The sequence below is a fragment of the Mustela putorius genome, unplaced genomic scaffold, assembly GCF_011764305.1.
Source record: "Mustela putorius furo isolate JIRA1106 unplaced genomic scaffold, ASM1176430v1.1 tig00000585_pilon_pilon_pilon, whole genome shotgun sequence".
In the NCBI taxonomy this organism is placed as follows: domain Eukaryota; kingdom Metazoa; phylum Chordata; class Mammalia; order Carnivora; family Mustelidae; genus Mustela; species Mustela putorius.
The window spans coordinates 7,499,393-7,621,288 of NW_025421424.1; the positions used below are offsets into that span (position 1 = coordinate 7,499,393).

Here is a 121,896-nt window from a genome sequence, read left to right on the forward strand (position 1 = left end):
CAGCTGGGGGAGCAGGTGCCAATCTCTGGGAGCAGAGAAAGCACGGGAATGGACAGGTTCTAAAGAAAGATGCGCTCTGAGTAGTGAGATGTGAGACTCTAATTCAGCAGACACCAGAAGTTGATAAGAAAACAATGGGGGACCTATTCCAGAATCTTGCAACTGCCACTTGGTCACAAGGGAGAGGGCCACTTTGTGTTCTAACCATTAGAGTGGATATTACGATCCTTAAGTGATGATTTATGGCGTTTTCTAATGGCAGCGCACACGGGTAGGCTGAGCAAGGATTAGATAAAACACCACCAGCTCAATAAGCAGCTAAAAATTATTGGCCAAGGGAAAGTTAGGCACAGGGTGACCTGGTTTTCTAGAAAACAGCATGACAAGGAAGGGCAACCAAAGGGGGGTGATCAAGGATCCAGTAGGACGGTGGAAGACAGAATAAGGCAAGCAGCTCCTGCCTATGAGGTCGGTCCATCCCACTCAACACCACCCCAACTGTATTCCAAGCACCATTCAGAGACTCTGCTCATAGTGATCAGTAAGAATTCTCTGTATTCTCTGTGTGTATATTTTAGTGCGAGGACATTAGACCACTTTAGCAACCAAATGCTTCACACACAGGGGAAAAAGACAGGCCAAGAAAGGGCTGGCTCCATTAAACAAGATTCTATCCAGAAAACCCAAGCCGTTGATAGATCCACAGTGACAGCCACACATCTCCATTTGTCTTCCGGGTTGTACCACAAGGAAAAGAAAAGAATGACACCCCAAACAAATCACTACCAACAAATAGCTTTGCCCCTGGGCAGATCACAGGCCGGCAGGTCCCTTGCTGGGACCAGCACTTGTGGCTGAATTAAAGCTTTCTAAGTGCTGACATAGTGTTCTAGCAGCTAGACGGGGGTTTGCATAATTGATCCAACCAAGAGGCGGGTTGAGATCTGTGTTTCTGGACTCCACTGCTGAAATGCACTCTGGTATGGCCTAGTGTGGAAAAACCCATTCATTCCAGGAGCGGATAAACCAAGAGTTCTTCCTGAAGGTTGAGGACCACAACTCCGAACGGGTAGTGATTTCTTCCAGTTGCCCACCTCGTACAATTCCAGAATTTCTAGGTATTCTAAACGTTTGAGCCAGTCCTCCTGTTCCCCAGCCTCTTTGCGAGCTCCTCATGGTTGCGTTGCTGACTTGGGTTCAGCCCAGACCCAAATCCAAGAGTATAAATTTGGCATGAGACAGAAGTAACTGGGAGAGCTTTAGTTCCCCACTTCCCCCCTCCCAGTCTAGTGCAGAGATTGGAGAAAGCAAGCAGTGGTTTGGAATAATGGGCTCTCTCATTGGCCCTCCAGTCAGTTTCTTGTTATTCTTGCCCAGGCTACCACCATTGCCCTCCTGTGGGATCTGCAAGGTCCGTTGACTTTATCTCTAAAACCTCTGTCTTTATTTCCATCTACACTGGATCACTCTGCTCTAATCCACCATCCGTTCTCTCCCTTCCTTGGGTGACTGCCTCCTGCTTGGTCTCTTTGCTTCCCCTCTTGCTCCTGTTACCCGTTCTCCACACTACAGCCGAATTATTTACTTTGTAATGTTTAACATGCATTTTTAAAAGCATCCCTAAGTAGAGAGCAAAGTAAAATGGAGAGACTACTTTTAGGCAAACAGGCTTGAGCAATGGAATGTACCAAGGGCTGGATACAGACCAGCCCATCAGAGAACCCTCCTCAGCGTATCCATAGGCCCACACTGACCAATGGGCCGCTTACAACCAGGCACAGTTACCAAAAAAGGGAGGACTCCATCTGTTGCCATACTTCCTTATCTTCTCCCTTTAAAATGGCCCCCACCCACTGCCGCATTGCAGACCGCTCTCCTCCGCTGTCCTGCCCCCGGCTCCCTTGCCGTGGTGGATTCCCTACCCTTCTAGCTCCTTTGTTCTGCCTCAGGTGAATTCTTCCACTACCACCCCACCCCTGTGCCACCCGCTTCTGCCGATCATCGCCCCACATTTGGGGGCCCCCACCGGGTCAAGAGACACCCCCACTTAGGCACCGCCTAACATGAAGGCTTGTTGATTTTTGTGCATGTGGGATGTGTCAAGACAGATCTTAGATATCACGGCCTATCGCCCATAACCACCTGTGCATTATGCCTCTCAAACTAATATAGACTTTCTTCTAACCTAAGGGTCATGCTAGTATCACACTTACCAAAATTAAGAATAATTATTTAAAATCAACGGATACCAAGTTTCCTAGGTTGTCTCCAAGATCTCTTTCACAGCTAGTTTGAATAGGGATCCAGACTAGGTCTAAAACTGAACTAATATGAGTTGGCTCTTCCGTGAGACTAGACCAGGTGGATTTATCACAAAGAAGAGACTTTATTTGCAGCAAATAAAGAGACCACAGGGAATAACTTCCGAAACCCTGACTCCCAGAGCAAGTGTGAGTGGGTGCCTTTGTGTGTGTGTGTGTGTGTGTGTGTGTTTAAGATTTTATTTATTCATTTGACAGAGAGAGACCCAGCAAGGGAGGGAACACAAGCAAGGGGAGTGGGAGAGGGAGAAGGAGTCTCCCCACTGAGCAGGAAGCCCAATGCGGGGCTTGAGCCCAGGACCCTGGGATCATGACAGGAGCCAAAGGCAGACACCCAACGACTGAGCCACCCTGGTGCCCCGGGTTCCTTTTATTTGGGGTTAGGATGGATATTCAGAAAGGGGAGTGGTCTCACAGCAAGTTAAGGCAGGCAGCACACATGCCTATAATGCATCCCCGTGTCACGTTAATGACATTATAACGAGGCCGAGGTAAATGGGACAAGCCATCATCTGCGCCGCTGTGTGTGGTTGAGCTCAAACTAGCCTAGGCTCTTCCTGTGGTTTGTCTCTGAAAGATAAGGTTAGGGACACCTGGGTGACTCGGTTAAATGTCCGACTCTTGGTCTCAGCTCAGGGGTCATGACTCCCAAGGTCCCCCACCTTGGGAGCCTACTTTTAAAAAAAGAATTAATAAATAAAAGATAAGATTAGCATTTCTGTGAAGAGAAAGAGGGGTCAAGTGGGAGTCTTGCTGGTGAGTTTTAACCTCCTTAACTATAGGGCGTGGTTTCAGATCTATACATTTGTTTCACTATGTTCCTTAAGGCTCTTTTAAAAAGATTCTTATTTATTTATTTGTCAGAGAGAGCACAAGCAAGCAGAGCGGCAGGCAGAGGGAGAGAGAGAAGCAGGCTCCCCGCTGAGCAAGTAGCCCAATGCGGGACTCAAACCCAGGAATCTGGGATCATGACCTGAGCTGAAGGCAGACGCTTAACTAGCTGAGTCACCCAGGTGTCCTAAGGCTCTTCTATTTTATAATAGTTTCCCCTCATTTCTTTCCATGCCCTTGATTGATCTCTTTAAGTATCAATCAGATTAGTTGATTCCCTGCTCAAAACCCTGCAATTGCTTCCCCAGGAGTTAGAATGAAATCCCAAACCCTCGCCACACCCGAGACCCAGCAGGATCCTGGCCCAGCCGGCTTCTCCAGTGGTCTCTTCACTCGCTGATTCAGTCCTGCCCTAGGGCCTTCCTGGAACACACCAAATTATTCCCACCCGGGATTCTGCACTTGCTGTTCCCACCGCCTGAAATACTTTCTCCCCTCTCACCAAGGACATAACCAGATCTGGACAAAACAGGTTCCTTGTCCTTCGGGTCACAACTCAAATTGCCACCTTCTCAAAGCTAAGGGCCTTCCTGGATTACACATTCTAAATTGGCTCTTCTTCTCCTGGGTCACTCTCTGTCCCATCACCCCGACGTCATTTCTTTATGCAGCTGATGACTAGCTACAATTACCTTCTTGGGGCACCTGAGTGGCTCAGTGGGTTAAGCCTCTGCCTTCAATTACCTTCTCTTTGTTTACCTGTGTAACCCGACATTAAAATAGAAGTTTCCACCAAAAACACCAAGAGACGATAGACATGAATTTTAAAGCTAGATTGCTGTCTACAAAATCTACAAGGAAATCGCCAAGAACATTTCCGTGATTGTTGGTCCCCTCAGCCAGATCAAGCATATAAAAAAGAGGTAAGAAAATTAAGGAGGAGGGTGCCTGGGTGCCCCAGTCCATTAAGCGTTTACCTTCAGCTCCGATCATGATCCCTGGGTCCTAGGATCGAGCCCTGCGTTGGGCTCCCTGCTCAGCCGGGAGTCTACTTCTCTCTCCAACCCTTCTCCATGCTTGTGATCTCTCTCTCTCTCTCATGCCCTCTCTCAAATAAAATCTTTAAAATAAGAAGGATGAGGTGGAGAAGGAGAAAAAGGGAGGAAGAAAGAAGGAAAATGGAGAAGGAGGGATCTGTAGAGGATTTCTTTGGAAGGAGTTGTCCTAAGAGAGCCAGCTCTTTCCACCCAAGGGAAAGGGCAGTAAGATGGTGACAGCCACCTCCCCCACGTGTGGAGAGAGAGGGTTTTAAAGGACCACTCAGGGGCACCTGGGTAGCTCAGTCATTAAGCATCTGCCTTCAGCTCAGTCATGATCTTAGGGTCCCAGGATCAAGTCCCGCATCGGGCTCTCTGCTTAGTGGGAAGTCTGCCTTTCCCTCTCTGACTCCCCCTGCTTATGTTCCCTCTCTCTCTATCAAATAAAATCTTTTTAAAAAAAGAAAGAAAGAAAAAGGACCACTCAGAGAGCTTATTATGTGATCTCTCAGGCTGGTGAGAGGGGAGGAGGGGTGTCAGATATTGACTCACCTGAGAAACCTAAAGTGGCTAATCTAGGAAAAGAGGATAGAGGGTGCTGTCCTGGGTTCAGTCCACACATCCAGAACCCACTGGGATCAGTGATGCTTGAGGATTTCTTATGGACCAATGTGAACCACAAGAAAAAAATCTTAAAAGGGTTTTCTGGGTTTCTGCCCAATGTGGGCTTCTAGAAGGTGCAGGGATCCCAGCAACAAGAAGCTGAGCATGAAGGCTGTTCCTAGAGGTCAAGGGAGAGTAGAAAATACCCCTCACCATTAAGATAAAGCTACCTGGGCCAAAAGAACTCCCAGTTTCCAAAGAAGGAGTCACTTTTAACCATCTGCCAAGTCCAGGGGACACAAAATCTCCCAGTCTAGAAAGAACTGCTCTGCCCCCTTACCACAAACCCTCCTGCCCCTCATGCACACAACTCCCACCTGAAAAGAGCAGAACACCGGAGAACTTGAGAATGGGAAGAAGCTGCAATACGAGAAAGCAGGGGCCAGCTTCACCCCTTTCCCTGAGTCCAGAAGCCATCAACCTTTGGGTGAAATCAAAGAACTTAATTATTATCTTGCGCCAGGAATTCCAGTTATTAAACCGAGGCTGTTTTACAACTTAAAGAAGAAGAACTGTCTACGACCTAGGAGTGGACAGAACAATTGCAAGATCTGCCCACATTGGGGTGCCTGGGTGGCTCAGTGGGTTAAAGCCTCTGCCTTCGGCTCAGGTCATCGTCCCAGAGTCCTGGGATCAAGCCCCGAATCAGGCTCTTTGCTCAGTGGAGAGCTTCCCCCTCTCTCTATGCCTGCTTCTCTACCTGATTGTGATCTCTGTCAAATAAATAAATAAAATCTTTAAAAAAAAGTAGATCTGCCCACATTTCTGTTGCTCGAAAATCTCACCACCACTGAATTTACTTCGGACAGGCAGGGCAAGACAAAGTCCAGTTGTGCTTTGATCCTACAAGTCATAAACTTAGTATGTCAGCTTGTTATCTTTCTCTTCCGTGTAAGCCACACAGGACCGTGGGCTGTGTCATCCTAGCATTGCATCCCCCGAATGGAGAAAAGGGTCTGGCACGTGGTCATCTCTCCGTAAATAAATAAAATCACTATCACCCAAGACTGAAGAGTGGACTCATCCTTGGGTTTCCCCAAGTTGTGGATTACCAAATAGCTGAGCTTCCACTCTGTGGCTTCCTGGAATTTCCTAGTATAGCTGTCCTAGAAAGGATAGGCTAATTGCCATGACAATGACTGCAAAATATGATTGGATTAACACAAGGCAAATGTATTTCTTGCTTGTGACAAGTCAGATGACAATGTTCCTGGGCAGCTGTCTTCCAGGCAAGGGCTCGGGGATCCAGGCCCCCTGGCCTGCTATCGTGCTGCCATCTTGAACTTAAAGCCTCTGGAGGCTAGGGAAGCGAAGGCAGTTGGGGGAAGCACCGTTGATGATCCCCTCAGCTGAAAAATGAGATACATCATTTCTACTTAGGTTCTTTTGGCCAGCGCTAGTCCTTTGGGCCCAGCCAGAGACAAGTGGACTAAGCACTATGGTGTCTGGCTAGACAGTCACATCCTTGCCTTACTTCTGCATCGTGGAAAGAGAGCTTGAACGGAGCCAGACCATGCAGCCGGATGCCAGCGCTGTGGAGGAGAACACTCGGGAGCCTCGCCCCTGGTGAATGGTAGTGGATTGCCTTCCCTATGGATTCATTGGCAGTGGAATCTTCCAGGCCATCAAGGCCTTCCACAACGCCCCTGTCTAAATTTGCACCGACTGAGAGCTAGCGTCAACGCTGGGGGGATCCGAGCCCCCCGGACTGGAGGTAGCTTTTCGGGGTGGGGGAGGCTGTTCTCCACCATCAACTGTGGCCTGGTGTGCCACAGGGCAAAGAAGATCCCTGGAACTCCATCACAAGCTGAGAACTGACCGGGGCGGTGCTGGCAGCCCGCAGTGGCCCAATGGCCATCGTAGACTCAGCATGATGGGGGGCCTCCTCTTGGCCCTCCTAGAGGGTGTTGGTGTCCTCCTCACTCGCTACACTGCCCAGCAGTTCCACAATGCATCCTTGTTCCTGGAGGACCCCAGCCAGCTTCCGCTTAAGGAGGGTACCCCAGCCCTAGGCTATCACCTCTACCCTTAGAGACTGTCATTCCCACTCGATCCCCAGATCACCTACAGTTCTACACAAACTGAATTTTCCTTGTGCCCACGTCCCTTAAGTCGTTGCACATCTTCTGCCTTAGCTGTCTCCCCACCCCCACCCCCTCACCGACCCCCCCGCCCCACCAAGACGCACCCTCCCCAGGTGGCCTGCTCCTCCCCACATGTCTGCTCCCCGGCCCATTCTTACTCCTCAGATCCCATTTGGAAGTTCTGTCCTATGTGGAGTATGGGTCAAAAGGAGCTTTAATGACCGAGCTTACTGCCTCATGTCCCGGGTCCCCCCAATCTTCATGGATGAGGAATCGGAAGCCCTGAGGCATAAAGTGACCCTCCTGAGCTCACACCGCTGGTGGTGGCTGTCGCTCCTCTTCAGACACGGCTGGCCTCACCCTGCCTTTTCCTGCAGTCTTGGTCCTCTGCGAGCTAAGACTGTCTTCATGCTGAAGCCGACAGCTGTCAACACAGCACGGCTGGCATCCTGGGGGTGACTTCCTTGTCTGTATATGCTGGGGACTTCTCTTTGGCCAGCTGTTGGAGGGACGGACCTTTGACCAGAGAGGATGGCCGCTGATGCATGAGACCTTTCTCTTTCTCCTCCAGGTAGACAGCTCGGAGATGTCTGTCAGGTGGCTTTGTAGATAAGCCCCACACAATCAGGCCACCAGGAAGTGGCTGGCCTGCCCTGCAGGGCGTCTTTGAATGAGGTCTCTCCATCCCTCTCTGACTAGGCTGTCTGGCCCCCACTCTCTAGGAAAACCTCCTAGGGAAGACAGTCTCTAGCTTGTTGTTTAGGGGAACCAAGACTCAGAGACAGAGAAGGGGACCACTAGGAATGCCTGACTGCCCGGGGCGGCGGGGGGGGGGGCGGGTTCCCTGCAAGGCACCGCTCCCCATGTCTGGTCCTCAGCCTTGTTGATTCAGAGATTCGATTTTTTTTTAGAACCCAATAGGGGATCCCCTCCAGGGACAGCTTGTGTCACCATCTATTTGGTCACCACAGAAAATGTAACTGTCAGTCTGGCCAGAGACTCGAGAGCACCTAGCCAGGGTGTCTTCTCCCTGTAGGTGAGAAACACGAGAAGCCACGTGGCCGGAAAGTCCTCTGAGAGCAGCGAATCCCCAAGCAGCTGGATCTCACCGTCTAGAGGCAGATCTCTGAGCTGAGTAGCTTGAGGACCTCTCATGGCTTCAGAAGTGGCCCTTGTTGAGAAGATCTGAGCGTACGCCTGCTTGGCCAAGAACTCATTTCCCAAAACAGTGCTTAGATGGATACCGTCCGTATTCGCCCCATGACATTACTATTGTTATGCTTCTATGTCCTTATTGCTGTCGTTATGGTTAGCAAGAGGGCAGTATTTTGAAAAATTATTAATGTGTTTTCCTCTATTCGCCTTTCAGAGGAAAGCCGGCCTTCCCGTGGTTAGCCCTAAGCACCCATCTGCCAGGGGAAAGATTAAATTGTTACAAAAGGAGGCAAAAAGAAATAAAGAATTAATATTCTGCTATTGGCATTTAAAATGAGATTTCTCAGCAAGACATTTATCTTTAGATCCAGGCTCCTGTCTGAGAGAGTTACAATCACCAACTGGCTAAAATGACAGACTCTCAGGTACAGTATTTGGGCTCAAACCCAGGTTCTTCCATTTACCTGTTATGTGACCTTCAGCAAATTACTGTATTTCTTTATGACTTACTCTCTTTATCTGTAAAATGGGAGTAATAATAGTTACCTCAGAGGACTGTTTGGAGCATTTAATCAGCTAGTACGCAGAAAGCGTGCATTCAACAAATTGGATTCCCTCTAGCTACCAAGCACTGTAACACTTAGAGGTAGTTAGAAAGTGTCTGGGACATAACGAGCATTCAGTAAGCATCGTTCTCAAAATTCTTTTATATTCCTCTTTAGCGTATCAAGAACAGGCTCTTAGAGTATCGATGAAGCCATGAAGCTCTCTCTGTGGTGACGGGGGATATGTCAGAGAGAAAGTGATAAAAGCCTTTCCTTTCAGTCCTGAGGGATTATAAGAAGAGGAGGTGGGAAAGAAAGGAGAAAACTCCCCCTACACACACACACACACACACACACACACGCACACACACCCCTTACACCACACATCATACACACACACCATTCAAACACACGTACACCATGCATCATCACACATTCCACACACACCATGCAAACCGTACAACACACACACACACACACACACACACCCCTTACAGCACACATCATACACACACACCATTCAAACACACGTACACCATGCATCATCACACATTCCACACACACCATGCAAACCGTACAACACACACACACACACACACACACACACACACACACGACCACTAAGACTGACCTGAAACATCCAGAGAATGAAAAGTACTAATGACAGAGAGACCTCATGCATCAAAGCATAGCTAATGAGAACCAAGCTCTGCCAGGCAGAATGAGGGTCTAGAGAAGATTAGGAGGGATCCCCAGGGTTGGGGAGCCAGTAAGGGCACATGACAGAAGTTCAGAAGGATCCCCACCTAGCCAGCAACTGTAATGTGGAGCTGAGCTTGCCAAGGAGAAACATAGAGCCCTGAACAGCCTGAGGGACCAGATCACAAATCCTCCTAGTTGCCAGATTCAGCACTGCAAGCAGTGACCATAACTGGAGCAAGAGACAAAGCCCTGGAGACTCCAAAAACCAAGGTCACCACCATATGATTCCAAGGGGGGCAGTAGAAAAGGGGTGAGTGGGAAAAAGACTCCAGAAGCTGGGAGACAGCATTTTCACACTGGAGACAAAATAAAGAATCCAATTCCCTCTGGATGTCCAAGGCATGGTGTAAGCCTTCTGACCTTAATTCAGTTTTTATTGATGGTGTTATTTTAGTGGATGCTGTCCGCTGTGGAGTGCTCTTTTGTGCAAATTGCCCTCCACACCCCTGGGGCCGTGCGAACAAACCAAACTGCTTTCTATTAAGAGGTCCTGTTCCTTCCTCCCTTCTCTCCAACCCCATGGGTGGTTGGTTTCCAGGCTGGACACCTGGCTCAAGCTGGGCCAATGTGAATCTCTTTTGGGATTTGGAGATTTTGGTCTGAAGAAGAGGTGCTATTCGTAGCTGGAAATTACGGCAGATTTCCAGAGTTGTGGCTCCCAAAGGACCATGGGAACACCTGGGGACCTTCAAAATGTCCCGAAGTACAAGCCCTTGGTCCTATTCTTTCTTTCTTTCTTTTTTTTTTTTTTTTGGATTTTATTTATTCAATTGACACAGAGAGAGAGAGCACAAGTAGGAGGAGCAGCAGGCAGAGGGAGAGGGCGAAGCAGGCTCCCCACTGAGCAAGGAGCCTGATGCAGGGCTCAATTCCAGGACCCTGGATCATGACCTGAGCTGAAGGCAGACACTTAACTGACTGAGCCGCCCAGGCGCTCCCCCAACCCCGTTCATATTCTTATGTGCAAATGACTTTAGTATATACTGCCATAAATTTTTATGTATAATGAGGGACTATTTTCTAATAATCTGCCGAATGGGTCACTATGGGTTACTAAAACTTAGGATTCATAAACTAAAGTGATTGTTAGAAGGGTGTTCTGAGAACCCTAATTTGGCAATGTGCTGGGGAAGCTGTCTGCCGGGCCAACTTGGCAATGAAGTGATGCTCTCACAGCACAGGCACCCAGATAGCTGAATTCCTGCAATTTGGGGTAATGACACTCTACCATCAGTGCTTTATTGGTGTTGTTTAGAATTGACTGTGGGTTTTGATGACTCAATTACATTGATCATTAATTATAAATGGCATTAATTATAAATTACTATAAACTTGGCTTCTTGATTATTGAGCTTATAATTGTCAGTTTAGTTTATTGTGGTTGTTGTGTGTAGTGATCTTTTGGACCTATCATTTTTCAATAATAAGACTTTAAAACTATGCATTATAATTCAAATGGCATCATCATGCCTCTATGTATGCATATGCAAATGCATGCATATTGTCCCTTGGATTTTTATGAGTACGGTGATAATTCAGCCTGCACTGACTTTTGTCCTCTGGCTATTGGGAATAATTGAAAGGTTTCAAGGTTTCCACTCCTCTTCAGTGAGTCACAGTGGAAAATGTTGAGATCCCTGCTCTCGAAGAAGGACCCACAAATATCTGATGTTAAGCCTCTAGAGTTGCTTAGCATTATTCCCTTATTCCCAGGCACCTCGACTGTCAATTCCCTTTTGGATTCCATGAATCCAGTAAGTTCTCATTTTCATTTAAACTAGCTTGAGTTGGGTTGGGTTACTTGTATCTAAAGAACCTTAACTAACAAAGTCATATTTTATTTACTTTTTAAAAGATTGTATCTATTTATTTGTCAGAGAGAGAGAATGCGCAAATGGGAAGAGCAGCAGGAAGAGGGAGAGGAAGAAACAGGCTCCCGGCTGAGCAAGGAGCCCCACGCAGAACTCCATCCCAGGACCCTGGGATCATGACCTGAGCTGAAGGCAGATTCCCAACCGACTGAGCCACCCAGGCACCCCAAAGTCACATCTTAGATAGGGACAAAATGTTAATGTCTTCACAGTCTTTCCCATCCCTCTGCCTTCTAAGAAAATCCCCACCCCCTTTTTTTACTTAGGGTATGGGTGGGATAAAGAATGTAAAAGTCAATCAGATTTGTTACAAGAGGCATGGCACCAGTAAAGAAAAGAGAGGCTCAGAAGGCAAGAGGCAGAGGGTTGGGATAGAGAGAAGTGCAAAAGAAGCCAGATGGGTCGGAATGTTCTGGAAGGAGAGTGAGAAGAGCTTTGCAAAGAACAGCTGCCAGAATGAGTAGAGAGAAATACAGATTATGAGGATCTCTAGGAAGTTTTAATGGGTGCAGAGGTCACCCAAAGCGGCCAGTGATACTCTGGTTGGAACCTGAGTAATCGTCTTCAGTATGGACACATTTTCCTTAAAATGGATACAATAATAAAATGGATACAATAATGGATAAAATAATACAATAATGTAACCTAATCCTTGGGTTAGGTTACAGTCACATTTCAGGCCTACCCCCAGAGAGTCCTTCTTGAATGGACTTTTGGGTGTTCCCAAATTTTTCAGTCTCACACTGTAACTTATTTCCACAGACATACAATCATATCCATTGGAAGTTGTTTTTATTAGTTATCTCTGAGGCAACCTTAATTCCAAGTTTTTAGAGTGTTGTTGACTGCTGCTAAGCTGACACTGGACCCCTTTTCCTGACTTCTTTTTTTTTTTTCTTAATTAATTAACTTAACTTATTTGACAGAAATCACAAGTAGGCAGAGAGGCAGGAGGCAGTGGGGGGGAGGCAGGCTTCCTGCTGATCAGAGAGCCCAATCGATGCAGGGCTTGATCCCAGGATCCTGAGATCATGACCTGAGCTGAAGGCAGAGGCTTAACCCACTAAGTCACCCATGTGCCCCTTCCTGGCTTCTTGATCTGATTGCCTAGCCTCTGAGCCAGCTCTCAACCTAGAGTTCTTCCCGCAATCTCTGTGACCTACATGCCTTTTTAGTTCAGTTGTTTCTTTCATGGTGGTAAATCCAAATCAATTAGAATGCTTTCAAAAAGCATAAATTCTGGGTGGCTGAGTTGCTTAAGCAAATGCCTTTGGCTCAGATCGTGATCTCAGTGTCCTGGGATTGAGTCCCACATGGGGTTCCTTGCTCCACCTGCCACTCCCCCTGCTTGTGCTCTCTCTCTCTCAAATAAATAAATAAAATCTTAAAAAAAAAAAAAAAAAGCATACATTCCTGGGCCCCAACTCAAACCTACCAAATATGAATTTCCCTGGGAAAGGCCCAGTCATTTTGGGGAAAAAGCAAATCTTCTCACTGATACTGATAGGTACTCCTTCCTGATTTGAAAACAATGAAGTATGGAATATTCTTTAAGGACATTTCAGTATCACTGGTCTCATAGATCCTATTTACTTGAAGTCCTAGAGCGCTAGGTACAATTTGTTTATTTGACTAAACGGCCTGTTTGACTTAGTAAATATTTGTTTTCTACATTACTCAGTGGAGAAGAGACCCTTGTGAAAGTGAAGTTTTTCAGAATTAATGTATCAACAAATACTTATGTGTCATCATCCGGGATATAAGAGAGACAAAAATCAGTGTTTTAGTTGCAAACAGTGCAACTAAACTAGGTTAACTATGTTTTAACCTAGTTGACATAGTTAACAGAAAAGGAAATTATTAAAAAGTTCAGAGAATTCAAAGAATCTCTAGAAGAGCTGGAAAGTGGGCTCAGAGGCTGCACAATTAGCCTCCAACCCCCTGCGGGGTCTTCCTAGGAACACACCACTGTCCCCGCCTCCCTGATGATACAGAGAACTGAATGAGAAGCTGAGACCTCCCCCACCACTCTCACTGAAGGAGGAGGAGGAGAAAGAGGAGGGACCAAAGGAGAAGAGAAGGGGGAGGAGAAGATTCTGTTTTCTCTTGTCATTCGCTTCTGAATTAAACCTCACCTGGGTCCAGCTAGTTGGCAGAGTCAGGTATCCGTGCCTGAGCTTCAAGGGAGGCTGGAAGAGGCAATTGAATTTCTGGCTCTGTCTTGGAGAGGCAGGACTCAATTTCCCAAAGATGAAGTTGTCCAAAAGTTGATAAGAGATTCCTCTTCCTCTTTCCACTGCTTCTTCCCTTGCCTTCCGGAACAACTCGGTACAATTAGACAGGCCAAACAAACCTGATGTCTGCCTGGGGGAGGGGAGGTATCTGTGGTGTTGCAGAGTGGGATGCCAGAGCCTGATCGAAGTGAGGTTGTCTACACCAGGAAGTGGGAGTATCCAGTGCAGAGTATCAGAGCTTGAGGACAGCGACAGCAGTAGAGGGTGGGTAGCGCAGGATATAATGGAGCCTGAGCAGAGTAAGGAAGGAGTGTCCACACAGGAGAGAATGTCAGACTCCAAGAGAGTCAGGATGGTACACACACGGGGAATAGCCCAGTGCAGCATGTCCTAAGCTGAGTAGGATGAAGGGGACATTTGAATCAAAAGGTGACCTGGGGCAGGGTGTCAGAGTCTGAGAGGAATGAGAAGGATATTCACATGGGGATGGGGACATCCCAGCATGAGTATCAGAGCTTGAGAGGAATGAGGAAGGTTTTGATTTAAGGGGTGGACCAGTGTGCAGTTTTGGAGCCCAGACAGGCTGAAGAAGTCATCCACATGGGGTAGTTGTGCAAGCTCTGCACTGGGTGAGGAAGGGATCCTTCCACTGGGGTTGGGAGATTGGTTACATGTAGGGAAATTGATCAAACAATTAAATTAAGATTTAAGCCTAACGGAGCTAGTTTTCTCATTATTGGACATGGGAGTTACAAACTCGGAAAGGGAGAAAACTAGAATGAACATTGATTTGGGACTTGAAATGTGTGCGTGCTAGCACGTGCATGTGTTCTCTAGGGCTGTGTGCTGAGACCAGCGACACCTCCACTGTAATGAGCACACACGGCACCCAGACTGTAGCTTCCAAATATCATTCTCATGTAAAGGAACTAGGACTTCTTAGAGAAATGGCTGATTCCATGATGTCTTAGTTTGCCTGAATTGCTGTAATTACCCTATTCAAGCTTCTCCAGTAGCTCCAGTAGAGTTCATCAGAGCAAAAAGATTCAATTCAGGATCACATGTTGCATTATTTGTCATGTCTATTTAGTCTCTTTTAATCGGAAAGTTTCCTCAATCTTTCCTTGATTTTCATGATCTTGACACTTTTGAAGATTACAGCCCAGTTATTTTGTCGTCGAATATTCTCAACTTGGGTTTGACTATTGTTTCCTCATGATTGTATTTAGGTTATGAAACTTTTGTACAAATATCACAGAAGTGATGTTATGTTCTTCTCAGTGCATCTTATAGGTGGCACAGGATTTTTATTCACTCAGCTACCAATGATGTTAACTTTGATCACTTGATTAAAGTGGGGTCTATCAGGCTTCTCCTCCATAAAGCTACTCTTTCTCCCTTTGGAAATTAGTATTTTGGGAGAAGGTATTTAGAAACAATGTAATATCTCCTTCCTTATCAAACTTTCCATTTATGTATTTATTTATTTATTTATATCAGTGACTCATTGTTTTCCATTTCTTCCAAAGGATTTTAATATTTTACTCTATTAATTCTTTTTTTTTTTTTAAGATTTTATGTATTTATTTGACAGAGCGATCCCAAGTAGGCAGAGAGGCAGGCAGAGAGATAAAGGGAAGCAGGCTCCCCGCTGAACAGAGAGCCCAACACTGGGCTCGATCCCAGGACCCTGAGATCATGACCTGAGTCGAAGGCAGAGGCTTAACCCACTGGGCCACCCAGGCACCCCTATTTTATTAATTCTTTTCTTTTTTGTCTTTCAAGTAATTTTATTTTCTTTAAGATATAAGTATTTTTAATTTTATTATTATTATTATTTTTAATTCCAGTATAGTTAACATACAATGTTATTTTAGTTTTAGGTGCATACTATTTCGTTTCGTGCTCATTTTTTTTCCAGATTTGGTCATTATGATCCCCTTCAAACTGATTTTTGTATATTTCTGATACTTCTCTTTCTTTGAGAACTTCCTCACTTTTCACCAAGCAAGATGTTCCAGGCTCATCTTGCAGTTTTTATGCTCCAGTTATGTGCTACGGACTGAAGTGTGTCCCTCTAAAATTTATATGATGAAGTCCTAACCTCAACATGGCTGTATTTGGAGATAGGGCCTATAAGGAGGTAATTAAGGCTAACTGCGGTCATAAAAATGGGGTCTTGATCCAATAGGATCTATATCCTTGTAGGAAGAGAGAGCACTAGGCCTATGGTCCATTCCGAGTTCATTTCTTTTATGGTGTGAGATATGGATCTAAGTTCATTTTCTTTAGTATGAATTAGTAGTAATAGTTCTGGCCTGGAGTTTTCTTTGTAGAAAAAAAGGCAACTATCTATTTAGATATAAGAATACCCATTTCTTCTTGAAAGAACTTTAATAGTTTGTGTCTTTCAAGGGATTTGTCGATTTCATCTAAGTTGTTGCATTTATTGACATAAAGTTGTTCATAATATTTTCTTGTTCTCTTCCTGATATCCATAATTTATGTTTTATTTTCTAAAGATTTTATTTATTTATTTGACAGAGAGAGATGACAAGTAGGCAGAGAGGCAGGTAGAGAGAGAGAGAGGAGGGAAGCAGGCTCCCTGCTGAGCAGAGAGCCAGATGTGGGGCTCAATCCCAGGACCCTGAGATCATGACCTGAGCCGAAGGCAGAGGCTTAACCCACTGAGCCACCCAGGTGCCCCCATAATTTATGTTTTTAAAGAGATCATTCTGTCTTCTCTGTGGAGAATAATGGTAGGGATGTTGGGTTTGCGGGAGTAGAAACAAAGCATTCATTTATTCTCCAACTGGTTTCTAAATTATGTGAGAGACTCTAGAATCATCTATATAATAGGAAATCAAAATAGTTTCCATATTACTGATAAAAAGCTTGTTTGGAGAATGTGGCTTAGTTGTGACAATGATGAGTTTTCTAATACTTTAATCCCTGAATTATACAGTCACCAACCTCTTACTTCTGTTCTGAAAAAAGATTCACAACAACTATGTTTTTGGTTTCGAAAGGGAAAAACACTTTACTGATATTATAAAAACCTAGTAAAAACAGAAAGGAAAAAAGGGAAATGTACACATAGATGAGGGCAATAGTAAGCAGTAAATAAGAGTAAGACAGAGTTACATCAAATCAGGAACTTAAAACATCCAACCTCATTAGCTGAGGAAGCCCTGTGGAGCCAGAGGGGCTGGAGTCCAGATTCAGAGGCCTGGGCAGAGCATCCTCCCCTAAGTGACACTTCCCACTGACCACCCCCGTAAGGGCCGCATTCATAGGGCAAATACAGGGTTTGAAGTTAAAGGGTTTTTTTGCCTCTGTGCAGTTTAAGGGAGGCAGCATTTCTATGTTATCATGTTTTTACATGTTCAGGGAGCCTGGGCTATGTATGTCTGCTCTTCTCTCAGATTCCATTCTGGAGGGTCAGCAGAGCCTGGAGATAAGAGCCGACAGAAGGCAAGATTTATAGCTCTTGGCATCCAGACCAGAAGGGCCAGTTCTGAATTGGAGGCCAGATAAATATCAACTAACCAGGCTCCCAAGGTCACTCATGCTGTAGGAGTCTGACAAACAACATTCCTGAGCCTGCCTGCGTACGTGCAGGTCTGGCTGGTTGGCTATGCGGGACATGTCCCAGAAACCTCCATCCATACAGTCCAGCTCCTCAGGACCACGCAGCAATCTGTGACAGCAGCTCCCCTCTGGGGGCCATTCCTATAAACCTCTGGATAGAGAAGCAGAGCACGGCACATGCTTCCATAGAGTCAAGCCCTGAGGTGACCCTCTGTGCTTTTCTGCCTCTTGGTATCCCTGTTTTTCTGTAATTCCTTCCATGAGTGCAGGTAGGACCTGCCTTGCTTTGAACCAGTAGAATATGGCAAGGGTGATGGACTGTCACTCTCTCGATTAGGTTGCATTACAGGACAAAGTTGACGGCATGTCATTCCACCGTTACATAACTTTACAGAAGACTCTATCATAGCAGGCTTAATCAAGAGATTCTCCTTGCTGGCCTGAGGAAGGAAACAACGATGTTGAGGAAGCCCATGGGGCAACACTGCGGGCAGCCCCCATGACTGGAGGGTGGCCTCCAGCTGATAGCCAGCAAAAGCCAGGCTCCCAGGCATACAACTTCAAGTACATGAACTCTGCTAATAATGCAGATAAAATAAGCAGATTCTTCCCCAGTTGAGCCTCCAAGGGAAAATGCCCTGGCGGACACCTTGATGACAACTTTGCCAGAATGACACAGAGGTCCCAACTAAGCCATGCCCCGAGCCTTGAGCCACAGAAACTCTGGGATGACATGTGTGCGTTGCATTAAGCTGCTGCATTGGTGGTAGTTTGTTACACAGCATCAGAAAATTAACACAGCCTGCCTGGGGCAGGCAGACCATTCCAAAAGAAATTGAAGCCATGTGTGCCATCTTACTCCCCAAACTCACCACCTAGATCATGGAGAGAGGCCAACACTGTTCACCTAACAGGGAGGTGGCTCCGCAGGGAAATAGGAAATCAACCAGAGGGGAAACTCCCGCCTTCCCCTCACCTCTGTCTCAACAGGAAGGAGGGAGAACACTTAGGGGGCTACAACCCTGGCCCAGGCAAGAGGTGATGGTGGCCATCATGATGGGGAGAAGTGAACAGATCTGAAGCCTGTTCAGAAAATATATGACTTGACAGAGTTGCTAGTTGACTTGATACAGAGGGTGAGAGAGAGAGGATCTGGAATGCCTGCCAGGTTTCTGGCTTGAACACCTGGGGCTATGGCTATACCCCTGATCAAGCCCCTTGTATGTCATCTCAACTTGGAGGTCTCAGAGGGGCAGCTTGGGGGAGGAGTGGAAACCAAGAGTTTACTCTGGACATGCTAAGTTTGAGCTCCTGGGAGACATCCAAGTAAAGCTGACAGTTAGGGGGCTGGATATGCCAATCCAGAGCCCGAGCTCTGAAGAGAAGTTGGGGCTGGAGATGTAAATGTGTGAGTCACCAGCATACAGATGTTATTTAAAGCCACAGAAAGGGATAGAACCGCCTAGGGAGGGAACACAGAACCATGCCCTTCCAATCTCTCCAAGCTGCCCTCAGAACAGGGTATTCTAGAATGCAAATCTGATCTTTTTGTTCTGCTTAAAATTATGCAATGGTAATCAAAGGGGGTTTTTTTCTTCTTCTTTTAAGATTCAGTTTAACTAAAATGTTGTTTAAACTGTAAAAGGAAAGTTATGTTAACACGTTGTACATTGACCTAGTTTCACAGAAGAAATTCTATAGCACTGATTAACAGCCAGGACAATATTTGGCAAGTTGAGGAGAAACAGAAAAAGCAAAGAAAATATAATGAAAGCAAGTGAATAATTAAATTACAGCAAATGTGTCTCTTTTAACATTATTTTCTCTGAGTACCTATGATAATTTATAGACCCAGCCAAAGATTTTAATTGCTTAAAAGGCCATGTGCTAGCTGTTGTGACCTTGCAAACTGCTTTAACCTTTTTGTCTCCTTTTGCATTTTCTATAAGGTGGGAATAATGATGTTTGCACTACATTTCTGGAAAGGTTGCTGAGAGGGCCCAACGAGATCATGGAAATAAAAACACTGTGAAGGTTCTAGGAGGAGGAGGTAATAAGCTCCTGAAGTTCAAGGACTTCCGTATATTGTACTTCTATCTTCTCTGCCCAGCAAGAGTGCCTAGAGTTCATCAGAGGTTTATTTTTATTTTTAAGAGTTTATTTACTTGACATAGAGAGACCACAAGTAGGCAGAGAGGCAGGCAGAGAGAGAGGGGGAAGCAGGCTCCCCACTGAGCAGAGATCCCAATGCGGGACTCGATCCCAGGACCCTGGGATCATGACCCGAGCCAAAGGCAGAGGCTTCAACCCACTGAGCCACCCAGGTGCCCCTCATTAGAGGTTTATTATTAGAAAGAAGAAATGTGCTTCAAGGGCTCTCCTTACTGCCTTCAGAGTAAATCGCAGTTGGGTTCCCTGAAAGCAGAGTCTAAGATGGAGACGGGTGCAGGTGGTTTGTAGAACTATCCAGAAAGCAGGAGAAGGGGAGCAGGAAGAGAGAGACAAAGAGAACAAGCCCACTTGGGGTGGCTGTTGGGACACCACTGCTGAAGGCAATGGGACTCCGTTCTACAAAGACCCCTTACTGAGTCACTCCCAGAGTTGTTCGCCTATAAGACAAGAGGCTAGGACCTTTGTCCACCAGCTCCGGCCCCGCCTCGGTGTGAGGTTGTCTGGCAGGGTGATAGCCCTTCCCCAGCGGAGAGCTCCCAGGGTAGCTAGCCTTGGAGACCCTCAGAGGCAGAAGGCAGAGTGTGCTGGAGGCGGGACCACTGTCATTGAGCCATGATCTCTGATCTTGCCCAGAACCATCCACCACTACAGCAACGGAAATCGGGGTGGACCAAGGGGCTGGGGCCCAAAGCACCAGAACTGTCTGCTACGAGTTCTGAAACCTTTTGCCTCACATCTGTCTACCCTTCCATAGCTCAGAGACCCTCCAAAGGGAACTTTCTCTGGGATCACACTCTGCTGAAGAGGCAGCCCTATGCGGCTCTTTTTGTACTTCACAGCCCTGTCCACTTCCCTGTGCCACGGCTGACTGGCCCAAGGGACAGACACAGACACCTGTCCTGTCCTAGTCAACTCAGACTGCTGTAACAAAATACCACAGACTGGGCAGCTTCAACAACCGAGATTTATTTCTCATCGTTCTGGAGGCTAGGATGTCTCAGATCAAGGCTCCTGATGAGCCCCTCTTCATGGCCTGCAAATGGCCACCTTTTCACTATATCCTCACATGGTGGTGAGAGAGAAAGAGAGTGCAAGGGAGCTCTGGCCTCTTCTTAAAGGCCAGACACTAATCTCATCATGGGGTCCCCACTCTTATGATGTCACCAAAACCTAATTACCTCTCAACAGCCCTACCTCCAAATGCCACCAGACTTAGGGCATCAACAGAGGAATTTTGAAGTGACACAAATATTCAGTTCACAACATAGCCCAGTAGCAGCTAAACTTGAGGGTGGCTAGGGACCTAACTACATAAGACCGACCGATTAGTTGCTCTCTTTGAGGAATTTGAACTGGAGAAAGCCAAGAGAATAAGACCATCCATGGTGGGTATGGAAACCGGCAGGATGGAAGGTAAGGATGGGGCTATACGAATAGGTCAGTTTTACCAGGGGTCAGGTTGATCTTTTGTTAATCATAAAAGAGGTGATTCTTGAGCCTTATCTTTAAGGGTGACACACAGACAAAATGATGAGAAAGTAAGATGTAAGGTAGAGGACAGGTGAGTGTGGATGGGAATAAGCCAGTGGTGTGGCCAGACTGGCAGCACTGAATTTCCTTAATGGTCGAGGGCTACCCTGAACAGTTGTACCTGGTATCACGGCCAGGTCAGGAGGCTGCCCCGTCCCTGTCTCTTCTCACTCCTCCTGACTCCTTCAGGCAAAGGGCCTACAGAGTTCCAGATGTCAGAAGCCTGCCCCTCTCTCAGGATAGTCCACTTCAACTTCCTGGGCTACTCTGTTCATCCTTCAAAACCCAGTTCAGGCTTCAGAGCCTTTCCCAACTCCACTGTAGTCCTCTCATTCCAAGGCACAGGCCTTTCCTCTGTCCTTCATGTCCCCCATGCTCGTCTCTATTCGAGTTCCCATTATGGATATTCATGTCTGCTGCCATGACCTGAGAACTCTCTGAGGAGGGGAACAATGGATGAGCTGTATTTAACAAATATATGTTGAGTGCCAATGATGTGCCAGGCATAGCTCTAAACACTGGGGACATGAAAATAAACAAAGTAGACAGAGTCCTTGCTGGCCTGGAGCTTATAATCTAAAGGCTTGTCACGTGGGTGGGTGGGTTGATGGTTGGGTGTGTGGGTGGGAAGTTGGGTGAATGGGTGGACAGAGAGATGGACGGATGGATGGATGGATGGACATGTGAGTGAATACACAGATGACAGTCTGAGATGGGTAGGCCCACTGTAAAGGAACAAAAGATCCTCTTTTCAGTTAAACTCGGAGAGACCTCTCTTAGCCCAGGCTGATCCAACCTCATCCCCTTACTGCCTCCCACACTGGCCCATGACTGAACGGCTTACCACAGTGACAGTCACTCGTTATCTCACCGTTTTTGCATGTCATGTCTTAGACAAGACACACCAGGCATGATTCACCTCCCTTTGAGGTCTCTGGGGTCTCACCTGGGTGACTGAAAGCTGGGACCTGATGTCATCTGCAGGTGTGACTGAGGCTGAGGGTGAAGAGCTGTTTCGGAGGCTGCTGGCCCATGTGGTGGGGAAAGTTGTTTCCCCCAAACATGGGCTTCCCCTCAGGGCTGCAGGAGGACCCTGGAGACACAGCAGTTGACCTCCCCCTGAGTGACTGACTCCGAGAGGAGCAGCGACGCCTTTGATTACCAAGCCTGGGAAGTTGTACCCTGTCACTTTGGCCACATTCTACTGGGCATTAGGATCAGGTTACACAGTTTGGCCCACATTTAAGGGGACAGAAAATAGACTCCACTTTTGAAGTGCATGGTATAAAAGAATCTGTGGACATATTCTTTCCTTTTTTTAATTTAAGATTTTATCTATTCATTTGAGAGAGAGAGAGAGAGAAAGCACAGCAAGGGGAGAGGGAGAAACAGATCCCCCCTCATTGAGCTGGGACCCCAATGTGGGGCTCGATCCTAGGACCCTGACATCAGGACCTGAGCTGAAGACAGCTGCTTAACCATCTGAGCCACCCAGGCGTCCCTGGGGAGGTATTTTCAAACAACCTCAATCCCTCTTCCTCAGGACCCAAAACCAGTTTTTCTTTTTTCCAGCAGTCACTCACCATCTACCATCAAACTCCCTTCTATCACGGACTTCCCCCCACCCTCCTGCCCCTTCCCAGTTTGACCCCCGCCAGCCTTTGCTAAATAAGTAATAATCTTTTTGCATTTTAAGGGTTTTATAGCTAGTTTCCACAGAAAAGCAAAGCAAATAGAATCTTTAAATGGCAAATCTAGGGAAATTATAAGGTCCCCGAAACTGCCATGGACTCAGCGCTATGGCTCTTCGACCCTTACCTCTCGCTTAGATGATCCTTCAGGGAAATCAGTTCCCATCCTGGAAATTCACCTGTACTTCCTCTCTGGTTGGATAGCAGACTATGCTACTTGGCATTAGGCCAAAAATATCTGTTTTGACACCTCTTCTCTAACCGATGGAATTTTTGGTCTCTTCCAGAACCTTCTTGCAAATCTCCTCACTCACTGTAGGCATCTCTAGCAGCTGGCACTTACAGGTTGTGCCCTGATCCTTGGACACTGGGAGGAGAAGGCCTGTCTTTACACCCTACCAACAGATTCCTCCCCTCTTTTGAGGTATACCACACAGACCTGAGGGTCACAGCACCATCATCTTCTGCTTGGAAAACTTCAATAGCCCCCTAACAGACAGTTTCCAAACCACCCTCTGTACCTCAGCCAGAGTAACCTTGCTAAGTTTGTATCTAGATCCCCAGTGCCCTAAGAGAAAGCCCACACTCCCTGGCAAAGCCATTCACAACACTGCTTTGGCTCACCTTCCCCAACATCAGCTTTCAACCAGGAAGATCTAGGTTGTCCATGTTCTGCCTTACCTTGTTGGGTCCGTAATCAAAGGAGCAAGACTGATACAAAGCGAAGGTCAAGTAAAGCTTTATTTCGCACCAAACATCAAGAATCAAACTGACCGGCCGGGGTGTCTCTTGCAAAGAGGCGACCTCTCTCTGACTTGCAGACTAGCTTTTAAGGGCAAAGGCCATATGGTTGGGCCTGACCACGCACAGGTGGAATACACAGAGAAAGCTGCACAATCAGGCTAGGTCACACATAAGTGACCAATTGAATCAATTGAATTACAATTTAGCCTATAGTAGATATTTGAACCAGCCTATCACCTTGGTCAGAATTGGCACCCAAAAGGCACCCAACAGGCAGGGCCCATACTCCTTGGTAGCTAGGGAGACAGTATGCGCCCCCACTGATCAGATACCTCCACCCGGCCTGATCCACCCCTGCATTTGGGCTTCGTTACCTGGGACTGGTTTCCAGGACTTGTTTTTAAATAAGTTCCCTTGGTGGGGGGGGGGGGGCAGGGTCAGTTTAAGTTTTACTGCATAAACAATAAAATCACTGTTTAACTGGATGGAGCTGCTCTGGCTAAATAGGCCCTTACAACCTGCAGAAGGCATGCTATAGGTTCTACCCGGAAAGCCCACCTTTCCTGCTGCCACCCCTAACCCCAGGCCTACCTTACTCCTGTTCACTTTCAGGTGTCAGCCGGAAGCTTATCCTCGACCGTACCCCACCCCAAGCTAGCACAGTGCGCTTGCTTCCACTTTTCATACTCAGTTGAACTTGGCTTGTTCGTATATCTGTACTATTAAAACCTTGGAGACATAAATCAGGTCATGTGTTTTTACCGGGCAACACAGCACCTGGCTCATAGTACTTGCCCAGTGAACATTTCTGATGGAATAAATGAAGGAACAGAAGCCCTCCCCCGTTCTCATCTGGGTGCCCGTCGCCCTGTTCTCTGGAAGGCCTGCCCTGTCCCCGGTCTGTTTCTGTCTCATGCAGCTGCCGGAAGAACGCTGACTCTGTCCATCCGCGGGTGTCAAGGTAGGCTCAGCTCTTTTGCTGCCCTGGGTCCCCAGCAGAGCTGAGTCTCAGTAGCCACCAAGTGATGTGGGTGACTGCCACCACCATCCCCAGCTAAGTAGAGCCCCGTAACCCATATGACAGGTCCCTCCAAATTTCCAAGCCCTGCCATCCGTTCCTCCTCTCTGCCTGGGCAAACAGGGCCACAGACCGAGGTATCAAACTCTCTAAAAGGACTCTCTTTCCGTACTAGTATATGGCCTGGCCAGTGTTCACCACACTGTATAGCCACGTTTCCGATGGCAGTTGAAGCCGTCGTCACAGGTGTCCAAAGCTGGGAAGACCCCCGTGCGCTGCAGGGACAACCATTTCATTTCTGACTCCTTGTGCCAGCACGGCTCAGGGTTTGAGAACAGGGTTCTCCACTCACACTGCCAAAGGTGGACCCTGGTGCCTCCACTGGCTAGTGGAATGACCTTGGGCAAGTCACATGGGCTTTTTAATCCTTTACTTGCTCTGTAAAACAGAGACAATACCTTCTCTTAGGATTGTTGGTGAGGCTTACATGAGACCATCAAGGCACAAGAGCTTAGAACAGACCTGGTCCTTCAAAATGCTAGCTGCTTGCCCAAAAGGGGAGGCAAGGTGGAACATTCCTGGTGGAATATTCCTTGTTCTCTAACTCTCTTCCTGACCTACTTCTTCCTCCCACTACAAGCTCCCTTGGAGCCTCTCCTCTACAGGGCTCTCCTTCCGGTCCCATAGGACGATGCCAGACTCAGCCCATTCTCTTCTTGGCCGCCATTCCCTCGGCGGCGACTCTCAGTGAGTTTCCTGTCTGTGGTGCTCTGCTGCTCCGCTGGGAACTACAGGGCCCAGTGGGTTGGGGAGGGCTAGCGAGCTGAGAGGTGTTTCAACTCCAGCTTCTGTCCCTCGGCAAATGAGGCAGGCTGTTTTCCCCTGAACAACCTAAAGGCAAACACCCCTTGCTACAGCAACAATTTTCTTCCAAAGCCCACAGCCTGAGCTACACAGGGAGTGCGCATTCTTCCCACCAACACAACTCTGACCCTACTCTCTGGGAAGTAATTACCCTGGCCTTGTTATGCTAAAGAACCATTCATTCGCCCACTCCTGGCCTGTTCTGTTTGTTTGTTTTTTCCAAAACATCTCCCATTAACTGAAAAGGCATCGGCTTGCATCGAAACACTAATGGCGCCCTCTCCTCAGTATAATTTCTCTGATCTCCCAATTTCTCTTTTTAATAATAGCTGTGTTTCTTTCTGTTTACCCCAATGTCCACTTCCATTTGCCTGTGTCAAAGCGCCAGCCCTCTGTGGGAACTCCCACTCAGCTGCAGTTTCCAGCCTGAAGGGCACCTCTCGTCCCAGCTCACTGCAGAGATGACTAACACGTCCCAAACCCAGAGATGAATCACTCAGGTTACCAGCTCCCGCCAATTTCCTCACAGACCCTGCGACCTTCTTGGGCACCCACTCTCTTCCAGAACCATGGTTCTCAACTTCCTCCCTGTCTGCTCCCCCCCACCCCCACGCACCTGTCCTGTCCTGGCTTTCCCAGCACCAGGGGTATCCCTGGATTATTTCCTTCAATGCTCAGTTCTGACTATAATCCCAAATCCTCCCCCAGCTGAGCAACACTCTCCCACATCCCACTGAGATCCTTGTTCTCAGTTTATTGTAGTCCAAGGCTACCCGCTCTAAAATTACTTAAACATACAGTAACACAAACATAATTCCTTTCAGGGGAAGAGAATGCCCCCTCCTATCCCCCAAGTCTCCAAGAGATCAAGGAGAGTTCATTCTGCCTCCATCCCAAGCCGCACACTCGCGGAGGCTGCCAATAACCAGACGCCCATAATGGGCGCTCCAGCTCGTGCCACCCCACCCTCCGCCCCAATTTTTAAGGTCTGCTCAGCAACCCGAGCCATTAAACCCAGGAACTCATTTGTAAGGAAAACAGTGAGAAGACTAATAGTCTCTCAGGAGGGTGCCAATGGAAGGTCCCTCCTGGACCCGTGCTCTGTAAAGAACAGAACTGGGCACGGGGAGAGAAATGCCTATTAACATTCAAAACCCCCTAGTGGAATGGATGCTGACCCCGCTGCAAAATGGAAATCCACCCCAGCCCTCAGGAGCCAGCGCTCAGGTTCCCATTATTTATCCTGCATGTGGAGGGAGCCATGGTGAGCCTGCCCCTGTGGCTCAGGGCCAGCCGGCAGAGCCATCCCCAGGACACGTGCCTGGGTTGTTTTGGAGCAGTGCTATCTGGAAAAGGAGAAAAAGAAAAAGAAAGTGGGGGAGGTGGGGGGGAGAGCCCAGAAGGCTGAAGAGAGAGTCAGCGGGCAGGTGGGCAGATGAGACAGGCCAGTCATCTTAGCACAGCCCCTGCTCAGAGAGCCAACCTTGCCAGAGGTAAATGCCGATGTGGTGATCCGTTCTCCACAGACCGAGGCCAGAGACTCAGAGACCCGTAGAGATTCACCTCGAGTCATCCCCTGAGTCATAGGCAGCAGGCAGAAATAGATCTTATGACCCACGGTTCCTCGTCACAGACATCTTGTAGCATCTTTGACTCAGGACTCCTGAGTGGGGATGGATCCTGGGGCTCTTTGCAGCCAGGTTAAGGAAGGAAGGAAGGAAGGGAGGGAGGGAGGAAGGAAGGAAGAAATGCCAGCATCTTCCAGCAACATCCCTGGCCAAGGCTTGTGCTCTCTGCACATCCAAGTGTGTGTGTCTACCGTCATCAGCAAGGGGCTGCTCATGTGTTTTCTGTGTTTCCTTTGCCTCCACTGACTTCTCACTTCTATGCACCACACATACCAAGTCCATCCTGGACTTCTAGATATCACTGGAAGCCCACGCCCTCCAGAAAGTCTTCCTCATCAGGACCCAGTCTTCATCTTTCTCTTCCTTGTGTTCCCTGGGGTCTGTGACACAGTGGGTTGCCTGCCCAACAGCCAGGATCCCTCCTGCGCCTTTGCCACCAGAACTCTGCTTTAGTTCCAGTCTTCCCCCTCCTCCTGTGCTCTAGGCAGGTGCTCCTTCCCCAGCTCATTTATGCTTTCGGACTTGTCATGTGAGGATATTACTGTTTTTAAAACATAGGTTTATTATTTTTCAGGCGTGGTGAGGCCAACAGATCAGGAGACAATTGCCATTGGAAAGGGACTTTGTTTCTCATGGCTCTCAGAGAACCGAGCATGCCGTGCCATGTGGGGAAGCACCAGGGTCAGTCTGGAGGGGGAGGGAATGGAGGAAAATGCGGACAAGGGGCTCTATTGCAATTTTCTGTGGGGCAAAACAGGTGAGGTAGGATAAGCAGGCTTGGGACTGGCTAGTTAGAATAAACTCAGCCTGTTGAACGTCTGCCTTCAGCTCAGATCTTGATCCCAGGTTCCTGGGATCAAGCTCTGGGTCAGACTCCCTGCCCAGCAGGGAGCCTGTTTCTCCCTCTCCCTTGCCCCCCCCCCAGCCCAGCTCACACTCACTCTTTCTCGCTTCATCTTAAATAAATAAAATATTTAAAAAAAAAAAAAAAAAGAACAATTTCGGTGGGCTCCTAGGCCTAGGGGAAGTCCCTAATTGCCTGGAACCTGGCTGTAGGTGGCAAGGGCAGGTGGGTGGTCTGCCAGACCGTGAGAGTCTGATAAGGGTGGTGGTAGGGGTGTGAAAGGTAGGCTCACAGGCCAGTGGTTTACTACCCCAGGGGTTGTGGGGGGAGGTGGAGTGGGGGGAGGTGGGAGAAGGGGGTGGGGGGGTGGGGGGGACAGGTATCTTCCGCAGGGCCAGCAAAGGTCTGAGAGCTCAAAGCATCAGAAATACAGAAAATAGAATGGCACGATGAACACACGTGCCCTTGGAGCTGCTGCAGCCATCTTGCGACCCCAGGAAAAAGCCTCCAGGATTCCTGAGAAGCCGCTTCAGGCCTCCTGAACTGGTGGAATGACCAAGTGAAGCAATCCTTTCTCATTATACGAGACAAACCCCAGTTTTATTCAGCTGTTGATGTTACTTGCAGCCGAAAGCCCCCTCGCCAGCAGACATTTAAGCCTTTGCTTTACTCTGAAGGTAAAACTCCTAACGTTGGCTTTGTTCGTCACACTAGAACTGCTTTTTGAAGAATGAGTCGCTTGAAATAACACCATCCCCTGGCTGCAGAAACTAGGGCTGAAGTCGTAATAACCCACCACATCTGTTTAGAATTTTATACTTTACAACCTTCAGTTGCTGCCTAACCTTCTCGGAGTCAAACAGGAAGTGAAAAACCAGGGCCCTGAACCCAGCCAGAGAGGGCCATGCGGTTTGATTGCAGGGGGGTGTGGTGCTAGGAGAGGGAGAGGGCTAGGAGAGGGAGAGGTTCCAGGGGTGAAGGTAGTGAAGTTCAAGTGCACTTGGCTGCAGGGCCGAATGAGCACAGCGGAGGCGAGCGTGAACTTGGAGGAGAGAAGCCAAGCTTCCTAGTCGGGGCAAGGCTGCTTGTGGACATGTGCCCTTCATCACAGCACATCACCTTCCAGGCCTCGGCTGGCTCTCTCACAAAGTGAAGGAGTTGGACCAAATTTTCCCATAATTCTAAGTATGACTAGATTGTCGCAACTCAACTTTCTGTCAAAATGCCAACCACATACAGTTCTTTATTAGAGACAAATGCCTTTTCATGAATTGGAAGAACTGGTTGTAACTGGTTCCGTTTGGCAGGGCCCTCGACCAAGGTGTGGAAATAACTTCTCAGTGATATTATTGGTACTACTGTCGTGGACTGTATCTTGTCCCTCTCCCCTATGCCTCAAAATGTGGCCTTCGTTGGAAATAAGGTCCTTGAAGATATAATTAGTTAAGGGGGGATCATGCTGGAGAAGGGTGAGCCCTTAAGTTCAATGACTGGTCTTCTTACCTTTTTTTTTTTTTTTTTTTTTAAGATTTATGTATTTATCTATTTGAGAAAGAGAGTGAGGGGAGGGGCAGAGGGAGAGCCCCCAAGTGACTGGTGTTCTTATAAGAAGAGGAGACAGAGACACACACAGAGGGAACACCATGTGAAGACACAGAGACACATAAAAAGAAGACAGTCATGAGACAACAAAGGCAGATGCAGCTACAAACCAAGGAATGCAAAGGATTGTCCCCGGACATCAGAAGCTGGAGAAGCCAAAGAAGGATTCTTCCCTGTGGGTTTCAAAAGGGAACATAACTTGCTGAAAGCTTGATTTCAGACTTCTTTGACCTCTAGAACCATGAGACAATAAAATTCTGTTGTTTGAAGCCATCCAGTTGGTGGGATCTTGTTACAGGAGCCCCGAGTTACTAATGGCTAATATTTATTGAACACTTACCATGTGCTGATAGCTGTACTAAGTCCTCTCCTGCAGAATTTTTTTTTTTTTTTGTCATCTCAACTTTATGGAGTTGATGCTATTTTTATCTGTGTTTTGTAGGTGGAGAATGGAAGGTTTTAGGAGTTAAGCATGTGCCCACAATCACCTGGTAAGTAGTGGAGTTGGAGCTTTGAGGTACAGGACCCTTTGTCATAGGGTGTGAAGTCTGGTGGGGATTTTATATATTCAAGGCCTCTTGTGAATATCCTGTTTCCTATACTATTTGAGCTGTTCCTTGCCTGTTCCATGTGTTTGTCCAACCAAGCTGTATCATAAAGCATCTCAAATATAATATGTCCAAAATGGTGCCCATCATTTTCCCACCAATCTTCTTCAATTTCCTACTATAACATCTCCTACCCCCTTCTCCCCAGCCTCAGCTGGTGGCTCTGTGCATTTGCTCAGGTCCAAATCCCAAGAGCTGTCCTCAATTCCTGCACCCATCCCCACCCCTGGAACCTCAGGCAAGTCCTGTTTCCTTAGGCTGCCTGTTAATTCTGCTCATGTCTCCTGTCTCCACTGCCACCACTCCTGTCCTAGCCACCAACACCCCTCCTCTGAGCTTCCTGCTGTAGTAACTACTAGCAACTCTCCCTCCTGCTCTCCTGGAGCTCACTCTCCACAAGGGGTCCAGAGTGGCCTTCCACCTCTCAAAACAAAGCAGATCATATTACTCTCCTGCTTAACACCCTTCAAGGTTTTCTCATCACACTCAGCCTAACACCTGTCCCTTTCTGGGGTCTGCGAGGCTCATGTGAGCTGGCCTCTGCCCTCTGTCGCCTCCCCACCTGTCACTCTCTAGCACTCTGTTTCCTGTTCCTGTGGCCCTCAAATATCCCTCAGCTTTACACTGTTTTCTTCACCTAAAACTTTCCCCACCCCTGCCCCCAGCTTTAGTTGGTTTTCTCCTCTTCATTATCCAGGCTTCAGGGGCCACCATATTTAAAACAGTCCCTTTCTCCACTTCATCCCATTACTCTGTTTGATATTCTCTATTCTCTGAAAATTCGCATATATATTTATCTTCTATTAAGTAATTCCTTGCTTGTTTTTTTGTCTCTTTCCACTAGAATTAAACTCCATGGCAGTGGGATCTCAACTACTCAAGTTCATGGCTTTGTTCCAATGCCACGACAAGCACTTCATAAATGCTGTCTAGATACGTAAGTGACACGTTAAGTCTTCAAAGTGGGATCTGTGCTTTTGGTGACCTTCTCCTTTCTTTTGCTGCCCCCAGTTCAGTGCTCTGGCCCAAGTAGATGTTCACCAAATGTGTGCTGGGTGGATAACCAAAGAAACTTCTCTTCTAGAATTTCTGATCTCCTCAAATATAGCTTTCTGGCTGGTCCCAGAATTTCGGGGAATTCAGAAATCTACCACAAGTGTGCATAGATGGGACTCAGAGAATTTGTCCTTGATTTTTTTCTCTAGAGGAAGTATCTGTTCAATGAGACAGATTCATCCGCCACACACATGCAGGCTTGACCTCCTTCAAATCTGAGGCCCTGCTGTCCTAACCAAGCTCCCGTATGTAAATATTTTCGGGATTTTTAATTACTTCCAACACAGAGAGCACATTTGGATCCCTTACCAGTCATTCTGCAACTCTTACCACACCAAACTGCTTGGGAAAATAGTTTTTGTGCAACAGGGGACAGAGAAGAAAACTAAGGGCTTTTTTTTTTTTAATTAAGTCGGTATTTGGTGCTCTTGTAAGAACTATTGCATCTACTTGTAAGAAACAAAAGTAGACTTGTATTTTGTAGCAATTGATTTCTCCATTTCCCTTAATACTTTGTTTTTTCTGACCTGTTGACTTTTAAGCCCCAAAGCTGTTCTTAATTCCAGATCTACTGGTGACATGCAGGGGTGGTAGACAATGGTTGCCCCCAGTTCAGTGGCAAGAACTGTAGCAGTAGGTTCCTGGAGACCCTTGAAAAGTCTGCAGGAAGCAGGGTCAGATGAAAGGAAACTCCTCTAGATGATGAGTCCTGGGAAGTTACTGATCAGAGGATCTAGATCTGATTCCCAGTTGTCCTACTTTTCTGCTGTATGACCCTGGGGAAGTTATCTACCCCCTCTGAGCCTCAATATTCTCATCTCAAGACAGTGGATAGTGGTAACAACATGTGTTGGAGATGTGAATATACAGCATTGCCCCGGACAGAAAATCTCCAGTACAGCTGCTTGTATCTTGTCCCTGCCCTGCTCTCAGCATATTCACCCATTCCCATTCTGACCTAATTACTCAGGCCAGGAAAGAGAAGGAGGAAAGTGATTTAAAGAAAGTTAAGGGGACGCCTGGGTGGCTCAGTTGGTTAAGCGGCTGCCTTCGGCTCAGGTCATGATCCCAGCGTCCTGGGATCGGGTCCCGCGTCGGGCTCCTTGCTCGGCGGGGAGCCTGCTTCTCCCTCTGCCTCTGCCTTCCACTCTGTCTGCCTGTGCTCGCTCTCTCCCCTCTCTCTCTCTGATAAATGGATAAAATCTTTAAAAAAAAAAATTCTAAAGAAAGTTAAGTAAGCTTGGTGCTAGCCTCTAAGAAGGAAGCGGCAGGGTCCATTTTATCATCTGCCAACTAAACTGTCCAAATCCCTCTTCTTCCAGTAAAAGGTATCAGGGAAGCCATCTGACTAAGCAACGTGTTTTGGTTAAGGTGTTTTGTTTGCAGATAACAGAAACGCATTTGAATTAGCATAAATAAAAGAGGAAAATGGATTGCATCTCACAGAACCCAAGAGCAAGCAGAAGCTATGGGTCTCAGGAGAGTCCAAACCAGAAACCGGAAAGCCCACAGAGACCAGATCAGCCGTTTTCTGGTTTTCTTTTACTTTGGTATCACAGAGCCCATCATCCCTGCATCTCTCTCTGCACCTCTATTCCACTCTTGTCTCTCTCTACCTGACAGTCATCATTTGACTCTCGAGTTTATATGTTATCAATTCAAGCCACACAGGAGCTCACTGTCTGGGGATGACAGCTCCAGGCTCTCAGGGGAAGGCGTCTGATTGGCTTAGCCTGAGTCAAGCACCGGCCTCATCCCTTCCCATTCGACCAAGGGAACAGATACCAACACATCCCAATGAGTAGACGGGGCGAGGCTGGGAAGATTCTCAAAGGGCTAGCGAGGGACAGGAAGCCACCCCCCTATTATCACCCTGCATGGACAGAGTTGCTTTTCCATGTCACAACTGTTGATGTTCTAGTCCAGTAACTCCAACCACTGAGTTTTTAAAAACTACTATAATCTCATGCTTTATTTATTGCTTTTCTTATCTGAGAAGGTATCATTTGTTATTAGCACTTTCTAATGAATCCTAAAACCATTTTTTTCCAGGGTAGATTTCTCCTCTTTGCAAATGTCTGAACAGGGGGCTCTACGCCCCTAGCGCACAGTTACTTATTCTCAGACCCTGGGAACTAAGGTAGAGGTCCTGGGACCATGTTAGTTAAGGCTAAGGAATAATAATAGCAATAATAACAATGGGAAGAGGGTAGGCAAAGAAGAAGAAATAGATGTGGAAGAGGAGGAGCGAACATATATTACATTTTTACAACTGGCAGTCATTGGAGTATGCATCTTAGATTCAGCGGCCAAACCTTTCCTCAAGCAAGTTAGAGACACTGGGAGCTAGCACCGTATTACCCACCCACATTCAGGACTGCTGCTCACTCCTAAAAGCCCCTACAAGTACTTGGTTCGATTGCACAAAATATTGTCGGCTATTTTCACTTACACAAATAGCTTTCATTTATACCTAATCACCATGTAGCACAAAGATGATTGTGTGTTGATTAACTTTGCTTTAAGATTAATTTCAACATTAAACTTCCCATTATTTTCAGACTTCCTGGTTTATTGTTTCTATGGAATTGATTGTCTACTTAAACTGAAAAATAATTAGAGGGAATGTCATATCCTGGGATACTAGGCTGTAATAGAGATGGCACACGTGTCCTTCCCCCAAGCAGCAGAGGATAATTGGATATTCCAAAGAACTGAGCTTAAGATAACTGGATATCTTTTTGAAAAGGAAAGAATATTAATGTCATGGACAGATCAAGTATGGTCTGGTTGCATTTTTAAGGTGCTAAACAGAGAGGTGGGCAGAAAAGGTACTGCAGAAGAATGCTGGTACTAAAGTCAAAAGCCATGGCCAGCCTGTCCCCAGCAATCACTAGCTATGATACCACAGGGAAGTGGGGGTGTGGGGTTGTATAGGGGGAAACTAACCTTTGCTGAATGTTGCTATTCTAAGTAATAGTACAACCAGATACTTTAGTAAGAGTAATGACAATAATACAGAAACAATGGAAACAAGATAGCTAGCCTCTATCTAGCTCTTTCTACATGCCACACAATATATTTAATCCTCAGAATAACCCTAAGGGATTGGTGCTGGTATCACCCTCATTTTTTCAGAAGAGGAAACCAAAGCTCAGAGATGCCAAGAGTAACTTGGCAAAGACCAGGTTGATCATTCGTAGGTCTGTTGGGCATCAAAATCCAAGGTCTTTCCAGTTCTAGGCTATCTTCAAGGTTATGTGATCCCCAGTCTCCAAACATCTCAGTTTCCTCATTTGTAAAATTGAATAATAAATTTTACTTAAAACATGAGGTCTCGTAGGAGGTCCGATACGATCTCATACCTGAGAGCTCTTTGAAAAATGCTAGCAAGAGGGAGCCTGGGGGCTCAGTCAGTTAACTGCCTGACTTCGCTCAGGTCATACCTAATCTCAGGATCCTGGGATCGAGCCCTGCGTCCTCCGGCTCCTGGTTTAGCAGGGAGTCTGCTTCTCCCTCTGCCCTCCCCCTGCTTATGCTCTCTCTCTCTCAATTAATAAATAACATCTTTTAAAAATTTAAAAATGCTAGCAAGTGTCAGTTTGTTAAAGACTTAGAAAGTTTACCTGTTTACATTGAAAAAAAAATAAGTTAACTTTCCTTCCTTCCTTTTTTCTTCCCTCTCTTCCTTCTCACTTTTTCTGCCTGTGTCTCCTTCCATTATTTTTGTCTGGCTCTTGTTCTTTCTCTGCTTCCTTCCATCCTCCGCCCTCACCCCCACCCCCTGTCTGTTTTGGGGAAGAACGAACCAGGGAGCTCAGGACAGCATGCATTTTAATCAGTCATCAATGATTCACTGGGAGATGGCTCTGTTGCTCTGAAGACAGAAGGAGACCTGAAAGTCTCTCACTTACACAGAGACAGTTGCACAGCCAGTGGGGGCTCAGGGCACAGTTGCTAAACGAAGGATGATACGTTGCTCCATTCAGGGTACTCACTGGATATGAGCCATTTCCATTTTAGAAGATCCTTGTCATGCTGAGTCTCAGGTGCCCACCCAGAACTCTCCTGGAGAAAAACTGGATTATCTGCCCTTGACAGGGTGTCGTGGATAAGGCATAACATCTGTGATCAGACGATCTAGATCTGAGTCCCAATTGTCCTATATTTTTGCTGTGTAACCTTGGGAAAGTTATTTACCCTCTCTGAACCTTGGTTTTCTCATCCCTAAAAAGCGGTAATAACATATGTTAAAGATGTATGAGATGAAGGAATAATACTTTGTAAATGGTGCTTATTAGCTATAATTATAATTATCTATTATTTCCTTCATGGGGAGAGGCGGTGGCCTGAATTCCTGGAAACTCTTCTTCGTGGGCAGGATCTAGAGAGGGCTCACCCGGCCTCTTCTAGGAGCTTTACTTTCAGTCCTTCATCATTTTCATTAATTAGAGAAACAAGCACAGATGTCACTTATCAGAACTTGCAGAACAGACACCAGCACCTGAGACAGACAGTGAGGCTAGTGGGCGGAAGGGGTAAATTCCAGAGACTGGGCTTTGGAGATGGGGGCCATTGCCTTGCAGGCAGCACAACAATTACTGGGAGAGGCAACGAAAGGAGGAAGAGGCGAGTGTCCATTATACACAAGCAGCGATCACACCACAATCCAGGCCCACATGAATTCTATCAGCCCCAGAGGGGTTGCCTTTGTAGAGTGTCCTCCTCCTCACTTCCAGCCCCAGCTGCCCCGACACTCCTTTTAATCTGACTCTGAGGAAGCAGGAATCCTGAGACAGCCAGTGAGCCTTGGCCCAGGGACCCTCTTGCCATTGACCATCAGGACAAACTCTGATCTCTCACAGCCTTAGGTTCCGAAATGGCCACTTCCACCTGAGAAAGGAGTGCAGACCTCGAGCAAACGCAGAACTTGGTGCTAGAAGACAGGGAACTCCATTCAGGTCCTGCCACAAAAATGCTGTGGGACTCTGGCAGGTTGCTTAATCTCTCTGAGCCTCAAGTTCCTGCTCAGTAAATGGAAGATATGAATACTTGTCCTGACGTCCTCACTTTGCTGATACGAGGATCGAATTAAAAAACAAAACCGAGGGACGCCTGGGTGGCTCAGTTGGTTGGACGACTGCCTTCGGCTCAGGTCATGATCCTGGAGTCCCGGGATCGAGTCCCACATCAGGCTCTCAGCTCCACGGGGAGTCTGCTTCTCTCTCTGACCTTCTCCTCGCTCATCATGATCTCTCTCACTGTCTCTCTCTCAAATAAATAAATAAATAATCTTTAAAAAAAAAAAAAAAGAAACAAAAAATTCATGGGAACGAAAAAAATCTGTTTTAATGTTTTTTGTTTTTGTTTTTGTTTTTGTTTAGAACAATGAAGCTGTTCAAAGCAATGGGCTAGCTGTACACCTAGCAACATGGCCGGATCTTAAGAACAGGACCCTGAATAGAAAATGCAAGAAAAACAACGAGCTCTGTACCACAATACTCTTCACCAAGATTAAAAATACACCTGCTCACAAAACAACCAAACGTGTTTTTCAACGATCCAACATTAAACACATTAGAATAGTAATTGCACCGAGGAATGGGGACAAAAGGAACAGAGGCGGGAATGGATGCCGAGGGTTCTGCAAGGACCAGCGGGGACCCTGCGCCACAGGAGCTGAGGTGAGGGTCAATCCAACCCTGTGCACTGGGAGATCAGGGGGAGAAAATGTGTGTTATTATGAAGCATCAGCTTTGCGAGAGTCTGGACGACACTCTCCCCCACAACACGGTCTTTCATCTAACTCCCTGGGTTAGCACTTGGAAGGCACCCACAGCTGTCCAAACAGTGCCGATAAAGAGCTTTAAAAAAAAAATAGGTCCTATGGAGGACAGAGCCTGATCAAGGTGAAGACAAGGGAGCCAAGAGCAGGGGACACCCCCCGACCTCCGCCCCACCAGCCTGGACCTGGGGGCTCAGGGAGGTGGTAGGAGAGGGAAGACTGGAGGAGGGGCACTTTAGCCCTTCTGGAAGGATGGGTCTGCGTTGATCTGGGGAAGAAGATGAAGAGGAGACTGCAGGTGCAGGGAAGCAGAAAGTTTGGTGGCAGGCGTGCAGGGTTTGTGGAGCGACTGGCTCAGGTCAGGCCAGGGCAGGTGGCACAAGACAGAGCCCCAGCGCGGCAGGCCCTGCTCCCCAGGGCCTCCGAGACCGAGCCAGGGAGTTCAGATCCTGCCTATGGGCACGGGGGCTAGTGTGGTTTCACCCAAGAGAACATGACAGCCCCGCGTACATTTTCCATAACCACCCTGGACGCGGGTGCAGGTTGGGCTCCTGGAGGGAAGCCTGGAGGTGGGGAGCCCATTCAGGAGGCTGGAGGAGCAGCTGGGGGCCTGCACCACGGCAGCCTCCATGGCGATGGAAAGAAGAGAGCAAGGTTGTGAGACAGTAAGAGGAAGGACCAAGGAGTAGGCTGAGTGGCGTCTGACTGGCCTTGGGGCCGGAGGAGGGCTGAGGGAGAGTCAGGGATGACATCACAGCCTCTGGTTGGGAAGCAAAGGTAGCCTTCCTGCCATTTTCCAGAACAGGATATCCAGGGGGATGGCCGGATGGACAGGCTTGGGCAAGACCACAGAGTCCACATGGGGAGGGCTGAGTTTAGGGTGTCACGGGTGGGTGCGCACATGTATTCAGGGAGGGAGAGGGCCCTGTGTTGGAAACAGGTGCATTTGGGAGCACCGCAATGCAAAGCCACGGGAGGAAAAAGAGAAGGCAGCCAACAACAGACCCTTTCATTTCAGGGGTGGGAGGTATTAGAAGCTGTGGAGGACAGAGAAGAGATGAGGAATAAGCAAGTCCTAGATATCAAGGAGCAGGGGGGTTCCGAGCAGGAGAAGGCAGGGGCGGCAGGTAATGCAAACGGGCCAGATCATATCGAGACCGAAACACGCACAACCACGGAAAGGCCACTGGGAACAACAGGGAGTGGATCCATGTCACGGCAGACAGAGAAACGCACCGCATGTGGGCATGGCAGTTGCAGAAAAGTCAAGAAGTCTGGCTGGGAAGGTAAGGAAGGGGACAAAAGGGGGACTAGAGGGAACCAAGGAAGGGAAATTTTAAGGATGAGAAGAACTTGCATTATCTATAGGGAAAAAGGATGTGGGAGAGAGGAAGAGACTGCACATCTGGGAGAGAAGAGGACAGGGACGGGAGGGGACCACAGAGAAGGGAGACCAGGCTTCACACAGATAGGAGCAGGCTTACCTGCTCCCCGAGAGGCAGTGGCTTTCCCAGCTCTCATGAAGTGATACTACACGCACAGCTCCCTGCAACCTGTAAACTGAGACGGGCATCTGTTACTGAGATTACTGTGAAGTCTGTCCTGTCTCATCCTTTCCTCAACTCCTTCCAGTAAGGGCAAGAACTTAGAGGTGCCTGAGAAGCAAGAGGGAGGCCTGGGGTCCAGAGCCAGGAGAAGTGGGGACCAGAAAAAGGACTCCATCCTATAATGGACATAGACGTCTGCATCCCATAGCCTTTAACGTGATGCCTGGACTGACCACGGGCAAGCTGGGAATCCTCCCTAAGTTATGGGGACACTGGCCTGCCTTCTTTAAGGTCTAAACCTATCCCCACTTACCCTGCCTCTCAACTCTGGAACCACCTCTCAATTTTTTGCTTACCCCTGCTCTTTCGGCTTTGGTGTTCTTTCCTTTCTGTCCCTGATTCTCGGCTCCTTCTCCAGAGTTTTGTCTTGTATTCAGCACTTTGACACCCTAGCTTTTGTCTCTCGTGGGTAGAGGGATTTGACATGGTTAATAGAGATACACTGACTATAACAAGATTCTTTTAAATAGATCATAAATGAGAAGAAAATGCAAAATTAGAAGAAGGAGGGTAAATCCAAGAGTAAGGTGAAAATGCCAAAAATACATTCCATCACCATTAGTTTCTGTACCCTTTGTTTTAAACGGTCATAGACTGAGTTCTGAGTTTCCTGGCAATTAACATAAAGAGGAAACATGAGGTATGCGATTTGCTGTGCTTTTAAATAAAAACAAATGTATTAAAAAACAAAAGAATTCAGAATAAAAAAGAGGCAAAGGGAACTTCCAACATGAAAATACAGGCAAATCCCAGGGTATTAGCCAGGCAGCAGGCCTGGAGAGCACCAGAACATTCCAGGAGCTGTCTCCAAACGGCTGTCTCCATGGGAGGAAACCAACAGAATACCTGATATGTTTGAGAGTATTAAAGAGTTTAGACAAGTAGGGGGAAGTTCAGCATGAAATAATGATAGATTCATAGAAATTAAGCATAATGACAGGGCAATAATTATATCCAGTATTTTTTAAAAGTACAATAAAACTAATAACTCTGCTATGAATAGGGTTTATGTGCTCTTCATGTAATCATCAAATATCAATATAAATGTTGATCAAATTGATGCTATAATATATTAAGAAAAGAAAGGGACTTGTGAGAGACGACTTTTTTGGGTTTAAGCTGCTAAATTTGGAGGTAATTTGTAGTTCTTGCTATAAAAATGAAAAGGTGGGAAATCACTAGATAATGCCTAAAACAGAAAAATCAGGAAGCAGCTGTATAAGCTTGTTATTTAGAGATGTGAGAGTGAGTACCAAAAAAAAAAAAAAAGGAGCTTACGAAAGTTGGGGCCAGAGGATCCTTTCCAAGAAGGCTCACTCACAAAGCTGACCCAGTGTCGTGGACTGGAGGCAGGAGGCATCCCTTCCTCACCACAGGACCTCTCCACAGGACTGTTTGTGCTTCCTTACAACATGGTAGCCAACGTTCCCCAGAGTGGGCAGTATAGGAAAGAACACGGCAGAAGCCACAGTATCTTTTATGACCTAGCTGCGAAAGTCACGCTCCATCCTTCCACATATATCCTCTTGGCTACACAGTCAGCCCTATTCACTGAGGAAGGTGACCACATAAAGACATGACTCCCCGGGAGGCAAGGATCACTGGATGCTGCCACACAAGTATTCAAAAAGTAGAAACTTGCTGATAAAGTGAACCTCAACCTTCCCGTGCTTCTAAGCACATCGTTGTTAGGCCAGGTGCATAGCAGAGAAAGCCGGTTCCAACAAGCTAGCCAACCAGAGACCAAGATCATGTGTCTAGTCATCCAGCTCTCTGAAGATCTCTGAAGGTCTGATTTACCCAAGGATAAGACTAGGAAATCTAGCAGAATAATGGGAATGCCTGTCTTTTGCGTCTATGAATGCTACTTTTTTGCCTGTGAGCATTTGGTAAATGTTGAGCTGCAGGGAGCTCAATGTTATGCTAACTGACAAATATGTGTAGTTTAGCTCCACCTTCTTACCAACTGACGGCAGGTCCACATTCTCTCTTTAATAGGCTGAGTTGGAGATGGGCTGTCATTCACGTGTGAAAGTTCAGGAGACTGGCTAGGACACAGGCATGGCTGAAGGAGAGCATCTGTCATGGGATACCTATCCTAGCTGCAGAGAACCTTGGCACGTAGAGCATTCCCACTTGAGATCCACACCCCCTCCTTCTTGCCCAAGAGCAGAAAACTATCCATTCTGTCTTTTAAAGTTCTATCAACCCTCCAAAGTCCAGCTCAAAAGCTCCCTGTGCATCAAGCCTTCCTCACTCCCTCCATACCTGCTCAAGTTTGCCTCAGTTGCATCCAGACCAGTGTCCCAGCCTCCCAGCCCCTTTCCTGCTCCTCGGGTCAACCTTCCTGACCCATGCCTCCTGACATGGAGGAAATTAACCAAGACTGAGGAGGAAAGGTGGGTACAGAGCATGGGAGCAGGGTGTATGGAGGTGTAAGTGCTGACCCCAGCAAACTCCACCATCTTATTCAGATGAAAGATTCACCCCATCCAAGTACCACTGGGTCAGCTTGTTTTAAGATTTTATTTATTTATTTGAGAGAGACAGAGATAATGACAGAGAGCACAAGAGGGCAGGAGGAGGAAAAGCAGGCTCTCCAACTGAGCAGGGAACTCAATGCCAAGCTTGATCCCCAGACCCTGGGATCATGACTTGAGCCTAAGGCAGACGCTTAACCAACTGAACCACCTAGGTGCCGCGACTGGGTCAGCTTGTACCTTCCCGAGCCTCAGGTCCCTTCAGGAGAAGCTCTTGTCATTTCTGCCTCTACAACGTTTACCTTTAGAAAAGAATGATTCTGAGGGCACAAAGATGCCCACAAAGGATATCCACAATTTTTGGTTGTTGAGGCATATTTTTTCCCCTGAAGAAAAGACTATAGTTTTCATCACATCCTCAAGACTCAGAGAAGTTAAAAATCCTTGTCAGAGGACACAAATCAGGGCCTGCAGGCCAGATGTGGCCTTCTGAGGTTATTGGTTTGGATGGCACAATATTTTGGGGGCTTTTGGCAACGTTTAAAGGTCAGAGGATTTTACACAAAAATACTGATTTCTAGTTGCTGTTGTGTGTGTGTGTGTGTGTGTGTGTGTGTGTTTAAATTATTATTAGAAAATGAGGCAACCTTGAGCCCATACTCCCTGGTGGCAAGGCAGCAAGACCAGGTCAGCAGCTGCCCTTCAGATGGGCCCAGATGGTCCCCAACGGACCAATTTCTTTTTGAGGAGTCTGACTTCTTGACTGATTTAGGTCCTTTTGTGTAAGATTTTCAAAAACATGTACTGTAACTCCCCCAGCTGCTCACCCTCCCACTGGGAACAGTTTCTGTACCGTGGAAGGAACCAACCTGGGCGTGGTCGCACGCCCCACCTGGCTCCGCCCCCATTCTTGATTGGCGGGCGGGCTGCCGGAAACAGGGCAGGCACCGCCCCTCCAGCTCGGAGCCACCTGCCCACAGCAGCTGTGCGACCGGAGGCAAGTCGGTTCACCTCTCTTCTGCCTCAGTTTCCTGTCTGTAGAAAGAGGATGATAGATTAGTGTCAGCCTTATCAAGATGTCATGAAGAAGAAATGTAATAAACCAGGTTTTTAAAAGATTTCTTTATTTATTTGACACAGAGAGAGAGTGAGAGAGCACAAGCAGGGCGAGAAGCAGGCAGGCAGAGGAAGAGGGAGAAGCATGCTCCCCGCTGAGCAAGGAGCCCCATGTGGGACTCATGACCTGAGCTGAAGGCAGCCGCTTAACCAGCTGAGCCACCCAGGTGCCTCGATCAACCAGTTTTTAATGCTTACCTAGCCTGATATCCAGAACGTGGTAGGAACTCAGTAACTGTAACCTATTATAATTTCTGATCTCAGTGTATTACAAGTTAAACCAAACTGGGTTGAAAGAAACCTCCCAGTCTTCCATGTTATGTACCTCTTTATTCTCACAAGACCACCACGCTCAGAACACTTCTGACAACAGATGGTGGGGAGGGGGGCATTTCCCCACCAAGCAATTGTCTGCGATACCAGCTGGCTGGCCTCCAATTTAACTCAGTTCTGACACCATCTACCTGGAGATGGCATCAGACCCCACAGGTTAAGGGCTCAGTCCCACAGGATGACCCTCACCTCGCTTCAGATGCCAGGTTGTCCCCAGTGCTTCTGACAAAGCAGCTACAAATCAGAAGCTTCCATGCCTGCCTCCTCCGGTTTAATTTGCTAGAGTGCTTACAGAACTCAAGGAAGCTGTTACGGTTTACAGGTGTAATATAAAAGGATATGATAAGGATACCGATTAACATCCAAATGGAGGAGTTGTAAGGTGAGGTCTGAGAGGATAGCACAGGAGCTTCGGTCCCCCATGGACGTGGGGTGCTTCACCCTCTTGGTAATGTGAATGTGTTCACCAATCTGGAAGCTCTCTGACAGAAAACCACACACTACTGGCATTTTGTGAAGGCTTCATTACATAGACATGATCAATTATTAACTCCATTTCTTGCCCCCTCCCCTTTCTGGAAAATGGGCAGTGGGGCTGAAAACTCCAACCTTCTACTCAACTTAGTCTTTCTGGGGAACAGCCCCCATCCAGGAGCCATCCGGGAGGCTACCGAGAGTTACCTCGTTAGAACAAAAGATGCCTCTAGTGTTCTTATCACTTAGGAATTTATGAGGGTTCAGAAGCCCTGTGTCAAGAAGTGGGGGAAAGACCAATATTTGGATTTTTCTATTTTTTCACTCACACCAAAACAAGGAAACCAAAAACAAATAGAGAAACACAGATTTTCTCTGGTTGGAGCTCTTCCCTTCCTCCCTTCTCTGGCCTCTGAAGTGGCTCCAGAAAGTCCCCAAGGGTCCACCCAAAGGAGTCAACCAGACAGAGTTTAAAACCACTACCATAGCTTTCCATTAACCCAGTGTTGGAGCCAGACACCTGAGAGTCATCCTTCATTCCTCTCTGTCCCCTCATCCATACTTAGCAACCCCAAGTCCTGTGAGAAATCTCCTAGATTTCTCTCCATCTCTCCCCTTTTCTCAACCGCACTGCTATTGCCCCTACCTTCATGATTTTTTTTGTTCATCCGTAAATTCAATAATTCACTCATTTAGCCAATATTTATTGATATTTAGTATGTGCTAGGCTCTGAGAAGATACTTCAGGGACAGCGGCGAGCAATACTGCTCTCAAGGAATTTCCCTGCCCTCAAAGAACTCCATTCTACTGAAGGAGACAGAAAATAGATAAGCAAAGGATACAGTGTAGTGGATGAAAAAAATTAATCATAGTGGAGGGTGGAGGGTGGAGGGACTATTTTAAGTAAAATGACTCACAAGTCTTCATGGAAAAGAAAATTTTAAACAAAGGCTAAAGGAGATAAGTGAGGGAACCACGTGAATGACTGGAGGAAGACCATTCCAGAGAAAAGAAATAGAAGGTGCAAAGGTCCTGAGGTCAGTGCTAGCCATATTCAAGGAGCAGCTAGCAGGTCAGTGTGGCTGGACCAGTAAAGACTGAGTGGGAGAGGAGGTCTCCGAAATAAGGGATCAGCCTGCAAGGGCATGGTTGGAAGGTCACTGCAATGGCTTTGGTCTTTCCTCTGAGTGCAGTGGGTAGCCTTACCTGAGACTTCCCCGTTTTTCACCTGTGCTACTGCAGTAGCCTCCTAGCTGGACTCCCTGACTCCAGCCTTCACCCTGCCTTCCCCACCCATCAGTGCTGCCTGGGTCAGCTTTCTACAACACATCATTCCCATTCGTAACACCTTTACCAGGTCTCCTCTGTTGCCAGAAAATGTCAGTTGTCCTTGGTGAGGCTTTAAAAATTGGGTGATTTGAGCTTAGACTCACCTGTCTTATCTCGCTGCAGTCATTATGTAAGGAGCACCCCCTGCCTTCAGTAATATGGAACAGATTCTCATTCCCTCTGTGGGCCACTGCCTCTGACCCTCTGTTCCAGCTGCTCTCTCTGCATGCCGGATTTATCCCCTTTGCTATCCTCTCCTCTGACTGCTTCAGAGCTTCCCCGAGGACCTTGGAGGGGGAGGAGAACATCCGTGCTCCCCAGGAAGTACCACCTTGCGTTCAGTCTCCACTCCTGGGCTTTCCCCCACTGCCTCCTCATTGCCCACTCATTCATCCTGCTGCCCTAGAGAGTACTCTGAAGGCTGGACATGTCCTTTTCATCTCTGTACCTCTAGCAGTTGGCATAATACTTTGCACACAGTAGCAGCTCATTGAAATTTTAGCTTAAAAAGAAATGATTCTGTTTCCTATGTTCTTCAAACCTATTAAGCTAGAATTCCTCTTTCCTCTGCTCTTAAGCACCTCCTCGCGTTTGATTTTGCACGAGCAAAAAAATCACTGCGTGACCTTTATCAGTTACGTGTGTACATGTGTTATAACCCCTCATGCGTTCATAATCCATGTTCCAGTGTCATTGGAATTTTTTGTCTCCACATTTAGAACGATGCCTCTCATGGGGGATTCTACTCAAATTAAGAAGGAGTGGGCTTTGGGATGAGACTTTTGCATCTTAGCTTCCTGGCTTGTGCGTTAGGGTTTTTTCCTCCTTTTTTGGACAGTGGGAGGGGGTGGTGGAGATGGTGATGCCTTGCCTGTGTCGCAGTAGTGTTGAAGGACATGAATGAGCTGCTGCATGGGGGGTTGTCATTGATGAAGGTCTTCGCAAAGACAGTTGTTCTCATTAGAGGCACGAGATAGTATTTCTCAAACCGTTAGTCCAGTCCTCTTTAAAGGAAATAATTTCTCATAGGATTCCCGAAAACACGTATGCAAAAACAGTGACTCAAAATAAATTTTTATTTTTATAAATGGAGTAAAAACTTTGGTAAAGCTTATCAAGTCGAGAAGTCAAAAGTGAAGCAATTCTTGGAGAACGTGCAGAAGCTAAGACTGTCTTGTTTACTAAGTTGACTTGGGGCTGAGCCAAAGGCAAAGGCCACTTCCACCGCCAGCCGGCCAGCAGCGTGGTTTCCTTCCAGGGGACATTCTTTGTGGTGGTCTGCAGAGACAGAGCCTTTTGTTCTTCCCATGGGGTTGGACAAAGGAGAGGGAGCCAAAAGTCCAGCGGTTTGCCCCCGCCTCTCCAGCCCAGCGTGGGTCAGTCCGTGGGTGTAAGCAACCTCCCACCAGACCCTGCGGCCAGCAGGGCCTTGCACAAGCCTGAGGGTGAAATGCACTGTGGGCAGAGGCAGAAAGAAGTTCAGGGAAAACGATGTAACTGAGGAATTTTGCGTCTCCAGCATATGGAAACATCGCCAAGGCAAGAGGAGGTCTTCCAAGCAGAGAAGAACCACAGCCATTAAACATCAAGAACGACCCCTGTGGCCTCTCCTTTCCGCCACGGACTCTGCAGGGGCTGAGGATCCCTTGGGTGCCCTGAACAGCTGCTGTCTAAATGCCATTTCAACCCCACACTGTCCAGAACACCCTCTTCACTTCCCGTCTCCCTTAGCAGGAGCCTGTTTCCGGCAGTCACCTGGCCACAGACCCAGAGTGGAAACATCTGGATATTTCCCAATTTGCATTTCAAAGAGATCTCCAGAGCTCCCTCCCCACCAACAGCATATGGTAGCCCTCCCCCACCCCCCCCCCACATAGACAGGCGGGGGGCCTCCATAGTAAACACACCCACCATCACCATCCCCCCTCCCCCACACCGAAACAAGTCTAAATGATCAGGACAGCTATGGGCAGACTTGTACTGTGAATGCACATGAATATCCTTTACAGTGGAGGTGAACCTGCAGAGGGCAGGGGGCAGCAGACTTTGGAGGCTCCGTTTTCTCACCAGAGACCCTTCGTAGAGGATGTCAAGCTTGGAATGCCATTCTCCTCTTCCGGAGAGACTTTGGAAGGAATACAGACAGACCGTCGACGAAGCCTGACACTCTAAAATGTTCATGCACACAGTGCCCTTGTCCCACAGCAAGGAGCGGGAAGCAACTCCTGGCAGCTCCCCTCATCGGGGCTGTCAGATCCCCTGAGGCAGTGCCAGTGGGGGCCGGAAGGAGGGGCCAGCCTCTTCCAGGGAGGAGTTTTGGTCTTGAGGCGAAAGCAGCTCACTTCTAATTGAGGGCAGTGGAGCGCAATCAGAACGGGAAAAGAAACTCATCAAGTAACTGGAACTGAAATAAAAATTGGGGGGAAGGAAAAGAAGAGGAAAGAAATGAAAAAAAAAAAAAAAGAAACCCACAGAGCACAAGGACCACGCTGGGCTCCCTTGTCCTGTTATTTCTTCTGCGCCCTCCGCCAGCCTCCTGCCTCCCTTCCCCACTGTACGCTGGAACCTTTTCCCAGAGAGAATTTCGTGATGTGTGCCAAAGGTCTTACTAAGCCTGACTTCTAAGAATCTACCCCAGGAAAAACAGTCTGTTTCATTTTGTCTTAAATCTGTTGAGTGTTCTCTTTGAAGTGTTATTCATAATAAATACAAATGACTCAACATAAGGGACTGAACAAATGATGGTATTTGGGGGCCACTGGAATACCATGAAATCTCGGGGGGGAAAAAAGTAGGGAGAAAAGTTCATGCTATGTTGAGAATTTTTTTTTTAATCTTTTTTTTTTTTAAAGATTTTATTTATTTATTTGACAGAGAGAAATCACAAGTAGATGGAGAGGCAGGCAGAGAGAGAGAGGGAGGGAAGCAGGCTCCCTGCCGAGCAGAGAGCCCGATGCGGGACTTGATCCCAGGACCCTGAGATCATGACCTGAGCCGAAGGCAGCGGCTTAACCCACTGAGCCACCCAGGCGCCCTATGTTGAGAATTTTTTAAAAGCGATTTCCAAAACATTATTTCAGTATATCTCCAATTACTTCTAAAGGCGGGGGCGGGAGTGGGAGACGGGTATCCGGATGATTTTTTTTTCTTTGTACTTTTTAAATTTTCCACAATTAGCATGCAATGTTTTTCAGTCAGCAGACAAAAACAGTAAATTGTCCACCTTCCTAAAGGACAGCCATATACTTTATCCAATACTCATTGAATGAACTTCTTATCACTTTGCTTCTGGAGAAAACCAGAGGTGGAAGAGATAGATGAACGTAGGACAGGTCATTGATGGATAAAGAATCATTGGCAGGGCCAGCTAAATAACTTGCAGGATCTGGTGCAAAATGAAAGCAAGAACCTCCTTCTTCAAAAAGTAAGGTTTTCCTGGCAGCGCCTGGGTGGCTTGTCTGCCTTCAGCTCAGGTCCTGATCCTGGGGTCCCGGAATCGAGCCCCTACCTTGGACTCCCTGCTCAATGGGGAATCTGTTTCTCCCTCTCCCTCGGCCTGCCACTCTTCCTGCTTGTGCTCAATCTCTCTCTCTCTCCCTCAAATAAATAAATTCTATAAAGAAAATTAAGATTTTTGAGACCGCAATAGCAGAGCATTATTATACCAAGGGTGGGGCCCTCTAAGGGGCAGCCCTGTGTGGCTGTTGGGATCACGTGTCCAGGATGCCTGCCCCGGTCTTTGGTCTGGAGCAGGGCAGCCTGACGCAGCAGGTGAGGGCTTGCAGACCTGCACCGTTCCGGGAGGAGCTGGCAGGAGGTCACACTGCTTCCTCACCTGTTGCTGAACAGATTTTCATTTTCCTGAGTCCACTTTCCCAGCAATCAACCTCTGGAACAGTGGCATACTTTATCATATATATGCAAATCAGAAGCCAGCCAAGATTATTTAAACCCTGGATCATAACCTCCTTTTTTTCCCTTAAGGTGACTGCTTATTTATTCTATTTTAAGGATACCGGAAGGATGCCAACCCATTTTCTACCCTGAAATTAATGACAGTGCCTCCTGAGAACAGAAGTGGTGGAGTTTGTTTTTTTTTTTTGAAAAGCAATTTCTGCTTACTTTCTCTCCAGACTCATCAAGAACTCTGATTTGCAGAATATTATGGTCCTTCCCTGGTCTAAGAGCCCCTCCTTTCTTTTTGCCAGTCCCTACTTTTGGGGAGCAGAGAGGAAATTCATTAACAAATTCACTACAAAGCATTATTCATTCTGCATGTCTCACTCAGAGGTTTTTAATATCAGGAGTTAGAGCAAATCACCCGTGAATTATGATCACATGAAACTAACAAGGCTCACAGAGCAGCAACCCAGCTAATGACCAAGCGAGGGCAAGGTTGGCAGAAGCATGTTGATTCCCCTTGTCTGAGGGGGAGCAAACTCATTAACTAAACCTTGTATTAAATTATGTGCAAAGCAAATCTCTCCCTTTGCAGCCAGTCACAGAGGCCGCCTGCTGCAGAAATGCAAACAAATCAGATTCAAACCACAGCCAGACACTTGCCTGAGCCAGAGCTTTTGAAAAATGGATGCAGAGTTGCTTAGGCAGAAATTCACACATTATATTTCTTCTTCCTCTAAGGTCTCCAGGAGACTTCATCTGAGGTCAAGTCAGGGGCGGGGTCGGATCCCAGTTCCACCCCTCACCCAAAGGCCAGAAGAACCCGTCTCATTGTTAAAATGCACCGTGAGGAGGTTTGCCCCGGGGCCAGCCATCCCAAGTTCTTTGAACCTCTTCACTCTTGACTTTCCCTCTTTTTTATCTTGCTGGAAAATGGAACAAAGTTTGAATGTTGGAAAATACCGTAAGGAACATCTAGTTCCACCCCCCTAACACTTGCATACTCTGTAAAGCCCCACCCAAAATTCATCCAGCCTTTGCTTGCATACCTCCAGGAACAAAGACCTCACTACCGCCAAACATAGCACAGAACATTCTGACACAGGACTGACTATTCTTCCTTTTGTTAAGTCAAACTCTCTTTTTGTGCAACTAACATGTACTGAGAGCCTCTTTCTACACTTTGGAGCCGGATAAAACAAGCATTATCCCTTTTCCTTTAGGTGACCTTTCAGACGTTTAAAGGCCGTGCTCTTATTTCCCACAGGTCTTCTCAGTAGGTGTCAGCCACTCCATTGCCCAGGGAACTTGGCCTGTGACAACCTGTTGGAGGCTCAGTTTTCTTACATGTAAAATGGAGATAATATCTAGTTTGGGGCACCTGGGTGGCTCAGTTGGTTAAACATCTGCCTTCAGCTCAGGTTGTGATCCCAGGGTCCTGGAATGGAGTCCCACATCAGGCTCCCTCCTCTGCAGGGAGCCTCCTTCTCCCTCTGCCCCTGCCTCTCTCTCTCTTTCTTTCTCACTGTCTCTCATGACTAAACAAATAAAATCTTAAGAAAAAAGATCTAGTTTTCAGGATTGCTGTTGGGATTAAAAAGAATGCATGCTGGGGCACCTGGGTGGCTCAGTGGGTTAAAACCTCTGCCTTCGGCTCAGGTCATGATCTCAGGGTTATGACACTGAGCCCCTCTTCAGGTTCCACACTTAGGGTGGAGTCTGCTTGGGATTCTCTCTGCCTCTCTGTTCCTCCCGCTCCCTCGCGCGCACTCTCTCTGAAATAAACAAATAAATTTTAACAAATAATCAGAATCAAAATCAAAAGAATGCATGCTAATGTCTCAAAGGAGCCTCGCCCATGGCAGACCTCCAGTAAGTAGGAGCAACTGTAATTATCCTCTGCCCTGGGACAGAAGGCAACACAACTTCTCCAGCCTAACCACAGCAGAGCGACACCAGACTGACTGTTCCCCCTCCTTCACACTAATGCTGGGCTTCTACCTACGTGGCCTAAGAAGACTCATCTTTTGCAGCAGACGCACTTCGTTGTACCTACTTACATAAACCTGAGATCAACCCAAATCCTTCTAGTCCTTTTGGCTTTAAACCTATTGGGCAGTTAGAGGCAATTTATATTCTCAAAGAACTAGCCTAGTGGCTATTTCCCGACCAGGCCTGAGCCGACGCATCCCCCCCCACACACACCCTTGCTCACACTAGTCCCTTCTTCCAGAACCTGTTCTAGGCCCTGTCTTCCCTCCAAGACCAACCTCAGATCTCACCCCCTTACGGAGCCTCTTCAAATCTCCCTCGTTGGAGAAAAACCGCTTCCTCCTTGGAGATCTTACCAAGGACCCTGTCTTAAGGCACAGCTCTTTAACCCCTCGGGAAGCCTGGGTAGCAGAGGGAAGCATGCCTGTTTATCATCCTGCCTGCAACACCTCCCTGCTCCCCTGCTTCACCTGAACCGTCTGCTCATCACGGAGTCCTCCTTGACCCACAGCACGAAGCCTGGCTCTTGTGAAGTATCTGTTGGTGGGATCCATTGTTCTGAGCGTGGAGACTGCCGCACTCAGGCCATGGCCGGTGTGTGCACAGGGTAGGTAGACGGTGCTGCTGCTCATTATTTCTGTGTAATTATTGAATAACTATAAGGGCTGGTGGCCCAGCCCAGGGGTGAGGGCCCAACAGAAGCTGCAGCCTGAGGCAAATGTGAATTAGAGGCCGCCCCCCAGTGAATCTAGGCTGACAAGGGTTGGGGGTGGGCGATGGATGGAAGCCTGGCAACAAGGCCCCTGTTACTAGAAGATTCGCAGAGAAAACAGTGTGTGAAACAAAGATGGTCGCTGGGTTCCGGCCCTCTGGCTACTGGCCTTTGGCACATTTTCCATTCAGAAGAGGAGCTGCTGCTTCTGGAGCGTGGACACCTGTGAAAAAGCCTCGTTGCGGGGAGGAGGGGGCACACTGGCCTCTCAAGCTCATGGAGAATATCCCTGGGAGGAGGGGACAGCCCCGGGATGGTTAAGACCCTGCTTTCTACCTCTGCACCTTCGGCCTGTGCATCTTTCTGTTTCTGGCAGACACCCCTCACGCTGGAGCACGTGGTAAAGAGGCAGTTTCTGTCCCGGCTGTCTGGGGGCTGCTTCCCCGCAGACAGGGGCTGTTCCACAGCTCACGTGGGGAGATGGGTCCAGTCACAAATAATGACAGTGAGACATGTGACCCGTGTGCAGGCACTGGGAGAGACTCATAGTCAAAGAGGTCAACTGGGAGCCTCTTGCAATGGGCCGGCCGAGTGGTCATGACAGCCGTGCCAATGGTGTGCGGAGGAGCCTGCAGGGGTGGGGGTGGGGTGTCCCTCTGGCTCAGACAGAGAAGCTTCCAGAAGCTCCCCCCCTCCCAAGGCAAGGCTAGGGTGGAAGGTCCTCCTCTCCCATAATCCCACCATAAGGTGACATGGTTGCCTGTTGAATCATCCCGTCAAACCCCCGTCCATAGTCCGTGAAGACGTCCATGTCTGTCTTACCCAATATTGGGAATATGCATGCAGCACATAGTAAATACTTCGTCAATATTCATTATGTTCTTAATTAATCCACTGTCCAGTTGGCTCTGACACTGAAGTGTTCCCACAGATGCTACCTCTCACGTGGGCTCCCTTCGGGCCACAGCGCGTCTCAGGGCCTTCCTATCTTGGACCTGTGTCTCACCCCAATTTTCTTCCTGCTCTGGGAACTAGACTTTGGGTCCCGCTCCACTCTCTCATGTGTTCTGAACTGTGCTGTCGGAACACCATCTTTGGCTTTGTCTTCCCTGCCTACTGATGACCACTCGCAGCCGTGCGATCCCACACAGGGTCCAGGCAAGAGAGCGTTTCAGAGTCTGGGATATCTGTAAGTTCCCTTTGTTGCTAATAATCGACTCCCCTAATTACGACTTCTCGTCTGTATAACACCCTTTTGCTCCTTCTTGCTGGCTCTTGACTGCCTGAAACCCAGCACAGCCGTGAGACATCTATGCTAATTTAGAAATGGTTCTTGTGAGCAGCTGGCATTTGTATACACTTGCGTGCTTTATGATTTACAAAGCCCTTTCACATACGTTATCTCATTTAGTCATCACCCTGTCCCCGGGAGGGAGGTGTTGATACCGCCAATGCAGTGGACCCCGACGTCTGCTCTGAGCGCTTCCACCGCGCTGCCCTCGGCGAGGATGAGCCAGCTGGGGCTTTCCAGACGTGAATCAGTACAAGTGTCGAGCTGCCTGATTTGCCCTCATTAAAAAAACCCACAGAACATAAATCCCAATTTACGGCTGATAACCTATCTGCAATTTACAGGCTTTCAATTGAATACTGAAGTTTGATAGAAATGAGATTACTCCTATCTCAATTTAAAATCCAGTGATATGACTAACATTTCCCCTATGTCTCTCCTCACCTCCTGAATTATTATTAAGCAAGAGCTCCTAGTTTATCCCTTTACTAGTTTGCGACAGCAAGAAATAATTCACCCCGGTCAGGACTAAGGAGGGCAGGACTAAGGACAGAAGGAGGAAGAGAAGGGAGTTTATTAGGGCATAGGCAGAAATGAGAGGAGAAATCCACATCTCTGTGTGTTTCCCTCCCCTGGGCGGGGAGAGAAAAGGAGTTGAGAATCCAGGTCACTGGGTAGAGACTGCAGGGGGCAGAAACAAGCGCACTGCCCAGCCAGTACCAGCCACTGACGGTAAACTAATCACTCCAGGTGTAGAAAGGGCACAGTGAGAAAGGGCACAAAGATATTTGTATGTCTTGAGGGGATGAGACCAGATGACTTCACGCCACGTCCAGCCTAGAAGAGGCTGTGTTTCTGATCTCTGGAATATTCTGCCACACTCCTTGGGACTCCCATCATGGTACCTGGTGCGGGTGCCCCTTTAAATCTTTCAAAGCCCTCCACTCTAGTTCCATCCCAGCCTAGAGGGGACAGCAATTAGAAGGTGATGCAGATTCCTCCGAGTGGATCCAGTGGCTACAGGAAGAACTGACAGGTGACAGTGAGAGAGGTTAAGAGAAGAAACATACGTGGAAAAGCACAGTAGCCACATTCTATTCAGCATAGTGGTTCCAAAGGCATCAAGGCAGGGCAGCCCAGTATAGGAATTAATGTTGATGACAACTCCAAGACATCAAGAGAGGTCAACCATTAGATAGGTCACTGAGAGCTAACTGGTCACTTGACTCATTTGCAAAATATTTATTGGCCGTCCAGAATGCACCTGACTCTGGACCCAGGGATAGCAAGATGGATAAAGTATGGTCCTCACCTTCAAAAGGTTCTGGACTTCAGTTTCTTGAGCTGTAACATGAGGGAGCCAAACTCTGCGGTTCCTAAGTTTCCTTCCTGGGGGCGCTAAAAGCTTTATGCCTTATGGCTTGATCCTCAATGGTTTCGTGAGGTGGTAACCCGGGCCCTAGAATCCTTTTTTTTTTTTTTTATTCAATTATCTTTATTAACCTATTAACGTTAATACTTAGTTATCCAGAACCTGTTTTGCAAATGAACAAACTGAGGCTCAGAGGGGTTCATGTCTGGCTCAAGGTCACACAAGCAGGGCCAAGACGCTCAGCCACCTGGACCAGTCACACCGACAAGATGGATCTTCCTCTCTCCCTTGCACTCTCTCTGCACTATCTTCCTTCCTCCAAAAGGGCAAGCAGAATAGACAGGGAACAGCCCACACACCTGACAATGGCACGGATTTCCCGGTCTGGAATACAACATTCAGCAGCTAACAAAACAAAAATCGTGTGTAACTGAACAATCATAAATATCCGTACGACCACGTGCACCCGCAATGGCATGAAAGGATCTGTCAAAGTCAACAACAGGGTAAGTCATAAAAGTCAGTAGTGATGTCTACCAGGCACCCATGCTGAACAGCTAAAGTTCCTTTGAGACAAAATATGGTAGAAGGAAAAAGGCAGCTTGGGAGTTCTACATTAAAAAAAGAGGGGGGGGGAAGATGAGCAAAACCCCAAAAACCAGACACACGCATTACTGCTGGTAGCTTTTGTTTAGGCACAGAGTAAAGGGGGCAGGTGCAGGATCCCTGTCAACCAGAGATGGCCACCAGCATACTCCTCGCAAGAAGGCAGTGAAAAATCAGCCCTGGGAATGAGCATTCCTGGCTCTGCTGGCTGCATTCCTCGCCAGCTCTGGGGTAGGTAACATTCCCTGAAGCTCAGAGAATTGGTGTGCTCAGGCTGAGGCTAGGGAGTTGCCGGGCCAGGATCTGAACTCAGCCTGAGTGGAGAGTTCCAGCTCTTTCCACTCCTCAAGCAACCTCCAAGACATGGTTCTGCTTCAGTACTTATTAGCCATGTGGTCTTAGACCCCTCAGGCTCCCGAGACCTGCTTCTCTTGTGGAATTGTTACAAAGATCAGAGATTAAATGCACGAGCTCTTTGCTCTCTGAAAAGACTTCTACAATCATGGTGACATTACTAACAATGACAAGAATGACACTTATTGAACATGTACTATGTGTCAGGCACTGGGCTCACTGCTTTATAGAAATTGCTCCATTCTGTCCTCACAGTAATCTGTGAAATGGGTACAACTACCCACAATCTATGAAAAAAACGGAGGCCTGCAGAGGTGAAGTACGGGGCAAGCCGTGGGGGGCAGGGCTAGGGTAGGAGCAGCTTTCCTTGCCCCAGAACCCTTGCCAGGACCCAGCTGCTGAACCAGAAGCTTCCACTACCTTCTGTAGTTTTATTGCCTTCCTCCCCTGTGGTCACAACTTGCCTAGTGTGAGACTTTGCCTTTTGATGCTGGAGCTAGAAATTGTCATGTGGGAAGGCCAGCATGTTCTGCCATTGAAGGAGACTGCTTTCCGTGTTTCTCTGTAGCCGGTCTTTGTCCAGCTGAAATGAAGAATGCCGCTGAGAACATTTACGATGTCCCAAGCTAGGAGACAGGTACACCCCAGGTTCCGAGGGTGTGCAGTCTAACGGGGGCAACCTGAAAACAAGTATTTACAGGGCCCCATCTATGAGCCAGGCTCTTGATGAGGCCTTAGTGACACAAAGATGAGCAAGATAGAGGGTGTGTTGGGGCGCCTGGGTGGCTCAGTGGGTTAAGGCTTCTGCCTTCGGCTCAGGTCATGATCTCAGGGTCCTGGGATCGAGCCCCACATTGGGCTCTCTGCTCAGTGGGGAGACGGCTTCCTCCTCTCTCTCTGCCTGCCTCTCTGCCTACTTGTGATCTCTATTAAATAAATAAATAAAATCTTAAAAAAAAAAAAAAAAGATACAGGGTATGGTGATACAGGCCAGAGCTGGGATGTTCCCCGGGGTAAATTGGGGCCCAGAGAAAAGGCCCCTGACTCTGCGGGGTGGGAATGGAAACTCCAAGGAAGTGAGATTTTAGAGCCCAACCCCGAAATTGTCCGCACTGCTCGAGAGTTTCCATTATAATCGGCTCTAATCCTCTCAGCAACAGCCCTGTTGGGCAGATCCTATTAGTTTATAGATAAAAGTTGTGAGGAACTTGCTCAAGGCACCACAGCAGGAAGTGGCAGACTAGAGTCTCTGACTCCAAGCCTGCCAGACTCTGCAGTCTGTGCACTTTCTAATATGGACGGCAGCCGCAGAGGTTCAACAGTAGGTTGAAGAAAGACACAGCTCACCACGAATGAACACAGCAGGAAAGCGGAACCGCGCCACCATCCAGAAGGTGATGGGGATGGGGCATGACAGGTTACACAAGTTCTTTCATTATCCTGGTGTGTCCTCTGGGTCAAGGGGGGGGTTGGTGTCCTAGAGGGGCAGGGCCCCTTGCCCAGCAGTCCATGGGACAGGGTGAATGTTTTCGGTGGGGAGGTTGGTCGAGGATGAGGGGTTGTCCGTCTTCATGTTGTAAGAAATAGAAACTTGAGAAATACCTTGAGAAGAAACATACTAACGAGAAAAAAAGCAAAAGGTAAAGAAAGAAAAGAAAAGCAAACAAGAAAGGGAGTACAGGGGAGATGGGTAGGGAGAGGACAGGCCCTCAGCGGCCTCTTCTCAAGGGGCCTTGGCCTTGCCCCCCCGCCACCTCTTCCTTTCCCCTCTGCATCTGGCTCTTGCCGCCTCTCCGTAGCAGGCCAAAAGATGCTTCCAAACACTTTCTCAGATCTAACATCTCTGATCTGCAATTCTAAATCCCCAGGAGAGAGAATGTGATTTGTTCCCCCTTGGGCCACCCAGGGTGTGTGGGCGTCCAGCCTCAGAGAAGGTGGGGTTTGGACGGCGGGGCAGACCCCTGGGGGTCATTCTGGAGGGCTCTGGAGAGGTATCCAACTCTAGACATCGTTAGATCCCATGTTCTGGAAAGACAGTGCTGAGAGGTCTGCCCTTTAAAGTAATACATTGGCTTCCACATTTATAATTCTTCTGCGGTGTTATTAAATCCATAAATAAAGATTTAATCTTTTAAGCTCTGCATTGTGAGAGCAGAAGTTAAAGAGCAGGCAGAGGAGAGCTTGTCGGCTTCGGGGTTGGCTGGTGGCGGGGGTAGAAAAGGAGGAGACAGTGAGGAGACAGTGATAGATGCAGAGGGTGCAGGACCCCCCCCCACACACACACACACCACATACGCAGCAGAGCTCTTGGACCACACTGCCCTGCCCAGGCAGCCACAGAGAGGCTGGACAGCAGGTCCAGAGGCTGGGACAGACATCTCAACAAATCTCAAAAGGAGCACGTTTTGACCTGAACAGTTAGTGGAGGATCCCAGGAGCCTCAGGGAGGGATGGGGCTCCTGCACTAGGAGATGGACTGAGCCTGGGGGAGGAGGAAATGGAGGAGGGAAAGGGCTTTGCTTCCTGCGTCGTCCGGAGTCCTGTCCCAGAGGAAGCACTGACAGCTGAATCAACAACTTCATCCGTCCATCTCTGCCCTTCCCTCCTTACCACCCAGAGCTCGGACAACATGGGCTCAGGCTCCTTGATAAAAACGGCAAGACGAATACTTAGGGCTCTCTGGCGGCCAGACCCAGACACAAAGACCAGCACCGGGGAGGGGAAGATAATGAGAACAAAAAGGAGAGCCTGGGAGTTAGGGCAGGAGGCTCAGCGCTGCAGTGGGGGGAAGGGAGCTCTCTCCATCAGGCCTTGTGATGGGAAGGCACCATCTGGACCGCTGATGTGGCCAAGGGCTGTGGCCCAGCAGCTCAGCCTTGTCGGGCCAGGGGTTGGGGGCAGATGTGGGGCTTCTCTTTGGGAATTTAGTCCTCTCTCCCCCATGCAGGGCTCTGCCTCCCACTGCCTTTTGTTCAACCCAAAGCAGTGGTCACAGCCTGTCTCTGCCAAGTGATGGGTTACAGAGGGTCTGAGAAGGGGCAGTAAGGCTGGTTTGGGATGATAGGATTCAGCTACCGAAGCACTCCCTTGAGCAGCAGAGAATTCAGTTTGATGAATTTGGACAGTTCACTGGATCTGCCCACACAGTTCCACTCACCTTCCAAAATGCTTCCAGAATAGCACTAGGTATGGTATGGGAGCCAAAAAGAAAAAAAAGCAAAAAGGAATAAATGACAAGGCTCCAGAGATTTCTGTCCTTTCAGAAAAGTCTCAGTGAACTTTTCCAAAGAAAATTGAAGAAAAAAAAAAAGGATAATACATTATATGTTTATTAAAAAAATTAAAATAAAACCCTGCAAAAAAAAAAGGGGGGGGTGTTTTTGCCTTTCTCATTGACGATGGAGGCAAAGAAAGACGCTACGAAGACGGGCCCCCACATGGGAGGCAGAAGGTCCTGGTTTTTACATCCTGCTCCTCATACTGATGTCATGTCCACACAGTCTCAGAGCTGTTCCCTGCTGAGGGTCGTCCAAAACCTATTCCTGATGTTTGCAGCCCTATCAAGATAACTCACAGACCCGGCCCCAGCCTCTCGACTGTGAGGCTGTGACTCTCATACTGTGAGGGTGTCACGCTTATGCGGAGGGAGGAGACCATGCTCCCCACGTGCACACACATACAGTGACCCCCGCTGGGCTGGGACCCCTCTCTCTACAGGCCTCCAGGGAGAGCTCCCTCCTCCACACCCCTCCCCTGCACCGCCTGCCGGAGCCAGATGTTCCGTGGGCAGCCCCCTCTGTGGGTGACAGGCGGTGATTACTGTTGCCAGCCCCACATTAGGAGAGAATTGAATGGGAGAGAGCCCCCACCCGCCCCGGGCTCCTTACAATAGCGCCTTTGTGAGGTGCTTCGCTGTCTCTCCTTTCCCTTCTTCACCAACCTACGTCAGGGGCAGCTCTGCCTGGGGAGAGAAGAAAAGAAGACAAAAGGAGGATCACAGGGCCTGGCTGATCCACCCTATCCTGGAGGGGGGGTGTCCTTTAGGGAAAAGACATGTTCCTTTCTCCTCCCTCCCCACACAGAGGTCAGTGACTACCAGGACCCTCGGGCTGTCTGAGGTCTACTCCAGAAAGGCAGGGCATGTTGTCCATCACACTGCCTTGCTCCGGGGTGCAGAAAGGGGGCATGAACCTGGGCTGGCCACCCGCACCCCCACCCCTACCCCTACCACTCCCCCACCCCCAGGGAGGGACCAGACTCCCAAAGCCATGGTTTTCCTCTCGGGATCCCTCCCCTTCCCTCATGGCCTCCTATAATCCTGAGGGCAGGAAAGGGTTAAGTTTCCAGGCCTCCTGGCCAGGCTTCCGCCAGGTTCCAGGACTGTGGTGGGGGTGACCAGAGGGATGTGTTGGGAAACTGGTAAAGCTACCATCTGGGGCATGGTCGCTGGCCCTCCTCCTGGCCCAAACCGCAGACGCCGTGGCAGCAGGAAAATCAGCGCGGTTCAGAGCAAGCTCCATTGTGTAACCGGCCCTGGGGGACTGCCCCAAGCTGGAGAGGGAGTGGGGCTGGGGCTGGGGGAGAATTCACCTCAGAAGTGAGACCGGAGGTTCTTTCCCAAAACACATTTGGGGCTCTGGTCTTCATTAGAGTCCAGGGGGACTCAAGTCCACTTTATGATTTAAACCCTCTGAGATCTGCAATGGGAAGCTCTGCCCCTGGGCCCCAGTCTGGCAGCCAAGGGCAGCGCTGGGAGGGCCCCTGTGGAGGAGAGGTGGGTGTGGAGGGAGGCCTTCCCTCGGTCAGCCTCCTCAAGTGGCGGGATTCTGTGCTTCCCCAGGCGCCTCAGGCGCCTCACGGTAAAATCTGTAACTCGAGAAGTCCCCTCTCCCTCGGCAAGAGAGCCCAGCCAAATCCCTCATGTGGCTTACGGAGTGGCAGTGGGGTGGAGAAGGAAAATGCGGGGTCACAGAGAGAAATCTGAGCTGAGGGCCACCCCCAAACACACACAGGCGAGGAGCAGTGGATTTTCCTTTTAATGCAAAACCTTGCAATACAAAATGATGTGGAGAAAGCCCCCATTCTCCGGGGCACTAAAAGGAAAGGGCAGAGAGCCAAAGTCTCCTCCTCCTAGAACTCTCTCTCTCCCTCCACCGGACTTACACTGAGGCGAGAAATATTCTGTTGCCCGTTTGCTGGGGCTGCCCCCAAAGGAGGGTCAGAGCTCTGGGTCTGCGTGGCCTTTGGCCTGAAATTCATTGCCAGGGGGCAGGAGGGGAGCAACACTTAGGGTTTTCTCTCTTTCAGCTCTGAAAAGATCTCTGGAGATCTAAGGTCCCACAGGAAACGGAGGGGCTATGAGAATCTGGCTTCCATTGGCTGCGTTTAGGGGCCCCAAACTGCAAGTTGCCCACATCTGGACGAGGAGCAGGAAATGTCGCAGGGACAGAAATGTGTAGAGGTGAGGGAGATTCAACCACCAGAGCTGGGTGCTCAGACTTCTTCCTCTTTCCTTCTCATCTCCAGCTTATAGACAATCTGGTAGCCATCATCCCAGGCGTAGAGCTGGCGCTCCCGGGGGTTGTAACGGAGGCTGGCATGGGCCCCATATCGGCGGGGGAAATACGGGAGTGCCGCCCTTTCGGGAGTCAGGGTGCCGCTGGCATCAAAGGAGCACTGGATGCGGGCGCGGCTGGCAGGGCGGGTGTTATAGACAACGTACAGTGTCCCACAGATGACAAAGGCAGCCTCAGCATTCTCTCTGGGACATGGGGTGTCCCACTGCTGCTCGGTGTCCAGGGTCTGAGGGTCTAACTTGGCCAGGCACAAGTGCCTGTCATCTTCCCGAGTGGCATAGACAGCCCAAAGGCCCTCCTCGTCAGCAGCCAGGTCAATGTACGTGTCTGCCGTCAGCCCGTACGGGGGGATCAAACCCTCTGCCGGGAACACCGAGCTGTCTACCACGGTCCGGTTTGCCAAATGGAATTTGATGAGCTGCAAAGTGTTCTCCAGCTCACCTCCCCCTCCAGGTCCTCCAGGCGGCCTCCGGGCATAATAAAGAAAGCCACCATACACCAGCTGCCCCGTGCCTACCCAGGGGAAGGGCACCCGGACCCGGGAAGCTTTCCGGGCAGCCATGGCGAGGGTGAAGTCCCGCAGCCTTGGGAAGACAAAGGCTGTGTCATTCTGTGTCCCATCTAATACATAGATCTTCTCTGTCGGCCCCATTGGATCCTTGGTCCATAGACCAGCCGGGCCACCGAACCGCTTCAGGATCTTCATTGATCTCACCTGAGAGATGGTGTAGCCACAGTCTGTCGGGGACGGAGAAGAAGAGCACAGGACAAGACAATACACACAGGAGTTAGATGCCCGCTACCGGAACCCCCCAGGGTGGGCCGCGTTGAGGACGGCTGCCGGTGGACGCCTCCACTCATACAGAGGATAGGGAAAAGGGTGCCCCAGAGGACTAGGTCCCCAGAAATGTGCCCAATGGACCTGTCATTATAGAGTCTCCTAAAGCAGATTCCAGAAGATCACACCAAAGTGGCCTCTGGGACAAGGAGAAAAACAGGGAAGAGCCAAGGCAGAATACATGCCCTGAGAGTGGCAGGCCTCTGCTTACCTGTCAGCATATCGTACTTCTCGTTTCTTCTGCCCTTGCCTTTGATCCCAGGGCCTCCGGTCACCTTCTCATCAACTTCCACACAGGGGAGAGCTGGGTTCTGGGTCTCCAGATAGTCAACCTCCCGCTCCAGACGGTCCACTCTCCCCGAAATGCTGTCAGCCTCAGTCCTGAGGGCCTCACGCTCCTTCTCGGCCACCTCCAGCAGCGGCAACATCTTGTTCTTGAAGTCTCTCAGCTCAGCGGCATGCCGGCTACTTTGGTCCTGGCACTGGGCCAGCCGTTCCTGCAGGGATAGGGGCCAGGAGAGGGGCTGAAGGGTTACCACTCCCAGGCAGGGAGAGGCCCAACCAGGGAGTGAGGAACAGGAAAAAGCACAAACTCGGCCAGAGATTAACTCCCCTCCAACCCCCACTGAAGGGAAACCAGATGTTCAGAGATGCCAAATGTGCAAAAAACCCAGCTGGGATCACCTAGGCCTCGACCCCCCACTTCATGTCCTCCAAGCCGCTGTGGGTGGCCTAAGTCCAGGAGGGTAGTAAGGGGTCTCGGCTCCCCTGTACTGGTCTCCTCTTGGGAATGAACAGATTTCAACTTGGGAATGCCACAGACTTCAAACTGTTAAAAAGACACAAAGCTGCAGATTCTCTGGGAACTTCCAACTCTCACAGAATCATCAGCTGCCCCTGAGATGCTGTCCTGCCATGCTAGCTCTCATGTCCGTGTCCTCAGTCCCCTTTATCCCACGCAATCTCAGGGTAAAACACAAAGGCCTGTTTGCTTTGGAATCGCTCTGTCGTTGCGGGGGAAGGAGGAGGGCTTGCACTTATAAGGATACTCTTAATAAGAGTTTTCTGTATGTCCTCACAGAGCCCTGTCTTGCCATGTCCCCAGATCCCTGACACCCTGGGTGAATCAGCAAGAGATGGGAAGTCCTTCCCGCCTGGCCCAGGAGAGAAAGGAGTCACTCACCTCCAAGGCAGCTAGTCGGCGTTCCATGTACTCCACAAGGTGGTGCTGCTGTCCTTGAAGGGGTTGAAGCCATGATAAAAGGAACAAGGTGACAAGAGGCGTGCAGGGCCCCATGGCAGCAGAACGGGGCCGGAGTAGGAGTGTGAGGTCCCGTGCCTTTTCCACTCAAGCCCGCGGCTTAGCTTTGGAGGCGGGGTGGGGGCGGTGCCTTCTCTCTTTCTGGATCTCGGGTCTCTCTCACTACTCTGGAATGCTTTCACAGTCTCCTTAGAGCCCCCACCCGCTCCTTTCTGCCTGGACTGATCAAACACAGATGGCCCTATGGCAGAGCAGCCAGAAGCCTTAACCGCCTCCCGTCTAGGATGCAGGCTCCCCAGGAGAGGGGAAGAAGATGAAACCCCAGGGCAGAGGCCTTCCGGGCAGTCACCCAGAAGAAGGAGCTAGCAGCAGGAGGGAGGGGCCCCAGAGTACACTCAGCAAACTCTATTCCTGTTTTAGGAGAATGCATGCGTCCTTCCAGTCAGTGCTGGCTTCTTAAGAAACATCCATCATTAATCTTTTCCTTTCCCAGCAATAATAGCATGAATTGTTTTCTGCCTTGTTGAGTGGAAGCTGGAAGCAGGAGAGATGAGGTTTGAGGGGAAGAGGTGGGAGAAAAGATCGGAGGTCCCAGCTACACTACCTTCTTCTATAGCTCATTGGCGCCATCTTGTGATAGGCACCTGGTGTCATCTCAGGATTCACAGGGAAACCAAGGCTTAGACCTCAAGTTCCGTGGAAAATTTTCCACAAAGTGAGCCAAGCAGATTGAGTTTACAGGGCTTTTCATCATTAAAACACAGATTTCCCCACAGACTTACCCAACTACTTAAGGGGCTATCCCAATCTCTCTCTGATTTAGCCTAAGGAAGAGAATATAACTGAGATTTAAAAACAAAAAAAAACAAACCCAGATCACTGACAAGTTAAATTAATTCTTGATTACCTGGTAGTGAGATTGATGGCAGAGCCTTTCTACTTGGCTTTCTCTTACCTGAACGCTTCTAGGTACATTCTCTTACCAAAACTGGGGAACGTTCAGTGAGTCCACCCTGGTTTCATGCTCATTTATTTAGGAAAAAAAAAATTGGAAAAATAGAATGTGTTGCAGTCTAAATCAAAATACATGTGTTCTGACCAATGGGAGAGAAGAGCTTATTGATCATTTCTCTTGGTTATGGTCCAAAAGTGTTTCTAAATGTGTCTCATCTCTATATCCCAACCATGACTGCAGAACCCCACAATGAATTAATGGCCATTGTAGGGTAGATGTGGCCTGAAACACATGTCAAAAAAACCCCAAGTGTATATAGCGTTTATTCAGAGACCTGCAGTGATTGATCTAGATAAATCTCTAGTTCTTTATCAGGAGAAATTTTCTTCACTTTAGGATCAAGAGAAATCTAATCAGAGGGGCTCCTTCTCCAAAAGGACTTCTAACAATGCAGCTTGAAAGGTGGAAAAAATAGCGTCTTCTGTGGTGGTTCTGATTTTCATTACGATATTTCAGATGGTTGGTGGAATGTGCTAGGAAACAAAGTTTAGTTATCCTGGGTCTGAAGTTCTGTCTCTTTCAGAGGGACAGGACCAGATGATCTTCAGTTAGGGCCCAGACACTCCATTCTTGGGCAGTGTTTTCTATCAACTCCGATTCATTTCCATTGTGGATATTTGTATGAAAGATGGATTTGCCCCTAAGCCACCACTGATGTTCAGCTGCGATGTACTTACCCACTCCAAAGATGCCATTTTTTGGTCCCCTTTGCACCTCCCCTCTAAAAGAAGTCAAGAACAGCCAAATGAATCAGAAAATTTACCCATTTTATTGATGCATTGCAATTGCTCTACATTTTACCATATTATGTAGAAAATACTGAAAATACAAGCTACTTTGTAAAACCAAAGACAAACATTGAATCCAAAGATAAACTATGTTTTACACAATGGACCCTTTTCCCGTAGTTAGTATTAAATTTTAAATATCTATTTCTTTTGTTAAAATGATTATTTTACATACTCCCTAAGTACATCTGCATTACAAACATAGCTCAATAATTCTCAGAAACTGTTTCTAGAGGCTTGTTGTAAAAGGAAGCGCACAACCAGAAAAGGGAGAAAGCAAAAAAAGTTTAAATCGCACACAATAACTAGCATATCAAATACATTTAATAAAGTTGAAATTCCATTGCAATATCAAGGATTCAAAGCAGAAATACTAACATTACATATAATGTACATATAATGTACTGCTACATGTAGTGAGATTATTTTTCAAGCTGAATCAAAACCACACATTATATAAAGTTTAGCGACAAACAACCATGTGGACATGCTGCACAAACCATCAGTTAAAAAAAAAAAAAAAAAAAAAAAAACCCAAAATAGGAAGCAGGCTTGGGCCATTCCTGTCACTGAGAGGCATTTCATCTCCTATCCTAAAACAAACCAACCTAACCAGTGGGTTTTTGCAGAATAATGCTGAATAAAACACGCATTACTGTGCTTGCCTGGCTCAGGGCAGTCAAGCTGAGCCCCTCTAGTGGAGGAGGATGGATGGCTAGAACTGTGTGAAATGGAGTTCTGATTTCTGGGGCTGGTATCTGAGCTGAGCACTGACGCCAGTGTCCCCTCCCGGGAGCTATTAAAACTCTGGAGTGATCAAGTGTCCTGATGAGCCCAGAGTGGCTGTACTTAAGCCTTCCCCACTTTCTCTCTCACCCTGAAGGGGAGAAGCTGGAAGCACAAGTTCTGAAAGGATGTAAAGTCTGAAGCTGGCCTGAGGTTAGGCCACTATGACCAGGTGCCAGCTGCTCACTGAATTCACAGGGCTTCCCCCATCCTGTCAGGGCTGGCAATGTGAAGCCCCACGGACAGATTCTAAAGCCACATTGAGCACTATATTCATTCAGCAGACACAGATGGATTTTTATCTTGGTAAATTTGAAATGCCAATTTGCAGGTTAAGGCTGAAAGTTTCTAAAATTCTTAAAGCCACGACTGCTAGTACAGATGTTTCAGATAACAATACACACTCTGGGTATTGTCTTTTCCCCATGGAGTTAGTTAATACTTGCACCTTAAGTGGTATCTACTTACTGGACGGGGGGCAGGAGTGGAATGTTTTGTAACCCCCCCCCCCCGGCCCCATATCTTATTTGTCACAAAAACAACAAATCTTTTATCCCTTGTAGAGGAAAGATAAGGAATAAAAAATGTTTCTACTAGAAACTAGGTCTGCCTTTGAACAAGAACGTTTGGCAAAAAAGAAAACACAAAGATCACACACATTGACCAGAAAAATGTGTAACATTAGTGATGGAAACTATACGAGCTGCTTCGGTATCTTCACCAATACAGCGGTGCAAACACAACTCAGGAGAATGACCACAAGAAGAAATAAGAAAGAAAGAGAGAGAGAGAGAGAAAGGAAGGAAGGAGAGAAGAAAGGAAAAGAAAAGGAAAAAAAAAAAGAAAAACGAAGTAAGAAAAGAAAAGAGAAAAAGCAGAAAACACCAACATGTTCCTGGTAGGCTGTACTGACTATCTGCCCCATCGTGGAAGCCCTTACTCTTTACAATGAAGAAACTCCAAATACCTTGACAGCTCCTCGGTGTTCAACCCGGTACAGAGCTTGCTGACCAGGCTCCATGAAATCTCCCATCTCCATCCTGCACCTCCTTGACGCCATCTCTACAAAGAACCAGTCCTAGACTTAGCCCTCAAGTACATAATTTTCAAATCAGATGGAACACTTCTCTATCTTAGAGTTAACCTTCTTCCCCCAAATCTTTTATGGGCAGGAACATCCCCATCCCCAGTACCCTCCACTTGACCCAGATCCATGCAGGAGCTGAGAGTACAAGGACAATTTCACAGCCCCAAGAATATTCAAGTTGTTAAAAAGAAACGTCAAAAGCCCGATGACTCAACAGGCTTTGGTTCCTTTTTAATATTCTTCACCGGCTCAGAAACCTTCCTGTGAGTTCCCTGTCACCAGCGGCATCACAAAACTCCTCCTCATAGTATGGGGACATGGTAAGCAATACAACAGGCTCTTTGGTATAAACAGATCTGTTATGTTTTTTTTCCAACAAGCAAATATTTTACTAGGAATGGCAACTATTTGCAGGAAGGACTGCCACATGGGAAAAGGAAAAGAAAAATCTCATTCTAAAAGTGATTGCACATACTTTAAAGAAAAAGAAAACCACCATATATTTCATATTGGCTTGACTCCTCTCACCTGCTTCCCAAATTCTCACAGAAGCAAGGTAGCAATGCACCGTGAGAGAGCCACGTGGGGAAAATGCTTCTGTGAGAACTCAGCTGAGATTCCAGACTGGAAAGGGGTAGACATGGTTCTAAAGGAGAAAAGCTGCTGTTTTTATTTTTCAACGTCGGCAGGGAAACTGACAACAATGCATTTACACGACACAGCTACTAATCCTGTTCTGATAAATCCCAGTGAACAGCTTAGGGTCCACAAGGGCTTGCTGGTCCATCCTAAGGCAAGCTCACTGTAAACTCTATGAACCACTACATTATCATATAAGGCACTACAATAAGGGAAGGAGGAGAAAGGGAAGAAGAGACACACACTGAACAACTCCTCACCAGACACACCTGTGCAAAACAATTCCAAGGGTCTCCTCTCCTTGCAGGCAATGCCCCTGCTCATTCAACACTACAGTAATATGCTCTAATATAATTGCAATTAGTTCACATACATTCCAACAAATATCAGTTCATTTTGGTTTAAATACAATGGAGACATCCATTCCATCTCCGGGGTAACACTGGAGGATCAGATACACACTAAATACACAATTCAAGTGTAATCACTACACATTTGATTACAAATAACATTTTGGGTTAGCAGGAAAAATTGCTTGTTATATTTTTCTAATCAATATGTACATATTTAATTATGCAAAATATTAAAACACCACCATTACAAAACTTCTAAAATATTTTTAAATTCAGTAATAAATTTTTAAAATATTTTTTGCAATTCCTACATGCACTTATTGTATAAGTCTTAATAAGAGAGCATTCAATTTGCTGCTGGCATACAAAGGAAGCTACTTTAAAGTATAAAAGCTATACACAACGTTCTTATCTGGTTTCAGATTCTTTAGCTTTCTCCCCAAATAAATCATAGAACAGAAGGGAGAGATGAGGCAAAGAGAGAGAGGTGTATTATTGAAAATTCATATTAATCTTTAGGCAAAGCTCACCAATGCCAACAACCTTTAGGCAAAGCTCATCGATACCAGTATCGCATAATACAAAGAGATTTTGCATATAATAAGACAACCACCACCATACAATAATAACGACCTTAATGGCTTTTCCAATAATAAAATTTAAGCTGAATCAGAGAGAGAAATACTTTTAAAAAATAACTTAAGAAGACTGCATGGTACTTCATTTAAAAAGAGTAATAATACCTAGTGCTTTCACGGTAGGTATGGATTCTCTCACACTAAGTTACCAGCAAATGGTGAGCTGCCTTTTTAACACTACTTTACAATAAACACAGGAGCAACTGAGAGAATCCCAAGAGTAAGTATATAACCAGTTTTGCAAAAATAACAATTGCCCAGTAAGTATAACATGACATGAAAACAAACTAAACACTGTAGTCTAATGTCCCATAAGGAAAGGTAAAATTTTGAGAGGAGAAATGCCTGATAGTCAAATACAGACTTGTGTAAGCTGCTCTTAAAAGAGGCAATTAAGTCTTGGTTTTTAAATAAGCAAAAAGTGATGATTTTTCTTTTCCCACTTGTTACCAGATTTCAAGTCTTTCTATCAGCATTTTTCCTCTGACCAGCAATTATAATAAAATAAAGTTAAATAAAGAGGGGCTTCACTTGGTCTTAAAAACATTTATAGAAATCAAGTCAGAGAGAAAATATTTTTCAAAGGGTAACTTCAGAACGATCTCTCTTCCTTGGTAACTGCAGAAGATGGGCATCTGAACTCTTCCAAATACCAAAAATGCTGTCACAAAAATAAAGAATTAAAAAATAGGGCAGACTTTGGGAGACTACAACAATGCAGTCAACACTAAGACAGGTTCCCCAGAGAAAAACCTTCTGCTTCAGTGGGCCCCTGCAGAACAAGTTGCTGGCTAAGGAGTTTCAAGAGGGGCCTAAGGGAGGAGTTCATCATAGCCTGTTATTAAGAACTCAGGGCCAGGAACAGGCAGCCATGACCCCTCCTCCCTCTGCTCACCACCTACAAATAGGAATACTGGCTGATCTTGGTCGGACTCAGTGGGTATCCAGTGTAAATTGTTGAGCCTCGGGAAGACCCAATGTAGGACTGGGTGGCAAACTGGTGTTGGTACTGAGCAGGGGCCACACTGGCAGAAGTGAGAAGGCTGGGCCCAACGCTGACAGGGACCTGGTGCACCAGAGTGCTAGGGTGGGTGCTATAGGCTGCAGCATGCCTTGAGGAGCCCTGGGGAGAGAAGAGATGAGCAATGGAGCTGGTGGAGCCCAATGCAGCAGCAGAGGTGGGGGCAGCATACGTATACAGGTGAGGCTGGCTCGGCAGGTGAGCAGGGGCTGGGGCCAGGTGTGGGTGCCCCGTCGAGTGTAGTGGGCTGCCATGCTGGAAGGCGTAGGGGGCCTGGGAGAGCGGGGCCACAAACGCCTGCTGCCTGCGGGGGGCAGGGTTGCTGCTTCTCTCCTGCGAGGTTGGAGCTGACGATGACTGCTGGTTCTGGAAGGAGGAAGAAGGGGGTGAGGACCCTTGAGGTCATTCCGGTTCGGGGATCAAAGGCCAAGTGGAGAGTTGAGGTTCTAACCTGTACTGTTCCTGGGCTGCCACAGCACAGAATCTCCCAGACTGGCAATGCTGTCAGAAGTCAGACCCCATCCCTCCACCTCTTGGTAGAACAGATCCTAACCCAGCCCAGATATCAGCAGTTTGCTCTTAAGTACAACAGAGGCCACGGGGGAATCAAGAGTTCACGGTGGTGGGGGATGTGTGTGTCTGGGTGGCTCAGTGGGTTAAGCCTCTGCCTTCAGCTCAGGTCATGATCTCGGGGTCCTGTGACGGACCCTGCATCGGGCTCTCTGCTCAGCAGGGAGCATGCTTCCCCCCTCCCTTTGCCTGTCTCTCTGCCTACTTGTGATCTCTCTCTCTGTCAAATAAATAAAATAAAATCTTAAAAAAAAAAAAAAGAGTTCACAGGGTTACCCACTCCTGCAAGTTAGTAAATGTTGACTCAACTCACCCTATTTTGGTGCCAGGGAATTTGAATTTTTCCTAACCTTTCTTTCTTGCCATTGTTTTCTTTTGTTCTCCTCTAAGTTCTTCATATCCCTCTTGACTTGTGGAGCCTAAAACACATGCACTAACTCGAACTGACATTTGCACTTGCGTGTGCTATCTCTCTCTCTCTCTCTCTCTCTCTCACACACACACACACACACACACACATACACACACACAGTTACATCCTCATGTTTACACTTTACTACTGGTAGACATCATACAAGCACCAGAATTTTAGCTTAAGAAAGAATAAATAGTACCTCTTTTACAAACAGAATAGTGTCCCTCCCCACCCTATCAGATCACATACTGGTTGGGGGGGGGATATCTCAGACTCAAGGCAACACACAGCACTAGAACCAGTTGATGAAGTAGCCACAAAGCTTTGCACTGTCTCTTGCCTCAAGTAATCGGTGTGAGGCTCAAGGTTATTTATGATCTGGGCGATAAAGGAAGAGAACCTGGGAGCAAAGCATGTGGTGGTACAGAAGCATGCATGGACTAAAGCACCTGAGGCTCTTCTTAAATTCCAGACATTTCTCTAATCTTCCAGGACAGTTTAGGGAGGTCTGATGGAAAACCTGGAATGTGCATTCTCAACACACTTACAGAGGGAATAAAGGGTCATAGCACATGCAGACATGACGCAGGCCACAGAACACTAAATGGTCTGACACAAAAGGGGCTTCATTTGGCTTTATTCAGCAGTCCAGCCAGAAGCAGGGTTCTCCAGAGAGTGACAGTAGGGAGGGCCCCAAACAGAAGGCAGCAGCCCCTAGCGCTTACCTGGCTAAGGTTGAGTGGCTGTGCTGCGCTGGTCCCCCCGCGTGGAGCTCGATACCCTGTGGGGGTGATACAGCATCCAGATGACTGCCCACTCACTGAGGCCACTGGCTTGGTCTTACTGCTCACAAGACCTACAAAAAGGGTCAGACCATAATGAGTTATGAGTAGCCTTAGCTAAACCTCAGATGGCATCATATTAATCAGTCCACATCTGAAAGAGGTTTGCAAAAGTTAAGGTTTCATGTGTATCTTATTTCCTCAATTACGTTTATACCAGAGGAACAAAAACTGTACAACCCATTTCTTTTCTGGCTTGCAACAAAGCTCCATAAAGGATCTTCCAAAGATTCACTTTAGTAAATCTTATCCAGTCTCTTATAATGTGCAAGGCACTACTGGAAATACAAACACCAGTGGGACACAGTCACTATGCCCCCAAGGGGCCTAGAGTTTTATGTAGGAAGGGGTTAAACAAGTATAGAAATGGCAATGGGAAACTGAATAAGATGTTGGTAATACTTAGAACATTTAGGTGTCAAAGGGGCTTCAAAAGAAGGTACAATTAGATCTTGTTGGGCACTCACTAGCTTCAAATTCTAAGAAACTGCAGGCCAGGTGGATATAAGCAAGATCAATTTCAAAATTTTGTTTCCTCTGTAGTCCTACTAGGAAAACGGAATCATTTATTCAATGATTTGTGGAGTAGCCTCTATTCTTTGGACCCAACAGTGGACAGAGCTTCTAACAACACTGTTCAGTAGCCTGGTATCAGAAAGTTCTGCCTTGTCTTCAATGGGACAGCTACCCACTTCTGGGGCGGGTGGGGGGGGGGCGGCCATACTGAAGCTTAACACAATATCCTAAAATCAGAATCCTGTTCATGTCTCTGGCAGTAAAACAATTCAAAGTAAAACACTAATTTACGTTAAGTACAGTACAGACAGCTATACTGACACCAAAAATTCATGCTTCCCTCCTTTGGTGTACAGAGTTGCCACTGGAAAACGCTGCCTAGACAAGGACTCCGTTTCCTGGGCCCCCCAACCTCCAGGTGGGGCCATGGGGTTAGTATACACTGTTTCCAGGGCTTAAGAGCTAAAGCAATGTGTGTCCCTCCTCCAAACTCTTCCCTCTTCTCATCAGAGGCTGAGGATTCCTGGGCTCTGATCTTTGACTCCCTGCAGGCCTACCAACCAGGAGCACTAGCACTGGGAAGTCATGTGACTGAGAAGCAAACTTCTATTATGTCAAGCCCTGGAGATCTGCTGCTTGTTACTACAGCTAGCATCACCCGGTAACTGAACCAGCGAGCCTAAGCCCAGCATCTAACAGGAAAAAGATGGAGGAAGCTAGGCTGATAAATAAAACCACAAAGTATCACTGCTATGACACCGGGTAAGAAAAGATCTGAGTACACACTGTTTAAAAAAAAAAAAAAAAAATCAGTTCCTTTTTACTCTGGATTATCAAATTTGAATCACCTGTGACCAAAAATTTGCCTGCTGATTCTCCCGGCTATACAACAGCTCTTGTCTGTGTTCTCCCATCAAAAGTGAGTACATTTCTGTGACTACAAATTCATCACTATGTTTACCTGAACAAAATAAACAAAGTAAGATAAACGGATCGCCAAAAATATTTTCACACCCCAAGGAACTGATTTCTGAATTAAAGAACTGGTCGCTACCATTGGCATAAGTAGATTAAAGCAACACATTTCAGGACACAAACAGCGACAGAGAATTCCCATGCGGCTGTGAGGATGCTCACCTGAGGCTGGGGCTGCCCCAGTGCAGTCACCGAGCTGAGTTTTCAGTGGAGGTACAATGATGGTGCGGGTGCCGGTGCCATCCCCCGCGACTCTGCCAGGCCCCTCCACCAGGGGTCCACTGTTGCCCCGGAGAGCACTCAGGGTATCAGTGGAATATGGGCTGCTCAAGGAAGAGTCAGAGTCTGGAGAATCATTGACAGTGACATAACTGATGACGTTAGACCTTGCCTTCAGGCCAGAGCTGAGGAGAAGAAAATATGTGAAAATTCAGCCCACTTTTAGCAATGTTTCTTTGATGATCATTGTTTCTCCCAGGACGATAATGGCAACAGAGTAACACGAGCAGCAGCAGACTTCTGAGCTCTTATTCTGCATCAGGCACTATTCTCACCCTCCACATAGGTCTCACTAAATCCTCACAACACTTCTTTGAAGTAGTTACTATAATCCCCTTTTTGCAGATGAGGAAGCTGAAGCACAGAGAGATTAAGACACTCAGCCAAGGTCACATAAGTGGTAAGTGGTGAAGACAGGATTCAAGCTGGCACAGAATGCTGCCAGATACACAGCTCTAACAACTCTTCCACGTTGCTGCTCAGCCATTTCCACTCACGGTTATTTCTATAGTATTCTCTGTATCATCCTGCTAAACTATATTAATGATTCCTTAGATGTCTAAACAAACTTTCGCCATATTTTTTTTTTAATGTTCCTTCATAAACTGAACGCCACCTTCCTAACTTTAATTTTTCCTCATTTTTTAAAGAAACTTGGCTCTAGTCAAAGAAATCCTGCTGGTTACACATTTTTTGCCACTCCATAGTCATTTTTCCTCACTGGAAAGTTTACCTTTTCTCTTCCCCAAATCAGTTCAGAAACCACTTTCAATGCTTAGTTTCAAGTCTACATCCCATTTGTAAATACCATTTTGTAACTGTAAATATCATTTGTAAATACCTCTTTTGAGGTACTTCATTCTAAATCTGCTCTTTCAGGTCATTAAACTTCATTCATATGTAACTCTGCAAAGTCTTCTCAGTTACTGTCATATGTGAACCCTACCTCCCCAGGTAAACGTGGTGTTATTCCCTCTTGTTTATGCCTAGCACTGAAGGTCCAATAAAGCATACAATCAAAGCAACTGACTATGTTCCCACTAAGAGAGAGGTGTATGTATACACTCTCTCTTGGTTAACTGCCCAGTTAAGAACTTGGATTAAGGTGCTGAAATAAGAGGAAATTATCTGGTACTGACATTCCTCAACTTTCAGACCACAAAGCAGAAGGAGAAAGAAAGTAGCCCTATTTCAAGTTGCACCTCTTCCAAAGTGGCCTTTGCAGATTAAGAATTTACAAATAGGGGCGCCTGGGTGGCTCAGTGGGTTAAAGCCTCTGCCTTCAGCTCAGGTCATGATCCCAGGGTCCTGGGATCGAGCCCCGCATCGGGCTCTCTGCTCAACAGGGAGCCTGCTTCCTCTCTCTCTCTTTCTCTGCCTGCCTCTCTGCCTACTTGTGATCTTATCTGTCAAATAAATAAATAAAATATTTAAAAAAAAAAAAAAGAATTTACAAATAACCTCCTATCTACTGACTTTTCTAATTAACTGTTGTTTATGTGCTCTGCTATGGCATCTGTTTTCAGACCCTAAAGGTCCTTAAAGGCAGGGAATCATGTCCATGGTATAATGTGCATTCCAAACCAAAGCAGCTAAATATTAAGCGACTTAATATTCCCCTTCCAGCTAACGTATCTGAATAGAAGGATTTACCATGATGATCAGTCATGGAAACTGGAGTGTTCGGACTCACACATCCAAGACCACACTTCCAAAATACCAATTTTTAGTCCTTCCTCTCATAGCCCAAATTGGACCACTTGTCTGAAACCAAGGGTCTAAGGCTAAGGGTCTTAGTCACTCCTGCCTTCAACTGGATCAGGGAGCCATTCACCTATCTTACCTATTGGGCTTGTACTTATTGTCTTCTTCCTCATCGGTGTCACTGCGGATGGTGATGACACTCACAGGAGGGCTGGGAGTATCTGGAATGATGATTGGCTGATGCTGATCTGGGACAGGGACTAGGGAATTATAAGAAGATGTGGTACGGAGAGGACTGCTCCCAACTAGAGAATAGACTTGAGAAGGCAGAACATCCAGCGAAGACCTGTAGAAAAAGGCCAGAAGAAACACTGTTAAGTCCCTGGCGCCCCCAAATTATCTACCTTTTCCCCAGAACTCTTTCAAACTTGTTCTTTGACTCCTTTTCACCTAATCATTAATTCAATACACTTGACTATAGAAGTTCCAATAAAAATTAAACAAAACCACTTTAAAAGAGGATTTCCATCAGAGCCAAGAACCCTAAAATACAATGTAAATTTTATTTTTGTATGCCCTTTATTCCATAGTTAAATTTCCCAATGTAACGTGGGCAGAAAAATAAAAACATTGGCATAAAAAGAGGGCCTCCGAAGGGGCACGTGCACCCGAATGTTTATAGCATGTCCACAATAACCAAACTATAGAAAGAACCTAGATGTCCATCAACTGATGAATGGATAAAGATGATGTGGGGTGTGTGTGTGTGTGTGTGTGTGTGTGTGTGTGTAATGGAATACTATGCAGCCATCAAAAGAAATGAAATCTTGCCATTCGCAACGATGTGGATGGAACTAGAGGGTATTATGCTTAGTGAAATAAGTCAATCAGAGAAAGGCAACTATTATATGAAGAAGTTGCCATTTGCAACGATGTGGATGGAACTAGAGGGTATTATGCTTAGTGAAATAAGTCAGTCAGAGAAAGGCAACTATTATATGAAGAAGTGGAGATGCAACACGGGAGATTTGGGGGGTAGGAAAAGAATAAATGAAACAAGATGGGATCGGGAGGGAGATAAACCATATGAGACTCTTAATGTCACAAAACAAACTGACAGGAGTTGGGGGGCTGGGGGTAGGGAGAGGGTGGTGGGGTGATGGACATTAGGGAGGGTATGTGCTATGGTGAGTGCTGTGAAGTGTGTAAACCTGGTGATTCACAGACCTGTGCCCCTGGGGCTAAAAATACATCATATGTTTATAAAAAAAAAAAAATCATATAAAAAGAAAAAAAAAGAGGGCCTGGATTCAAAGTGGCAGCAGAGAGAAAGGATTTGCATAAGGAGGACACACCTGGTATGCATGCCCAAGTGAAAAGGTTATCTCTTCCTCAATTTGGCAGCTATTCGCTGCTTCTCACCAAAAAGGTCTATACCACAGCCCTTTAAATGCTGGCGACGTCTATCTCAAAATTGGCACTTTTAACTACCAACTCTAACAAAGACTTACTTAGAAGAGACTGGAGCAGATTGCTTATTCTTCTTAGAAGGGAGAGAACTGGATTGTGGTTGTCTGACAACATGGGCAACACCAACATTCAGGGGCTGAGCAGTGGCCAGCGTCACGTGGTTAGTCAGCAAGGAGGGCTGCTGCATGATAGTGCTGTACTGGTTGCCATGAGAGTGGGCATTCCTGCACCAACAGAAAGACACAGAGAAAACTGAATGCCTAAACCACTGGGAAATTAGGACCAGATAGGTATTAAAAGCAATTAAGACAATCAAATAGAGCTGCATTTTATTTTTTAAATTGGGCACCTGGATGACAAAGCCTTGGTTTTCATTGCATGGTTTCTAAATGCATAAGACTTTCAATCTGAAGTAAATGATTCCTGATCTCAGAACCTATGTTTTCCTATATTCTAAGTTTCTCATTACTCCATCTCCTAGCCCGAAAAGGGTTCTTTTCTTAAAGAATCTGAAACAGAGATACATCTCTCCTTTCCTTTATTTTCTTCCTAGGAATCTGACCAAATCATTAAGCACTCCTACCCTAAGGGAGCTGCCCTTGCAGATCTCCCAGAGAGGAACACAGGGTACTTGCCTCCAGTCTGTGAGCTGCTGGCCACTGCCCATGGCCTCTGGAATGACTGCTGTGGGTTGGACAGAGTTGTGCAGAGCTACCCCAGGCAACTGTTGCCAAGTTGAAGGCAGGAGAATTTGTTGGGTTCCTCCAGGCCAAGCCTGCTGTAAGGAAACACACACAAAAAAGATCCCGACTTGACTCATTCTTGGCTTTTTCTTTTGTTTTTTAGATGAAAGAAAAATTCATATTGTAAAAGAAGTTGCTTGTAGATTGTTAACTTGCAGAGATCAAAAAAGAAAAGTCAGAGGGGCTCAAGGTTACAAGTCTTATGAATAGGGAAAGAGAACATACTGCTTTCTCTGGGCCACCTCTGTAACATGACCACCAGGGTATTAAAGAAAAGAAGATCCCTGTGGTTAAGAGTTTCTCTATTATAATGTGGAGTCAAAGAGTCTGAAAAGTTCAGAGGTAAGCTCTGGTTAAATGATGGAATATAATTTTTGCAAGAATTCTAAAAATACACCTAGAAAGAGTTAAGACAGCTCCCTTGAGATTAAAAATAGGAATTTTAAAATTTAAGTGCCAATCAGTTAAGACATCAGGTCAATTCAACCCATAAAACAAAGGGGAGAATTATGCCTTTTTAAAAGGGTAGAACTTCAAACATGAAGCCAGATGTGAATGACCAAAGGCCAAAATCCTTTGGCAAACAAGCATATGCCAGAAACAGAAAGCCAACTTCATCATATATAGCCATATGAGAGCATTAAATAAGGCAGTAAGTAAAATATTTCCAAAACAGATGCAGGGAGCACCATATTTTGTTTTTAATAGTTACCTAAAATATACTGTTTAACATATCATTTATAAAAATATACTTCAACATAAAAACTAATCACTACAAGAAAATACATCATTTCTGGTTTTTAACAAGCATTTGCAATAGACAGCAACAAATATGTTTTCTAAACTTCTTACAGAAATTCTGGCATTTTCTTAAAAAATGGGAACAGATTTGAAAGTTTCCTTTTTAAACTTTAAAATTCTACAGTACAATCACCTACAATGCTAGGGTACATATGGTTCTTTCTTAAATTTCAAACTGCAAGGCCATCAACACACTGTTTTAAAAATATTTCTGCAAGTAACAGATCCACTTGTTACAAATACCGGTTCCAAACAAGAAGCCTTCAAAGCAGAGAAACTGCAAACACGTCTGCTACCATAAGCAGAATTTAAAACAAAATAAAACAAAACAAAAAATAAGAGAAGTATGTTAAGTCACACCATGCGTCTTTCCATAAGCCAACACCTGCACAAGACAAAGCATGTAGTTTAATACAGAGCAAGAAATAACATTCCAACGTGAGGCAGAAATCTGGCGTTCCAAGCGACGAACTGTTTTGACAGAGGAAGAACAAAAATATGCAAAGCTTAGCAAATGACTAGAGCAAACTTAAGAGAAGCAGCAAAGGAGAGTATCAACTAACATTCTCAAAACTATAGGTGAGCAAGTTAGAACCAGGGCCTGGATCAATCAAATTGGAAATATATCTGACTCCCTTGCACTCAGGTTTTATGCTCATGATATAATTAATATGGAGGTGACAAAGGCTTTTAAACTAAAAACCAAGCAAATTCCGACAACCAAAGTATGTTTCTGGAAGTGTTTACACTCACACAGAGTCCTTGAGAAACAACAAAGGAAATTTAAAAGCCCCTTCACAAAAGATGCAGATAATCAGTATTCAGTAGTATCAATAGGTTTTCAAATGCTTACCTAGCTTTAAATTTCAAATAATGAAATGCTGGATGTCCAATAAACAATTCTAACTCCCCCGAATAAACCAAAACACATCCAAAGACCACTCTGAAGGATACAAATCCTGAAATACACCTTGAAGTCCTACTTATTTTTCCTATCTCTAAGCCCCATACTACTGCATTTGCTGCTGCATTTAGTGACTGTTCCCCAGGACTTTTAGTCACAAAGGTATTGTATTAGCATAAGAGTTTTCAGCCATATTTTCATCTTTGTATAAAGACCTATTTGTTAAGTCATTAATTTCTCCATAAACCCCTAAAAATGAGTTTATATTTAATCACAACCAACAAATGAAATATGATCTAAAAAAATTCTACAGGGAACATCTTTAAATGGAAGATACCAGCTGCCACTGATCATGAGTGGCAAAGAGAGTTATCTTCATACGTTCATAGAAGAAACGTTAACATCAACTGATAAAGCAATAAATTAGGAGCATCTTAAACATTTCTACACGCACAAAATTTTTAGAAGCTTAAAACAGCAAATAAAGAAGGAAGCTAACTTGCCAAGGAGTTCAAATTTTGGCCATCCGGATACCTGCAGCAAAGCCAAACTAAAGGCCATTTCCTTTATTCTCAAGGATCAGAGGGTAAAAGAGCAAAAAACAGATACAGTGTTGAAGCTCTTCTGAGGCTACACCAAGTGCTTTTATCACACTAGGCTGGCAAAGAAGAATAAAGGGATCTGGTTCCTTACAGAGCCACTCTGAGTATCAGAATCAAACAGTGCTTCAGCAAATGTTGGGGAGGAAAACAATGAGACATTAAAGATGTAGCAAGAACACAGCCACAAGATGGCACATGCTTCCATGCCCTCTGCAAAGACTAAGTTAAATTTTTTTTTTTTTTTTAAATGAGAAAACCAGAAGAAAACAGAACAAAAACAAGCAGGAAAAAATAAAAAAGAAAGAAACCAAAGAAACTCCGTTAGTAACACAATCAAGTGAGGGGAATTACCAGTACAGCGGCAGTCTGTTCAACCAGCGCCGGCCGGCCGGCTGCGCAGCTCAGAGTAAAGGGCACCGCATACTGCGGTGCGATGGTGGCTACTTGAGGGTGGAGAGTTGCTACCATTAGTGGTGTACAGCTTCCCTGCAACGTAGATCAGGCAGATGAGTGAAACAGACACGGAGGCAGGTTATCTGGATTCAGAAGGGTTCTCATTCCCCCCAAGATATTACCAACAAGCAGTCATTTCGTATCACCTAAATGCACGTACAAACACAACTTGCCCCTTCAACTCTGCACAGCATCAGCCTACTAGGTCAAATGTCAAGGGCCTAAAGCAATCAAGTACAGGAATCCTTCTTGGGCCAGATTCAGAGGATCGGTTTTACAAAACTCAGGTAACAAAGGCATGTATTAATAATTTCTCTTCTTCCTACTCCCAAGAGAAGAGTTTTTGGACTTCCAAATTTCTTCTGTGTATTGGGACACAAATATTTACACATAGAATTGAAAATACAGTATCTGTTGCTTATGTAAGTCTTTCATGATGTTCTTGCCCATCTTAGTTGCATGTCCCATGGCAGGTAGAAAATTTTAAGGCTTCCTATAGCTCAAACACACAGAGTGAAGGAATGTAACACTTGAAGAGGCATCCTGATCTGATGCAGCCTCTCTGCCATGATGTCATTCTGAAAGAGCGAGCAAAGGGGCCACTGAGGGGAACAAAAGGGCAACACTTTATCTTTAGAATCAAAATGTTACTCCAGGTGTATAAAAAATTAACTACATCCCACAAAGTCGGAGTGAATTTACTCAAAACACAGTTTCTCAGGGTCAGGGTATTTATCCCTGTAAGTCTAAGGAAGACACTGTCAGAGTTGCAACAGTGTTAGGAATCATTCCTCTAGAGCTGTCTCCATTTACGTCCACTGAATCATAACCAAGAAAGATCTGACAGTCAAAGCAAATACCATCCTCACGGACAAACACGGAGTGTCCGAGCTGCCGTGGCTGTTACCTGCGTCAGCACTCCTGACTGGATCTGCAGTGGCTGCGCGGCTGGCGCCTGGGGTACAATCGGCACAGCGTTATCCATCCTCACAGGGAATCCAGAGTGTTTTGTTGTTGCTTGTAGTCCAGCTGCAGAAAACACCACCACAGTTAAAGTGCTGTGCGAGGTCTGCGCCTTGTTTGGGGCTTTCTTGTTTTTAGCTTTTCTGTTCAAATAATCCACCACCCAGGTTAGTACTAGACACGTAAGACAAAGGAGTTTCATAGAAGTCTAGAGGGCTAAGAAAAGGGACACTGGTTTGGCTCTTTCAGGTTAAATTCATGGGCAGATGTTTGATACAAAAAGGGATGGTTTAAGGGAATTAAAGAAATTTTTTTTTTGTCCTACAACACTTAAAACTAACACCCATCCCATTCCCATTAACAGCACACGCAAAAGCAAACAAACAAAAAATCTACACTTATTAGGCTACATTCACCTTTTAATCCATTCGGGGGAAAAATCTGGATTTTTTACATGTAATCTATTAAAAGTGAGGACTTAAAATAATTGTAACTTTTGGTTAGTTATGACTCTAAGTTAAGAAAAAAATTATCATTATTTATCATCTAAGTTACCCTTTGAGAATATTTTAAGATGTTTTACCCTACTCCTCAAAAAATTCACAAATTAGTTATACATTCGATCTTTAACTAGTATATGAACTGAAGAAATTATAACTCGGGATAAAAATATTTGAAAAGTAGATATTTGCGTTTACAGAAACACTTTTTTTCTACTTATTTTAGGAATCTGCCTTTGCCTTTGACAGCTTTCTAATAAGGCTCTTTTACAACTAATGCATAGCTAAGAAAATCAATAATTTTTGTTGCCTTGCTTTGGGCACAAATGCTGAATGAATGTTTCCTCCAAATGGGAATTTCTTATTCTGGGGAAAAAAGGGGCTCAGGACAGTTCTCCCTTTAGCCAAGAGTTGAAAAGAGAGACTTCAAAGCTTTCTTTTAAACCTGCCCTATCAAAACTGTCAATGTGGAGAATTTAAGTTTCTATTATCTACTAACAGAAGTTTCTCTAATTCACTAATGCCTGCGTTTGGTGAAGTGGGAACACAAATATATTATTTAATTAAATAAATAATATAATATTAATATAATATAATATATTATATATAATATTAATATAATAATATAATATTAAATATTATTTAATTAATTAAAACATATTATTTTAATTAGAATACTTCTTCAGTGACACCTTCTAAGCTACCAACGACTAACTTCTCTTAATATTACTATAGAGACACCAAATAAGCATAACTCCTAAACTCTAATACTGTGGTTTTCAGCAAGTCTTACAATTTTCCATTTCAGTGATTTACAAATATTTTAGCAGTAAGATGTCACACTGGAAAACACAATCCACAAATACACAAAGTAAGAGAGACTAGTAAGATCAGAAATAAAACACCAGAATAATACCTTTTTTAAAAAGTGCTACTTATATAAAAATAAAAGGTAACAAATCCAGATATCCAGATTAGAAAAAAAATCTGCCAGCTGTTCTTCATAAGGCAATGCTATCTAGTAAGACAGCTAAGCAACATCAAAATTCTTGTCTAAATTCCCAGGACATATGGCCAACATTACTGTGATAGCCTCCTAGAAATGGGCAGGAACAAAGGGCAAAGGGAGGCAAAATTTAGGAAGAATTGTTCATGACGTTCACCTTTAAGTTTCAGGATAATGAAGTAAAAGGGACAAAATTACAAAATAATAGTCATCATTGAACAAAATGTGTACCTAATTTTGGTCAACTGGAATAGTACAGAAAGTAATATTTGGAGTACTAACCTAAAAATGCAACTAAATAACCATCAGATTGCTTTCATAATTTAGGTTAAACCACAGCAGTTAAGCTAGTTTCAAACTTGCTTCTTCAGAAAACTACAAGTGAAAACCAAGAATTAATAAAAGGCAACGCTTTTGGAAGGTTCTCCCTGAACTCTGAACTAAGAAATTACTCAAGTTTTGGTTTTTGTTTTGTTTTGTTTTTGTTGAATACAACCCATTAAATAAAAAACCATGGAAGTATGGAAAAAACTATTTAATTGATGAGGGTCAATTTTCCTCTAAGTATAGTATTTTGCAAAAAAGCAGACAGTGAAAGAAAAAAAGACAACCTGGAATACAGGACTGCTAGGAAAAAACCAACATATGGCTGGGCCGGCAAACCACCTGACAACCTTTACAGCTGAGTTTAAATGCTAAGAGGAGGTACAGCATATTTCAAAACCCCACTGCCTAGGTTCAAGTCCCAATTTTACCACTAGCTAGTTATTAAGACTTTGGGCAGATGAAAGAATCAGGTTCAATTTTCTCATCTTTAACGGGACATATTGACATTAGGCATAATGACATTACCTACTTTCTAGGATTGTTTGCTGAGGATGAATTAATACAAGTACAAATAGAACATTATCTGGCATGTAGTAATACTTATCAGCTATTTTCATCCTTATTACCTTAAGTTAAAAACTCCCTTTTGTTTGGAAATTTTGTAATTTGCTCTAGCTCCTCAGGTTATTCGGACTTCCTAAATAGAAAAAAATTTCCAAAACTTATACTTACCTAGTTATAGCAAAAGGAGTTACACCACTTTCCCCCTCTATATCGAGTCTACATTTTTTTTTTATTCAGGGAATCAAAAAGTTCTGCCTCGTCTCATAAATACCATCTGAGAAGCAGCAGAAGACTTCAGAGGCTCACATCTGAAAACTGTTCCTGTGAGACTCACTTTGGAAAAGGTGAAGGGGAGGAGGGTGGCTAGTTTGCTAATTTCAGTAGAAGAATCACTCAACATATGACAACCCAAAGTATAGAATTTACTATCATGTAGTATACCAGAAAATTATTTGGAAGTTAGGCTAAATTTGCATTTACGGGTTTGGAATCTGCTCCTCCGCTCTCCCTGGTTTACATCGCTATCGCTCTCCTGTCCTCCCGGTAATCTCTCAGTCTCCCCTAGCCCCTCTTTTCCTTCTGCTTGCTCCGACTCTGTCAGAAACCAAACAAACAAGAGAGTCACAGTCAATAAGTAACTAAAGTTAAAAGATAAAAATGCTACCTGCTTCTACTATGACAAGACTGAATCCTGGTTTATTACCACAGAGTACAGTCAATGACTTTCTGTTGGGAAAGTCAAGTGTGCTATCAGAAAATATCCTTAAATAATTTAACCTTTTAACTGGCTCACCATATCAATAAACACATTTCCCATATTTCAGAAAAAAAGGAACTGGATGGAATGAATTACAGAACAACAATGAAAAAAATGAGGAAGGATGGGAATGTGAAATTTTAAATCTTATTGCAATGCATGGGGTCAGAGCCTCTTTCTTCAGCTATTCTGTTCCTCTGTTTATAGGAGGAAGAGTATGATTCATAAGCTGAAGCAGATAATCTAAATGTACTCCCCACAAGTATCTCAGCTTGTAGAATTTTTCAGTTCAATAAATAATAATCTTTATTTCTGAATGTAATTCATGAGGTTATATATTCTTAGGCATAATTTTTACATTTTAGGATAAAATTACCTTTTATTTGAAATATTAATTTTATTTAATAATGGAATGATAAAGGAAGTAAGATTCGATATAGAATTTCTGTTTACAACAAATTTCTTCAAGCTTAGTATTTCTGCATATTGAGAGAAACATACTTAAACAAGATATAGGACAGTGGCACAAGGTCTCAGTGGGCAAGAAATTGTTATCACAGCAGTTCAAATACGAAAAGTTAATTGAACTCCCATAATGTGTCAGACAGTATCAAAATTAAATAAATAACCAATGTAAAAAGGGTAAATCTTCATATTCAGAAACAGAGTTTAAACTTGTCAGAGATCAAAACTGAACAACTAGATACCTACTAAGGAACTGCGTCAAGCAAGATCTGGGGGTCTGATATGATACTATTCGATACAGGAGTTTCCCCCACTTACTCTGAAAAGCAGGTGGACATACTATAAATGTTTGTTGGAACGGATCTGTCTGAGTGCAAATTTGGGTGGTTCCAGGCTGCAAGGACACGCCCTGCTGGGCAACTCCAGGAACTGGTGCTGCAGACGATGGATACAAAGCCGACTGGTAGTTTAGCAATGAGACATCTGAATTAGCCAGGGAAAGAGTAGCAGCTGCTGCAGTAGAACTGGAAGCTAGAACACTGGCCTAAAAACAAAAGGATAATAGTTGTATATGGACATAAAGCAGAAATAACAGTATTTTTACACATGTAGAATCTAGCCAGAAAAACTTAAAGTTTTAAAATGTAGTAGTAACTGTCCCTGAAATAACTCTCTGCTTAGGAAATTTTCCCAGTCTCTAAATTTAAGGCATACTATAAGGTTGAATAAGAAAACACAGACTCAAACACAGTCCTGTACTAAGGACAGCCTCAGATAAACCCTTATCTCTTCTCTCTGTACAAAAAGTTGCTGGATGTGAGATACCACCAAATCGCACTTTAAAAGAAATTAGGAAGCTCACATCTTCAGTAACAAATATAAATATCACTGTTTGGCAAACAAATGCAAAATTACTCTTAAAGTTAACTATTGGAAACCCCAAACTGAACTCATAGAAACTCTGAGCAAACTGGCGGTTGCCAGGGACAGGGCAGCAGGTGGGAGAGAAAGTGAGTGGAGGAAATCAAAGGCAAACTGTAAACTTGCAGTTACAAGATGAAGGAGTTCTGAGGATCTAATGTACAGTAGAGAAAAAAATTATTGGAAATACCCTTCAACACACTGTAATGAGAAATATAAAATCTTTCTAACAGAGAAAGTCAGTGGCTAAAATCAGTACAACTAACAGCAGTAAGTAGTACAACAGCTATGGTCCACTTATGAAACTAGGAGAAAACTATAAGAACGTGAATTAGGCCTTTGTATTTAGTTTTTGGCGACACATTACTGGTAAGTGTCATGTCCACCTGGTTTTCCATCACTTTTGCCATGCAGGAAATTCATTCAGAAATAACAAGATCACCAAAGCAAAGACTGGTTTCTTTATCTCAACCTGTACTCTTAACTAGTTCCTATCCCTATTAGGTTCGAATTTCCAAAATCATTTACTGAATACCTGATTGTGCACTGTATTAAGCTGGTTGCTGAAGCTCATGGTTAGATTTGTGCTTGTATTTGGGGCAACGTGAGTAGTGAAGGGACTCTTGATCTGACTCACTGTATCATACATGTGAACCCTCCGCTTGCAGATCTCCATGTTCTGAAAACAGGACTTAACACTGAAAAGAAAGATTAAAGATTCAGTAAAATGTATGCTAAGATTTAAAAAGATAACAAAAACTCAAGATGAATACGGATCAAAATTTTAACCCAACTTATATTTAGATAAAATGAATCAAGAGTTTTTATAACTGTAAAGAGAAAAAACAGACATCTTATTTTTAATCTCATGATTTTTCAATGAGAAAGGAAAGCATCAGTGAGCCACATATGCAAGTACTAAGGTCGCTGCTCATGATCGCTCTGTTTAACTGTAAGATGGTAACAACACAGGACCACATCATGGTAAGTGCCCCAGACCATACTCACTGATTGCTATGTGGAAAATCCAGAAGGTGGGTCATTGTCACAAATTGATGGTTAAGAGTTTTCAGAGGAGTAATTCTCTTATCTGCATCAATTGTTAGCATTTTTTTTAACAGATCAATATATTCTCTTCGATCCGCCTTCTCTGCCAACATATCTGTTCCCTCCAAGTCTGTGGACATATTTACCTTACGGGAAAAATTTAGAAATATCACACTTCATCATTTAACCTTTAATGTTGATACTAAGCATATGCATAATACATAGATAGATAGATCGATAAATAGATATAGATCTCAAGAGAAAAACCCGAGGAAATTCATTTTATTACAGAAAAATATTTTAACAAGTGAAAACTCTTCTTACACTAAATAAAATCTTCAGTTTGATAGAGTGTGTTGGTAGAATAAAGCTGAATGAATCTTTTCATTCAAAATTTGGACAAACAAATGAAAGCAATTATTATTACTTAAAAATTCCTATTGTTGAAAAGATTAAATGACATAATAAATATGAAGTGTTTAAACAGAATTTGGAACACAATATGCACTCAACTAATGTTAGCTCTTATGTATTTTTTTAGCAGAGAAAATGGACAGTAAAGAAATCTTCAAAAACAGTATTTCAAAATACTGACAGGCAAAGAGATCAGTTAAGCAAAAGCAAGGGAGAACATGTAATTCCAAAAGTATCTTGGTTAGGACTCAAATGTTCTTTTAATACATGGCAGAATATTAATGAACTTCTATCTCTAAAAAATGAAAATGTACTAGAAGATAACAGATCGAATCTATCTTTAATATAATTAATCAATGGAAGTGTGTCTCTGAGATACGGAAATATCTGGCTTCCTGAAACTTTCTATACTCACCTGAGCCATGTCATCTAAACAATTAAAAATGTACTTTCGAGCTTCTTTTGATTTGATTCCAGTCTCCAATTCATGTTCTTCTGGTGTCTATAAAATACAGATTAAAAAAAAAATTCCATCTGTACGTTATTTTCACATTTTGTTCAAATTAAAGTCAAAATACAAAGAAACAGGTGTCATCACCTTGCCAATCAGAGATGGCAAACATGAAAGTAATTTACAGCCAGAAAATCTTCTAGCATATGAATGGGACCTGGATATCTGACTACTCTTTTAATACTGCTAAATTAAATGTGGAAACAATGATGTAGCACAGTTCCTGAAGGATGTCATGTAAGAGGGTCATTACCATATTTCTCTTAAAGCTACTTTCAAAGGAAATGATATTTCAAATCCTAACTATTAAACAGGTTCAGGGACAGAGATTTACAAAGTTACTCAAATTAGTTTGAGATCTCAAGTTAAAGGAGTAGATTCACAAGTAAAAAGCAGGCATTTATTTCATGAAAATATATAAGGCCTTAACATGGTGAGTTAGAAAATTATGCTGTTTTCTCATATTTACTCAGAATTCTCTAAAAAACAGTCAAAGCTAAGTTATTCTCGTTCTTCCTGTGATTTAATGGTGAACACTGCTTTTCCATACCCTCTTCTCAGCTGCTGGTTCAAATATACAAAACAACCTTAGACAACTGAACGGTGTTTAGTTTATTTATTTATTTATTTTTTAAGCTAAGGATCAGGTCAAATGGGTACAATGAGATAATTTTTTTAAGTACTTCCTGCAAACATACATTGCCACGACCACCATCCCCTTTCCCACCTCCACCTCAAGAACTTAGTAACTAAAAAGCTGGGAGTAAGGAGTGCAGGAATGGGTAGCATAGTAGGGGAGACAGACCTTAAGCCTCCACAGCGGATACCCCAAATTAGGATCTCTGTTGAAAAACCTCGTTGTTTTTGTCCCAGCACTGAGAAGATATTCAGCGGGCAGGCCTTGTGTTTGTGAAATGTAACGAATCTGAAACATCAGAACCATTAAGACATTGATTTGGAGTGGAAAGAGAAAATATTAAAAACTTCCACACTAAGACATTATTAGCTCTAGTCAAATCAATACAAATAAAACGTATCTGTAAATACATATATATGCAAACCCACTCACAGGTGATTCCCAAATATTTATTCAGTTATTTCTGAGAAAAACTCAGTTTTGAAAATTTTGTGTATAAACACTTTCACTTTTCTGTAGACCTCTGATACAAAGTTCAGAAAACTTTAGGTGATTTTTAGGACAGAACAGAATAATTTCCGACAAACTATCTCATGGATCACAAGGGTTTTTCCATTTCATTTGTTGATGTATTATCAAATTAAAAAGATCAGGAAAACATTTGTATAAGCTTCTTTCTTCCTTGGTTACTCTAGTTCCCTACTCTAAATTGCCATAGAGCTTCTCTCTCATACCATAAAATTAAATACTAATTTAGTTTCTCTATCCCTACATCACTAGGGGGCAGGCAGTGTGTTCATTCAATCAACATTTACTAAGTACCCACTATGAACTAACCTACCAGCTCTCAAAGTCTGGTCTGGGGAGCCTTGGGGGTCCCCAAGATCCTTTCAGGGAGTCCACAAACCAAAACTATTTAAAAAGTAATACTCAGAAATTATCTGCCTTTTTCATTTCCTTGTGGGGATACAATAGAGATTTCCAGAGAGGATGTGTGATGAGGTCATTGCTCTGATGGCTAATAAAATATGTGCTTGCATATAGTTGTGTTTAAAAAATTTTCCAGTTTTATTGTTCAACAATTTGTTTGCTTCCACAATTCCAAAGACCCAAGAAAGCAACAGAAGAGGTGATTTGCTTTTCTCTCCACTACTGAGAGTGATACAAGAGGTAATTTTTTTGTAACCACCTTTTCCATATTTGAATGGCTGTATTTAAGATAAAATTAGAGAAACTTATAAGCCAGGAAATAAATCTTACTTCCCATCTCTCCCCCTAAAAACTTTCTTTTGAGTTATTTTTTATTTTATTATTTTTAAAAAGATTTTATCTATTTATTTATTTTTTTTTTTTGAGAGGGAGAGTATGTGTTTAAGCCAGAGTAGGGGTAGAGACAGAATCTCAAGCAGATGCCATGCTAAATGTGGATCCTGAAGTAGGGCTCTATCTCATGACCCCTAGATGACGACCTGAGCCAAAAATCAGGAGTCCCATGCTTAACCAACAGCTACCCAGGTACACCCAGTTTAACTTCTAATGCAGTATATACTAACAGATATAATGTATACAGACAGACTTCTTTGGGATCCTCACCAATTTTTTAACAGTGTAAAGCAGAGGTTAGCAAACTATGGCCTGTAGGCCACATCTAGCCTGCTTTCATGAGACAATTTCAGGTAACACCAGAATATCACTCTTGAATCTGTGAGAGCTACATAATGGAAGCCAATATAGTATTAACAAAATAGAAAAAAAAAATTTTTTTAATGCAGATAAGAACATTTTTTTAAAAAGATTTTATTTTTATTTATTTATTTGACAGACAGAGATCATAAGTAGGCAGAGAGGCAGGCAGAGAGAGAGAGAGGGAAAAAGGCTCCCTGCTGAGCCTGATACAGGGCTTGATCCCAGGATCCTGGGATCATGACCTGAGCTAAAGGCAGAGGCTTAGCCCACTGAGCCACCCAGGTCCCCCTATATAAGAATATTTTAAATATGAACTTCTTTTACATATAAAAATGGTGAAATATTTTTTAAAATCCAAAATAAAATTTGTGCAATAAAATACCACTCAGACATTTAAAACAATAGAAGAAGGGCAACTGGGTGGCTCAGACAGTTAGGCATCAGACTCTTGATTTTGGCTAAGGTCATGATCTCAGGGTCTTGAGATCGAGTCCTAGGTCAGGACTAGATGCACTAGGCATAGATCCTGCTGAAGATTCTCTCTTCCTGTCCCTCTGCCCCTCCCCACCCTGCTTACTCACATGTGCATGCTCACACTCTCAAAATAAGTAAAATAAATAAATGACAGAAGTTTAATTCTTGACACATAAAGATATTTCACAGTATACCAAGTAGAAAAACAAGATTACAAATTAAATAATCTCACTTAAAAAAAAATTACATTTCACTGATTCTAAGAGGCATATTTTTTCACACTAACATCTTTGAAATCAAGATATGTCTCACAACTGATAACTGTCATGGTTTAACTGGCAGCATTCTTTCTTACAGGTACAAAAAAATGGTGTATCTTTCAGTCAGTAGTGTCTTAAATATGACCAAATACAGTATATATGCTCCTCTATATCCCTAAGTTTATCATGTGGAATAGAACTATATATAGCACATATATTCATTCATTCTTTTAGGAAGTACTTATTGAGCGAGGCACTGGTGATTTTAAAAATAGATATGGTTCCTGCTCTCATAAACCCTGCAGTCAAGTGAGGGAGACAGAAACTGAATATTCAAACTGAATTCGCATTCTGAAAAAAAGAAACAAGCTTCTATAAAAATGCATAGCAAAGGAACCCAAGCTAGACTGGGGACTGGTAAGGAAAAGCTCCTTGAGAAAGTAATGCTTGAGCTAATAAATGAGTAGGCACTGACTAGATGAAATGAATGGGTGGTACAGAAGCATTCCAGACTATGAGAAAAGTATGTACAAGGGGCCTTTGCTGGAAGGATGCATATTCTTAACCAGTGCTGAAATGATGCCAATAGTGTTAGAGCACTTTTCGAAAAGCAAGAAGAAATGGTATAAGATCAAAGAGAGGGAGAGAGAAAGGGGAAGGACAACCTATGTAGGGGCTCAGAGGCCATATTAAGAATTTAGCCTTCATTCCAAAAGTATTTTAAAAACCACTGAAGAATAAGGAAGTAGCATGATCAATTTGTGTTTTGTAGAAATCCTGTAAAAAAAACTGGAGATCTATGTATATAATTGGAGATTATGTATATAATTTATATATTATATAGAAAAGTATTACTTAATTATTTACTTAGTGCCTGTTTCCCATCACCAAACTACAGCCTCCATGAGGGCAAGTATGCACTATATCCCCACTGTCTAAGGTAAGTACTCAATAAGTACATGATGAAAATTAACAAATTATATACATAAATAAATACAAAATATGCCAAATCATAAAGGGTCACCTCTGAAGGTTGAAACTACTAAAGGTTAAAAGTTTTATCTCTTGGTTTACTGCATCTTTTCTAATTTTTCTATAATGATGCACTTTAAGAATTAAAACATTTAAAAATTTTAATATTACAGAATGGGTTTCACTGTGAAAGTAGAATGGGAAGCTATCATCCAGATACTGCTTTTCACATAGCTTACAACAGCAAAAACAAAAGTCCTGCATTTATGCAAACAAAGCATTATTGTCATTTGTTATATTAAACAAAATGTTTTCAACAAATCTGAAGCTATTAACTAATATTTCAAGAATCACAAATATCTGCTATAAAATCTGCTGTAGTATTCATGAAAAACCTTTAGCTGATATACTGAATTATTTTCCCCCTAAAATCTGGAACAAGACAAGGATTTCTGCTCTTATACTTCTATTCAACACTGTTACTACTGCTTTAATACAAAGCAATTAGGCAAGAAAAAAAAGGAATTCAAACTGGAAAGGAAGATGTAAAACCATTTTTATTTGTAGATGACTTGATTTTATAGTTAGAATATTATAAGGATTCCATTAAAACAATGAGAACTAGAGCTCTATCAGAAAGCTACTTGAGGGGGGCGCCTGGGTGGCTCAGTTGGTTAAGCAACTGCCTTTGGCTCAAGTCATGATCCCAGAGTCCCAGCATCGAGGGTCACATTGGGCTCCCTACTCAGCGAAGTGTCTGCTTCTCCCTCTGACCCTCTCCCTTCTCATTCTCTCTCTCTGCTCTCAAATTTAAAAAGAAGAAGAAGAAGGAGGAGGAGGAGGAGGAGGAGAAGAAGGGGAGGAGGGGAAAAAAAACTACTAGAGGGGCACCAGGATGGCTAGTCAGTAGAGTATGCAACTCTTTATCATGAGTTCAAGTCCAATGAATTCAACCCCCACACTGGGAATACAGATCACTTAATGAAAATAATAAAGTAAAAGAACCTTAAAAAAAAAAGGAAGAAAACTACTAGAAAAAGAGTTCAACAAGTTTGAAGAATAAAAGATCAATTACAAAACTCACTGTATTTCTATACATTAGCAATGAATAACCTGAAAATAAAATAAAGAAAACAATTCCATTTACCACCACATAAAAAAAAATAGAATACTTAGAAATAAATTTAATAAGAGAGATGTAAAACTTGTACTCTGAATATTACAAAATGTTGCTAAAGAAAACCTAAAAAATCTGGTCACATTTATGGGATCAGAAGACAATATTGTGGGGCACCTGGGTGGCTCAGTGGGTTAAGCCGCTGCCTTCAGCTCAGGTCATGATCTCAGGGTCCTGGGATCGAGTCCCACATCGGGTTCTCTGCTCAGCAGGGAGCCTGCTTCCCTCTCTCTCTCTCTCTGCCTGCCTCTCTGTCTACTGTGATCTCTCTCTCTGTCAAATAAATAAATAAAATCTTTAAAAAAAAAAAAAAAAGAAGACAATATTGTTAAGATGGTGATACCTCCCAGAGATTTAATGGACTCTACTTTTTAAACAAAACAACCAATAATTATTTTGTAGAAATTTAAAAAAAAAAAAAACCTAAAATCCACATGGAATCTCAAGGTCCCTTGAATAGCCAAAACAATATTGAAAAAGAAAAAAGTTAGGGGTGCCTGGGTGGCTCAGTGGGTTAAACCTCTGCCTTCTGCTCAGGCCATGATCTCAGGGTCCTGGGATTGAGCCCCTCATCGGGCTCTCTGCTCAGCAGGGAGCCTGCTTTCCCCCTCTCTCTCTGCCTGCCTATCTACCTACTTGGGATCTCTCTCTCTCTCTCTCTGTCAAATAAATTAAAAAAATAGAAAAGAAAAAGTTAGAAAACTCACACTTCCTAGTTTCAAAACTGACCACATAACTACAGTAATCCTAACAGTGTAATACTGGATAAACACAGATGTATAGATCAATGGAACAGAACTTAGGAGTCCACAAATAAATCACTGTATTTACGGTCAATTGATCTTTGATAGGGATGCAAAGAGGTAGGGAAAGAACAGTCTTACAGAAAATGGTGTTGGAAAAACTGAATATCCACATACAAAACAATGAAATTGAACCCTTGCTTTATTCTATATAGAAAAATCTACTTAAAATGGCTCAAAGATCTAAAGGTAAGAGATAAAACTATAAAATCTTAGAAGAAAACATAGGAGAAAAGCTTCATGACTTTGGATTTGTTAATAATTTCTCAGATATGATACCAAAAGTACAAGCAACAAAAGGAAAAGCAAACAAATGGGACTCCATCAAAATTAAAAACTTTTGTGCAAACAATGCTATCAACACAGTGAAAAGGCAACCCTAAGGAATGGGAGAGTTTTTGAAAATTATGTATCTGATAAGGGATTAATACCCAGAATATATACAAACTCCTACAGCTCAATAATAAACAACCCAATTAAAAAATGGGCAATGGACTTGAGTAGATTTTCTAAAGATTGATTGATTGATTGATTTTTAGGGTGCTGTTGGGGAGAGATTCCTGAGTGCAGTGGGGGGAAGAGGAGAGGGAGAGGAAGAATCTCAAGTAGATTCCTCACTGAGCACAGACCCTGACTTGGGCTTTATCTAATGACCTCAAAATCATGACCTGAGCCAAAATCAAAAGTTGGACGCTCAACTGACTGAGCCACTCATGCACACCTGAATAGATTTCTCTAAAGAAGATAAATAGATATCTAGTAAGCACATAAAATGATGCTCAACATCACTAATTGTTAGAGAAATGGAAATCAAAATCACAATGAGATTATCACTTCACATGCATAAGGATGGCTGCTATTTTTTTTTAAAAGAAAGAAAAGAACTAGTGTTGGCAAGGATATAGAGAAATTGAACTCTTGTGTACTGTTGGTAGGAATGTAAAATGGTGTGACCACTGTGAAAAAGTTTGTTTAAACATAAAATTACCATATGACCCAACAATTCTATTTCTAGTTATATAGCCCCAAAAATTGAAAACAGGAACTTAAACACTTATATGTCAATGTTCATAGCACCATTTTTCACAACAGCCAAAAGATGGTAACTCAATGTCCATCAACACATGAATGGACAAACAAAATGTGGTATGCATATATACAATGCAACATTATTCAGCCATAAAAAGTAATGACGTTCTGATAAGAGGCTACAGCATGGATGAAAAACATGTTAAGTAAAAGAAGTCCATCTCAGAAAACCACCCATGGTATGTGATAAATATGATCAACTACATTAGGCAACTCTATAGAAACAGAAAGTAGATTAGTGGTTGCCACGGGGTGGGGGATGCAGAGGTTCAGGGGAAAGGGCATTGACAACTAATTAGGTATAGGGTTTCATTACAGAGGGATGAAAATGTTCTAAAACTGACCATAGTTATGGTTTACAGCCCTGTGAATGTGCTAAAAATCAGGGAGTTGTACACTTTAAATGGCTGAACTACATGGTATATGAATTGTATCTCAATATAAGTTGTTTTAAACAAACTTAACTATAAGAATAGAAATCCTGCAACAGAAATCTTTTTGTATAACCAGAGATGCACCAAGATAACCCATCCCCATCCTGCTCTACAACAGCAGTACCCTATTTATTCAGCATGGGAAAAACGACTTCCTCCTACCACCCACAGTTTCACATCTATGCACTAGGCAAAAATTCTCTCAAAACTACCAGATCATTTCTTTATTTAAAAAAAAAAAAAAACAGTTGTATCTTAACTTCTAAACCTAATTTCATTTGGCTCTATTTCCTAGGAAAATTAACAGTACCAATCTGTTTACAAAGGTTGAAGGTTGGCCTAGGAATGGCACTTGGGGGGCTGTAACTGCTCAGAACAAGGTTTCTTAATTGGGAATCATGAATCCCCTAAATTTGAACTCAAAATACTGTATATAAATTTTTCTAAGAATATCCATACACCTTATCTTTCATCAGATTCTCATAAGGGTCTAAGACCCAAAAAGGAGAATCAATGGCTTAGTTCAACCAACTGTGTTTTTGCATCATTTATCTCCCTCACACTTTGTCATTGTAAAACAAGAAAGCTGGCTTCTCTCTCATACAGCAGAATTATTACAAAGCTCAAAGTAACCAGTTACTTATCACATGAGCAACTCATTTTTTGTTTCAATCAAAGACATGCCCAAAGAGTCAAATTTTTAGAAGGTGGCTCTGAAATGAATCAAGGAATCAAAAATTCTAAGTTGAATAGGAAAAAATACTGTTTTACTCTTTTTTCCTATTAATAATTCCAGAGAACCATTTACTTCTTTAAAAACAAAAATAATCCTCATGTACCTACTATGTGTCAGACATAATGTCAGGAGCTGAGGACACACGAGTGGAATCAGTCTAAGCCCTTAAAGAGCTTACAGCATAGTAATTAAAACCTTTTTTTTTTTTTAAAGAACAAGAAATAAGAATTCATGGCATAATACATATGATACATCCACGGCAAATAATACAATTATACATAGTACAGTAATACATCCATGGCAAAACCTTTTCCCTTAGGACGAGCTCCTTGGGAAACTCGGACATCTTGTAAAGCTTCTCTGTTTTGAGACACAGATCATCTTCTAAACAATACTTTTCAATTCATATGATTTCCCTCCTAAATCCTATTTTACAGAAACCCAGTATACATTACAGCTTTCGGGGCCAAATGTGTTTCAGTATGTAGAGAGTACTTATTTCAGCATATGTCATGTATAAAAGGAAGTAACAGCTCTGAATGAGACAAAGTTCACTCTTAAAATTCCAATTCCTCATCCTTCTTTATTTTCCTATCTTAAAAACTCACAAGACACACTTGTTAACCACAACCAGTCTTAATAAATCATGACAGATCCGGAAAAGTACCAATCTAAGGTAATATGAAATAAAAAACTTAAAATTCTGAATTGCAAACATAATACCAGACTGAGAAACAGGTAGAGAAAATTCTAGTCTTCAAAAAAATCCTTTCTAATTGGACTACTCTTTCCCTAATATCTAAATACTTCACTAGTAAGTACTTCCTCTAGAATCTATTTCACTAGTAAATACTTGCATTCTATTTCCATCCAAATATATACTCTTACCTGATCATATTCTGAAGCACCAGGATAAAGAGGCCATCCCAGGAACAGCTCAGCTATCACACAGCCCAATGACCACATATCAATAGCTTCACAAAACGGTAATCCAAGAATAATTTCAGGGGCTCTAGCAAAAACAAAAGCAGCAAATTAAAAAACAAACATTATTTGGGGAAATTAACTATGTCGACTAAGCTCTGTTTTAGTACCAGCTTAAGGTACATATTGATTTAAAGAAACTGAAAACTATCTTTGATATAAAAATCCATCATTTGAAACTTCTGGGGCCAGATGTGTTATGGAATTGAATGTTTTTTTGAATTTCAGAAAGGTATCACCATACATAAAACTACATATTGCATAGTAATCCCAATGGAGTTTAGGAAAGCACCCCAAAATCAAACACATTAGTATTTCCACAATGAAACAATTGAACAGTCATACTAAGTTGGCTAAATAAAGACTTAAATCGCCTTACATTAGTTCAAGACAGTTTGCCAATAAATGAGCTTATGCCAAACTTAAAGTTTTTTAATTTTGAAATCACAGATAAGGGATCACAAATTTATTCTTTTTATTCTTAGCACCTTTTTAATTATAGAAAAAAAATTAAGTGACCTGATCAATAAATATCCCTTGGTAACAGAAATGCCTTCTGTAGAGATATCATGGTTGAAAGCACTACAGAAATATTCACTTCCATTAATGCTCAAAGTGAGAAACCAAACCCTATGGAGCCTTGAAGAGAAGACTAAGATAAACTAAAAGCTTTATATATATATGAACATATCTAAGATAAAATCATTACCCACTTGGGTGCCTGGGTGGCTCAGTGGTTTAAGCCTCTGCCTTTGGCTCTGGTTATGATCCCAGGGTCCTGGGATCGAGTCCCACATTGGGCTCTCTGCTCAGCAGGGAGCCTGCTTCTTCCCCTCTCTCTCTGTCTCTCTGCCTACTTGTGATCTCCCTCTCTGTCAAATAAATAAATAAAATCTTTAAAAAAATCATTACCCATTTATAGAGGAAACTGAGGCAAACAGAGTAAGTAATCTGCCCAAAATTACAGTTAATAAGTGGAAGGGCTAGGATTTGAACCCTGGCAATCTGGGTCCAGAGTTGTATTGTACTGTCTCCAAAAAAGTAAAAGTTGTATATATCCACCTATATAAATCTATTTGGCATGGTAGTATACATGGCATTTTTTTTTTAAGATTTTATTTATTTATTTGAGAGAAGACAGTGAGAGAGAACATGAGAGGCGAGAAGGTCAGAGGGAGAAGCAGACTCCCCATGGAGCTGGGAGCCCGATGTGGGACTCAATCCCGGGACTCCGGGACCGTGATCTGAGCCGAAGGCAGTTGCTTAACCCACTGAGCCACCCAGGCGCCCTACATGGCATTTTTTAAACCATGACTAAAATTATGAGATAAATGGGTTTAAAGGGGGGATGCTAATAACAGGTTATTACTAATATCAATAATAATAAAAGATGACACTCATATAGCACTTACTCTGTGCCACTCACTGTTCTAAGTTCTTTACAAATGTGGTCACTTACTCCTTACAACAATCCGATGAAAATAGATACTATTACTGTTAAGTCATCAATTCTTTTTTTTTTTTTTTTTTTTTTAAGTAGATTCCATGCCCTGCATGGAGCCCAGCATGGGGCTTGAACTCACAACCCTGAGATCAAGAGTCAGATGCTTAACCAAATGAGCCACCCAGGTGCTCCAAGTCATCAATTCTAAGGTGCATTTTTTTTTCATATTTTAACATCTCTAAAACCAAGAAAATACTTGCAAATGATGAGTATTTTAGCTTAATGGCAGTGCATTTACCTTATTGGTATATAAATGTTTCAACCTCTAATCAATGGTATCTTAGATGCTACGTAATAAAGGATCCTCCATTTTACAGATGAAGAAACTGGGCACTGAGAAGTAACTCACCCAAGGCCACACAATTACTAACTGATGGAGCACAGGCAATCTGAATCTAAGAGCTGAGCTCGTAAACATTTTATCATCATCTCCAGACAACTTCCTTCCTTCTTACAAGTCACAGAATTAGAATCTGTAAGGAAGGGCACACCAAATCCAGACCCCTTGGCAGATCTGTCTCCACAAGGAGCCCTTTAACAGACTGTGTCCCCTCATGGAGTGCCTAGATTTCTCCAACTTTTAAATATTATGTGCACGCTGCTGCTCTGGGGCAGGGAGAACTGAGCAGGGGCTGTATAAAGGGTATTTCCTTAAATAAGAATATCCTCCCCGAAGTAATTTTCTAAGTAAGTAGCCCTTAGAAAATAAGGTAAATAAGAGGACTTCACAGGATCCAAAGGCTTTCCTGATCCTAGAACAGGAACAGCATAAGACTGATCCAGGCCTGCTAAGACTTCACTATTTGACAGCTATCTGTGGAAAGACTAGTATCACCAGTTTTTATACTAATTGATGTGAACTGTGGTTTTGTTAGCCAAAGAAACAAACTTCGAAAGGGATATTCCTGTTGCAGGTGGCTAGAGCGACATATTACTGATGAAATTTCAGAGTTTAATTAAATCCCAATCATGGTAGCATGTTTTTAAGATGGCACAAGTTTAACAGCATTAATAAACTAGAGCATAAGAGTATCCAGAAACATAAAAGCTTTTCTAAAATTGAAAAGGGGACAAAATTTTTACTTTCAGTGAGCAGAATCATTAATTTCCAAGTTCATGACAGTGCCAAAAATAGCTGGCAGGGAGCATGCAAATGGCTTTGTGCCAAAATAAAAACTGGGCTTAGAACATTCCTAAGCATCAGTTGAAGAGCAGCAGATTGATTTTTGCCATTCCCACTATTCCAGGAAGACATTTTAAAATCCAAAGGTAGGTCATAGGGAGGGGCAGGCCACCCAATAACTTATTTCTTTAGAAAGGTAGCAAAAATATGTGATAACTATTAGGCTTCCAAAGCTTAAAGTTTCAGGGAAATTAAGAAAAACATTAATTCCAGCCCCCAAGCCTCATTAGACAAAAAAATCCCCTAAAGACTGACTGGAATCAGTTTTTCCATTTGGTCTCACTCTGCTTCCGGAGTAACAAAAGCAGCTAAGGATTTCCAGCAAAAACTCACTTAAAACAGTAACTCTACCACATCTACCATACAAAAAGTTAAGTATCAAAGAAAAAAAAAAGAAAGTAAAAATAAAATAAGGTTGCTCAGTCTAGTGAGGGATTTTCACTATCATTAGAAACTAGAAATACTGTCTGACCTAAACTCTAGGAAGCAAAAAGACTGAGGTTCTTTTCTTTTACTGAACAGAACATTTAAAGCAGGCTCACCTCTAAAGACTGAATGTTTTAAACTCTGAATTCAGATTATAATTCTTGGTGCTATCTTCATTACTGTATCATCTTTCCCCTTGCCTTCCATTATCTCTCAGTCCTTCAACATAAACTCTCAACACTAAAATTCTGCTTATACTTCATCTGTTAGGGAGGCTGAGTGAGGTTAATTACTCTTCTAGGTCCCACTCCAGCTCTGACATTCTAACAACTGAACATTTAAAAAGATGACCTATAGAAACACATGGAAGAGAGGGAAAAAACCCAAACTGGCAGTATTCACTTTTGTAGGAAAATGGCATTAACTGTACTTTGGACTTAGTGGGTCTCCTCTTTGAAAATACATCCCATCCTTTAAGAACAAATACTAAGCAGGCTGTAATGACTAAAACCAGGTGGCAGAAATAGCAATTCTTGCCTTTTGATTTTCCAACTTCAAATTTCTTTAAACTAAAAAATCCCTCCAAAGCCATAAAGCATTATTTCACTAGAACATGGAGCAAGTTGTGGTTAGGATCACTTAACAGAACAAATTAAACCCTGCTCATTGTCATGAGCACTCTTGTTTCTTCCTGCCCATCTCAGAGGCATCAAACTTACTTACCAGATCAGAGATATTACATAAAGCCTAACTTCCTGCATCTGTGGCTTAGGTGAAACTGTTTATTTGTCTATGTTAAACTGAAAATATGCTTTCCTTCTCTAGCCCTTGTCCTTCCATATATAACAAATACAGTGATCTCAACTTTAATAAAGCCAGTTAATTTGTTCAGAATGGAAAAGTACTAAGCTTGTAAACATGGCAAACCCTTGTGCCTAAACTCAAGCCCCAAAGACAGCAACTTCTTTGGAAGTAGTCGGCAAACACAATTATAGCGTCCAGGAAATAAAATATATTATTTCCATTGGCTAAGACATAAATGCCAAGCCGATGGCCAAAAGAGAAGTATGGTGGCAAAAATTTATGTCAACTGATAATATTTTGGCATGTAATCAGAAGATGAAGCAATGTAAACTAAAAAGGAAGGTAAGAGGAAGTCTGGCTTTGGAGCCAGGATGCTTCCCTGGCCAAAGAGATTTCACAGAGGTTTTCTAAAAGACACCAGGGTGAGGACTTAACAGACTCTAAGTGCAATGCAAAGAGGACCACTGTGGATAAAATTAATGGTAAAGAAAGAATGCCTGAGCTGCTATTCCATTGGCCTGAGGTTCATTATCAAGTATTACTGTGACATAAGAGCATATTCATGTTAAATTTCAAATGGAAAAAAAAAACCCTAAATGCAGTTAAGCCCTGGATACTGAACTTCAGTATGCACAGTAATTACTCAGTAATATGCAGAAAGAACTCCTGTTTTTAAGGGGTAAACTGAGCTCCAGTCACAATTACTCCTCTAGTTGAGAACTAAATGCAATGAATCGCCAGGATGACTTGTTGAAGAGTAATTACCAGTGGACTTAAAAATCTGAAAATCGTATTTCTTATAAAAACAAAACATAATCGAATTACTCAAATGACAGCTGAAATTAAATCAAAAGGATAGGGTGCTTGGGTGGCTCAGTCAGTTAAGCATCTGCCTTTGGCTTATGTCATGATCTTAATGTCCTAGGTCAAGCCCCATGAGCCCCATGTTGGGCTCTCTGCTTGGCAGGGAGTCTGCTTCTCCTTCTCACTCTTCCTATGTGTTCTCCCCCTCTCTCAAATAAATAAAACCTTTAAAAAAAATTAATCAAGGGACACCTGGGTGACTCAGTCAGTTAAGCATTTGCCTTCATCCTGGGATCCAGCCCCACATCTGGCTTCCTGCCTAGCAGGGAGTCTGCTTCTCTCTCCCTCTCCCTGTAGCTCATGCTCTCTCTCTCTCAAATAAAATAAAAAAAAAAAAAAAAAAAGTACATCAAAAGGATAGGAAAAGGGGCAAAGACCAGCAACCTAACACTGAAAATTATTCAAATGAGTTAGTTATTAGAGAAAGCTAAGCAGCCAGAACTATTTACCCTTCAAATCTCCTTTACCCTTTAAGAGAAAATTCCATTAAAATTATTTCACAAAATAATTCTTACTTCTAATTGCTTTTCAATCTTAACATTGGCTTCCGTTACCACAGATAAGGCTATGAGTTAAAGAACACCTGCAGGCACTGACTGGAGAAGAGATGGAGAAGCAAGAGCTGATCAACCTCCACACCCTTCAGCAGTGCCCTTCCTCCTACCTCCCCAGTGCTCCAAAGTCAAGATGCAGAACTGAGCTCTTAAGTGCACCTGTAGAGTGTTTCTGTATATATACCTGAGTGGGTGGTGGTGGGATTGCTCAAAGGAGAATACTAAAAGAAAAAGCAATCAGAACCTAAATCTTCTAAGTCGTGAATAACTAACTAAATGGAGGTGAGAGTTGCAAAAATAGCCAAACTGCCTAGAGCATAATGAAATGAGAAACCAAGGCCGTAGGAATCTCTTTACTCCATCTCACTCAAGAAATAATCAGAGTTTTACAAAACTATAAAAGGAAAAGATAAAAATAGAGAAGAATGGATTGGAAGACATAATGCTGTGATGATGTCATTACTACCCAAAGTGATTTACAGATTCAGTGCAATCCCTTCAAAAACCAATGATGTTTTTTGTAAAAATAGAAGAATCCATCCTAAAATTCATATGGAATTTCAAGAGACTCCAAATAGCCAAAACTTGATTTTAAATTTTTAAAACTTACTACCAAGCTACTGGTAATCAAGACAGTGTGGTACTGGCATAAAGACAGACATACAGACCAATAGAAGAGAGGAGAGAGCCAAGAAATAAACCCCTGTATTTGTGGTCAATGAATTATGACAAATGTCAAGACCTTTCAATAGAGAAAAGATAGTCTTTTAAGCAAATGGTGCTAGGAAAACTGAATATTCATAGGCAAAAGAATGAAACCGAATCCCTAACTTACACCATATACAAAAGTTAACCTAAAAATAGACCAAAGACCCAACTATAAGAGCTATCTATGTCTGTATTCTTACATTCTTTTAAGTAAGAGCTAAAAACTATAGAACTCTTACAGGAAAACAAATGGGAAAAAGTTTCATGACATCAGTTTGACAATGATTTCTTAGAAAGAATACCAAAAGTATAAGCAACAAAAAACACCAACTGAACTTCAATAAAATTTAAAACTTCTGTGCAAATACCACTGACAAAGTAAATAGGTAACACAATGGAATGAGAGAATACATTTGCAAATCAACTATCTGCAGAGGGATTAATACTTAGAATATATAAAGAACTCTTAAAACTCAACCAAAAAAAAAAATCTAATTCAAAAATGGACAAAGGACTTGAACAGACATTTCCCCGAAGATACACAGATGTGCAATAAATGAAAAGATGGTCGGGGCACCTGGGTGGCTCAGTCATTAAGCGTCTCCCTTCAGCTCAGGTCATGATCCCAGGGTCCTGGGATCAAGCCCTGCATCAGGCTCCCAGCAACACAGGAAGCTTGCTTCTCCCTCTCCCACTCCCCCTACTTATGTTCCCATTCTCTCTGTCAAATAAATAAATAAAACCTTAAAAAATAAAATAAAATAAAATAAAAAAATAAGTGAAAAGATTCTCAGCATCATTACTCATTAGGGAAATGTAAATCAAAACCACATGAATACCATTTCATACACATAAGAATGGCTATTATCCCCCCGACTTCAAAAAAGAAAAAAAGGGGAAAAAAGCTGTTGATGAGGAGGTGGAGAAACTGGAATCTTTATTCATTACTAGTGGAAAATAGTTTGGTGGTTCCTCAAAAAGTTAAACATAGAATTACCATATGATCCAGCAATTCTACTTTTGGCTATATACCCACCAAAAGAATGGAAAACAGGGACTTAAGCTCTTGAACGCTAATGTTCTTTGTAGCATTATTCATAATAGCCAAAAATCTGGAAACCCAAGAGAATGGGTAAACAAAATCTAATACATACATGCACCAGAATATTATTTAGTCATGAAAAGGAATGAAATTCTGATATATTTGATAGTATGACTTAACCTTGGAAACATTATGCTAAGTGAAATAAACCAGACACAAAGGGACAAATATCAAATATTGTATAATTCCACTTACATGCAGTATCTAGATAGGCAAATGCATAGAGACACAAAGTCAAATAGAGGATACCAAGGGTAGGAGAAAGGTGGGAGTTAATACTCAATGGTCACAGAGCTTCTGTTTTGGGTGATAAATAAAATTTAGTAGTGGTGATAGTTACACAACACGGTGAATATCCTTAATGACACTGAATGGTTCATTTAAAAATCGTTAAAATGGTAAACTTCATGTTAGGCAGATTTTACACAATTAGATGTGTAAAGAGATGTAAAGAGATGTGTAAAGAGATGGCATCTCTTCTGAACCTTGTACAGATTAAAATATCCTATTATTTTCACACTACATAAAATTCTAAGCTCAGACTTTCTATTTACTCAAAAGTTAATATAGGCATTTGACAGATTATCTCTTGATATATCTCCTGATAAACACATTGGATTACCTATTTTTTTTGTTTATTGTTTCACTTCTTGATTGGGTGAGTGGGCAATTGTATTTAATTGATCATTAAAATTAAGTATCAAATTCCTTAAAATTTGTAACTAGACAAATAGATAAATAAATGAGGTACTGAGGAAATAAAAGCTCATTTAAGAAGACTTACCCCTTTTCTTTCAGTAAATCTTCTTGGTTATAGCACAGACAACATTATATATACCGACATTTAAGAGCTGTCCTAATAATCATTATATACTAAAAAGGCAGCTTTGTTAGACACACCAATCTGGAAATATAAATCACTAAAGTATAAGGCACTTGGGTCAAGGACATTCTAGGATAACCAAATAAGGTCATAACTGATTAAGTTCGAACTATTATGGAGATGTTAAAACAGGAAGTACCCTTAGCAATCATCAGATCCAATTCTATTACAAAAGAAAGAAAATGTCAAAGAATGAAATGTTGCTAGAGTTAAACCTGGAATTATGCCCAAGGCATCTTACCTGCCAAGAAAGGAACTTGAAAAAAGTAGCAGCATATGCCCAAATTCATTACAAGTAAGTAAACATCTTTATATTTTTAAAGACTCTTTAAAATGGGAAAACTAGGTATAATGGTACTAAAGAAGGAACCAGATGCTAGTATAATTCAACAAGGAACAACCTTCACAATCGGACTGAATTAGATTTTCTAGTGTTAAATAATAACTTCAGAAATAAGAAAATATTACATATAGGAATGCCAGACAAGGAATGAAGTAAAACATATTATCCTATTCTACTTTAGAATCTGTAAATAAACTCATTGTTTGTTATATGTAACTCTATGTAATATATGTTAAATACAGAGACAGATCTCTAGTCTAAGATATGCTTTTTTAGCATTTGCCACTTGCCTGTAGTAACGTGACTGTAAGTAGGTTGAGCACACAGCTTTGGAAACGTGACTAGCAGAACCAAAGTCAATGACCTTCACTCGGTAGGGTTGGCGCACTGGATCGACCAGCATTATGTTTTCAGGCTTAAGGTCAGCGTGAATCAGACCAAGGCTCTTGAGCTTCATCAGGGCTGTGGCCACCTGCTGCAAGATTGGTCTGATGTACTTGAGTGGCAGTGGGCTAAACTTGTTCTGCTTTAGAAAATCATACAAGTTCTGCTCCAGCATCTCAAACACAAGGCAGGTGTGATTCTTATGCTGAAAGCACTCATAAGAACGAACAAAATTATACTCATCAGCATTTTCACTGCTTAGGCGAGAAAGGATGCTCACTTCAATCTGTCCTTGTCTGGCATAGGAGGGGTGGTTCTTCAAGATTTTAATAGCCACAATTTCCTTCGTGCTCCGCTTCCAGCACTTAGCCACCTGTCCAAATGTTCCCCGGCCTAGGAACTCCAACACTTCATAGCTATTGGTCATAGAGCAAAGGATCTCATGCTGGACCAGCTGGTAGTCCCCTTCTCCACTGGAACTGCTACTCTTTGTGGTCACAGTGGTGGTCGTGGCAGCAGCACCCACCACAGTCCTGTTTTGCAGCATGAGAGGGGGATGTTCTTCTATGATTTGCACGCTACCGTTGCTGTCAACTTCCTCACTTTTTCTTTTCAATCCACATTTTTGATATGGCTCAAGCAAAGAAACGTTGTTTCTGTGAGTCAGGGTCTGGCTGCTTTGGAAGGTTGATGGAGCAGCACTGGCCGAGCTATCAGCAGCTGTTACAACAATATGCTCCACTGCAGGAGCTGGAAGGAGGAGGCCCTGGTCGTAGGCAGGGATGTTGAAATTTGCTACCTGGTGAGAGGAGTTGGCTTGCCCTTGTGTGGCTGGGAGGGTTTTGCTGTGGGTATAATATTTGTCGTTGCTGCTCTGTCCAGAAACATCCCAGCCAGAGGGCTCTATTTTCAGTTTCTTCGCACTGCAGAAGGCACTCGACGACACTGATGGGGGGGAAAACACCTGCAGCTGTGATGCCATACCTACGTTGAGAGAGAGCAAGAATTAGACCCTCAATTTTACACAACCCCTCAATTAACAGAGCAGAAGACTTTTAGTTTAGAAAAACCACAAATAAAGTATAACTACCTGCCTGGGGTTTTATTTTATACATTTTCCAAAACACATTTCCTATTACAGAAGGATCAATTTTTTGGTCAATCTCACACTCTTAATCACTCTTCAAGACTCAGCAACAGTTGGTCATATTGTTAAAAGAGCATAACATCTATAACAGTTTATAAAATAATAACCATAATAATAATAATGGCTTAGAACACTGATCACTTACTATGTGTCAAGTAGTCGTCTAAGCACTTCACATACATTACTCTTTTAATTGTCACCACAACTCTTTGGAAGAGATACTATTATTTACACTTTACAGATGAGGAAATTAAGATATAGAGTGGATAAAGTAATTTGCCCAAAACAGCACAGCTACTAAGTAGCAGCACCAAGCTCTTTGGCCCGAGAGCTCATTCCATAGCTCTGTGTTCACTCCTGCCCTGATGAGCTTTTTGATCAACTCTTTAAATTGAGACATAGAAGGCACACTTACAAAATTTAGACAGGACTCAAATTTGGGCAGATACTCAGTATTTGCTAAGTATCAGATTCAAAAAGACCACAATAGGGTAGAAACTACAAGACAAAAATAGCAGATGAAATTTAACATGAATAGAGAATCCTACATAGTCCAAAATATGACTAGCACAAAGCAGAAGGATAAGAAATACAAGGTTTAGTGGGAGCACATGTATGTGAAAGACACTTTCATTTGGTAAGAGAAACATATAATAATGTTTCCCCCCCCCCCACACACACCCCAAAAGCTAATTCAATCTTAAACTACATTCATAGAAATAGTGTCCAGAATGTACTGGACAAAGTGGATGCTTATCTACTCTGTTCAGTTAACTATTTTAATAGTGTCTAGCTCTGTCCACTACAATGTAAGGAGACACAGATAAAATGATCACAAAACAAGATGGTGTGAAGCCTATCGAGAGGATCTTCTGAAGAACCACAGGAAGTTATTCTTAGAAAAACATGTAGAAAGGGAGTAAAACAGCCAAATTTTCTGTCCTGGACTATCCCATAAACACCTCAAACTCAATAAACCCCAAGACTTCCAAAGCTAATACTTTCAGAAAAAAGTTGAAACAACTGACAGAGCATAACAAGCCATTTCCTACTTATCTTCCCCTTCTCAATCATATAACCCTCAGATGCTGTGGGGCTCTATATTAATTCTTCTCTTGTCCATACTTTCCCTCTTCCCAATAACTACTTCCCAGGATTAGTCATCTACAAAAGAGTCTCAAATCTTTATTTCTAACCGAGACTTCTCTCTCCTCAACTCCAAATTCTTATTTCCAAATAACATTCCACACTGCAATTTGGGTATCCTGCAGACATCCCAAATTTAACAAGTCCAAAATTAATCTTATGAGCCCCCACCCAACCCCTAGTCTTCTAACTCAATTATGATACTACATCTTAAGCCAAAAATCAGAGAGGCAATGAGTCTCGGTTTCCTCATCTATAAATTGGTGATAATACTTAATTCATGGGATTATTCTGAAAATTAAACTGTTTAACACATGTACAGTCTCAGTGCCTGGAGTTCATTTAGTATTATTATCCTGAATCTTCCTCCTCCCTTATTACTCCACCTCTAATCTATAACCAAATCTTACCAATTCTACCTCCTAAGTATATTTCAAAATCGGCCATTTTTTTCCTACCCCTTTTGGGACCATTCTAGTTCAAACAGCCAATAGCCTCCAAACTAATCCTGAATGCACTCTGGGGATCTTTGTTTTTAAACTGTGCAAATCAGATGACTGCTCTTTCTTTCTTAACCACCTTCCTCCCCCTGCCTTCAGGGTTTTCCACTGCTTTGTGGATCAAGTCCAAAATCCTCAACCTGCCTTAAAACACTCTCCAAAAATCTGGTTGTTGTCTTCCAGAACCTCCTCACCTTGATTCCTCCATGCCAGCCATCCTGCCCATACTGCCCTTTTCAGTTCTTGGAAGGCCCTCTAATATTGTGATAATCTAATAAGATTTTCTTCTGAGAAAACCATTCATTCACACACACACACACACACACACACACCACTCACACACATACACCCCACAACTACCACCCCCCACCCACCCACCATGCACTCCCACAGCATCCTGTTCCTCCCTTACAACTCAAAATTATTTACTCAATGTTACTCCCATCTCCAGCTACAGTGTTAATTCCATGATAGGTGCCATACAGGTCTTGTTCTTTGCTTATAGCATCAGAAACTACCATAGAGACTCTGGCAATATTCAGACATGCAGTATTTATTGGATGATTTCGACCCCTGCCGACCAACCTCTTATCTACTCCCTACCACTCATATTAAACTTCAGGATTTTCAAATGCCTGGTTTTATTTTTCAAATATCCCTCCCTTTTCTGTGTGCATCTTTGAGATATAGAGGGAGTCTCCACTCCACTACACATAGTTTAATTTTACTAGTCATAAGAGAATAAACACACACAAGAAAGGAAGGAAGCATGACAAAGGATGTTACAGAACATAAAAAAGCAATGTGTACATTTCTTTGTGCCTGAATGCAACTAAAAACCATCTGCACTGGACTAGACAGCTGGAATGAAGAACAAATCCTCAGCCTTTGATTTCTAAAACGTGGCCTGGATTTACTTTAAACGAGAGTTTTCATAATTTATATGAATCCTGAGGAGAAAAAAAGTGTAAATTAAAAGCTAAAGCCAGTGCAATTTAATTCCAAGGCTACGAATTTACAAGTCCTCTTGTTCTGCCTATTATCACTGACATAATACCAAATTAAAATAAAAGAAAGGGGAGCCTGGGTGGCTCAGTCATTAAGCGTCTGCCTTCGGCTCAGGTCATGATCCCGGGCTCCTGGTTCGGAGTCCTGGGATCCAGCTCGCATGGAGCTCCCTGCTCCCTGGGAAGGCTGTTTTCCCTCTCCCACTCCCCCTGCTTGTGTTACCTCTCTCGCTGTGTCTCTCTCTATCAAAAAATAAATAAATAAATAAAATCTTTTTTAAAAAAGAAATGAAAAGAAAAATCTGAGACCAAGTGTACCTTTACAAAATTTACCTATTAAAATATATGCAAAAATACTTCTCACCTATTATAAAACTGAGCCAATTTTTAAACAATGAAAGGAAGCAAATTTTTGAAATTTGTTTTCCATTGCATATCTGTTGAGCTACTAATTTTAACAACCTATCAAGAAACAGGAGCACAACCTTTATGTGCCTAAAAGTATTTGATAAAAGAATTGAATACAAAATTTGCACTTTGTAGCTATATCAAGGAATATGAAAGCTTATAAAGTTAATAAATCTAAAAAGAATTCATGAAGTATAATACCAAATTTTTAAAAATATGTTCATAACTAGACACTTTAAAATACTGCATTTACCAGAGTAATGTTATGGACAACTTTTCACCCAATAAATAAAATAACAGATACGGATGGTTTCAAGTCCTCAGTGAGCCCTGCAAAATGCACAAGTTCTAGGAATTTTTCTAAAAGCTTAAGGATATAAATGGACGTGATTCTTATTCAGTATGACAAACTTTTAAGTCTATCCATAGGGAAAGAACAACCCAGAATTTGACTGGCTTTCCCCACAGTAAGGGTGTGTGGTACCTAAGTCAGTACTATGCCAGTGTGGCTGGGACTCATCCTGACCTCAACAAGCACAAGGTGAGAAGAAAATACAAAATCAAACCTGCCTGGAAAAATCAACACTCTTGGGACACCTGGGTGGCTCACTTGGTTAAGGATCTGCCTCCAGGTCATGATCTCAGGGTCCTGGGATTGAGTTCCATGTCAGGATCCCTACTCAGTGGGCAGTTGGCTTTTCCCTCTCCTTTTGCCCCTCCCCACTATTCATGTTCTCTCTAATAATAAATAAAATCTTTAAAAAAAGAAAAAGAAAAAGAAAAATCAACACTCTTATCTATATAACATCCTGAAATTCAGCTAAAAGCAGCCATTCTTAGACATAAGATAAAGATACTATGTTCCAGAAAACCGCCTCTGCAAAATGCGGAAGAAATTTTCTTCCTAGGGTATGGCCTTCCCAACAAAAATATGGAACAGAATTAACATCTGCAGAAAACTTACTATGTATCAGACTCTATTAAGTTACGAATATTACCAATTCGCAGGAGAGCAGTGCCCAATAAATTACTTGGGATTTCCTAAAAATGTTGCACCTCTCTTCACCTCTTGAATTTACTTTCACCTCTCTTGTTTGACTCCAGTAATAAACGTCTTTTCATTTCAAATCTGATTTCCAAGGATTTAACTATCCAAGTATATTGACAAATTTGACCACAGTATTCATGGGGAACTAGAACTAACAGGCAAAGGGTTACTAGCATTTGTACTTATTGCTAAAGAGAACTGAGTCTTGCTAGAACATACAGCTTTCAAATTAAAGGCTTCCCTACTCCCTGCCGTGGTCACATCTACTGAACATTTACATGGTGCCCCACATTATGGGCACTACAGGTAGCTAATATTACTACAAAGGATTCAAATATTATAACTATGAAAGGAGAAGTGAGTTATGACAACCAAGGTAATCATTTGTCAGTGTTCTGCCCTTCCTTTCCAGGTAACTTACATCTTCCAGTAGGAATAATTTATTATTCTAGTAGGAATAATAAATTCCTACTGCTTTTGCTTAGCATCATCTTTGCCTCTTTGATACAATTTAACAATTGGTGACCTAAATAACCTAAAATCAGTACTGTAAATTGATTGCTTCCTCTGGCACTTGTCCTCAGCTGACATGTACACAGATACAAATCTTCCCCAGCATGATGATATATAAAGAATATTCAGGGGCACCTGGGTGGCTCAGTGGGTTGAGCCTCTGCCTTCGGCTCAGGTCATGATCCCAGGGTCCTGGGATCGAGCCCCGCATCGGGCTCTCTGCTCATCAGGGAGCCTGCTTCCCTTCCTCTTTCTCTGCCTGCCTCTTTGCCTACTTGTGGTCTCTGTCTGTCAAATAAATAAATAAAATCTTTAAAAGAAAAAGAGAAGAATATTCATATCATTAAGGTAGGTAAATAAGAAAACACATTCTGTAAAAATAAAGCAAGGAGTAGTGTTGGGAAGAAAACTCCTTCACCGTAACACCATCTATCTCTCCACTCCACTCATTTTTCTCCACCCCTGCTGAAAATCCTGGGCTATTTCAACAGCCTAACTTGCTTTCCCCAAATGGGACTCTCAAGCCCCCTTTTAAAACTCCTTTCTCCCAACTCATTCTTCACCTTACAAATGAAACTTTAAAAAAATGCTTATCTGTCTCCTGCTTAAAACCTTGAGATAAAGTACAAAATGTCCAAATTTCCAGTAGCACTAAATTTCTGAGTTCCTAGAGCAGGCCTGATTTCTCCCATCCTAGTTCCTTTACACATAATATTTCCTCTCTGAACTTCACTGTCCCCTCCTAGTCTTCTCTTTTTCTACTTATCCTGTTAGTCTCCATTTTTTCAGTGTGGTTATATAGGCTGTTGGTTTGGATCAAAATCTACTCTCTCCTTCACACCCCAGGCTCATGGCTATGTTCATCAGCCCCTCTCACAGACAGACAGTAATGTACAGCTTTTTGTGTTCCTTTCCATTTCTACCAGCAAAAACTCATGGAGACCCAGCTTCTACCATGAAACAATGCTCAAGGATGACAGAGCAATAAGATGGAAAGAACTGTTTCTGAATGATCCTGTAAGAGCAGAACCACCTGCCCACCAAGAATGCTCACTTGAACCTGGAACATTTACTTCAGGATGTCACATGAAAGAAAAACTATGTTCCTAGATTATGTATGTGTTAGTCAGCCTTATGCTGACAAATACACCCAGGTCACTTCATACTAGCTTAGGTTTCCTGGTAAAGGCTCCCACAGCATCCTCTACCACTTCTCGGTACTTATGACACCTGTACTTATTTATGTCATTTACTCATTTAACAAACATATACTGAGTACCTAGTTTGTCTGCCTGGCACTGTTCTAGAAACTAGGGATAACAGTGGTGTTCCAGATGGACAAGATCCCTTGTCTCCTGGAATTTACTTTCTTCTGGGAAGACAACAACACACACATATCCCCCAAGAAAACAGAAGCTAGAGATAATGCTATGGATGAAAACAAAACACAATGATATGACAGAGATGGTGGGAGGGGCAGAGATACTCTAGATTTGGTGGTCAAGGAAAGCCTTGTAAGGTGGTGGCACTTAAGCTAAGATCTGACAAGAAGAAGCCATTCCAGTGGAAGAGAACAGTTAGTGACAAGGCACATTCTTGGCTTATTTGAAGAAGAGAGCAGTGTAGATGGAACAGAATAAGGAAGAAAATAATAGAAGCAGGCAGACAAGAGCCAGATCACGTATTAACTCATGAGACCACCCTAAATGTTATTCTAAGTATGACTATTTAAAAGCTGACTTCTTGGGATGCCTGGGTGGCTCAGTTGGTCAAGCGTCTGACTCTTGATTTTGGCCCAGGTTGTGATCTCAGGGTTGTGAGACTGAGTCCTGGAACGGGCTCCACACCGGGTGTGAAGCCTGCCCAAGATGCTCTCTCTCTCTTTCTGCCCCTCCCCCTCCTCCCTCCCAATCTCAAAAAGAAAAGTTGACTTCTCTTCTAAACTGCAAATTCTGTAAGGGTAATTCTAAATACCAGAGTAGGTGTCTTTGGGGGGTGGGTATCACCAGCATCTATCACATACGGTATATGTCAAATGTTTGTTAGAATGAATGACTAGAAAGAGATCTTTCTTCTCCATATATATAAACAAAAGAGGATCTCAGGTGTCATACTGACTGAATTAGAGAAATAATCAACTGAAATAGAAATTATAGTCTCTTGCCTACAAGAGAATACCTAAAATAGTTTTCTAAGTGTAGTGATACAGAAGGAAAAAATAGGCGTGAAACCCTAAGGACACTATTTGAATGAAAGCCCACCACCCCTTTCCTGTAACACTTTCCTTCATAAGGCACCAGCAAGCCAATTACCCAACTAGTATGCAAAGAGAGGGTGTGGAATAAGTGGTGTTAGCTGATGAAAGAGGAATTCTATAATTCTATGTAACTCACAGCCATATAATCAATATTTTGTAATATTTTGTAAACTATCCTTCTAGACAGGATATCTTTTCCTAAATTTCAAGCTCTTCATTATTTGGAATGATGAATCTATAGCAATAGAACAAAAAAAAAGTATGTATTTTTTGTGTTTGGTAAAAAGGTATGATCTTGGTATATGCACCCAACAGTTTACAAGGCCTATAAAATTTAGAATGAAGAAAGCTATACCTCAAGGAGTTTCAAGCATAAGGAAAATGTCAAATTAACAAAGCAAACATCAATATGGAACATGAATCTTGAGATGACCCTGTTTAGATCAGTCAGCAAAGACCTAAGGAAAAGAGGACTTAAATAAGGTAACAATACTTTGGCAGATAGAAGGTGGAATAACTTCTTTCAGATTAATGAGATAACTTTTGCCAGTATGCTAGGGAATGTGGAAAAATGAAAAACTGTTCCAAGTAAGGAGATGTACTCGACTGAAGCAAAAAACACTGGCAAAAAAGTACAGGGATTCTTACAGCTAAAATGGACTTGATGAGACTCTTTCCAAAACCCCCTAATTCCAAGGTGAGAAAAAGGAGACCCAAGAGAGGCAAAAAAGCTTTACATAGAGCTAATGAGTTGTAATGCTGGCAAAGAATTCAGGTCTTCTGATTCTTTTCCATTAAGCACTCTGGGAAAGCACCGTACCAGGTGTCCTTAAAGAATCCAAAAGAAATATACATAAGCTTCCCTATCTTCTAGGAGTTTAGAATGTTGCTTAGGTGATGTAACACACATACACACACACACACACACACACACGAAAAAGAAAGAGAAAAATATAAAAACAGGATATAAAAGGTTTTTTTACAGAGCCAATTTATGCTGTACAAAAATACATAAGTCATTTAGGGAGCTGTGAAGTTAGGAACAAAAAAGGAACCAAAAAGCAAATCACTGATTGTTGAAGTGGTACTTGAAGGAAAAATGATTTTGATGGGTTGTGTTCAGAATGGCACAATGTAAGGGAAATGTAAGGGAAGAGACTAGGGAGAAATAACTGAAACTTGAAAAAAAAAAAAAAAGCTAAAAACATATGGATTGCTTTATGCAGTCGTGAAAATGAAAAAGGGCAGATCAGGAAGTTCATGTTTGCAAAATTACTTCAAATTACAAAAAGACCAGTTACAATATATAACTAACAACAAGTTGTGCAAGTTCCAAGTGTAAGAAGTTTACAAGGCAGGTTTGGCTCACTGATTTCTCCCAACACAACTACTGACTGAACTGTGCTTGTGAAAACAAAACCACAGAATGAAGAAATTCTATTTTCCAGAGAATTGTGAATTTTGAGATTATCTTTTTTTCTTTTAGGAGGGAGTTTTGGTTTGGTTTTAAATCTCAAGTTACCAATCAACTTACTCTACAATCCATAAAACTACAATATCCAAAAATGGTATAAACTATTTATGAGTATCACCAGCAGAAGTCCTACTTACCAACTAGAGCCAGTATACATATTTACAAGATCTCACTCACCATTTTATTCATCAGATGCTTTACTGGCTTGGCTGCCTACAGTTCCAACCACAAGTTACTTTACTAAAATATCCTCCCAGCAAGGAACAGTATCTTAAAGTCACAGATATATTTCCATCATACCAGTATTGTAACACAGATCTCTGGGGTAATTACATGTAAAGATCCCAAATCATAGGTAACAGGACTTGTTAGATTTTTGAAATGTTTTCAGAAAGCTTTAGACCTATATAAGTAAAAGCCTGTAATGACTTGAAATCTCTACAATCTTCAAAACACACACACTACAGACCAGGAATCAAAAATAGCTTTACACAAACAAGAGCAAAATTGTAGGTTTTGCTGAGGGCATCAGCCACTTAATTTAACCCCATTTCATCAAGAGCAGGAAGCCAGGCTGCTGTTTTCATCAGTTACTAGGGAACAAATAAGATAAAGGACAGACTGGGCAGAAGAGTCTACAGTTGAAATGAATATTTTGATGCAATTTCTGAAAATTCCCGAAGTGTCACTAAGAAAAAGCACCTAGGGCTTCCTCAAAACGAGTCTTTCTACAGCTGAGGGACGGTTTTACGTGCAGGAAAGACATACGGAGGCTGAGGATTGTTTTTTCCCCTTCTCGAGCCCCTCCTCCCTTCCCCCACTTAAACAGGAAAGAAAACGCGCCCAGCATAAACACAAGGCCAGTGCTCACGGTTGGTCACCACAACAAACTGGAGGTTAGACCAGCGCTCTTGGAGACCGAGCCCCAAGTCCCGGTTGCTAAACACAAAAAGGGCCTCTTTCCCAAAGACCTGCGAACAGTACGGGCCTTACCCAAGAGTTTTTGGTTGTTTCCTCACCTTTTCTCTCTCTCTCTTTTCTTTAAACGAAAGCTTTGGGAAAGTGGCGACAGACAGCAAAAGTTTCCCTCCGAGCCAGACCTCTAAATCCGCCTTGCACAGACACACATTAGGTGGGCTGGTCCCACGTAGTCTCCACCATCATTACAAATTACAAACCTAACGATTAAAGAACAGAAGCGGAGAGGATAGAAAAGCTTCCACACCCACCCCACCACCACCGCCGTCCTTTCCAGACACCGCTTCCTGGTCGCAAAGAGCACAAATAACCCAAAACCATGGTGATAAGCAGAGCTGTGAAATACACACGCACAAGCCACACGCTGGGAACCTGCCACGACGGCCGGGAAAAAACCGGCCGGGTGAGGAGGCGCAAGGCGGCCCCCTGTCATCTGAAGACAACAACACGCCCCAAAGAGAAGTGGCAGGAGGCAGGGGGAGTTGCCCCGAAAACAAGCCCGGAGCCTCCTCGCTTTCCCGGGAACGCAAGCTCCTCCGCGGCCGCTAGCGGCCGGGCCGCCGGACGGGGCACCGCGTCCCGGGTGGGGGCGCGCCCAGGGAGGCGCCCCCCGCAGGCCGGGCGCCCCTGAGAGCCCGCGGCCCTCCCGACCCCGCCTCGGGAAGCGGATGGGAGCTTGCTCCCTGCCGAGGCCCCTTCCCGCCCGGTCCGACTCACCGCCGGTGGGTCTGGTTCTCAGCCGCGAGCTGGGGCTGCCGCGAGGAGGCGGCGGAGGAGACGAGATCCGGGGCCCCGTCGCCGGGTCATCATACCCCCCGCGCGAGCCGGCCCGGGCCCCGGCCCCCGCCCCCCGGAGCCGTCCCCGCGCCCGTCCCGCGGGGGGAGCCCCCTCAGCCTCCCGCCCGCTCCGCCGCCCGGCCCCTGGCCGCCGCCGCCGCCGCCTCAGCCCCGCGCGCTCCCGCCTCGGCCTCCCGCTGCCGTCCGGGGCCACCGCCGGGCCCCTCGCTCCGCAGCCGCCGTTGTCGCCAGACCCGACGAGCCGAGCGCCGAGCGGCCGCCCCCATCCGGCGGCCCCGCCCCGCGGGAACCATTCACAGTCCAGCGCCATGACACCTACTGAGGCGGAAGTGTCGAGGAGCGGGCGGATTAGGAGGACAGCATAGTACAGATGGGGGTGGGAGTGGGGGGGCCTCCGTGGGGAGCCAGCGTGGATCGAGTGCGGGGGCCGGATTCCCCGCCGCCTCCGCGCTACAGACTCCGCGATGATTTAAAGGTGCTTGGTGGCGGTTGGGGGGGAGGGGGTCCAGCTGTGAAATGTCATCCCAGCCAGTGTGACATCACCACAGTCTAGTGTGACTCCCCCAGAGATTGGGCTGCGCGCGGCGAAGCAGTGCCTACCCGGGAAGCCCCCCTGCTGGTGAGGAATTACCTCAGTTTAGGCTTAAACGTTTCGTTGCCATCTAGAGACGTTCTGGCAGAGTGGCATCCGTGCACGGGATCTGGAAGCCTCGTACATCAGGACTACCGCTGCCCGCCATAGGAAAACTGTGTGCATTGCGAGGTGAGAAGGAGCAGCTGTGCTCTGGACCCAGCCCCTCAAAACGTGCAGTGAGCGAATGCTACCATAACGTTCTTGCCTCGAGCAGAAGACAGTAAGACTGCGTATTCAGGAACGGGAGTGCATTGGACACACAGCATTCAGAAAAAAAAAATGGACACTGTAAAAACTAGGTTATCCTAAAAGAAAGACTGTTGCCATCTCCCCAAGTCAAGAGATTCTCTCCCTAGGACTTCAGAAGCACCTCCCGCTGTGTAAAATGTTCTTGTTCCTAAAGTGGGGACCATTTTTAGAGACAGTAGTATAACCTGTTTATTTTTTCTATCCTGCAAAGTGCTGGAGGCAGCAATGATCTGAGCCCTACAAAGTGACCGTCCAGCATCATGGTTGTTTGCATATACTCTTTGAGGAGGGGGACAGAAGTGGCAAAGTCAAGATTCTGCTATTACCCTGTATTTCTCAGATCTCACTTGTATACATTCTTGACCTATTTGGATCTCCATCTCCTCACAAAAAGAAAAAAAAAAAGTGAAGATGTGCTAATACTCTTGTGAAGAAGTGGTAATACTACGTTAGTATGTTCGTTAAGGTTTCTTTTCTGGCTTAACATCACTAAGAGCAGTTCTGTTTTATTGGGAAAAGGGAAGTTTATTTCCCTAGAGGACCAAGGTTAGCAAGTGTTCAATCCCACGGGGCAGTTTTGTTTGCTTATTTTCACAGGAACTGAGAACATAAAGTCCTACATTGGGCTGACCTGGGAAACATCAAAATACAGAGAGTGGGTGAGCATGCCCACTTGGGGAGGAGCCAGGAAAAAGGCAGTACTTGAGCTCTGGAGTAGAACAGATCCTGCTCTAAAAGCAGGCTTCAAACACACTAATTACTTACCATGACTTGGCTCAACCAAACTCAGTGACATGCTTCTAGCCTCCTATTATCTCAAATTATGTCCCTTTACTCATTTCAAACACATCTCAAAGTCCATCTTGAGGGAACCTTTCCTGATTGACTCCCATTTTATTCTAATTATTTAATTCTGCATCATCATCTGTGTATTTACTTCCCTGTACCTTATTTGTACTTGCTGATCTATGTTCATGGTTCTTGGGTCATTCCTTCAGTCGGCCTCACTACATGGAGACCTTCTCAAAATCTATTATTTCCCCCTCTCTAATATACATTCATCCATCCAACAAACTGTATGCCTCCTCTATTCCAGGCATTCTCCTAGATACTGGGTCAGATGCAAAATGAATAAGACATTCCCTTGGCTCACAGTCAACAAGGAAAAAAAATGCATAGTGACATATATAAGACTTGAATGACAGAGCTGAGCTGAAGAAGACTCCAGAAAAGGAGATATTTAATTTAAACAGGGCATGGTCAAAGAAGTTGCAAGTTTAATGTAGCTGGGTTCATTTGTCCCTTCAGCAAATGTCTATTGAGTATATTTGTGTGCCAGGCACTATATTGGAAATTAAAGATACAAAAAAGAAAATACATGGTCCATGGTCTGAAAGAGCCGACCCTTCAGCAGAGAAGTGGCAAGATACGGACTTAGTAAATTGAGTTGAGTCAGATTTTAAAGGCCATGAAGAACTCTTAGAGGTTTAGCCAAACAGGTAATATGAAGGAATCTGCTTTAAAGAGAGAGGCAGTGGCAGTGAAGAAGGATGGCTGGCTGGGACATGTAAAGACTAGAGAAACAGACTAATTAGAAGGCTATGATGAAGGTTTGGTCAAGCAGAGACCCTAGAGAGAAGGGGTCAGAGAGGAGAACTCTTTCCTCCTAGACAAAATGAGTGCCGCTAGAGAGGGAGCTGTTGCTAGTTGGAAGCATTGAATCTGACCTAGGGTATGATATTTCTCTGTGGCCTAGAGCCTAGGTTCAGTGTTGCAGACAGGAAGTACTCGCTCGGGAGCTGCATTACTGAAGACCAAGTAGGAGAAGCTGACCCAAAGGCTGAGTCACAGGAGAAGTTGAATCAAAAAACTTGTCCAATTATCCGAACAAATAGTGAATCCAAGGGTCCAGGAAAAAAAAGAGAGAGAGAGAGAGAATTCAAGTAGAAGCTGACAGTTGTAAAACTGGGGGAAACCAGGTGAGACAAAAGGTCTGAAGGAAAGGATAAGAGGCAGAACATGAAAAAAGCCTTTGAAACAAGAGGGCATCCTCAGTGGTTTTTTAAAATCTAGATCCCAGAAAACTTTTTTACTTGGAAATAATTCCAAACACACAGAGAAGTTGATAATAAAAAGAGCACCCATATATCCTTTACTTGGATTTGTTGATTAATTTGGATTTGTTGATTGCCCCTTTTGCTCTAACACTTGCAGTCTCAAATAGATAGCACACATACACCCATTTTTTTCTGACCATTTGAAAGTAAATGGCATCTACCATGCCCCTTTATCCCTTAATACTTCAATGTCCTAAGAATATGTACATTCTTTTACATACACAACATGTACAGTTATCTATTCCAGGAGACTTAACATTGATACCATACTTCAATCTACATCCATATTCCAAATTTCATCAATTAATCCAATAATGTCATTCTTACCCATTTTCCCCTTCGAATAAGAGGATCCATATATTGCATGTCTCTTTAGTCTCCTTTAATCTGTATCAGTTCCTTAGCTTTTCTTTGTCTTTGATATTTTTGAAGGGTACAGCCCACCCCCTTTGGACAAGAGAATGTCCCTCATTTCCAATTTGTTGTTTATGTTTGTCTCACCTTTATTCATTATTAGATCCCAGTTATCCATTTCTGGCCAGAATACTATTGTGATATTGTGATATTGTGTCCTTCTCAGGATATCAAACCCAAGGTCAGATGATGACTCTCTCCCTCAATGGGTGATGATAATTTTAGTCACCTTGTTGAGGTGTCTGATTCCTCCACAGTATATTTACTATTTTTTTCCCTGTAATAAGCAATCCATGGGGAGACATCTTAGACCCTGCAAATATCCTGCTCCTCATCAAATGTGTTCCCATAGATTTAGCATCTATTGATGGTTCTTACTTGTACCAATCCTCCCTTATCTCTTATTAATTAATTAGTTATCTATTAATGATATAGACTCATGGATTACTGTGTTTTTCAATGGTTTATTCCTTACAGTCCTTAATTATTTGCATGATAAAATTTTCCAGATTTAGTCAATGAGGGCCTTTTCAAGCTCCTTTGTCTTTTTTTTTTTTTTAAGATTTTATTTATTTATTTATTTTGACAGAGAGAGACACAACAAGAGAGGAAACAGAAGCAGGGGGAATGGGAGAGGGAGATGCATGCTTCCCACTGAGAGGGAGCCTAGTGCGGGGCTCGATCCCAGGACCCTGGGATCATGACCTGAGCCAAAGGCAGATGCCCAACGACTGAGTCACCCAGGTACCCCGCTCCTGTGTCTTTTTTAGCATGCCCAATTTTCACATATTCCACATTCATCTTGATTCTTGCAGGTTCACCATTCCTTGGAGCATTGGATTTCTCCACTGAGTGCTTTGTATGTGGCCAGAAAAAAACAAAGGGAAGAGAAAATATGGATTATTTGTGTGGGAAGTATTTTTTTAAAGATTTTTATTTATTTACTTGGGAGAAAGAGCGTAGAGAGAGAGGGAGGGAGAAGCCGACTCCGTGCTGGGCAGAGAGTCCAATGCGGGGCTTAATCCCAGGACCCTGAGATGATAACCTGAGCCAAAGGCAGCTGCTTAACCAACTGAGCCATCCCATGTAGGAATTTTTTATAGGCCAGGCCTGCAGGTAGCAAACACATAGATCTACTTTGCACACATCACACTGGTGGTAACTCAGGAACATGGATACTGCTGCAATGCTTAGGAGATGACACAATCTATCTGTGTGCCCAAGAGACTTGACATAGTAAAAATTAGGCCAGTCTCCACCATGCTTGTCCAAAAGCTATTTTCTATGTTACTTCTTCCATATTAGTAGGATCCCAGTTTTGTTCAGACAGAAGGAAGATCCTTTGATTTCAAAGAAGGTAACTTCATCTCACCAAATCAGGAAATGAATTACAGTGATCCAAACCAATCCTGGTAATTCCAGTTCTTGTCACCAGTGACTAGTCTAAGAGTGGGTATAGACTCAGTTCTGAAATAGGAAAGGAAGTCTAGTAGGAAGCTCGCAGGAAAATTTTTCTTTTTGTATAAAAAAGACAGGACCTTCACAGAAGAAATTCTTTTGTCCCCGCCTCTCTTTTTGCTGAGACAAAGGAGTGAAAACACCAGGCGTGGAGCTGTCATACCCATCTTGTGACCATAAATGTGACAGCAAACAAAGATGAAGACAGTCAGGATGGAGGACAGCAAAGGAGACAGAAAGGAGTCTTTGATGACAGAAATAAGCTTCTGAATGGAACTGGGACTGCCCGCTGCTTCTGGACTTTTTAAGTAAACAAACATTCATATGTTTCAAGAACACTGCTAGACGAGTTTTCTGTTCTTTGCTGCCAAAAATCATTCTTAAGTGACACGAGAGAGAAGTAGGAGAGCTTTTCTGGGAAAAGGAGCTAATTGGTGGTATCTGAATGTTCTGAGAAGTAAAGGAGAATACAGATGGAAAAGTGGCCAGAGGATTTGCAGTGAGATGGTCCCTGTGGATCTTGGTAAGATCAAGTGGCATGGTGAGGAGGAAGAAGCAATGTGATTCCTACAAAAGATCTTTCCTGGTATGAGTGGTGACCGACAAACTGGGAAGGATGGTTTGAACCAAATGGGTGACAGAATCTACTCTGGTCAATTCCTATATTCAGTTCCTAATACCCAAGGAAGCTGTTTGGGTTCCTGCTGTCTGCTTCAGCTACACCTGGGAAATCATGAACTGAATCACTTTGCTCTCTTGAGCACTTCTCACAGCAATAAGCCAGGAAAAGTTGTTCTGGCCCCTGAACTGGTTTCCTAGAGGGCAGACCCAGCATATATGATGGGGACTAAATAGAACCTTTTTAAAAACATTTTCTTCCAGGATTTATTGACTGTATAATAAGTACCAGGCATTCAGTTAGACAGAATAAAGAGATGAATAAAGCATATTCTGTGTCCTCTGGGACCTCACAATCTAATTTAGGAAATAAATTAGGAACAATTATAACAAATCTGAGATTGGTCCTCAAAGTGGCATTACTAATGGTCAGAAACATAGCAGTTACTGTCTGGAGATCACTACAGATGCATCTAGAAGTATCTCTATTGACCGAACAGGGACTTAAAGAAGACAGCACTGTTTCAGCCAGGCCATCAGTGAGATGTTATTTGGTTTTAGTAACTATCTTTAAGTACCTTTTCCATGCAAAATGTGAACAGACTAAAAACACCATTACATTATCACATGCAATGGACAAGAGCTCTTCAGCATGACAAGTACTCCTTGGGAAGGAGTTATTGGTCTGCGCTAGACCACCAGGGAGCCACGGGGTTAGAAACTAAAACCAGGCAGAGATGAGTGTGGTATACAGAACAGTGAAATGAAGTGCCCACCTGTGTTATGATAACAGGTGAGTGAGTCCCTCCTCTGTATGGTAAAAAGGCTTGGTCCCCTCTTGGCTCCCATACTTCTCATGTTCCCTAGCATCTCCCCACTAAAGCTGGGTGGTTGCTGGGCTGAAGAGTGGGATTGCAAGTAGGAACTGGCTTCCCTGCTTTCAGGTGTAAGTCTTGCTGGTCTTGTTCTCTTTTTGTATCAAAATAAGACATTTGGGGGACTGGGTCCTAGCAGAAATGACTTGGATGGAAGGAGAGTTTGGAAAGAGGCCACGACCATGGGATTAAAGAGAAAGAGTCAAATACAGCTAGTTAACATTATGAATGCATGAAATGCCACTGAATTGTACACTTTAAAATGGTTAATTGTAGGGCACTTGGGTGGCTCAG

General features: G+C 44.0%; 2 protein-coding genes and 1 long non-coding RNA gene across 9 annotated transcripts; 1 reads left to right on the forward strand and 2 right to left on the reverse strand.

The window, feature by feature from the left end:
• Nucleotides 1-59,220: 59,220 nt before the first annotated feature.
• OLFML3 (olfactomedin like 3) lies at nucleotides 59,221-63,569 on the reverse strand. The gene is made up of 3 exons (XM_004769854.3): nucleotides 61,801-63,569; nucleotides 60,829-61,114; nucleotides 59,221-60,517 (listed from the first exon to the last, which is right to left on the reverse strand). The coding sequence occupies exons 1-3, from the start codon at nucleotides 61,912-61,914 to the stop codon at nucleotides 59,697-59,699; spliced, it is 1,221 nt and encodes a 406-aa protein (XP_004769911.1). The 5' UTR covers nucleotides 61,915-63,569; the 3' UTR covers nucleotides 59,221-59,696.
• Nucleotides 63,570-63,639: 70 nt separating this feature from the next.
• On the reverse strand, nucleotides 63,640-115,660 carry HIPK1 (homeodomain interacting protein kinase 1). Of its 7 annotated transcripts, none has more exons than XM_045081880.1 (18): nucleotides 115,157-115,310; nucleotides 114,481-114,639; nucleotides 103,868-104,945; nucleotides 95,111-95,234; nucleotides 86,760-86,879; nucleotides 85,859-85,945; nucleotides 84,991-85,175; nucleotides 84,518-84,680; nucleotides 83,380-83,605; nucleotides 82,320-82,433; nucleotides 79,387-79,508; nucleotides 78,378-78,512; nucleotides 75,612-75,754; nucleotides 75,018-75,200; nucleotides 73,646-73,852; nucleotides 71,686-71,927; nucleotides 69,916-70,046; nucleotides 63,640-68,571 (listed from the first exon to the last, which is right to left on the reverse strand). In XM_045081880.1, the coding sequence occupies exons 3-18, from the start codon at nucleotides 104,941-104,943 to the stop codon at nucleotides 68,083-68,085; spliced, it is 3,747 nt and encodes a 1,248-aa protein (XP_044937815.1). In that variant the 5' UTR covers nucleotides 104,944-104,945; nucleotides 114,481-114,639; nucleotides 115,157-115,310; the 3' UTR covers nucleotides 63,640-68,082. The 7 variants fall into 7 exon arrangements, with proteins under 7 accessions (XP_044937815.1, XP_044937819.1, XP_044937816.1 ...); XM_045081883.1 differs by lacking the exon at nucleotides 114,481-114,639 and adding an exon at nucleotides 69,089-69,194 and having other exon boundaries at nucleotides 68,440-68,571; nucleotides 115,157-115,311; XM_045081884.1 differs by lacking the exons at nucleotides 114,481-114,639; nucleotides 115,157-115,310 and adding an exon at nucleotides 115,557-115,660.
• Nucleotides 115,580-118,275, forward strand: LOC123392534. Its single transcript, XR_006607274.1, has 2 exons — nucleotides 115,580-115,712; nucleotides 115,904-118,275. It is a non-coding gene; the product is annotated as an uncharacterized LOC123392534 (long non-coding RNA).
• The last annotated feature ends 3,621 nt before the right edge of the window (nucleotides 118,276-121,896 follow it).

Bases quoted from the DNA above. Each gene is read 5' to 3' on its own strand.
- OLFML3 (XM_004769854.3), bottom strand. From the start codon at position 61,914: ATGGGGCCCTGCACGCCTCTTGTCACCTTGTTCCTTTTATCATGGCTT. The intron at 61,115-61,800 runs GTGAGTGACTCC...CTATCCCTGCAG, and splicing joins GCCGACTAGCTGCCTTGGAG to GAACGGCTGGCCCAGTGCCA. The intron at 60,518-60,828 runs GTAAGCAGAGGC...CGTCCCCGACAG, and splicing joins GAAGTACGATATGCTGACAG to ACTGTGGCTACACCATCTCT.
- HIPK1 (XM_045081884.1), bottom strand. From the start codon at position 104,943: ATGGCATCACAGCTGCAGGTGTTTTCCCCCCCATCAGTGTCGTCGAGT. The intron at 75,201-75,611 runs GCAAGTACCCTG...CTGTTGGTGCAG, and splicing joins CAGCAGCTCACAGACTGGAG to GAATGCCCACTCTCATGGCA. The intron at 68,572-69,915 runs GTAAGCGCTAGG...TCCTCCTTCCAG, and splicing joins AGCCACTCAACCTTAGCCAG to AACCAGCAGTCATCGTCAGC.